The sequence below is a fragment of the Malaya genurostris genome, chromosome 2 (genome assembly GCF_030247185.1).
Source record: "Malaya genurostris strain Urasoe2022 chromosome 2, Malgen_1.1, whole genome shotgun sequence".
Lineage (NCBI taxonomy): Eukaryota > Metazoa > Arthropoda > Insecta > Diptera > Culicidae > Malaya > Malaya genurostris.
In genome coordinates, this window is record NC_080571.1 from 310,189,374 (window position 1) to 310,333,552 (window position 144,179).

At 36.7% G+C, this 144,179-nt stretch overlaps 2 protein-coding genes across 15 annotated transcripts; both read left to right on the top strand.

Moving 5' to 3' along the window:
• The first annotated feature begins 10,942 nt into the window (after positions 1–10,942).
• On the top strand, positions 10,943–12,439 carry LOC131427499 (ficolin-1-like). 2 transcript variants are annotated; one of them, XM_058590736.1, is made up of 4 exons: positions 10,943–11,110; positions 11,165–11,316; positions 11,369–11,601; positions 11,670–12,439. In XM_058590736.1, the coding sequence occupies exons 1-4, from the start codon at positions 10,965–10,967 to the stop codon at positions 12,063–12,065; spliced, it is 927 nt and encodes a 308-aa protein (XP_058446719.1). In that variant the 5' UTR covers positions 10,943–10,964; the 3' UTR covers positions 12,066–12,439. The 2 variants fall into 2 exon arrangements, with proteins under 2 accessions (XP_058446719.1, XP_058446720.1); XM_058590737.1 differs by having other exon boundaries at positions 11,180–11,316; positions 11,670–12,437.
• Positions 12,440–16,130: 3,691 nt separating this feature from the next.
• Positions 16,131–89,665, top strand: LOC131431091 (rho GTPase-activating protein gacI-like). 13 transcript variants are annotated; one of them, XM_058596583.1, is made up of 8 exons: positions 16,131–16,492; positions 20,035–20,219; positions 63,870–64,117; positions 64,190–64,365; positions 77,737–77,986; positions 78,046–78,192; positions 85,928–87,236; positions 87,636–89,665. In XM_058596583.1, exons 2-8 carry the CDS (start codon positions 20,155–20,157, stop codon positions 88,390–88,392), a joined length of 2,952 nt encoding a protein of 983 aa, XP_058452566.1. In that variant the 5' UTR covers positions 16,131–16,492; positions 20,035–20,154; the 3' UTR covers positions 88,393–89,665. The 13 variants fall into 13 exon arrangements, with proteins under 13 accessions (XP_058452566.1, XP_058452560.1, XP_058452559.1 ...); XM_058596577.1 differs by having other exon boundaries at positions 16,131–16,381; positions 19,756–20,219; XM_058596576.1 differs by having other exon boundaries at positions 16,131–16,381; positions 19,886–20,219.
• The last annotated feature ends 54,514 nt before the right edge of the window (positions 89,666–144,179 follow it).

Below are 144,179 nucleotides of genomic sequence, written 5' to 3' on the forward strand. Positions count from 1 at the left end.
CTGTCAAATACAATATAGGACTTACGAAACTGCCAACATTTCAGTTCAAATGTTTTGAGTTGTTGCCAGCAGTGCAGTAAAACTTCATTCAATTCAATTAAAACTGAATGTGGAACACATTGACGATCTCTCTAATACAGTAAACTTCACTCTCTGACACACACACAATGTTTGCTGACGGCCCGAACTCGTTTCTAGTGATGGGCGAGCGCTCACGAGCCGTTCATTTGAACCGACTCGTAGCAATGAGCGAACGAACCACGGCTCTTCAAAATTGAACCGCGGCTCTCAAGCAGAGTAGCCATTTTAAAATCTGCGTTTCAACTTGGAAAATCTGTGTGCCTGTGTACGCCCAAATTTGATTGCGTTGTTTTGGTTAAACGATGATGTTTCCTAATGAAGCTGTCAAAAATACATAGGAACATTTATTCTCTAGTCGTCGAATTCTGTCGTAATAGGAGAAGAAAAATAGATTTTTTTTCCAAATGGAATTTCAACTAATTCATTTCAATAACCCGCTTCCTCGCACACGGACACCTCTAGTTGTGAAACATAATTTTAGATCGCCCATACCACTCATGCATTTCCGTGGCTCTCACACTCGCTCTCTCGAACCGCTTCTCCACATTGACGTTTATTGAAAAAGAGCCAATGAGCCGTTCAATTGAACCGGCTCTTAAGAAAGAGCGTTCGGTTAAGAGCCGCTCATTGGAATGAGCCGTATTGCCCATCACTACTCGTTTCTCTTCAATCGAGGTTCAGTTTAACCACCGTCAGTTGATCTCTTGAAGTAACAAAAATCTTTAGTGTGAGAGTGGCCTTCAAATGCGGTTCATGTAAACATTCGATTTGGTTCAAGAAAATAGATGAAAGACAAACCTGATAGCTGAAATATCAATCACAGAATACACATAAATTAATTGTTTCCTTCTTCAGTTTTCATTTTTAATACTCTACTCCATTTATAATTCTATTCGTTCGAACTTGCTTACTACCAAGAACGAAGGCAATGAAGGAGCTACACTACTTGGCTCTCGAAACTGAACAAGCAAAACTTCAAATGACTAGGTACGATTATTCAACTGACGATGAATTCTGGGAGCTTCACTTGAAAATGGCAGCAAAAGTCAGATGAATTAGTAGGGATATGCTAACGGTCAGCTGCCATAAATTTCATTTTCATCTTATATTATTCGATTGAAAATGAAATTTTACCGCACTGGTTGCCAGCATTTTGGAAGAAATGTCTTCACTCTGTTTACAGATTTTTGAATCTACAAAAGTTAGAGAAATTGTTGTGACACACTCTAAACTAGAATCAACAATGCTGATGAAAAAGAGTTAAAGATACAAATCTATTTGACATTTCCGTTCGTTCTGTCGTGAACAACTTCTCGTTTACTGCTTGCAGTGTTCATACATTTTGAAAAAAAAAATTACAGTATAAATTTAAATACAATACATTTCAGAGGAAATAACCGTACACAGTATTTGGGTCGAAGATGGGGCTTGTCCCTCGAGGTTGTAGTTTAGGTAGATTGAATGCTCTGAAATCATGTAACATAAAAATTATTTTTTAGTAAACCGAACGGAATATTTCGCAAAAGGAAAGTCCTCGAATCTGAAAACTTGTTGTGCTGGGAAACTTTCAAGGGAAGTAATTACGAGTTGAAACGTTCCTGGATGATGAGACGAGCATGGAGTTATGTAAGTGTAGTGGAGTATCGAGACGACGTTAAAAATGATGTTTTGTTACGCAAGTCTGTCAACGAAAGGATTGTAAATGAGACCACGGAATAAATACTTGCAATCTATATCTATAGTTGCATATAGAATAGCAGTACAATGGTAATTGGTTTGAAATCATAAAATGTGTGTTGAAATGACAACTTCTATTTGAAAGCACTATGCACTTTCTCAAAATATTTTCAGCTAGTATCTTGACCTATAATATCCATTTGAATTAGTTGGTTAGGTGGACGATCTATTGGGAACATTATAAAGGGTGATTTTTTAAGAGCTTGAGAACTTTTTTAAACAATAAAACGCATAAAATTTGCAAAATCTCATCGGTTCTTTATTTTAAACGTTAGATTGGTACATGACATTTACTTTTTGAAGATAATTTCATTTAAATGTTGACCGCGGCTGCGTCTTAGGTGGTCCATTCGGAAAATCCGCTTTTTTATCGACAAATTTTGTTCAGCGATGAGGCTCATTTCTGGTTGAATGGCTACGTAAATAAGCAAAATTGCCGCATTTGGAGTGAAGAGCAACCAGAAGCCGTTCAAGAACTGCCCATGCATCCCGAAAAATGCACTGTTTGGTGTGGTTTGTACGCTGGTGGAATCATTGGACCGTATTTTTTCAAAGATGCTGTTGGACGCAACGTTACAGTGAATGGCGATCGCTATCGTTCGATGCTAACAAACTTTTTGTTGCCAAAAATGGAAGAACTGAACTTGGTTGACATGTGGTTTCAACAAGATGGCGCTACATGCCACACAGCTCGCGATTCTATGGCCATTTTGAGGGAAAACTTCGGAGAACAATTCATCTCAAGAAATGGACCGGTAAGTTGGCCACCAAGATCATGCGATTTGACGCCTTTAGACTATTTTTTGTGGGGCTACGTCAAGTCTAAAGTCTACAGAAATAAGCCAGTAACTATTCCAGCTTTGGAAGACAACATTTCCGAAGAAATTCGGGCTATTCCGGCCGAAATGCTCGAAAAAGTTGCCCAAAATTGGACTTTCCGAATGGACCACCTAAGACGCAGCCGCGGTCAACATTTAAATGAAATTATCTTCAAAAAGTAAATGTCATGTACCAATCTAACGTTTAAAATAAAGAACCGATGAGATTTTGCAAATTTTATGCGTTTTATTGTTTAAAAAAGTTCTCAAGCTCTTAAAAAATCACCCTTTACGTTCTAGATGTAGAATTTTGATGAAATTATGCTTGAATTATCTAATAATAATGTATGTAAGAAATCGAGTCTCGTTTTTCTAGGAAAAAATATTTATTCATTTCCATTTAATGAACGTAAATTCCATTACGACTCGTTCCGAACACGGACACTGCCCACGGTAGAGTTAATTGAAATTCAATGATTTTACCATATTTGGATGTTTAACGCGGGTGTCGAAACTAATGTTCAATTTTCAGCTTCGATTTGTCTTGTCCCGGAAAAAAAATTATGCTGACCCGGATTTGGCGGCTCAATACATAAGATGCTGGTCTCACAAGTCAGTTGTCGTATGTTCGAGCCCCGACCTGAAAGGATTCTTAGTGTCAATAGGATCGTAGTACTACTAGGCTTGCAATGATACTGTTGAAATAGAAAGGCCAAATTCCGTAGAAGGAATTTTTAATGCCAAGACTTTTTTTGATCCTGCTGATTACACCGTGATATAGTGGTTTTAAGAGTTTCGTGATGATCAAAACTCCACTACCACTGACATACATAAAATGGAGGTTAGAACCGGGGCAAAATAAACGAGAATTATAATAAAACATTGAATTTTAACTGAAAAGAGAGAGTGTGCGAACATGTCACAATTGAACAAGATTCTGCAGATAAGAAACATATTCGCCATTCTTATTTTGGACTAAAAAGAAATTTGAACACCTGTTTGGCTGGGTCCATTGGGTTGACAGAGAACAGAATGATTACCTGACTATATTTTGTAGTCAGAATGAGTGCTTCCAAGCGACACGAGTGCTTCAAAGGAAGCTCAATGGGTCGGAAATATCATGATCATGATCTCGGACCACCTCTCAAAAACTATTGCATCATCAGAAGTCTTGTGGATTGTTGTGCTTTATAAATGGAAAATAAGAAATGTATTACAATAACTTGATCTCGGGTACTGTCACCAATTTTATTTAAATACTCAGACACTTCCAGTTGAAAAAGTTCTGTCTGTTAAAAACGTGCGCATCATTCTCGATCGCTAGCTCTGCCTGTCTCTGCGCAAGTTTTAACGATGTTTGTTGTCTCAAGATTACATTACATTGAACTAGCACGCATTATTTTTCAATACGGATTTACAACTAGGGCTCTTTTTCAGATCGGCCTTGGATGAATTGTCTTCAAATGCCACGTTACGAGAATCGCTGTGACCTCGTCAACTTACCGACTCCGTAAAAAATATGAGTCCTTCTTCAACTCTAATAGAAGTCGATGAAAACGTGTATAACTGTTTGAAATTTTGAGCACTAAAGCCTCTGTATTTCTGGAACCAGTAGCCAGATTTGAGTTTTATCCTTTCTATCATTTGTGAAAATCGGTTAGGTAAATCTATGTGCATTCTATTTTAGAATTTTTGGCTACTACTTTCGGAGCCGAAACCCTGCGAAGCCGAGTAAAAGACCTTTTTAAATCCACCAAGTGGTGTAATGATGCCTTTCTCATATTACTTATATTTTTAAAAGTATCACTAGAAGATTCTGTGAAGAATTTTTTTTAATCTTTAATTTAAATAAGAAATTTTCTTTAGGTATAAACTAACATAACCTTTTTAATTTGTAAACAATTATGTCAAGTTAATAAGAATTTTTCTTAATTTTACATCGTCGCACTAAACGATTAAATACACTTTACCGTATAGTTCAGGAACCGGAAGTAGGATTCGGATGAAAGTAATCAGCAACCGATGAGACTATAGGAACCTTTATTTGAGCCTTATATGGAAGTCGATCAAATCATCTCTGAGAAAATTGAGTGAGTCTCGTTTTAAACTTTTTGACCACTTTTGATGTGGAACACATCTTTATTTTCTATATAGTGGTGCAAATCAGAAACTCAAGAAAAAATACACGTAGAAATGTGGTCAGGTTTTAACCACTTACAGCTCAGTCTATTTTGTATCAATTATTAATATTATTTCATCATTTGATAGGAAATATTTCTACGTTTCGATTTGAATGTATCAACCCACGTATTTTCATTTATATATGATTGAAATTTTGATTAGTAACGAGCAGTGTTCATTTTGTCTGCTAAAAATCTCCGGCATAGCGGATTTCCCTGTCATAGACGACGGTTTTGACGGAGTAAGCGATGAATCAAAGAGAGAGCATCGCTCTGATTGGTCAATCGATGCAAAAGCGAAGCTGTTGGAAGCACGCGAATCTATAAATAGAAGCGAAATTAAAGGTAGCGTTTCAGTCCTACTCGTAGCATGCTAGAGGTAGGTTGCTGCTAGAAAGCAAGACAAAAACGTGCCATAAAACGATTTGAAGGTTTAAGGGCTGAGGCCAGTAAAATCGTGTGGCTCGCTGTGCGTATTACATTTCTCTCCATGCTCTCTCCTAAATGTGTAAAAAGTTTTGATATTTTCGGTTACAACACGGAAAGACCGAAATTAGCATTTTGGCGAAAAAATTAGTTGATTTTCTGATTTTAGTTAGTTATTTTTTGAGACAACTAAAAAAATCTTACTTTTGCTAATTTAGATTTTTTAATTCTAATTCTCTTAATAATAATAAAATATTTGTTGAAATGGCTATTTTTTTTAGTTGAATTCACCAATTAAACGTGCTGTCATTTCTTAGCTAAGGCACGCTTTATATCCATTCAACTAATTTTTTAGTTGAATTAGAGAAATGAAACGTTGTTTTCAACCAACATAAATGGTTGAATTGGTTTCTGCAATTAGCAGCTATATGGCGCTCGTTAACACCGTAATGGCTACTAGCCACTAGATGGCACACTACTACCGAAAAAAAATTTCAGTCGCGGTTATCTTTTCTATATTTGCAGGTACAAATACGATGTTGTATTGGAGAAAAAGACATAAGCGAAACATAAACTTCTTTTTGAAAAATTTTACTTCTAAATCGCTGTTTTCTTCATTCGACTTCGCGAAATCGACTCTCTCACTGAAAACTTTGAGCACTCGGAAAACAAAAACCGAATACAAGTAGTACACCGGACGGCGTAGCCCGGAATGAGAAGATACAAAAAAACATCATTTGACGTGTACAATTAGAATGCAACATTCGAAACTCACTTCACTGTTTCGCGTAAAAACATTATTACCCACAATCGCTTCAACTGCGCACAAATTCTGAATAAATACACTTTCCACTAACAGTTTACGTCATTTTTACATATCGGTTTAGAAATTTATATAGGGATATATCGTAACACATGCGAAAAACATCTAAACAATTTGCGAGCAGTTTCAACAAGACTGTCCCTTTTAGCTTTTTAATGGATTGTTTTGCTTTGACACTGCTGTCCTTCAGTAATGACGGTGATAGATAAATAGAATCAAAGTTTCTGATTTTAATAACGAAATTAGTTGTCAATGAGAATTTCGTGTTGGATTGAAATGTTGCTGGTGTGTGTCCAGAATATTCGCCAACTAAACACATTGTCTAAAAATAAGAGTTTTTTTCAGCACAGTAAATTTTAAATTTTAACTAATTTTATAGTTATTTTGGAAATTTTGTTGTTAAAATCAACTAATTCAAAAACAGTAATACGAATTAGGCGCAGAGCTAATTTCGGTCGTTCCGTGAAGTTTGACTACATCACATAAAATCCAATAAAGCTACCGCTTGTTTGGCAGCTTTGCTGAGCCGATTTTATTTCTCTCTCATGTTTCGTAACGTTACCAGGATACAAGAGCAGAAAAAATGGTGCCGCCATAGAAATGGACATTACAAAAATAACATTCAGTTAATTTTTATCGCGACAACATATATGTTTTTATGCACTAATCGTATCTAAACTTAATTATCTAGACATTGTCAGAAAAGATTTTTGATCCAAGCTTTCAAAGGCGAGATATTCAATGAACAAGTTGAGAGTTGCCGTTTTCAGCTATGCAACTCTTCCTTCAGAAAAAAGACTTTCCCGACCGCTAAAGTCAAACAATCATTCTAAAATTTTCACAGAATAATCTAAACTAAATTTCTAAAAGATTGTCTGTTGGGTTTTTTGATATTCGTCACCGTTTCTGAGAAAATCAGATTTGAAGCGTGAAAATAGCCCTTTAAAACGCCCTAAAACACACTGGCCTCAGCCCTTAATTGGTACACGGAACGACCGAAATCAGCATTTTCGCGAAAAATTTAGTTGATTTGCTGATTTTAGTTAGTTATTTTTTGAGACAACTAAAAAAATCTTACTTTTGCTGATTTAGATTTTTTATTCTCATTCCCTTAATAATAATAAAATATTTGTTGAAATGACTATTTTTTTTAGTTGAATTCACAAATTAAACGTACTGTCATTTCTTAGCTAAGGCACACTTCATATCCAGTCAACTAATTTTTTAGTTGAATTAAAGAAATATAATGTTGTTTTCAACCAATATGAATGGTTGAATTGGCTTCTGCAATCTGCAGCTATATGGCGCCCTGTCACCGAAACGGTAACACCTTAATGACTACTAGCCAGCCAGATGGCACACTACTGCCGAAAAAAATTCAGACGCGGTTGTCTTTTCTATATTGGCAGGTCTAAATACGATGTTGTGTTGGAGAAAAAGACATAAACGAAACGTAAACATCTTTTTGAATTTTTTTTCTTCTAAATCACTGTTTTCTTCATTCTCACTGAAAACTTTGAGCACTCGGAAAACAAAAACCGAATACAAATAGTACACCGGACGGCGCAGCTCGGAAGGTTTGAAGATACAAAAAAACTTCATCACAATTAGAGTGAAACATTCGAAATTCACTTCACTGTTCCGCGTAAAAACATTATTACGCACAATCGCTTCAAGTGCGCACAAATTCTGAATAAATACGATTTCCACTAACAGTTTACGACATTTTTACATATCGGTTTAGAAATTTAAATAAAGATATATCGAACACATGCGAAAAACATCAAAACAATGTTCAAGCAGTTTCAATAAGACTGTCCTTTTTAGCTTTTTAATGGATTGTTTTGCTTTGACACATCTCATGAGTTTTTGGCTAATAAACTTGTTAATAATACCCATTTCAGTTTTGGTTTTTTTGTGCTGTCCTTCAGTAATGATGGTGATAGATAAATAGAAACAAATTTTCTGATTTTAATAACAAAATTAGTTGTCAATGAGAATTTCGTGTTGGATTGAAATATTGCTGGTTTATGTCCAGGATATTCGCCAACTAAACACATTCTCTAAAAATAAGAGTTTTTTCAGCAAAGTAAATTCTCAATTTTAACTAATTTTATAGTTATTTTGAAAATTTTGATGTTAAAATCAACTAATTCAAAAACAGTAATACGAATTAGGCGCAGAGCTAATTTCGGTCGTTCCGTGTATACTCTGATCTTGTGTCATGCAAGCTCGGAATTCCATGTTATATCGTTTCCCCATGAGAAATTGACAACTACCTCTGGATAAATTTTGAGTGATTAAGATTAATTTCTAATTTATATTAGATGAACTCGATTGATAATGAGAAATAGTTTATCGCTTCAACCGAAATCGCAGAATGGTAGAGAAACTTAACGCTAAAAAACTGCTTGCATAAAAAACTTCAACACAAGCTTGGCGAAGAGAAGCTTAATTATCGAAATCGCAAGTATGTACAAAGATATAATTGCCTACATTTGGGATAATGGTGCAATTTCGTCGGTTATAAAACAAATGCAAATCAAGACAAATCTCGATGAACATTAGAAAAGGCCCCAAGTGCAAGTGACAGTTTCTCTTGGTTTACTTTCTCTTTCAATTATTCCGGCAAATTCCAGTAATTTCCAACAAATTCTACAGTGCATATCGAAAGTTGATGGTTTTCGCTATAATCCTATGTGAAGTGTTAGATGGGAAGATTGCTGATTGGACCGTAATACTCAAAAGAGAAAGTAAACAAAGAAAAACTGTCATTTGCACTTAAAACCTTTTCTCGTGTTTGTCTTCAAATGATGTGTTGGTGTTGGTTCGGATTGATTGAACTTTTTTTATTGTAGATCATTAGAAATTTTGGTTGCCTTGTTCCACATCAATGGCTCGAACAACCCCATGCGGCTGATCCTTGTAGTTTTTTCGGTACCTCTGTTCTGGAACCGGTAACTTGGAACCAGTATAGCCGAAATCGGTTCGTTTAGTAAGCAAATAATATACCCTACAAATTGAATCAGTTTTTAACCAAATCTGAAAGAAAAAACCTGTTTTAATCCTCTTAGTGGTGTAATGATGCCTTTCTCATGTACATATAATATTGTGGTATTCTATTCAAAAATTTTCTCTTCGATTTTTGAAAGAAACCAAGAGATTGTTTGTGCATTAACTAGTATAACATACAGAATAAAACAGTGCTTTGATTGCGTAAGTCACCCTTAAGAAAACGAAATGGGTTCACTATTATATACACTTCCGGCACCGGAACCCGAGAACCGGTATAATCAAAGTCGGTTCGTACGGCCACCAACCAACGTAACACACAAACTCTTCTAGTACGTACTCTAAATAACGATTTAAATGTTTGTTGCATCCGAAAATATTTTAAGTGACGGTGTACAATATTGAACACACTTTACCCTATAATTCCGGAACCGGATGTCGGATCCGGATGAAATTCAGGAATTTTGTTTGGATCCAAGAGATCTTTGATTTGAATATAAGTTTGTCAAAATCGGTTCAGCCATCTCCGAGAAAACCTAGTGAGATTATTTGCCACACACACACACCCACACATACACACACACTAACTCACACACACACACTCACTCACACACATACACTCACACACACACACTCACTCACACACACACACTCTCACACACACGCACACACACAAACACACACACACATACACACATACACACACATACACACACACACACACACACACACACACACACACACACACACACACACACACACACACACACACACACACACACACACACACACACACACACACACACACACACACACACACACACACACACACACACACACACACACACAGACACAGACATCATGATTCGTGAAAATCAGCTTAACCGTTGCTGCGAAATCGAAGTGAGTTCCATTTTTGGAGATTTTCTTCACTATTATCGATGCTTCCGAAAGCGGAAACCGGGGGCAAATAGTCCCAAAGTAGTTTTATATATTCACTAACAAACAAGATCTACCAGCTAGGTGAATTTAGCAGTCGGATCTGGATCAACTTTTTTGGGACTTTTTAAAGAATTTCAAGACCTTTTATTTGAATTTAGGTTTAGGAAATTTCTGAAAAAATCGAGTGCGCATTTTTTAATAAGTTTGCACATATTTTCTTGTAACTCCGGAACCGAAAGTCGGATCCAAATGAAATTCAAGAAAATTGTATGAGGCTATAAGACCTTTCATTTGAATATAAGTTTGTGAAAATCGGTCACGCCATCTCTGAGAACATCGGTCACACCATCTCTGATGAAGCTTTGGTATATGATTTTTTAGTATTGGACTGTTATTAAAGTATATCATTTTAGTTATTTCTCTTAAGGTTAAATATTCTGCTCTCAGCTTGAGTGGTAGTTCTCCTGCTTTTTCACGAAATTGAATTTGCTATCCTGGCCTGCTGGATGTGAACATCGGTTCATTTTGACCTCCGTTGATCCGGACAAGCAAGATTGCTCTTGTCAGCACAATCAATACTATCATCGCTTTCGACGTTACCACGTTCCGTTGCGGATCCGTCCTTGGCAACTATCCCGTCGGGAAACCAAATAAATTATATTACCAAAATTCCTTAGCTGGGATTTGCAGGTGGAATTCCAACGCTGATTAAAACACTGTCTGCAACCGATTGCGAACCACTACCTATTATGTCCAAAGTAAAAATCCACTAGAACTAATTATCACAATTTAACTAGTAAACAGCATTTCCAACGTGCGTTAAAATTGAAATTTAGAGTCGGTCATTTACGGTACACACAACAAACTATAAAAGCATTCCATTGGTATTTGGGATTGGATTTCAGTACTGTTCCAGTGGTAGAAAAAGTGAAAGATCTACAAGAAATGACAAAGTGGTGCAAAGATCTTATTTTGTTGCTGGTGTCTTTCATATTTTTTCCAGATTTCAAGGTTTTCGCACAATCCTGTCAACACCCGGACAAAACAAATGCTAATAACAGTCAGAATGAGACCAGTTCGTTGGAGCAGGAGTAAGTTTAGAAAAAGTGTACGTTTCTGCTATGTTCATGACAAATTTTTATAAGCTGTTATCTTCGCAGTTGTGTCAATACAAGCTTGGTTGAACTTTTGGCGGAATGCTCCAAAAATACTAATATTGTTGAAATAAAGTTCTCAAATGGAAGCTCGGTAATTAGGGGATGCAACGGAACCATCGAACAAGAAAAACCTACGACAAGTACGATTTCCATTTGATTTTATTATTTTATTTTTATTAAATCCAACTGTAGATCGTGTCATAAAATCCTGTCGAGAAGCACAACTATCCGGAATTTACATTCTCGAATATAATGGCAAAAAAATTGACGTGTATTGTGATACTGACTATGAAGCTGGAGACTGGATAGTCATGCAGCGCAGAATGTTGGGAGTCGTAGATTTTTACCGTAATTGGACCGATTACAAAGAAGGCTTTGGCTATTTAGGTGGAGAATTTTGGCTAGGTAATGAGAAGATTTATCAGGTTAGTTGTCAGCCAGCAAATCAGCCATATAGAAATTATTATTCAAAATTCATGTTTTTCGATTTCAGTTAACCAAGGATCAACCTCGCGAAGTTCATTTTATTTTGACGGATTGGGATGATAGAACGGCCGTTGCGAAATATTCATCGTTTCAGATTGGGAGTGAGGAACAAAAATACGTAATGAGGAGTGTTGGGATTTATAGAGGTTCTGCTGGAGATTCGTTTTCGGAGAATTTGTATTCCAAGTTCTCTGCTATGGATCAAGACAACGACTCATCTAGCACTCGTCACTGTGCTATAGTCTATCATGGAGCATGGTGGTACAGAGAGTGTCATCATTCGAATCTGAACGGAAAATATGTCAAAGGAACCGTTAGTGAATATGCTACATCGATGTGCTGGCATACTTTTATGGGATACTACTATGGATTGAAAACATCGAAAATTTTAATTCGCTTCTAGAACTAGACTAGTATTACGCGAAATTTGAAAATAACAAATTCCAAAACAATAGAATTCAGGATTCAAGAAAATTTTCTACGTCTCAAATCGTCTAGAACCCGTCCTCTTGGTATGATCACACTCATTTATGATATGGCAACATAAAACTGGACAGTAGGAATCCGGTTTTTTTTTGGAAAAAAATTAAAATCAAACGTGCCTTTTCTGAAATTCTTGATTTACACGATTTACACATTGATTTATACACGATTTGTTTTTATTGTGATACGAACTAACAATTGACCATATATTATGACTTTGTGATTTATTAGTTATCATGTTATCTCGAAGTCAAAACAAAGATAATTGGAAGTATTTAGATACTGGATGTATTTTTTTTTTTTATTTTTCGAAACGACTCAATTTGTGAAACAGTGTACCTGTGTTATTAGTTGGAATTTGCCGATTTAGAGTGCAAAAACTATCAAACCTTAATAAAAAATAATTATTTTGAACGATGCAAAATACGTAAAAAAAATTTGAAACATATCAAATATATAGGTTTCTATTTTCTCATATTACCGGTAATGAGAAAGGTATCGTTATACAACTAAGTCAAGTTAAGCTGACCGATGGATTTTTTTTCTAGTAAATTTGCTTTATTTTTTCTATTGCACAAGCTTTAGAACATTTCTAACTTTGGAACGGAACAAAGAAAAGACGCGCGCTGAAAAACCCCGATTGTTTGAAACAAGAAACGATTCGTTGTCTATCAAACCTAAAATTTATATTTTTGTTCTCCTCCGGTAAAGCCTTTTGAAATTATATTCAATTTGATCAGTTTTTATTTTTAGAAGCAATTTAGTTGTTCAAAACAAAAGTAGCCAGAACGTGGCTATTACAAGCAAGAGTTTAGTTTTTTTGTGGAAAAAATGTTGGTTGTTCCAGAAAAAAGTGCAGATTACAGGAAAGGCGTCCATCCTACGTGTCATGATTTGTTTGTCCAGAAATGATACTGTTTGTGCAAAGCAGTCAAATTTGATAGTTTTAAAATGGAGCGGAGGATTTTTAATTGAACCCGATTAATAGGAATCACTTTGTCTCCGTCATGCTTTGTTTGATGTGAGCTAAGTTAAAATAAGTGCTAAATGAGCTAAAATAATTTAATTTAATTTATATGGTTTAATTATACCAGGCTTTAACCTAGTTGCGGTCGTCCACGGAGAGCTAAAGTAGTATAACACCGAAACGATAGCACAGAACTGAAATTTAGAATTAAATTACTAAATTTAGAAATTCGTATAACAATATTGATTAAGCATAAACAACAAAATAATTGAATAATGATTTTTTACATTTCTATACAATTTTAGTAGTAGCATACACACTAAGATTTAATTCCTTTGTTCGGTAATATTTTTGACGAGAAATTTTGGTAATCTATAGAAATGACCGATATTTCGGTACATGAGTTTTCTTTTACAATAATTATGCAAATTTTTACCGGACGATCAGTCTTATGTAAATTTTCATTACAGAATTTTGTAAATAGATATACAATTCATACGGTAAATCTGAATTGTTGCCGAGTACGGTAAAAACCATACTGTCCGTATGGTAAAATTATCTTCGAATAACCGAACTTCTGTGAAAACTGATTGTCATGAAACTAACTGTCAAACAGTTTTTAGTAAGTGTCTTTTTATTAACCAAACAAAACAATCTTGAAGAGTTCATCGAATGGATTGAGGTACAGGTGCGACAGTTTTTAAAACATTTGAACCACTAATAGCTTTTTGTTTACTTATAGGCAGAAAATAATTTTGTATCACTTGTCCACTTGCTGCCTACACAAATTCGAGGGTAATTTCTGGTGGAGTCGACGGATTATGCAGTGTTTTGAAATCCGAAAATCAAGAATTTTAACCAAAGGAAAACAAACGAATAATAAATTACCGAACAATCAGTTAGATCCAATTGGTTTACAGTAATCAATTTAATTACCGAACTGATTACCGAAGGTTCAGCTGTTGAAAATTCGGTAAAAAATTACCGAATTCTGCGAAATTTTGTAGGTGCGTAAGCAATAAGATTGGAGCAAGGGTATTAATAAATTATTATTATTTAGTTGTTTATTTAGCCAAAGTTTCAACGGCTGGGTCTTTTACCGAGGTAAATTTGTATTAATAAAGTTAAATCAATTTGACATTGAATTTATCCTCTTCTTTAAAAAATAGATGCGAACAAACAAATGTTTAACAATTCATGCAAATTATTGATCCGACATGCTTTACTGAGTGGTATATGCGCACTGAATCATTAATTTGATAAACATTTATAGTTGATTACAGAAAATGTGTAGGCACCTGCATTCGTTCGATTTAGAATTATCACAACACCCTAATAAGCAAAGACACCAACCAAAATTCAAAGAAATTTTACTTTGAATTTCCGGAGCAAGCAAACTGTTTCACACACTCCAGCTTCTTTTACTTACAAGCAGAGATGCCATTTATACAGATTTATCAGTATGATACAGATTTTTACATGCCTATACAGATTTTATACAGAATACAGATTTTGTACAGATTTCGTATTAAACATACGATTTGTACTGATTTCATAAAAAGTACGATTTTTTTCTTTACTTGGCCTAAGCCATAATTTAGGTTTTAGTACTAAAGATGAGATAAAAGTTTCGTAACCAAAGAACAAAGTTTGATTTAACTACTAAGTTTCGAAAATTGAATATGTCTTTTTCTACAAGAAAAAATCGAATTTTTCAAAAACGATGGCGAATTGTTTTCTATTTGAAGTATTAGCATTTTACCTGGAGCGGACGGTATTAATCGTTTCGCTAGGTTCAAAAAGTTCGTAATTCACTATCCACTTATCCATAATTTCCGCGTTTCGGATTCCCAAATATACTTATCTTTCGTCGACAGTCACAATGCAATGCAGTTTTCTTTAGAAGCGTGGAAGGAGCATTTCGCACTGGGTTTTTGCATGTTCATTCTGTTTGTGTGGAACCCATTTACAAATCATTTCAAATTTTTCCCCAGGCTCTTAAACTATCAGAAATAGCTTGAGAATGAAATTGAAATGCTAGGCCATAATTTCTTTTATTTTTGTATCATTTTAGTCCAATGATAATTGTAGTTCGTCATCTACATACATTTGTGGTCGATTTTAAAGTTTTTTTTCAATAACATAAAAATAACCTGTTTTGTAACGTTGAAACTAAAGCTCACAAGCTTTGACAGTTGCAACAAGATCCCCATAAATCTCAATAAGAACTCGGTACCTTTTTCACTTAATTGTACAATAAAATCATATCTTGTCACACAAATGCTTTTATTTGGCTCGAAATTCGACATGGTTAATACAAAATAAGAGCAAGTTTTTTCTCGAAACCACATAAACAAAAATATTCGCATTGAAGAGTGCGGTCCAAATATAAAAACAAAACGAATAGATTTTATCACTATATGTTGACAACAAAATTACTCTTACACATCTGGTATATGAAAATATGGAACTTAGATTTGAACTGCAAATCAATGTAATTATCAAACTGAGAAACTGAATTTACAGATTAGGCACTGAAATGCCATGTCGACTCAATAACTCAAAGAGCTTTGCGCATATTCTAAAAGTTTAGCAAAGCTCATTATACTGTTCAAAGACTTGGAGCTAGGGATTGCTGATAGTAAAAATTGAAGGAGAAAACATTCAGAAGGATTGCAGATATCTTCTAATATTCATCTGTAATCGTGAAATGGTGTTATTATTGCGAAAACTTCGTTTTAGTTGTGAATACAGATAAATACAGATTTTGAACATAAGGAAATACTGAATTTCTATGAAAATATCTGGCATCTCTGCGCACAACTCACACTAGAAACCGTTATTTGACAGTTCGTTACCGTTTCATTCTTCCGCGTACGCATGTGTGCGTTTGAATCGTTTACAGCTTAGAGCAGTTGCTATCTTTGCGGCAACAGATGTGCGATGGTATTTTGCGTCTCACTCCGTTGCATTGGCATTTCTGTTCCTTTGAAATCCTTACACACAGATCGCCAATCAGCCAGTTTTAGTTTCAGAACGACAGGCTTTGTGTGTGCGTCGCGTTGTGTTGTGTTCAGTCGAGGCTAATGGGACATTGTTCGGGCAGAGTATGTGCAAAAGCAACACCAAAAGAAGACCTGAAGAACAATCTGGGCTGTGAATCATCTGTGGGACATTCGCGTTTTTTTTATCTTGTGCGGAAAGTGATAAATAGTAGGCAACATGTTTTGACAGCTGGTTTCGTTTAGATTCTACAACAATGAACCAAAGTAATTGAATTACAGATTCGTGCGACTAAAATGCTTCACGGTTTTTGCCTTTTTTGTCTAGTATTGTCTTGTAGACCGAATCGCTGAAAAGTTCTGGCTGGCTATGAAATAGTGAATATCGTGATTATTTTTTAACTGATGTCGAACAGCGGATATACATTTTGTGCCTTATGGCAAATTTAATTGCACAGAATAAAAGCAATACCCGATTTGTGCAATTTTTCTTTTCCTTTCAGTTGTGTACGTGTAATACTTTCATTATTATGTGGAGATGTTCTGATAGTTCCTCATCTTGGTTTTCATTTCCGTGGCTGATGATCTCATTCATACGCAGATCGCCCCCGAATTCAAACAGTATAGAATGTAAACAGATTTGTGAGTGTTGGTGCTGTAAACACAGTGGGTCTACCTCCAGTGGTATCGTTAGAATTGTGAGAGATCAATATATTAGGTTTTTACAAGATGTCGCCACGGATAAAGTCCTGGTGAATGAAATAAATGTTTTTGATAGCTGACCAATATTTTCCCATATAATGAGTTACGATTAATCGGTGACTGCAAGATGATATGGTGACTGCAAGATGATATGGTTTGTTGTTGCAATATAGTATATGGTTAATGTTTGATGTGAGGCAGTAACCAAATGGCAGTTTATAGTGATAAAGAACCTCAGCTGAACCATCCGACAAGAATCTCCTGCGATTATTATTGCTTGTGTGTGGTTATTATGGTTTTGTGTGGCTTCATTTTTTTTATTGATCGAACCAGCTACTGTAATAACAAAGCAAATCCAAATATTTTATTTGCATAAGGCTAATTTATTTATTCTTATTAACATTTGTAGTGGATTTGGAACATGACTTTTTGCGCAATATAACAACCATTGTGAGCCAATATACGAATTTTTTTAACTATTTTAATTGCACTCGTTTTTCTCAGAGATCGCTTAGCTGATTTTCTTTAATTTAGTTTCAAATTAAATGTTTTATAATCTCGTAGTCTGCCATTAAATTTCATTTGGACCGCAAATTGAATTAAAAGTGTATTCGATTTTCTCTGAGACTGCTAATCCGATTTACATAAGAATAAGTCAAAATGAAAGGTCTTGCAATCTCATATAACTCTACCGAATTGCATACGGATACAACTTCTGGTTCCGGAATTAAAGGCTGATACATGTATACATGACATGGAAAAGTTAAATAGCCGAATAATTCTTCGTTAGACAGGTATGGTCAGTTGATTACCAAATACGTTGAATTGGGGTATACCGGATCATCGTTCCTGATTCCGGGAGTACCGAAAAAATGGTCGTGTGCTCCAAACCGGAAATAACGGTCAGACTGATCTTTACAATCTCAGATTTAAATGAAAAATTTTGTTTCCATAAGCTTATGTAGAATTTTATCCGGATCCGGCTCCTCCTTTCAGAAATATAGAGTAGTATGCATAAAATGTCAACCGGGAGTCGATTTTCAAAAACTAATACACTCATTGCTTCTAATACTTATTGAATTATTGAATAGTTCGAGCGAAAACAGTGTCTTGGCGTCGGGAAAAAGTCAAAGATTACCTGAAATGTTGATTTATCGTTTTATAAATAATAAGAGAAAATCGCATGGAACAATAATTTATCTTTAAAACACCATTTCTGTGGATGTACAGACTCCGATTTATTTAGAGTCAGCCCTACTTTCCATCATATATGAATACAACTGGTTAAAGCGAGTTTTGTTATTTATATTTAATGACTTACCTCGAAGGATTATGAAATTTTTCGCGTCGATATAACAGTTGTATCGTACATTTTTCAATAAAATTTCTGTGACATTGCTTCTTGAGACTAAAGCGAAGATATTAATAACGAAGTAGAGTTTAAAATCGATTCACCGATGGACGACCAAACCTAATGTAATTTTGTCTGAGTAGATTGTGGCATGAGTTTATTCGATATTGGAAACGCATAAATTGTTTGTTTAATACAACAACTTCATTTCCTATCTTGGGTTTCTGATCAAAGAGCCATAAGTGTAAGAGACCTTCCACTGTTCCAGCTATCTAAATTCATTGCGCTTCAAATTATAATCAACCATAATACTGCAATCTAAAAATCGATTAGTTCAACGGCGTAATTGATCGATTATCTATACAATGAGATTGCATTGCAATTAACGATTTTTTTAATATGAGGATTTTTTAGTTGTATTATGAGTTATTCGGTACTTACATGAGCCATACATCTTATTGTATTTATTTTATACAGTGATATTTAAAATAAATTTATCAAGAGAATTAAACACGTCCTACAACGTACCGCATCCTGTAGTAAAACACAACTGTAATGTTCATGAGATTTATAGCGATAATATGGATTCACTTTTTTCTGTCCGGTGTTAAAAAAAATTGAAATGTTTTACCATTGCGAAATCCCGGTTTTTTACCCGGTTATTGTATTTAAACATAGACCTGGAAGGATTCGCAGTGTCAGTAGAATCGTAGCACCAGCCATGCAATGGTTCTGTACACTCTGAATCGGCTGCGAAGTCTGCTGAAACAGAAGGTCAAATTTCACTATAGGAATGTAATATCAAGGCTTTGGTTTGCTTGTATTCAAAAATACATAAACGCATTCTTTTAAAAAAGATGTATATATCTTTTTTTTGCATTTCAGGTTCTAAATTGAACTGGTAACTGCTTAGCTTATCAATTTTCCTAAAAACAAGCAGAAAAGTGTTTTTCTAATTGAAGTGATTGACTTTGAACTAAGTGTAAATAATCGGAATTTTTTAAATTAAAATTTGAAAGTATTCTTAAGCTTTTCCTATAAGCATTCTGTGAAAGTTTTAGAGATAATTTCGTGCATTTTTCATTATAAAGACCATTAGTCACCTTTCAACATCCACTTTTCAAAGAAATTGAGTTATGAAAACTTGGGTATTGATTTTAACACTTACTGTCAGCAAGTACCGAGTCTTACGGAATTCTTCTTCAAGGTGAAAATTAATAAGTGGTTTATTGGCTGTTGTCACAAAAAACGCGAGATTTATACTGTTGAAAATTGAACCCACTGTGTATGCTGTGTTTTCATATTTTTTCTCATATAAACACCTACACCAGTAAAACGAACCTTGGATTGCGACCACACGTACACTTCTGAACAACGCTTGATTTTCAGCACAAAACGGTAGACTCACACATCGTCGTCGCCATCCGTCGATGGAATGACGTGCGAAAGAGTAGAAGTAGAAGTCGGTGAACCATCGAAGCAAAACGACTGCGCTTGTTTGTTGTGTCGCGGTATTTACTGTTCGGTATTTCAATGTGCCTTTTCTGACAGATGCCTATCGCATTTGGTTTTATTGATTTGTTATCAGTCTCAGGTGTGGTGTGCGATTTCTGTCAGATCCAGTACAGTACGGATTGGATGTGGCCAATTTGGGTTGGGTGTTGTTATCAAGTACTGGTGATATTTACTACCATTTTTCTTCGTTTTCCTCCCGAAAGTCGCGAGTGATATCGTTATCAGCACGGAGCTAGCCGGTGAATTCTACGGGAAGATCCGCAATCGAATGATTGCTGAAAATTAGTGTTTGCGAGCAGGAAAAATAAATGGTGGATAAAAAGATCTCGGTTTGATTTGTGTTTGTTCATAGATAGTGAAAATCTCGTTAAATACTGTGCAATAGTAAATTTCAACTAATATTAAAAGCAGTTGAATGAATCTAGTGATATCTAGTAGGCGGTTTAACGGCACCACATTTACTAGCGGATAAATGAGCAGAAACATGAAGCGTCAGCTGGAGAAGTTTAAGGAGGAGATCAAATCAAACCTGTCCAGGTAAGGAGCGTGAAGGGTGGGCGTACAATTTTATGAACCAAACATGATTTCTAAATATAGACATTTTATTAATCAGCACGAATTAACGGACAACATTGGGTTAGGTATTATTTATTCAACATGTGTCAAGAAAGGTGGAAACTAGTAATTTACTAAAACAAATATTTGCCATCGTAGGTCAACGAATGGAACAACTTCATTTGTCAAAATTCAACACAATGCTTGTTCTGTATGTGAACATCTTCGGTCAGTAGGATAACATGTTTTTATCATGATGATGTTTATTTACGACGACTCGTAGACGTAGAAGTGGAGCCTGCTTTGGCACTAATCGCCTCCAGTTGAAGCGTGTACTGAATGTGAACAAATATTCATTTCGCAATATTCACAACAAGTCAAAGCTTAGCTACGTCTGCGATCACGGTTTCAGAAATACTCCAAGCCCGAGCTGTTTCGCTTCATTTCGAAACCGCAACAATGCGGTTTGCATTCCACGAATATAAACATTTGCAATATGAACTTCATCGAACTGGTCAGATTTACGCGAATAGCTGTTTGAAAAACCGTCTTGATTGGTTGTTTATCGCCGATACGCTATCAATGTGTGATGAACGTCTGCCTTCAAGGTGAACTACTTGGGCATGGTGGAACGATTCTGTTTCAGATAACAAAAACCAACCGGTTTCGGATGACGAGATTCCATTGGTTGAATCTATTGTCAACGGTAAACTTTTAATTTCCGTTGCACGGTTCGGAAAGCCTTCAAGAGATAACGACTGCAAAATAGATTTCCCGATAAGATAATGTTCGCGTTGTTCTCGTTTCGGACGAGTGTAAGTTTCAAGGTTTTGCCATCCTTTCGGTTAACGATGGTGTTTTGACTTCCATGACCTTTCTATATGAGAAAGGCAACAAATCAGTTTGAACAGTAAAAAGGATTGGTTAGAACACGTTTTTTTTTTCTAAAATGTACCGATCTTGTACTGTATGAACGGGATCTAGGGATCATAATAATCTATCTTGGTATTTCATCTTCAATAAAACCGCTTCGACTTTTCAACTTAGGCAGCAATTTGAAGCCTATGAAGTTTTGAGTTGTTCAAAAGTGTTGATTTTGATGTTGAAGGCGAAGAGCACTTCAAAAGGCCCAATGTTTTGAAGACGAATGAGAATCTGTACGAATGTAAGAAAAGCTTGTTTCAACATTGGGAGCTATACAGAAAACCGCTTCCCTGCTTATACGTTCTTCCAAATGGTTGGAAATCGATGACGCTGCTCGAGTTGAATCCTAAATAATTCAAATGGCGATGCTGAATATCCGAAAAAATTTGCCAAGTTACCGAGCGTGCTAGAGGACCAACTGATTATTAAAATACAGGATTCATCAGAAAAATGAATATTTTTACATGCATCCATTAAAAAAAGGTGGGTGGGTAATGTCAGAGACATAATTGGATGACGTGAATACGAATAAAAAGGATCGTTCAGTTTTTTTGACCGTAAAGATTCTGAATTCTTTATCTAAAATTCAGGAAGCGGGTTTTTAGATCCGAATGCTAGAATTGAGTTCTAAAACTTAATTTCGATGCAAGATTCGGTAACTGAATTCTGCATAGTTGAACTCATCACTGAACCTGTGTTGTGGAACTGAATTCGAGACAAGGATTCTTTTTCGACTCTGAAATTTGAATCTGAATCCTAGCTCTGAACTCTGGACCTGGACTCTGATCCCGCAGCTGAATTTTAGTTGCAGAATTCCGGTACATGATTACGTTTTCAGAATTCAGAATTCAACTCAGAAGAACTAGAATTTAGTTCAAATATCTACCGAATCTAGTTCCTAATTTAGTTACACCTCTAGAATTGTCGGATCCTCAGATCCAGATCCAGAATTCGGTTCCAAAATCCCGGCTTAGAATTAAGTTCTGAAATTCGGTTTCAGTTTCAAAATTATGGTAGTTGATTCTGGCCTTGAATTCTGGGCGAGGAACCGAATCTGGCTTCTGGAAATAAAAAAAAATCTTGTTTCGAACTGAATTTCAGAACTAAACCCTAGAATTGTATTCTGATCTGAGCTGAACGAGTCAACTACGTAGGCAAGAGTGAATGAAGCATCAATTAGAAAGGCTGATTTTGTATAATCGCCATCAATTCCCCATCGTTTTTCACTTTTCGTTGCATCAAACTCAAATGCAAACGACCAGTAGCAGGATGACACAATCGCTCTTGTTTGAACCGAAACTGGCTCTGCGAATGTCCCGCAATTGATTCAATACTGAACTGAATTCTCGATACTAGAACTAGAGCTGAGCTCTATACCTGAACCAAATGGAATGATGCACTTGTTTCACTTCCTGTTGAGTCAACTACGCAGGCTATAATGATCGAAATATATCAAGTCTTAACCTTTTATACCTACCCATGTACGAGAAAGTCGTAATTTTTTCATAATTGTTGATACCAAACGTTTTAGAAAGCTTCAATATTGAATTATTTGTGATTATGTCATACAACTGAAAATGTTATCATAAATTGCTGACCGACCAGCCACTGCCGATGACTAGTTGGAGACTACATCTTTCAAATCAGATCACGAAATTGAAGAAATTACTCTAATTTTAAGTAGTAAAAAAAATGCCCTCGGCATCTTATAGCTTAACGCAGCGTGCCTTAATATATATTATTGAATAAAAAAAAATTGCTGATCATATTTCCGAAGACATGTAGCAAATATTATGTTGATACGAGATAGTCACGATCAAAAACTTATCACTCTTTCAGAGGGTAAATTTTGAATAGGCGGCCCATAGTAAAGTAAGTCGTATTCACGACAAAAACATAAGTGCGGCTTTAGAAAATAGCCGCTTAGTTATATGAATTTGAATAAATAAAGGACTTTCAGTTGCAAATTTTTTTATACGGATCCGAAAGGGCTGGAGCTCTCTCTGGACAGTACCAGCCTAGATCCCGTGTGGAATCCGGCGGAAAAAATGAACCAAGAATAGATCCACTGGGATGGATCCTGCATCCATGTCGTAAAAGGCGACAATTGCAGGAGTTCCTTTTTCCTTTCAGTTATTAGATAACACATGGATCAATAAGTCCCGAGACTAACAATGGAAACAACATTTTTTTGCAAAAATTTTTTTTATTCATCAACATAATCACCTTTTAGGGTGACACAATGCACAGTGAAAAAAAAAACGATTAAAAACGCGACTTTGCTCAATAATTTTATAAAAAAATTAGCAAATATGTTCAAAATTAGTATTTCTTATGCTAATTTTTCTGTAGAATCGATTTATGATAGTTAGAAGATCCGCAAAATTCACTATCATGCCCGTTTTTCTCCAATTCCTCTTTTTCTGACTTCACTTTGAAAACTAACTGTGAAACTCAGGAAAAAATTCAATTCCACCAATCGGAAGGTATTCCTGACATGCTCATAAGTTAGATAAATGGATTGTTTTTAATAAGATTGACCGCAAACAACTGTATTCTGTTTTACCCCCAGTCATCCTCTTCCGTGAATTTACAGAAAAAAAAGTTCTACTGATCGGTGTTTGGACCAATTTTGGTTAAACAAGACAGTTCTATGTTTCGCATATAACCTCAAATAATAATTTACAGATAGTGTTCATGATCACATGCTTCGTGCTACATCGTTTTACCCCAATTTTCCGACAAATATAATTTTATGTTGAATTCAGATTTACAATCCCGAGGCTGATCCAGTATGACCTACCAATATTGGTTCATATTACGTGCAAAACATCTGTGATCCAATTAAACACAATGGGAATGACAGTACTAGCCTGTTTTACCCGTTTTACCCCAATTTAATTCAAGTTTTATTTCTGGTTAAACTTTCTTTTACATACCGAAAGCAGGCTGATTGCGGTTGATGAAAATCGATTGATATTACGAAAAAAGACTGAAAATAGGATTACAAATGATTTCAATGACCGCACGAATCTTGTTATGCCGTTTTACCAAAATTTATTTCATAAGTCGTATTTCTGGTTAAACTTTCTTTCGCATACCGAAAGCAGGCTGATTGCGGTTGATGAAAATCGATTGATATTACGAAGAACAACGTGGAAATTGGATTACAAATGAATTCAATGTGGAGTAAAATCTGAAGACTCACTTAAAGGATAAATTGAGGTAAAACTGTATAACAAGATTCGTGCGGTCATTGAATTCATTTGTAATCCTATTTTCCGGTCTTTATTCGTAATATCAATCGATTTTCATCAACCGCAATCAGCCTGCTTTCGGTATGTAAAAGAAAGTTTAACCAGAAATAAAACTTATGAATTAAATTGGGGTAAAACGGGTCAAACAGGCTAGTACTGTCATTCCCATTGTGTTTAATTGGATCACAGATGTTTTGCACGTATTATGAACCAATATTGATAGATCACATTGGATCTGCTTTTGGATTGTAGATCATATTTCAATTGAATATCATAACTAGAAAATAAATGGGGTAAAACGGTGCAACGAGTTTGCTGCTGTCAATAAAACTATATGCAATCGATTTGTTAGACTTTTTTACATCGGAAACACTCTATTCGCTTTTCTGCAAGTTCTTCGGTTTCATGTTATACAGTTAAGCTTGAATACAATGCAGTATAAAAATTGAACTTGGGGTAAAATGAACATGATAGCGTTTCGTGCGGTCCTTCTAAATACATGGAATCGATTTTACTAACCATTTTACACCAAAAAAGTGCTTTGTGGTCAGCTGTATCATGCCTCCAAAAAAATCGTCGCGTTTTTGGTCCATTTTTCCCCACTGTGCAATAGTTCCAACGTTTTTCCAATTTTTCATAAAAAAAAATTATCTTTCGCTTCAAAATAAGCTTCAGTTTCAGCGATGACCTCCTCATTTGAGCCAAGTCTTTTTCCCTGGAACATTTTTTTAAGATCAGCAAAGAGCCAGTAGTCACTGGGGGCTAAATCTGGCGAGTATGGGGGGTGGAGAAGCAGACCAAAGCCTAATTCGTTCAATTTCGCCATTGTTTTCATCGACTTGTGGCAGGGTGCATAGTCTTGATGAAAAGGGATTTTTTTCTCTGCATGTGCGGTCGTTTTTTTTTGCGATGTCCTCTTTCAAACGCACCAGTAAGTCAATATAATAATCACTGTTGATCGATTTACCTTTTTCGAGGTAGTCAATGAAAATCACGCCATGCGTATTCCAAAAAACTGACGCCATGACTTTGCCAGCTGACTGCTGCGTTTTCGGACGGCTTTCGCCAGCTGTGCGCCACTCAGATGACTGCCGCTTCGACTCTGGAGTGTAGTGACGTATCCATGTTTCGTCCATGGTCACGTAACGACGCAAGAAATCTTTTTTGTTGCGAGTAAATAGCGATAAACTGCTTTCTGAATCATCGACTCGTTGCTGTTTTTGTTCCATCGAAAGCAATCGCGGCACCCACTTGGAAAAAAAACCTTTTTCATGAAGGGCAGTAAATACACTTCCATATGATATCTGTGTCATCTCAGCAATCTCACGGAGCTTCACTTTACGATCTTTTATTATAATTTTTGTCACTTCACTCACATTTTCCGGTGTAACGGCTTCCACAGGTCTACCCGAGCGTTCCGCGTCATTTGTGTCGGTACGACCACGTTTAAACTCGGCGAACCACCGACAAATCGTTGCTTTTGATGGATAAGAGTCCGGATAACATTTTTCAATCCATTGTTTCGCTTGCACGGTGTTTTTACCCATTAAAAAACATTGTTTTATCAAAACACGAAACTCGGTTTTTCCATTTTTTAAACAAACTACAAAAGAACTTTACTCCAACCTCGATAACTCAGCTGTTTCTGGTCGGATCGACTTAAAATTTTGACCAGTTTCAAGCAAAGGTTAGTACTCTAGAAAGACGTGGTTACTGGTTTACTACGAGCGCCATCTCTGCTTTAGTCTCGGGACTTATTGATCCACGTGTTATTTTCAACGTTTCGCGTCTGATTATTCTATTTTACTAAACTATCTCTTCATTCAACCTATTAATTTCTATATTATTGATTGTCTTTCAGGATTATAAATTGAATGATAAAAATCAACTATTGCGCAAATACGTTGATGTTACAAATTTAAAAACAGATATAACATTTATCGGTGTATTGAATTCATAGTAAAATACACTTGATATTACTATTTCAAACAATAAATTAATATTTTTCTCGGTAGCCGGCTGCCCAGATCAACCAATATAACCAATTAATAATTTTATTAAACAATTAAAATAATAAAGCGGAAATAATAAAGAATCAAAACGCGCGTGAAATCTGTTAACCTTTATTTGGTGATATAAAATAATTTCATAACAACTGTTTAGAATAAGTCAATGCAATGAACCAACTATTTTGTCTAAATCCTATTCACTCGTTTATTTTGTATCGCGTAATTTCATTTATAAAAAAATAGGTAAGTTTTTATTCTTTACGCGATAGTTTTGCAAATTTTTCTTCAGTCTCCTCGAATACGAGCTGTGAATAAAGACTTCCCGGGACTTCAATATAGGATATTGTTGAAACGTTCACTCGGGAAATTAGTGAGTTTAGTGGTGCATCCGATCATCTTTCAACCGGAACATACTGGATCGCGCGCGAATAATACCCATACTGAAATTTATACTAACAAATCGTTTTCCTAACAAATCCTTCTCCCGTGACACTTGTGGAGTGCGCAGTAGTAAATACGGCCTCTAGTAACAACAAGTATTGGACTAACATCCCTTCTCATTCTTTAGACGTTCTTCGTTCGGGTCTGGCCGGTGCCGGTACTGATCAATGAATTCTGGGATTACCAGAAGATGTACATTGAAGAATGATTTACCAGTCCCAGGTTAGATCATCTAGAAACTCCCTGTACAATTTCAGCTAATCCCGATCAGTAACGGAGTAGCAACCAGGGGTGGTCGCTCAAGCTCAAGCTCAAATTTTTTTATTCGGATCCGACTTCCGGTTCCGGAATTACAGGGGGTTATGCCCCAATAAAAGGAAAAAAAGTCACACAAGATTCTCAGAGATGGCTGAACCGATTCTCACAAACTTGATTCAAATGAAAGGCCTATTTCTATTGGATCCGACATCCGGTTCCGGGATTGCAGGGAAATATGTGCAAATTTATGAAAAAATGCCCACTCAATTTTCTAGGAAATTTCTGGATCGATTTTCACAAACTAAGAAGCAAATAAATGATCTTGGAATTATTTAAAAAGTCCCTGAAAAGTTAGTTCAGATCCGATTTCCGGTGCCGGTATTACAGTGCGATTAGTGAAAAATTTTAATTTCATGAGTATTTTTTTCACAAGCGATGGCGAAACGAGGTGCACCTTTTTATAAATCTTACTGCTAAATTCATCTAGTTGGCAGATCTTGTTAGTTAGTGAATACTATACTTTGGGACTACTAGTCTCCGGTTTTCGCTTCCGTAAGCACCGATAATAGTGAAGAAAATCTACAAAAACAGAATGTTAGGGCAGGATCGTAGTTTCCAACGGATTAATATTTGGATATCAAACACGGCAACGAACGAATAACACCGCCAAACGGAAATGGTAATTATAAATTGAAACTCGTCACTACTGAGCACAAAATTGCTATATTTCAAAACGATCTGGTTAACTAAACGGTTCGAGCAGAAAAGAGAAGCTTTATTTCTCAGCTAAGCCTATTTAAAACCTACGTTGTAAATTTGGAAAGCTTTTCTAAACTTAATTATAGCAAGTTGGGCTGACCACACTGTCTTACAGCTAAACTTTTCATATCCATAATATTGAGAACTGTCACAGAACTTACTCCGATTTCTCAGCAACTGTTAAAACGATTTTCACGAATCACGATTTAAATTGAAGCTTTCATTGTCTTAAAATATACTGTGTAATTTCATCCAGATCCGACTTCCGGTTCCGAAATTATTGGGCGATGAGTGTCAAAACATTCAAATCGTCATTCAATATAACAATGCCAAACTGGTACGCGTCGGTACGTGCGGTACGGAAGAAAATAACACGGCTTTGCTCGGTTTGCTATATTTTCAAGTGAAAAATATGTAATATTGTAAATCTTTTATTCATTTTAAGTGTACTTACAAGATCATGATAACGATGCTTTTCTATAAAAGTAAACTTATTACCTTTCTCATACAGAACTTGAAAAATTGACTAGTGAAAATTGACCAAGAGGGCTAAGTGTTTTATATCATTCGACACAGTTCGTCGAACTGAGCAATTTATGTGTCTGTGTGTATGTGTATGCGTATGTGTCAAATATTGTCACTCATAAAATAAAAAATCTCGTAGTCACGTAGTCGTCATTTAGAGTGACGATGCAAAAAATTGTAAAAATGTTCTAGATATTGCTTAAAACTGATTCAATTTGTAGACTGTATTAGTTACTTACTAAACGAACCGACTTCGGCTATACTGGTTCTAAGTTCCCGGTTCCAGAAGTACCGGAAATAGTGGTCAAAAACTCTAAAACGGGACTCACTCAATTTTCTCAGAGATGATTTGATCGATTTCCACATACAGGCTCAAATAAGAGTTCCTATAGCCTCATAAGTTGCTGTTTAATTTCATCCGAATCCAACTTCCGGTTCGAGAACTATACGGTAAAGTGTGTTTAATCATTTAGTGCGATGATGCAAAATAAAGAAAAAATTCTTATCAACTTGACATAACTGTTTTCAAATTGGAAAGGTTATGTTAGTTTATACCCAAAGAAAGTTTCTTATTTTATTCAAGATTGAAAAAAATTTCTTCACAGAATCTTCAAATGATATTTCAAAAAATATAAGTAATATGAGAAAGGCATTATTACACCACTAGGTGGATTAAAAAAGGTTTTTTTTAAGTGACAAAACTAACTATCTATTAACTATCTATTAACTATCCGAATGTTTCTTGATGACAACTTCGGGTTCAGTTTGAAAAGCGTCACTATTTCTTAATGCTGGTCTGCTTTCTCCATACTGTTTTAGGACTGTCAACCCACGCAAAAAAAAAATGATTGTAATGGATAACGCCATGACGTATGCAAACCTGCTATGATTCTGTGCACTGTTAACGCAATTCACTGAAATTTAGAAATTTGTTACTCTTAGAGGTAACTCTTTTTTTAGATTCAAAAATTAGTTGGTCTTGAAATTTACCCAATTAAGTTATTATGAACGCATTTTCTAGACCTGCTTGCTTGCTTCATGCCCAAAGTGCTTCATTTTAAGTTGCAGGTTGTTTTCGTCCAGCAGCAGGCGTTCGAAAGACGATTCGACCCGTTTCACCCGCAATGCTATTTTCCAATCCGAAATAGAACTGAGCAAATAGTAGAAAACACATCATTTCCTGTTTTGGAATCTACCCGTCCTGCGAAATTGCCGTTTGCTCAACATTCGAGCGTTGGTTGATCGCTGATTTGCGTACATGATTTGGAAAATTATGACTTCATTCGGCGTTCGTGCAAGGGATCAGTTCGGTTGGTGCTTCCCATCCGACACAGAAATTACCCACCAAAAGTATGATGCAAATAAGCACCCAAGTACTACTGTACAAAGAGATTTTGAAATAAATCACGCAACGAGCAGCAACATCATCATCATCGACGCCAAGTTGCACCCATTTTGCTAGCTTCATTCAACTTTACTTGATAGTCATGAATTCCAAGCCGCATTTGGAGGATTGTTTCCACTTCAGTCTGGTTGCAGTTCAACGAGGTACGAGGTGTTGTCTTGCTAATGAATCATCCTCGCGCACGAGCGTACGCTCGCTCACTCACTCACTCACTCATGCACTGTTGAAAGGGTTCCGACTGTTGACACTAATCTTTTTCGATCGGCTAAACTGGGCCTCGGAAACGCCTCCTGTTGAACGGCCTCGTTAGCCCTGAACACGTGGAAGAAAAGCTAGTGCAAATGCTTTCGTCGAACTTTGTCGAAAACTTCTAATGCCTCGAGGTTTATCATATCCGCAATGTTTAGAATAATAAAGTTTCCGGAACGTACGATGTAATAAAACGAAACATCAAAGGTTAACAATTTTCTGTTTTATATTTTTACAGCTGACATTAAATATCGCACAAAGCACAACCCCACCGAAATGGGAGACTACCCTAGCGCCGTTCAATTCAAAATCAGCTGGTTAAACTCATCTCGAGCGATGTACATACATAGACGTCGTGGAACGAGGAATGGGTAAATACCTGAGGCAACAGTAAAATACCTGCGTGCTTCGGAACATCGCTCGGATGCAACCCAACCATCTAGCGAGAAGATAATTGCTGTATAGTAATAGCGGATCCAGTCGAGCAGCGTTGGCTCGTTCCGCCATTATTGCACGAACCTGATGTCTGGCTAGAATCTTCGCTGCCACGGGGGCACCCGTTCATGGAAGCGCCCATGGAATAATCCATCGTGTTCCACTCACTCAAGCCTCTCAACACTTCACAACAAGAAGATTATGACAGCCGACCGAGCTGAGCATATGGATGGGGGTAAAAATAGCCCAGAAGACAAGACAATCGCCAGTCGTAAATAATACAACGTAAAATCGCGGATGTTGCGATTTTGCTCTGTGCCATTTGCCTCTATTTTGCTTTCGAAGAGTGGTGTGCTGTTCGGTGTCTTTGAGAGTGAATGCTAAGTTCACCTCCGTTGTTCGAAGTTCAAACGATCGAAACTGAAAACAAAGAAAAACATCGAAAAACAATTGTACCGAATCGAATTGAACCAGCGATTGTTTGCGAGCCACTTGAGGCCCTGACATTCGGATTCGGAATGCAATTCGAGTTCCAAGTGGCATGAGGTTATCTTGCAGTTGATGACCTCTGTCTGTGGCTAAGTACCGACCGAGGAAAGTGGAAGAACTAGAAGAACTGTTATTATCGAATTCTTAGCGCACAACCCAACAGTGGATAATGAAAGAATGAAAGCAATTCGACACGTTGTATGTTCTTTTGCCTAATTTACTTGTTTGAAACGTCAAGTGGAAAATCCTAGCTCACTAGCAACGTTCCACTTAATAACGTAAAATTTAAGACAATCCATTGGTTTGCTAATGCACCAACGTGTTCGGCATATGGTCTGACAAATTGTTGCACATTCGGTAAAGGGGAAGCACTACAGTCGAGTGGAGTGTAAAACCGAACTTCGCACGTCATTCATAATGAGGTTCTCGATAACGTACATAAACTAGATCTACAGGGCCCGGCACTCGAAGTGTAACCAATTAAAAAGGCCATAAATTCAGTTTGGAAGATTACTTTTACTTAATTCAAAGTACAAAATGTGTAAAAATAATACAAAATTCAGAATCAATTCAGTTTTGCTCGATATGACCACCTTTTGCCTTGACTTGATGACTTGAGAGAGCGAAGGAGTTGCTTCGTTTGGCCGAAAGCGGTCAATTTCCGAACATTGTATTTTCTGACGAGAAAATTTTTCCAATTGAGCAATTCGTAAACTCTCAAAACGATAGGGTTTACTTGACCGACCGTTCATACGAGAATTTGAGTCATCGATTGGCCACCAGGAGGCAGCACCCGCAACAGATAATGGTTTGGGCCGCTGTAACCGCAGATGGGCGCTCTCCAATCGTTTTCATCGAGCCTGGCGTCAAGGTAAATGCGACATATTATCGGGAAAGTATTCTGGAGGTTGCTTCGAAGCCGTGGGCAGACAAACATTTCGGTGGCAGACCATGGACGTTTCAGCAGGACTCGGCACCGTCTCACAAAGCTCGAGTGAACCAAGAATGGCTGAAAAACAACGTTCCGAACTTCATCACGTCCACACAATGGCTCTCGAATTCACCAGATGCGAATCCAATGGATTATTCTCTTTGGGCCATTTTGGAGAGCAAAGTCCGAACTAAAAGATACACCAGTCTCGAGGCGCTGAAAAAAGTTATTGTCCGCGAGTGGGCCAAAATACCTGTAAGTCACATTCGGAAAAACGAAGCAACTCCTTCGCTCTCTCAAGTCACCAAGTCAAGGCAAAAGGTGGTCATATCGAACAAAAGTGAATTGATTCTGAATTTTGTATTATTTTTACACATTTTGTACTTTGAATTAAGTAAAAGTAATATTCCAAACTGAATTTATGGCCTTTTTAATTGTTTACATTTCGAGTGCCGGACCCTGTATTCTGCCGTTCTCGGCGTAATCATTCCTGGTGTAGATGAAATCTCACAGAACGTGGAACAGTTATGCTTTGAAGATAAATATATTGTTCCTATATTTTTATAAATTGGAATTCGAATTTTGAACCTTAGTGGGAGTCAATTTACTCTTTCAGCAATATAAAGAAGTTAAGAACCCAATTAGACCGCAGTCAAAATGGTTTCGTTTGAGATTTTCTATGGTTTCTGATTGGATTTGATTTGGGCTCTGAAAAGTTTTCCTTTTTTTGTGTTTTTGACCACTATTTTCGACTCTTCCGCAAACCGCGAATTGACAGGGTGGCAAGTAACCGGGAAAATCGGGAAAAAGTCGGGAATTTTAGTGAAAAACCGGGAAAAATGTTACTAACTCAAATATGAGTAATAGTTGTTACCAACATGATTTTTTTCAACAAGTGAAAAGTAGGAGACAACACCCAGATTTGTGTTTGAGCGAGATGTTCAGTAAAAGTGTCGAAACAACTTATTGTCCCTTTTCATTCGTGTGAAGTCCAGACTCATGTCCAATCACTACACGTTAGATGCACATCTCCTTCGAATTGGACTTTTCGAAACTAATCATTGTGCTTGTGGCGAAGGTTATCGCGATATTGATCATATCGTTTGGACATGCGTGGAGTATCGTGATGTCAGTTCTCAACTAATAAATTCCTTGCGTACTCAAGGTCCAATGTCCCAGTTCGCGACATTCTTGCTTGTCGTGACCTTCCTTACATGAAACTTCTTTATGATTTCATTAAGTCCTTCGGAGTTCCGATTTAAATTTTATTTTATGTTAGACTCTTTTCTCTTCCATGAGTTCAACCAATAGCAAACTATATGATATTGAATAAAAGTGATGAACTGATACAAACTAACCTGAAATAGTTATAAGATCATGTACAAATGAATTTTATTTAATGTAATTTATACTAGCAACTCGCTTAATAAAACCAGTGTTATAATTAACTGATGAATACCACCATACTAATATGATATTCGAAACGTATTAGGTTTAAAGTAGTATGTATTGTGGATGCCACGGCGAAGAAAAACTTATGTATATTGCCTATGAAATAAACGTACTTATGAAAAAAAAAACTTATTGTCCCATACAGGTTCTATATTGAACATTCCATTGGAAATTGGACCAACACTCCATGTCTCGTCCAACGTTTTTTAAGGACTTGCAGGCAGTTTTGAATCAATCAGGAAGCATCAGTGTTTTTCTAGTTGTTATCAATAACAGCATAATGAAAGCTCATTTTGAAAAATAAGGATAATTTGGATGCTTATTAAACATTCTTAGGAGTCTTCTTTTTTTTAAATTTGCTAATGATTGCTCTTGTTTCATCATAATTTGTCTCAGTAATGTCAAAGTCAAAATTTTTTACAAGAGAATTTAAAATTGGTTGTCTAATAGGCATTGTTGATATTTGGTTTTATGGTTTCCATCACAATCAGATTATGACAATTCATCTGAGGGTATCGTTCATTGAACAGACGTGTTTGCAAGCGAATTACTACAATGTAAATAGCGTATGTCCATATGACAATTTGTTGTACCATGGCCGAAGCCCTGGCAATGACGATATTGTGTTAGGTTCACTGTGCCATCATCCCGTTCATAATTTTCCCACCGAACTGATAATTTTCCCACCGAACTGATAATTTTCCCACGGATCTGACTAAAAAGTAACATGTTTCATACAATTTTATGACCTCTCATTTGAATCATAGTTGATTCTTAGATTTCATTTAAATCTTATATCGGTTCAGCCATCTACGAGAAAAATGAATTGCATTATTTTAATTTCGTTTCACATGTCATCCTGTGGTTCCGCAACCAGAAGTCGGATCCAAACGTAATTCAGGAACCTTGTTTGGGAGTATACGAGTTTTCATATGAATCTGAGTTTGTAGAGTTTGTAGTTTAGTCATTCTCCGAGAAAATTGAGTGAAATTATTTGTCACACACGCATTTGCTGATCTCGACGAACTGATTCGAAAGGTATATGGGTGTTATGTTTTTCCAGCATTTATTGCTGTAATTAGTTTGAAACAATATAATTATGGAATTGCTTTCAAATCGAAAATTCTTCCGTCATCTGGTTTACATATTCGAGCACGAGCCGTGCTAAAATCGGTCCGAGGCAAATTGTCATGAAAAAGGATGATGTACACAGTCTTTTTGGTACTTAGAAACAATTGTATGTAACAGTATAAAAAATCGTGTTTCACGTTGCTCCCAAGCATTGCTTGGTCATACAGCGCTCAAAACTCCTACTGTTGGAATAGGGAGCAAAATCGCATATACAAAAATGTCGATATCTCCGTTAAAAATAAACGGATTTTAACAATCAATGGCTTGTTGGATAGCTATTATCATGTGGAATCGAAGTATAGAAATATATTCTGTTTTCAAGGTCAAATGTGACAGATACTGCCGAAAAACAACCAAAAAACAAAAATGAAAATTTTGACATAAAACTTCGTATAACTCAAAAAGTAAACATCCGATCTCAAAACAATTCAATAGCGTTCTGGTGACGGGGAGACCTTTCATTTGCGACTAGTTTGATCAAAATCGGTCCAGCCATCTCTGAGATCTCGACCTCTTAGTTGACAACACACATACGCACACGGACATTTGTTCAGTTCGTCGAGCTGAATCGTTTGGTATATTACATTCGGCCCTCCGACATCGTTTTGCTCGTGGCTTTGTGCCGCCGAGCCATCGTAGTTTCGCTTATGTTTCTGCGTCACATTTAATTATCCAGGAGACATAAAAACGAATATAAAATTTTGATAAATAACCAGAATTTGCAGTTTTATAGTTCATTTTGTGGAACGAAATAACTCTTTCGGCGAAATGACCTTTTCGGCGAAATAACCCTTCCGGGGAAATGACCCATTCGGCGAAATGACTCGACGAAATGGCATTCGGCGAAACGACTTTCGGCGAAATGACCCGCTCCCATTTATACATTGAGATGCAAGTACTTGAGAGAAAAGTACGTCGATCCTTATTAGTGAGCCTATTTTAATGTTCTTTTTTGGACATGGGATATGTTTTTAAAGCTTGATTCAAAGGAATATTAAAAAAAACTAAATAGAAACGATTTGAGCCTGTTCCAAAAACCGGGAAATCCAAATCGGCAATTCACTGCTTTCATCGAATAAATTTAGAAACTAAAAAATTCCTTCAATTTGACAGGTTGTGCAGTGCACGAGGTGCACATGAGGACGAGACACCACTGTAATGAACACATAATAGTAATAAGTTTGTTGCAATCGCTTCAGCCATCTTCGAGAAAATTGAGCGGTAAAAAAATAAACAACGCGTTTTGTCGGTAACGTCACTTATACCATTATATCTCCAGAAACAGAAGTGACAGCCATTTGCTCTTCGAACTTGATCAATGGCTTAAACGTAGCTTCAAAACGAAGTTTGTTAAATTCAGTTCAATAATCTCTGGGAAAATTGAGCGTTAAAAAACAATGCGTTTTTAGGTTACATCACTTATATCGGAACCAGAAGTCACAGCTATTTGATCATCGAATTTGATCAAAGCTTTAATAGTAGTGTCCCGGGTTGGCGGTTCAATGCATAGGACGCTGGTTTTACAAGCCAGCTGTAGTATGTTCGAGCCCCGACCTGGAAGGATTCTTAGTGTCAGTAGGATCCATAGTACTAGCCATGCAATGATTCTGTACACTAAGAATCGGCTGCGAAGTCTGTTGAAACAGAAAGGCCAAATTCCACTAAAGGAATGTAATGCCAAGACTTTGCTTTTTTTCAATAGTAGCTTTTAAACGAGCCTGAGCTTGATTAAATCGGTTCAACCATTTTCGAGAAAAATAAGTGGTAAAAAATCATTCACCCAGACATTTTCTGATCTCGTCGAGCTGAGACGAATGGTTTATAACACTATGTGTCTCCGAGCCTCCATTCGAAAGTCGGGTTTTCCAGCTATTCCTATTAACTTTCTGTCAAGAAAGGCAAAAACAGTTTGTATTTGAATTATCGCGCTAAATGACAGGTTCCGGAACCGTAAGCAGGATCCGGACAAAATTCAACACCAAATTATGGGAAGACAATATTTTTCATTTGAATAAAATTTTGAAATAATCGGTCAAGTTGTTTCGGAGAAATTGAAGTGATTTACGGTTTGGGGTACACGATCACTTTTCCGGTACTCTCGGAACCGTGAACCATGATCCGATATGCCCAAAATCAATGGAATTATTCATCAATTAGCCTGACTAGCCAAAGTATTACTAAAGATTAAATCCGAATAAAATTCGATAGGGTTCTATGAGATTATAAAACAATTCCGGATATGATTCAGCCATCTTTGCGAAAATTGAGTACAAATTTTTCAATTATTTGCGCATTTTACCCTACAACTCCTGAACCAGAATCCGAATTTGTATACAATTTCATAACAAGCTATGGTACCATAAGACCTTCTGTTTGAATCTAAGTTTATGAAATACGAGAAAAAATGAGTTTATTTTTCATACATCTTGTCTATTTTCTCTTGGAAGTCAGATAAGGATAAAACTAATAGAAGACTGTGGGACTATAAAACCTTTCATTTGAATTTAATACCATTTTCGTTTATTGATCAGAGCAGCCCGAGAGCTGACCCAGAGTCACCCAAACAACTTTTGAGATATGTGTTTTAGCAACCTGGGGTCGCTCTAGACTAGGACTTCAATCGCGTAGTTTCGCTCTGAAAATTTACTCGAGTTGCACCACGACATCCAAGCGAGTTTGTTTATTTTTTTTTTTTTTTTTATGAACTGTTGTTTAGGACGCGTACCCCGTGTTTGTTTTACTCGGAGTCAGAGTCGCCCGCGTGTAGGTTTAAAAACGAAAACGGTATAAGTTTGTGAAGAACGACTCAGCGCTTTCTGAGGAAATCAAATGTACTTTTGATTCCATTTTAACGCATTTTCCTCCCAAAAGGCGGATACGGGTGAAGTTGAATAGCAGACTTTGGGATTTTATGTACTTTTATTAGAAACTGAATTTATGGAAATTGGTGGTATAGTCGCTGAGAGTGAGAAAATTGAGTGCACTTCTTGCTACGCCATTTCATTTAAACCTATGCTTATGCAAATTTGTCCAGCGGTCTATGAGAAGTCTAAGTGTACTATTTTAATTGTTTCGAAGTAGGACTACGTTTTTGTTTTCAATACAGGGGAGCGAACTTAAATTACGCAAAAAGTGGTCAAGTTTTTAACATCTACAGCACAAACCCTTTTTCAACAGATTTTCGATTGCATTTCACCTGCCGCCATTCTTAAATTTTCTCTTCCGCGTTTGTGTTAGTATTTAAGAAAATCGCACGCAATCAGAATCAGAATCGAACCGTCTAGTATTCTGTTCAGTTCGATAATGCCGTAGAGAAGGTTGCTGTGCCCATCAGTAAGTGGATGTTCTGTGTGTTTGTTTCATGCGCCGTTCGTCTCGCACAAGGGATAATGATTCTCAAAGAATTTCAATGTGTGTGTTCGCGTTTCATTTAGGCCCTTTCCCAAAACAATAATTAGTAGCGAATTAATTTACAGTTTGTGCGGTTCATTAATATTGCGTTCAAGCTACCCAAGTAACAATTCGAATGCCTAATGGTTTCGATTGTAATTTATAGGAGTTTTGTAATTGATTTTTCAATCACTACCTGTTTTATGACGACTATAATAAATGTCTCTTTTAACAAGTAATATCATAGTTTTTAAAGCTTCTATAAAACTTTTCACCCAGACTAACAACTGGACTAAAAATAAAACAATGTGTACTAGAATAAAACCATGCAAACGCTCTTAATATTGCTTTCAAACATTTTCTTTAAAACATTATTGTCAGTAAAATTCTTTCATAAATCTAGTTTTGTGTGTGTGCGTGTTCATTGGATGACAGTTTCACTCAGAGCAAATTTGAGGGTTCTGAAGTACATTTATGACACATTTGTTGTGGGCTATTTGATTTATTGCTTCTTGGGTTAAGCGTAATTTGCATTAAAGAAAATTTCATGGCCGCCATTATAATGTTTTATACCGTAGCATTTATTGACGTCAAATAAACTTCGAAATACAAAAACGAATAAAAATGATAGGCTTTAATGATTCATTTTCAGAACGTATACACAAGTTTTTATGCCACGAAATAGTTTTATACAAAAATGACGAAGAATCACAAAAAATAATTTTCAAAAATCATGGAGATTTTCGCAAAAACTGCATTTATTTCAAGGCGATTAGTTATAATTCTTATTTTTATCCAAACATTCACGATAAAAATAAAAGCCCATGAAGTTTTTACGTTCGGAAAAAACCTCAAACTTGTAAATAAAATCTAATATATTCTTACTGGTTGCATTCAAAGCAGACATGACACACACATAGCCATGAAAAATATTATCAAAACGACAATTTATTCATAGCGGAATTCATTCCTTCCGAATAAATTAAATGTTGATCGTAAAGCTGGTTTCAAAATTTTCTTGAATTTGGAGTTTTAACGCAGGTTTATGCTAATTCTTCACTTTGCTTTATAAACCTTATGAAGAATGGTCCACTTGGCAGGAACATGCTCTTATAGAGGTTTTCAGTAGGCTTTCGTGGAGTTTAAAGTTTTAATGCAAGATTTATTATGTAGCATTGAAGACAGCTACAAGTATTCATTAATATTAAAATTGTTACTTGGGTAAGCTCATCAGTCACTAAACCGTATGTTAATTCGTTTTGTGTGACGTTCGCTTTGCACGAAACACGTTTTCATTGAAACTCCACTGTTTATTCGTATTCGAGAAAAAATGCAGGATGACCTTGATCATGGAGTGCAGGATGAACGTGATCAGCACCTTTCATCGTCAACATCAACAAACTAAACGGTACTTTTCTGGGCATCCAAAATTCTCAAAATAATTTTTTCGACTTTTTTTGCATAGACACAAATAAGTTTCTATGGAACATAATAATTATTATGGCCCAAACATTAAAAATAAATGTTTAGGACTGATTTTGACAATAGTTGTTCAGGCCTTCATCAATAGTTCGAAAAACCCCATAGGGCTGTACTTGTAGTTTTTCATAGTTTATCTCGTTACTCCGGAACTGAAAGTCGAATTCGGATATAATGTAATAGCAGGCTATGGCAATATTAGATCTGTCATTTGGTATAACAGCGTTTTCGTTTTCAACGGTAGCACTACACCGGTATAGGGTATAAAAGGATGCATTGAGTACACCGAAATCAGTGCTATACTCCACCGCATAAGCTAGTGAAAATTGGCAGCGGTCTCTGAAAAAAATCAAGTTGATTTTGTCTATACTTTTCGCACATATTTTCCCGTTCAGAATCGATGCAGTAGCTCCAGAGATATGCTACAATATATTTACTCTTTTTTAAATTTGGCTCTCATTAGTACAGAAATAATTTGTACTTACTTGATATGAAAGCATGCCTTAAATGGATTTTCCAACTACGTTGAATACAAATAAGAATTATATGAACTGTATATAAGTTCGTACCAATTCCGTAAACATCGATATTATTTCAGCTTAGCTATTTTCACCTCCTTCCGCTAATCCGCTTGAGCGGAGTAGAAGTAAGAAATGCAAAAAACCCCTCTCAATCCATCGCTAGTCGGCGGAATAAGCGGTGCATTGTACCAAGAAATGATTTTTCTTTCTTAATCGCGGAGTTGTGTCCGTCTACAGTTGGAAATCGATTCCTCGCCGATACCGGGTATAATTTGATTATCGCATAATCTGATGAGGAGCGGTACGGGTTTCTCTTTCGGCGAAGGTTACTCAATCAGTTCCATTATCAATTTTTTTAATTGCACTCACCGTAGATACCGGGATGTTGCGCAAATATGTAGGTGTAATTTGTGGCACTTACCGAGTACGGCGCCACTCGGTTAGTGAGATCAGTTGCGGTTTTTGTTTTCCGAATGTGGTCTAATTACAACTCTTTTTTATGTAGGACACAGTGATACGTACGATTAGTCGAGACATTGGTCGTTGTTTGACTGGAGCACAGAAAATACGCTCTGTGTGGGTGTTGAATATCACCTCACGTGAATTGAGGAACGGAAACTCTCTAACAAATTTGAAGATTTTGCATAACAATAATAATTAGAGAGAGCACCCTGATATTTGTGCTCAAACCTAAGCTCCAGCAGTTATGCAAAGGTATTTTGATCAATCATACGCTACATTTATGAAGTACAAAATATCGAACGTTGGATTGGTACTGGTCTTTTGAACAACCTGTATTGAGTGCTGCGAAGGTAGCTCTAGCGCCGGTAATCATTCAATTCGGGCAACGATTCGATTCAATAAAAAAAATCAAATCTCACTGAACATCTAGGGCAGATGATTTTGGGTGATTCGTCTGTTTCTAATGTATTACTTATGTGTAGGAAAATTGAGTACTTTGATGCACTTCTTCGGTAGTTTATAAATAGCAGCCAACTACTTAATATAGAAGTAAATAATTATGTGCTTTTCAATTACAGACGGTGTGGATCACTTGGATCCCAATAAAAAAAGTGTTTTCTCTAATCGCGTAAAGTGATAATGCCCAAAAGATTCAGTATCTAAAAAAAGTCTATGCAAAATTTGAGCTTAACTGAAAATTTTACATTTTATTAAATTACTGAGATGAGACTGAGATTTAAATTACTGTTTTTAATGAAATTACTGAATAGTTGTTTCTAATAGTTCCCACTTGGTATGTCATATTTTATTTCAAGCTTCAGTCTCATCTCAATTGAAAAATTATATCGAACACTTGATTTTTCTCAAAAAATGAATCTTCGAGATAACACCAGATCTTTACGTATCATGGATATCTAAAACATATGGGGCAGACTTTTTTTCAATTTCGGAAATTTCACACCAAAAATAGTCATCTCCAATTTTCGAAAACGATAGACCCCAAATGATATGCACCTGAAAAAAGTCCTTATGAAAAATTTAAGCAAAATCGGACAAATTTTCAAGATTGGCAATCCTCAAACTTTGACCGAAGGGCACCACTTACTTATGTTCAATTTAGCTAAAATTTTCAGGAGGACATGACACCTCCCTAAATATTAGGATAACGTGCCACTTGAGCCAATTTGTTCTGATTCCTGCTTAGAATTAAGCAGTCATTTTCAAGGCTACCTGAAGCACTGATTAAGAATCAACCCTATTAAAAAAAAGGCGGGTGAGTAATATCAGAGACACAACTGGATAACGTGAATACGAATAAAACTGACACACTTCCTTCACACTTTCAAATATCAGCTATTTAATCGGTTGTGTGAATTGTGCAAGCCTTTCCCTTCTTCACTACTAGAATTTGAAACGATGCACCTACACTAAAGACATACAATTAAATATTACAATATAATGTGTATACACGTAAAAACTTCCTTATTCAATAAGATACGAAAAATTTCCTCTAATTAAATGCAAATGTAATGAACAATAAAATATCTGATACCACTCGCACACTCTGAAGTCAACAAAACAAATTCAAACCAATACACACAAAATCCAATTAAGAAAAACATTTAAAAACTGAGAAAATGTTCTAATTAGAGTTAGTCAGACTGTAAACCTTCACTAAAATGTTTCTATTCACTTCTGATTTGCATATTTCGACAGATAAGAAATTCTAATAGTTCTTTAGATAACATTTGGATTCATTAGAAGGGCTGATTTTACCTAATGTTCCTCATCAGTGTCCACTTTTCGTTGAATTTTGTCGTGAATCCCTACTTACTTTACTATGGAGCGTCTTTTCCAAATTTACCCAGTACATAAATGGGCAGAACTTTATCGCGAATATATCTTGATGTACTTAATCCAACAACATAATTTTTTCTACAAGCTATCGGAAACATGATCAGGAATTTTTGATTAAATTTTCCACAGTGTGAGATGACCACAAATAACTGAAAAACGAAGTTTTCTAAAACTTTTAGAAATAGGAAAATTCATCACGCTTGCTTGCCTTTTTCGCACCCGGACGACGGTTTTGAGGTAGTCAAGCACATGTCCGTTTAGATTATCTACTCGACGAGTAAACGAGGTAAACTTTGGTTGAAAATCGTTCATTTCTTCTAGTGCTTCAGACGGAGCTGGATGTCGAGGTGAGGTTCTCTCACCAACATCAGTAAGAACAAAGCAAGTATAAAGCTTGAAACGCTCAGGTTGTGCTTTCATTTGGAGCAGACCTTTTGCGTAGTACAAAACCTCAAACGCACAGGTTGCAGAGCCAGTTTCCATTAAAGAAGATCGATTGCATCATCCTGCTGCTGGTCGTTTGCATTGGAGCAAAATACAACGAAAAATGGAAACGAACATGCAAAACCAGCCCTTCTAACAGTTCCAAATATTATCTTAAGAGCTATAAAGATTGCTTCTTTGCAAATCGGAAATTAAAACCATCAGTGCAGTACAAATCTAGGATAGTTTGATTAGCTTTGTGCAATTTCCTCAGTGCAAAATTCGCAACAGTGTATCGTTTATATCCAAACAGTGTTTAATATCTTGGAGAATTACATACTTTGGCCCTTCTGAATGCCAGAGTTTAATCCCATACAGCCTTTTGCTAATTTCTTTCACAGGTATATTCAAATCCAAAATGAAGTAATCGACATCAAAGTTCTGTTTTAGAAGCGTAATTGTATACCCAAAAAATTATGCGAAATTTTCCTTCACTATACTGTGAACGACCCATTTGTCAACCAGTTGTAGTTTGTAGTAGAACTTTCTGCATGATTTTCAATATAAAATGCATAGCACCGACTCAGAATAGATTCGAACTCAACTCGTCACTCTCGATCACGAACACCTTCATAAACGGTTCTTTTCTAAACCACAATTATTTTATCATAATAACCACAATAACACAATAACTAGTGTAATATTTAATTGTATGTCAGAATGTTTAATATAACTAATCTGTACTTTAGTTTAGGTAGTTCTAGTAGTGAAAAAGGGGAAAGCTTGCACAATTCACAAAATCGATCAACTAATTGATACTCAGAAGTATAAAGAAAGAGTGTCAGTTTTACTCGTATTCACGACATCCAGTTATGTCTCTGACATTACACACCCGTACTTTTTTCTCCAATGCTAACGGTCAGCAGCAGGATGACACAATTAATCTTCTTTGAAGAGAAATTGGCTCTGCGAACGTCCCACAGTTGATTCAATACTGAACAGAATTTTCGATACTGGAACTGAGCTCTGGACCTGAGCCAACCGGAATGAGGCATTTGCTTTACTTCCTGCTCAGTCAACTGTGCAGGCTATAATGAACGAAATACATCATAACATCATATATCAAATATATTTATACCTAACCAGTTACGAGAAAGGTGTTATGAGTTTCTTTCTTTGATGTTCGTGGAAACCAAACATTTTAGAACATTTTAATTTCGAATCATTTGTGATTATGTCACACAACTGAAAATATTATCATAAATTGATGATCATATTTCCGACGGCATGTAGCAAAAATTATGTGGATACGATTCATGATTTTTAGTTGGTTTGACGTAAAGTCGCCTTAACTAAGTTCAGTTTTTGCAATGACCGAGTGAAAAACATATATTGGAGAAGCTAAATGAATGAGAAACTCACAGAAAAGATGATTTTTTGGAAAAAAGATACGCTCAGAGACAGGAGTCGAACGTGCGTTCTTTTGCAATCCGTGCATACGCGTTACTATTTTACCACCTTGAAGCTGTGATAGACACGGCTCTACCACCGGACCGGATCTGGTAAAGCGTACATCGAACATGGTCTAAATCCTAGCCGCCTCACGGCCGGTATCATATATCCAAACATCGTATCGGTTCTTCTTTCGGTTTTCTGGTTCTTATAAGGTACCTATTTCTTCTAATGCGAACCAATGTCCGGTGCATCTACCACTTCACCTTCTAATGCAAATAACCAACCAGCAAATACTTCTGCGATATCATCTTCTAAACGAATGCTATTGTTTTGGGTAGTAAGAAAACTGAACTTGTTTTTATTCTTTATGGAGTCCTTCCTATAATTGATCTGGTCATAATGAATCAAAGTTACATTTGTTATGTATTGATTATTCTTACAGATTTTGACTCAGGTCATCTTTCAGTAATATTCTGAATTTCAAATAAAGTAATAGTTCATTGAAATAGTTCCATATTTAACTGTCATAGAGCTACTTGGTTAGAATACAGATAATGCAATATAATGTGGGTCATGAAACTGTTTTGGAAAATTCAGCCGATGTCGATACTGCTATAAATCATTTAAATCATTACATAATTTTAGCTATGAATCTATCAGCCTCAAAAGTTCAAACTAAATTGGATTCTCCTATTTTCGACGATAATCTTTAGCTGCTCATTCGTTCGACAATATCAACGTTCTTGTGATCCAGTTGTGAAATTATGAAATAAAATCAATCATTAGGGTATTTAAAACGTGATGGCTCCTGGCAATGATGGAATTTTAAAAATTCCTATCAAACATCTTCTCGATTTACCTCAAGACTTTTACTTAAAATTTTCAATTAGTGTTTTATATTACAAATGTAATGACACATGATAAAGCGCGATTTTTAGAATGTCACTCATATTTCTTTTAATAAAACGCACAAATATGTAAATTTTGACCCAAAATTTGATTTTATTCGAAAGGCCAATTCATGACAATTAGTTTTCGAATATGACGAGTTCCCGATTCTAGACGTTATGGTGTCTCGAGAATTTCGTGAGGATTGCTCTCATTCCAAAAATGCACCTCACCTAGAGAAAGCAATTTTGTGGTAAAAATGTGAATCTTCGGTCAACTTATCCAATGTCCACCGAGAAAATGTTCTACGCTTACCATGGCCAAGTGGCTTCATCTCCTGTATCTTGAATGGATGTAGACTAGAGGTGGATGGGTAAGCATTTTTTTTCAAACCCAAACCCGACCTGTACCCGATCAAAAATAAAAATTTTACCCGAACCCGAATCTACCCGACCCGAACCCGAAAAATGTTCCGAAACCCGACCAAATTTTTCAACCCGTACCCGTTGGAAAAATCACGTACCCGACCCGAACCCGACTACTGTACTCGAACCCGACAAATACCCGTCTGGTACGGGTTCGGGTCGGGTTTTGGGTACAAATACGGGCTGCAGTTTAATTGTGATTCGCGCTGGAAAATCAACAAGTTCGGGTCCTCCGAAACACTTTCATTATTAACAGCGATTGTGGTTTCATTACGCAAAAGATTAGCACGAGACGATGGTTTAAGGTCCAATAAAGTGTTATCCATGTGAAATTTATCCATTACTCGACTCATGGCCACCCCAAATTTCCTGTACGTTTCACGAATTGAACTATTGAACTAACTTCCATGCATCCTTCGCACTGCCGAATATTAATAATCGTTCGCATTAGTTCATTGCGTGTGTGAATTGTGAAACCTTCAATTCTTTGCTTCCAGAACTGTATCGATGCAACTATGCTAAAGTACGACTTATTTCCGTCGAACATTTTACAAGGTGTCTCACGAAAAATTTCGAATTTTAAAGTGCAATAATAAAAAACAGTTTGATCGATTTCAATGATTATACATTTATGTGAAAGGTTTATTCATGAAATTTTTTGATAAATAATTTCCGTTCTACCAAATTTTTGAGTACATTTTCAATTATTTTTGGCTTTATGCCATCAATAGCAACTTGATTTTCGTGCTTGAAACCTTCAATTGTTTCTAGATGGTTGGCGTAACATTTCTTTAACCACTCCCCAAAGAATATAATCCAGCGGCGTCAAATCCCAGCTTCTCGGGAGCCAATTCACATCACCATTTCGGCTGATTATTCGATTTTCAAAAAATGTTCGCAGAACCTGTGATGTCCGAGCTCAGCACACGAACTGCTCTATACCTATATACTCATGAGCGTGTGCTATTTATGTAGTCCACCTACTGACAAGAGATAATACAAGAGCGGACACTGTGTGCTTAAAAATTATATTATATTATTAAATAAAAAAACGGACACTCAAGTCAGCACATGAGCCAGCTCACGAGCCAGCTCCCCATTCCAGCTCATGAGTCAGCAGATGAGCCAGCACACCAGTTGAATCACGAGCTGGTTCTTCGAAGCATACGACTCTCGATCTAGTAGCAACACGGCACACGAGCGTGTGCTTCAGACTTCGCGTGCGTGTTTTTGAAAAGGCACATCACACGGACTGTATGAGAACTGGCTCGTGTGCTGGGCCATCACTGTACAGAACATCGATGGAACCGAACATTTTTCATAAATAAATTTCATGAATCAACCTTTAAAATAAATTATTTGAATCTATCAAACCGTTTTGTTATTATTGCATTTTTAAATTCGAAATTTTTCGTGGGACACCCTTTATACCCCACAATTAAATAAGGCTGGGTAAAAGAGAGTAAAAAATTGAATTATTGCTGGCTAACTAGATAAAAATCCTCTCTTGAATACTACGTCTCTACACATTTACAGTCAATGAGGCAGGGCTAACGGAACATGCAACAAATCTTGATCGCAGAATTACATACTCAGTTGAAATTTGATCGTTTATTTGCTTATATTTTATCCCGGTTTTAGTTTTTAAGGGGATAAGCCACTTTGCAAGCGTATGAGTAATGTCTAAAATGTGTGCGTAAAATAAATTCCTGATTTTATCAATAAATCTTCCATATGGTTGAAAACAAACAAATCAGTTCATTTAGCTTAGAATTGCAATTTACGAAAAGCAAAAATCTTAGTCTAAAACTCTTCTGTTTTCCTGAAAACTGCTCGACAAAAATTATTTCAGTTTCAGCTTACTTCTACTAACACATTTGATTAGCAACGCTCACATTCCTATATGGATTTTCTCTTGCAGAAATTATTACGAAATAAAGATTTACGTACCTTCTTTTAGCTATCCCGCAAAATAGGAACCGTTAATTTAACACGCAAAAGGCAATGGTTATAGAAGGTTTTCGTAAAACTATTTATTTTTCCGAAAAACTGCATTTAGTTTTGTTTATTTTGTGTAGCGCATTGAAGCAGAATTACTGACTTTTTGATTCGGGAATAAAAATTTTCATTCATTAAATTTAAACAGTTTTCCATCAAACGTTGGTGAATAATTGATCAAAACTGATATTTCATACAAAAACTTAACATTGATTTGAGAATAAATTATTGCTAAAAAAGATTGTTTGAAACTCAATCGTTCAAGCTACCTAGATAAACTGGTTGCAGTGCATAAAGACTGTCCCAGAAAGTATGGACGCAACCAAAAACCAAATTTTTATGGCTGCGTCCTGTTGTTTACACCCTTCTCTAACCACTTGTGCAGTTGTTTGTTCGTTTTCATTAGTTTGTTTCGAAATGCGTGGACTTTTAGCAGAACAACGTCGAAAATATGTGTACAAATGGTGCACAGAACACGGACTGTCACTGAGAAAGATAGCAAAAATGGAAGAAGTAAGTGAAAAAGCCGTGCGAAATGCAATCAGGAAGTTCGGTGAGAATGGGGACGGGTGTAGCGTGATGGGATAGTCTATGCCTTTCACGCAGCCCGTCTGGGTTCGATTCCCAACCCCGCACATAGGGTCAGAAAAATTTTCTGGTCCGAAGAGACAAATGACCTAAGATGTTAAAGCCTCTAATAAAAAAAAAATTCGGTGAGGATAACACCTTTGAATTTTGGGCATTAACGAAGGCACATTTTAGGAAACATGTCTCGGCAGCCGAAACCATTCAACAGCTCGGAAAAGACTGGAAAAAAGTGTCAAAACTTGTCGCCAAGAAGTCTGTACGGAATTTAACAAGGAACGTTCGCAAGAAGGTGCGCCAGCTACAATGGCTAAGTAGCAAATGTTGAGAATAATATTCTATTGTTGTAGTCTAATATTATCAGTATATCGAATAAAATTTGTATATCTAACACTTGTGAATTATTTACAGCGAAATCGAAGTGCGTCCATACTTTCTGGGACAGTCTTTATATGAATGCATAGATCTATGACGTATGTATCAAATAAAGTGTACGTAATGCACAAGTTACCAACATAAGTTAACTTGGTTTACTCTTGATCCTTAAAGCCATTTAGCGACGAACGAACTACACACAATGCAAATTTTATTAATACTATCACTAGTATTTCAATGGAAAAAATATCACACAGACCTTCGGGAATGATTTTGGATTTTCCTTCTTGTTTCTTGATTTCTAATTTCAAGTGCACGAAGATATGAGAAGAAAAAGGTTTTAAGTTATTTTTGGGGTTTTCTTATTCCCGAAAATTAAAACATAAATATCATATTTTCGATGGCATGGAGAATCAAAAATTTATCACTTATATTCGCGATCAAAACTGATCACTTTCATTTATGGTAAATTTTGAAAAGACGCCTTATATTAAAGTGAGACGTTTTCACACCAAAATTTACAGAAATTTATAGTCACTAAAGTGCCAGAACAGCTAACTTAAATCTTAACGATTTAAAATTAATTAATATTACAATAAATTTCTGCATTACTTCGATATGACTACCACAGGAATACTGAATAAATAAATCTTACACTACTTTATACTCATTTCATAACGACCATTAAATAGCTGCTCAATCGAGCCTGCAATAACTAGCAAACAATACACCAATGCAAATCCAAAAGTCGAAAAGACAGAGCTCTGGTTTCCTCGTAAATCAAAAACCACTCGAAAAGCCTAGATTTGCAGCTCATTTTCGTCTAATCTCAAGGCCGTGCAAGTCAACGGGGACCGACCACGTTAGCAGCAGCATTCAGTGACTCGGCTGGCCCAGTTTTTGCACCGGCGGCGGGCATAATCAACACTGCCAAAACAACACCTACTAATCGAGACGATCCATTGACGAACTAACACAACCACGGTGACGACCGGGCACGAAACAGCTGGATTCATGCCAACGAATCTAAGGCCGATAGAATGCCAAAATAATATGGAGAGCGATCGCATCGGTTGAATGTTTAATATCTGGTACGCAAATGGGTTATTTTTGGGGCCACCAGATGGAACGTGTTGGTGTCGATAGTTTGATCCAAATACGTGTCTTTGTTCAGTGCCACGTTTTAATAAAAAAATTTGATTCAGCGATGGATGTGAATTTCCAGATCTCGAACAAATGGCAAATTTCTCCAAGCCTTCTATAATTTGCATTAGATTGACATACATGACAAATTAACCCCCAGGTTTTGTACAGCATTGCAGCAAGCACTCCACGTGTCGCTTTTAGGGTGGCTACCTAATTGACCCGTTTTCCTCAGTTCTGTTATTGTTATCCATCCACTTCTTGGAGCAATCATGTATTTCTCATTGCATAAAAAAAATGAAAAAGAGCTCAGCGAAAAAAAAAGTTGCATTAATTTGTCTAAACAAATGAGAACAATTACATCCATTGAACTGCCTGCTGCTTGGTTGCTGCTATCTCGGTACTAGCAGCAATGCCTTGTGTGTTGAGTAAATGCCGGTACATTTCTTGGAACATTGAATCGCAGAGAGTTCACACGCCAGCCCACCAGTCGAATTTGGTACCAGTCAACCGCCAGTCAGTCAGTCAGTCTGTCAGTGTGCCAACAATTAAATAATGAAGAAATTGAAACTGGTCGAAATAATATTATGCGAGTAGTATGAATCGAACAGTTTTGTACCGCACATGGGCAAAGTAAGTAGAGACTCGCTGGGAAAACAAGCAAAGCAAAGAAAAGTGTGCGGAATGAAAACAAACAGCAGCACAGGAGCTCCATTCGAGTGAGATATATGTATGTATGTACAGTGCTAGCGAAAAAGAAAACATACCAATGATGCCGAATGATCGTCCAGACATAATGAACATTACGTCAGACGAGGGGCCCGTGGAACTTTCCGCGATAGTGAGTGACGATGTACAAATTGGTGGGTGCTGATTGTGCCGATAATAGAAATAATAATAATGGTGTGTGATAGCAATAAAGCGCCAGTGAGGAGTGAGGGGTGTGGTGCGGGTGGCACGGGTTGAGTTTTTTTTACTGGTGGGGCTGGTTTCCGACGGAGCTTTTTGCATCGAACCATGCTGTGTAGAATTAAAACAACCAGTTCGGGAATAAATTTGCAATAGGTCGTAATCATCAACCGATTGTTTCCCTTTGTTTTATTCCTTTTCGATTCTCACGGTAGCAGTGCTTAACCTTCCAATACCTAACGAAAGGTGATGGTTTTGGTCTGCATGCTAGAAATAATTCAGTTGGAAAACCAACCATGTTATTAACAGAATAGAATTTTTTTATTATTACTTACGTCACACTGTAATTTTATGTCCGGCGTTGGCAGAATGTTGCATTCTGGTTTCTAATGTTGAAAATGAACCATGCACTTGGCAATCTATTTGATTGATGCGAAACTTGAGTCTAGGCTTGGCATGGATTTTCCGATAACTCAATTTAATTACTGTAAACAAATTTTATAGGGTTATTGTACCAATGTTAGATTCACCACATTATTTTACAGATTACTCGACCTTCAATCAAATTCGGCTCTAAGAAACAATATCGCCGCAGGAAAAATAGTTCGACAAGTGTGCAATACTACTGTTAGTGACCTGGAAATTCATAGCAAACGCGGTCATTTTTATCTTACCCTTTGAGTTGATGCATCGAACGGAGATAGCAGATTTCGCTTTAATTCTAGTGATTTTACTATATGAGATGAACGGGGGTACCGTTACCCTAGGCATAATGTTGTCCAATACAGCCCTGTTAGCATCGTTTCTCCAGCAACATTTATCACTTTCAAGAGGATTAGTTTTTGCAATAGCCACATTCCAATATTCAGCTTGTCGATAGCGGTAAATCCAAACCTACACGTTCTGTGGATAATTCTCAGCGTACAAAAAATACATTATTCTGAAATTTTCACAATTTTCTAGTAAAATCAATTTGAAATGTTCCCATTTTGTTACAAAAAATTCAGAAATTTGTCACAATTTCTGTTATGACCCATACAGCAGAATGTGCCTACTATAGGGAAGAGTTGCAGCCTAGGATAATTTTTCATCTGACATTTCTGTATAAAAAGGTCAGATTTGTTTCAAATAAATAGTTAAACAGATTTAGTTTCAAATAAATAGTTTTTTTTCATTTTTACTCGCACGATATTTTACATAACAATTTACGATGATACTTCTACTAAAATTATGTATTTGTGACCAAATACCACCTTAATCCTATTTTATTATGAGGCAAAAAATAAAGTTCAATTTTTATTTTTAATAGAGCTGTGCGCCGATCAAAATTGTCAACATCGGCGGCTGAAACGTCTTTTTGACCAGCGGCGGCGGCGAATCGGCGTGACGCTATTTCCTGAAAACATCGGCGGCGGAGGCGGCGCGATTCGGCGTAATCAATTATAAACATATAAAAAAATTTTAATATTGATTCACACAGGACAATTTCTCTATCTTATCGTTTTGTCGACCTACAATCAACGATCCTAATGTTTATGTGATCCATTAAAGCCAACGTAGTGAATGGAGATGGTAAATGTTTTCGAATGCATCGAATTAGAGGAGAAATTGAAATGAATATAAGTGCGATATGCGGTTGACTATTGTTTAAATAAATATGTCATTCATATACAAAGGGTTTTTTTTATTATGAGCAAGAAATATGAAGTTTTATTCGGAACTATTTTTCAAATCGCTTTTTACATAGTTGATAATTATCATGTATAAAAATCGTTTTATCAACTCAAAAAATAAGTATATCTTTTTCGTACGTATGTAATTAACATAAAATCGATTTGGCGCTCAAATTCATTCAGATATAAAAAATAATACTTACTTCACATTTGTAACGATTTCTTATAAAAAAGGGTAAATTCATTTGAAATGTCATAGTAGAAGTAGAAGAAAATGTTTTTACTTTGAGTTGGTAACGTTGATCTTATTCTATTGTGCGAAAACTAACGTTTATTTAGAATGGATCATGAAATTTTGTTCAATACCATTTTTCAAATGCCCGGAAATAACAAATAAAGTATCCAAAATAAATGGTACTCGATCACTAAACATTCTAGTACCTGAGAAATCAACACTACACTGGTTTCTAAAAAAAAATGTTAATCGGAAAAAACCTAACATTATTTATTTTTTTCGGAAGAACCCTCCTTATCTTGGTTCCATTTTTTCATTTTCAGATGTCGCGACCGATAATGTGCCAATAGCTCAAAACCTTTTAAATAAAGACAGAAAATAGGCTTTGAATCAAATGACATTGGCTTCGGTTGACATCGGTAGTACTGATTTTCAGTATAAGTAGGAGGAAAGTAACTGTACTGTAATTTTCAATGAATTTTCATGAAAACTGTAAACAATTTTCCACATTGATAAAATCATTTTTTCAGCTGATGTAATTTTATCGGCGGCAGGATTAAAATGTGATAACCGGCGCGCTGATCATCTTTTTCTTAAATTGGCGGCGTGTCGAAATTATCGGCGGCGGCGGCGTGGCGCGGCGGCGCACAGCTCTAATTTTTAAATTATAAGAGAATCTGTTTACAAAAAAATTAACTATGAAAGTAGGAAGGTACATTACAATGCAAGAATTTTTTTTAATAGTTTTTATGTTCAGTTGTAATCAGAACTAATTGGCTCAAGTGGCACGTTCCCTTAGTCAGGCACAAATCTCCAAATAACTAGGGAAACGTACCATTTGAGCCAATCAGTTCTGATTTTAACTGAACATAAAAACTATTTAAAAATTTGCTGGCATTATAGTGTACCTTTTTACCCTCATTGTTTTTTTTTGTAAACAGATTTTCTTAAAACTTGAAAATAAAAATTGAACCTAATTTTTTGCCTTATAATAAAATAGGATTAAGGTGGTATTTGGTCACAAATACATAATTTTAGTAGAAGTATCATCGTAAATTGTTATGTAAAATATCGTGCGAGTAAAAATGAAAGAAAAACTATTCATTTGAAATAAAATCAGTTTATGCACTTGACAGAATACATTCATCTAGTCTTTTTGCCTTTCTCATATAGAAAGGTTATGCAATCACTGTGAACCCTATCATATACCATTCGACTCAGTTCGTCGAGTACATGTAAGTCTGTGTGTGTATGTGCGTATGTGTATGTAACGTTTTTTGCACTAACAAATTTTCGGAGATGGCTGAACCGATTTTCACAAACTCAGATTCAACTGAAAGGTCTAAAAGTCTCAAACAAAACTCCTGAATTTTGTTTGGATCCGACTTCCGATTTCATACATATTTTCATTTTGTTTTTCACATGTTACCCCATAATTCCTTTTCTCAGAGATGACGTGACTGATTTTTACAAATTTACGTTCAAATGAAAGGTCTTATGATCCTTTATAAAACTTCTGATTTTAATCTGAATCCGACCTCCGGTTCCGGAATTATAGGGTGATTGGTGTAGAAATTCCAATTTCAAAATACTTACTCGTTTTTCTCATAGATGGCGTGACTGAATGTTTCAAGCTTAGATTCAAATGAATGGAATTATGGTCCCATACAAAACTTGTAAATTTCATCCGACTTCCGGTTGTGGAATTATAAGGTAAAGTGTGTTGAAAAATTTATACCATCTCTTAAAGGGGCGAAACATAAAACGTGAAAAATTTTCTAAATTGGCCACAAAATTAATCTATTCGATAGTTATTCTCAGTAGACGGTCAATCAAACCTGTTCCGGCTATTCTGATTGCCGTTTTCCGATTCCGAATGCACCGGGCATAGTGGTCATATTTTCCCAAATAGATCTCACTCACTTTTCTTAGCGATGGTTTGACCGATTTTTACAAACTTCAAATGGTTGGTCCCATGCGGAACTCCTAACTTTCATCCGGATCCGTCTTCTGATTCCGGAATTATAGGGCAAAGTGTGTTAGCATACCGTACTTAAAAGAGCGATAACAAAAACGTGATAAATAGTCTAAACCGGTTTCAAAACTACTTCAATCGGAGATCATAATCAATAGATGGCAAAACAAACTGATTCGGGTTATTCTTTCAAGAATCGAAGAAAATTATTTAGAAGACTTCTATAGTATTATATATTATAGTATGATTGATACGAGAAAGGCATCATTACACCACTAGGGGGATTAAAATAAGTTTTTTACTGATTTTGGCATTCCAAAATCATTATTTACGAAACATTTTTTGCAACATTCGAATTGTAATGAAATCTTTAAATTATGCTCTGGACAATTTCTTTATTATGCTCTGAACATTTGAAGAAAAAACTTACATTTTGTCAATTTAATAATAAAAGTTATTGAAACCAAAAATTTATATTAAATGAAATCGATTGAACATTTAGAAAAAAAGTTGGGTCTTCATGACAGCGCAAACCGTATATCAAAAAGTCTAATCAGAATTACTACAGAAATTCTGAAAGAAAACTCAGTCAACCAGCTCCGGTTTCTCCTATTTAAATAGAAATACTTTTGCAAAAATTAAAACATTCAACCGAAAAATTATTGTTTTAAAAAACTCAATACTGGTATTTCTTCGATTTTATATAACCTGCTTTTAAAATCCACGCTTGACGTTAATGTGATAATTTGTTTTATTCAATGAAGAAGTTACAGGTTGACTCAATTGTATGCATAATTAAAATCCAGAGGCGTCAGATGAAAAATCCTTTAAACCTGTCAATTCGAGAAGTCGTTCAACAGTCCAGTGTGGTAGTCGAAAGAAGAAATTATCGAAATTTTGCCAAAAATTACTTTTTTTTTTTATTCAATGATATAATATAATATTAAGGCACACTGCTTAAGCTCTAAGATGCCAAGGGTATTTACTAATCTTAATTATCGTCTAACTTAAAACTAGAGTAGTATCATTATGTAATATAGTATCTGGCGATCGGTAGTGGCCGGTGAATTGAATTTAGGATGAGATGATTCCAGATGGCGATGGTAATTTTCTATGTTGGCCGCATTCTTCGGTCCGTGAGGGTCCGCGGGAAACACCCCCAGGCTACGAAGGCCCGGCGGGTGGCCCGCATGCTGGTCATTGACTGGAGCGGTCTTCCGGTGATGGTGATGTTACGGAAGAGAATGAAAAAAAGAAGTAAATATTGTGGGAAACGGGGTAAAAAAGGGGTGTGGGAACAAAATGTTTGAAAACGACAGAGATCTAATTAGTTGCCATCGAGATGGTGAAAAAACAGGGAAAGGGGAACGAAAAAGTTAGTGACAAAAAAAAAGATCTTGTTAATTCCAATGAAGATGGTGAACAGGGACGGGGATCGAGAGAATCGGGCGGATGTTAGTGTCGAACCTGTAGGTGGAGATTATATTTTCTGAGCGAGGAATAACACATTACACTTGTATATCAATGTGTTTGAGGTACTGGTATATGAGAAGCATATATGAACTATCCCGACTCGCCAACACATCCCGAACCGGCACCTCAGGCGGTCTACCTCGGGCCCTGAGGGATTCCAGTAGCTTCGACCTGGCGTCACGATACTCTACGCACGACCACACGACATGCTCGATGTCCTGATAACCGTCGCCACAGGTGCAGAGCCCGTTCTCCACGATCCCGATACGCCGGAGATGTGCGTTGAATGTACAAGGTGAGATGAAAAAACTGCAACAAAGTAAAACGCCATAATTTTTTCATTTTTTTTTTAAATTTTATTGAATGAAAGCAAAAAATGTCGGAAATAACATCAAATTTGAGAATCGGTTTAGATTTGTTCGAATTGGCCACCTTTGGCACGAACTATGGCCTTCAAACGGCCAATGAAACCATCACACGCTGCCCGAAAGTGGCTCTGCGGTATTTTGTCCCATTCTCGGCGAAGCGCTTGCTTGAGATGATCGACACTTTGGTATTTTTTAGTGCCAACCTTGCTTTCCAAAATACCCCAGGCACAATAGTCCAACGGATTGGCATCCGGAGATTTTGGTGGCCATTGTGCGGTGGAAATGAAGCGAGGAACCTCATTTCTTAACCATTCTTGGGTGGCGCGTGCTGAGTGCGATGGTGCTGAGTCCTGTTGGAATGTCCAAGGTCTGCGGCCGAAATGTTTGCGTGCCCAGGGCTTCAGAACTCCCTCCAAAATATTTTCGCGATAGATTTGCGCATTTATTTTGACCCCACGGTCGATGAATACGAGCGGCGAGCGACCATCGGCTGTTATGGCGGCCCACACCATCACCATGGCCGGCTTTTGAGTTCTGGTGGCCAACCGAAGTTGCAAATTTTCAGCTGACCTCTCTGGCAAGTAAACACGATCATTTTTTTTGTTTACAAACTGCTGGATAACGAATGGTTTCTCATCGGAGAAAACCAAATTCGGCAGTTCACCACTTTCGGCCAAGCGAAGCAACTCTTTAGCTTTTTCGAGTCTAACTTTTTTTTGCGCATCAGTAAGATCTTGCACTTTTTGGAACTTCAATTGCTTTAGTCCAAGCTCATTTTTCAATATTTGCCGAATGGCATATTGCGATATGTTCAGCTCACGAGCCATTTTTCGGCCACTGCGACGCGGATTTCGTTCAATTCGCTTCTTCACTTTTCGAACCATTTCTGCCGATGTTGCTGTTTTTTTTCGTCCACGTCCTTGACGTCGGGCTACGCTACCAGTATCACGGTAACGAGCGATGGTACGAGACACAAAAGATTTATTCACTTTTAAATGCTGGAGGGCTCTAACGATAGCCACTTGTGGTTTTCCAGCCAAATGCAAAGCAATCACACTATCACACTTGAATTCCATCACAAATAACTTTTTTTCTGAAAAATTCCCACCAAAATGCTTTTGTGCGCTTGTAAATAATATAATGAGCTGTCACTAGAATAAATCTGACAGCTGTGGGACGAGCGGTTTAGAAGTGACAGCAGTCTGAAGTTGGTTGCAGTTTTTTCATCTCACCTTGTATAGTGATTTGACATGAGCCGTGACATAACGCGAATGAAATCACGACTCATGTTCATCCCCTTGAACCAAGGTTTCGTCGATACCTTAGGGATAATGGAGTGTAGCCATCGTCCCAGTTCGTCATTCGTCCATGAAGTTTGCCAACTTTCGAGAGTTTTCTGACGAGAAATACTGAAAAATTCATTGAAGCAGATTGGTCTTTCATAAATATCACCTTCCAATGCGCCCACTTTAGCCAATAAGTCTGCCTTTTCATTGCCCGGAATGGAACAATGCGAAGGGACCCAGACTAACGATATTAAATAAGACCGTTCAGATAAAGTTCTCAAATGTTCCCGTATTTTCCCCAGGAAATATGGGGGATACTTTCCTGGCTTCATTGCCCGGAGAGCTTCTATTGAACTTAGACTGTCCGTGACAATGAAGTAATGGTCTTTGGGCATGGTTTCAATGATCTCGAGGGTGTACTGAATAGCAGCTAATTCTGCGACGTAAACTGAAGCCGGATCACTGAGTTTGTAAGAAGCGGTGATGTTTTGATTGAAGATGCCGAAGCCTGTGGACTCGTTGATGTTTGATCCGTCAGTGTAAAACACCTTTTCACAGTTGACTGTTCTAAATTTATTATAAAAAATATTTGGGGCCACTTGAGGGCGCACGTGATCCGGAATTCCACGAATTTCTTCTCTCATGGATGTGTCGAAAAACACAGTAGAATCAGAAGTATCCAAGAAATGAGCACGGTTGGAAACAAACGAAGAAGGATTAATATTCTGAGCCATGTAATCAAAATACAAGGACATAAAACGGGTTTGAGAGTTAAGCTCAACTAACCTTTCGAAGTTTTCAATCACCAGAGGATTCAAAATGTCGCATCGAATGAGCAAACGATATGAGAGATCCCAGAACCGGTTTTTCAGTGGAAGAACGCCTGCCAGCACTTCGAGGCTCATCGTATGAGTCGATTGCATGCAACCCAAGGCAATACGCAAACAACGATACTGAATTCTTTCCAGCTTGATGAAATGAGTGTTCGCCACTGATCGGAAGCAGAAGCATCCGTATTCCATCACGGACAATATCGTTGTTTGATACAACCTGATCAGGTCTCCTGGGTGGGCACCCCACCATGATCCGGTTATTGTACGAAGAAAGTTGATTCTCTGCTGGCATTTTTGTTTCAGATACCTAATGTGACATCCCCAGGTGCCTTTGGAGTCGAACCAGACCCCGAGATATTTAAATGTGAAGGCCTGAGCTATGGTTTCACCCCCTAGTTGAAGCTGTAATTGTGCTGGTTCTCGCTTCCTCGAAAATACAACCAGCTCAGTTTTCTCCGTAGAGAACTCGATACCCATTTGAAGAGCCCATGATGATAAGTTGTCGAGAGTATCTTGTAATGGTCCTTGGAGATCGGCAGCTTTGGGTCCTATAATAGACACAACGCTGTCGTCGGCAAGTTGTCTTAGCGTGCAAGATGTGTTGATACATTCATCGATATTACTTACGTAAAAATTGTATAAAAGGGGGCTTAAGCATGAGCCCTGAGGAAGACCCATGTAGCTGAATCGTATTGTCGACAAATCACCATGCGCAAAGTACATGTGTTTCTCAGACAATAGATTATGTAAAAAGTTGTTCAAAACTGGCGAAAGACCATGCTGATGCAACTTCTCAGATAGGATATTTATAGAAACTGAGTCAAAAGCCCCCTTAATGTCTAGGAAAACTGACGCCATTTGTTCTTTACGAGCAAATGCCATTTGAATTTCTGTTGAGAGCAACGCAAGACAATCGTTCGTTCCTTTGCCCCTGCGGAAACCAAATTGTGTATCTGAAAGTAAACCATTAGTTTCGACCCAATTGTCTAGACGAAACAGAATCATTTTTTCGAACAATTTCCGGATACAGGAAAGCATAGCAATCGGCCGATACGAATTGTGATCGGAGGCTGGTTTCCCTGGTTTTTGGATGGCGATAACTCTGACTTGTCTCCAGTCGTGTGGGACAATATAAAAATTACTTATTTGGCAGGAGATTTGTGAATGTTGTGAAACGAGTGCTTCCTTTATCACTTCTGAAATAATCAATTGAACAATAGATTCAAAAAGAAAAATAAACTGTTTAATCCACCTAATCTACTGGTGTAATGATGCCTTTCTCATATCAATCATACTATCATATTGAATACTGTGGTATTCTTCAAAATAATTCTTTTCGATTCTTGAAGGAATAACCGGAATTTGACTACCGATTGGAGTAGTTTTGATATGTTTCGGCTTTTAAGTGATAGTATAAAATTTTTAACACACTCTAGTCTATAATTCCGGAACTGGAAGTCGGATCCGGATGAAATTCAGGAACTCCGTATGGGACCACAGGGCCTTTCAGTTGAATCTAAGTTGGTGAAAATCGGTCAAACCATAGCTGGGAAAAGTGATTGTGATCCACTTGGGAAATAGATGGAATAGTTTTGAGGCCCATTTGAAAATTCTTTTACGTTTTTTGTTTCGCCCTCTTTAGTTAAGTGTAAGTGATGGTACAAAACTTTTAATACACGTTACCCTATAATTCCGGAATCAGACGTCGGATTCGAATGAAATTTAGAAATTTTGTATAGAACCATGAGACCATTCATTCAAATCTAAATTTGTAAGAATTGTTCACGCCATCTCTGAGAAAACTGAGTAAGTGATTTGAAATAGTAAATTTTGAATTAATCATTCTACAATTCCGGGATAAAGTGAAATTCAGAAGTTTTGTAATGTTGTTGTTTTAAATCATAGTTTGAAGAAATCGGTCACGCCATCTCATTTTTTGCATATTTCACCCTATAACTGGAACCGGAAGTCAGATCCAAACAAAATTCAGGAATTTAGTATGGGATTACAAGACCTTTCATTCGAATCTATGTTTGTGAATATCGGTTCAGTCATCTTCTTCTTCAAATTCCACAAAAGGAATGTAATGTCAAGACTTTGCCTTGCTTTGCTTAATTAGAACCAACGTATTATTATTTAGGGGTTATCCTATGTTTGTGCTTTGGGCACATAACCGTTTTTACTTTTCTTTACGTTTCATCTTAGATTCGTCAGTGACGAGTCTAAGACGAAACGTAAAGAAAAATAACTTATTATTATTGAACAACTCATTAAATAGTCATTTTTGCCTTTCTCATATAGCAAGGCTATGCAATCACTGTGAAAAGCGACTTTTTCACCGAGGCCCAGGAGGCCGAATGTCGCATACCATTCGACTCAGCTCGACGAACTGAGAAAATGTCTGTGTGTGTCCGTGTGTGTATGTATGTAACAAAAATATGCACTCACTTTTCTCGAAGATGGCTGAACCGATTTCCACAAAGCTTGCATTAACTTTTCTTTTAAACAACTCAACCGAACCTCAACCTATGATTTAAATGAAAGGTCTTATAGTTTCCTAAAAAATTCTAGAACATTTTATCCAGATCGACTTCCGGTTCCGGATATAAATAAGTGGTGGAAAATTACCAATTTCATTAGTATTTATTTCCAAACGATGGTCAAAAACAGGTACAAATCCCATAAAACTGTCTGATAAAATCTTCTAGTTTGCAGAGCTTGTTAGTTTGTGGGCATGAAAGCTCAATTCGGCACTACTGGTCCCCTCTTCCTGTTCCGGAAGCACAAAAAATGGTGAAGAAAAACTCCATAAATAGAATTCACTTCGATTTGTCTGCAATGCTTGAACCGATTTTCACATACCATGTACCACACCGAAAGAAGAAGAAAACACAAAACAAATGATGCGTGCTTTGTTCTATTTCGTACACGCTATGAAGAAATCGAAACGGTTACGGATGTTTGCTACTAGTGTGTAATATTGGTAAAAGACGGTGCTGCAGTTGATAAAAATTATAGCTATTTTATTATCAGTACGACCGAAAGGATAAACGAATATAAATGAATTAAAATTTATTTGAAAAAACATGAAATTTTCTCATCCAGTAATGCAGCAATACCGTGCCGGTGGTGTAATGATGACAATAATAAAAATTAATTCTACTACATGTTTAATGCTTTTGATTCATGCTGTTTAGCTTGACTTACATATGCAGAAGTAACATAAACGCAGGTTCACTTCGTTTGTTAGATTTCGTTTAATTGATTTAATCGAAATTGAGCAGGAGATAGTAAGTATAGGTTTAACTAGGTTCAAAACTGTTCGAATTTGTAGGTCATATTTGTTGCTGGCAAACGAACCAACTTCGGCTATTCCGGTCATCCGATTACTGTTTCGGAAGTATTGGAAAGAGTGATCAAAAACTGCAAAAAGGTATCTTACTCACTTTAAGATGGCCAAATCGATTTTCACAAACTTATTGTAGATTCAAAGGAAAAGTCTTACAGTTTGATACGGAATTCCTTAATTTGTTCGGTTCCGGAACTAGAGGGTAAACAGGATTTGTAGTGTTTGTCAGATCAATTCCGAACAAACTTTCCTATTTCTATTCAATCAACAGTTCTTTTTGCGAATTCCACAGTAATATTTTGGATGTTATGAGTAATATGAGAAAGGCATCATTACACCACTAGGTGGATTAAAACAGATTTTTTCTGGGTGATGTTTACGAACTCTTACCTCTAGTCGAGAGATAATTGAGCCATCATAAGTGTCATAGAACCTCAAAACTTTTGAGTTGTTTGGGAATCAACTGGATTTGAAGGAAGGGTAAATGAATCTGTCGAAATAATTCTAATTGTTAGAAATCTAATGAACAATATCGAGGAATATATACAGAAGAGTGGGACAAAATTTATATTTCAGTTCCACCAACCTTTTCGTATTTTTTTTTGGGTCTCATAAGAACTATGCTAGAACTTTTAGTTTGCTGAGTAGATGTCGAGAATACATAAAAAAACTGAAATTAATCGTTATAACCCAATAAGAGAAAGTCAAATCATATTATGATCACTAGCAGCAGTGATGCTAGATACATTAAGGAATGATCCATTGTTCGGATCTAAAGGCGGCTTTCTTTTAATAACTTTTTCTACGAATGTCGGATTGTTTTGCGGGCTCCGAAGGTTTTCTTTAGCGTTAAATTTCATACGAAGCTAACACATGCGCGATACTTTAGAGTCTGTAGAGTGATCTCCCAGATGACTTTTTTTTGTAAAAAGTCAGTTTCCCCATACTAAATCCCATACAAACTTTATACCTCGGGCACGAAAATATAGTTTTACCTATCGATCTTAAATTTAGCATAGTTTTTATGGGACCCAAAAGCAACATGGAAAGTTTAGTGGAGCGAGAAAATAAACCATTTCACGACCTTGTCCCACCCTAATGTACAGATATTTGAATATGCAGAAGATATACATTAAGTAATAATGTCGAAACATGATCACTGTATTCCTTAAAAGTTTAAAGAGGACCTGAATTAGTAGAATTTGTACAGTTTTCTTGGCCAGTTGAATCGATTTAAATACTGCATTTGACAATCAGTTCTATTGTCATCTTTTCATATTCTAGGTCATATCAAATCATAAGAAATCAATCGACGACTTCGAGCAGATCACTGATCGGTATTTTCAAAGTCATCCGATAGTCTACTGAATTAGCAATCACATGTTACTCTATCTGTCTGAAAGAATTAATTAGAAAATAGATTTAGTTTCGTGAACTTCAAAAGCTTGAATGTCTAGTGCTTTTTAACACAATTTCGTGAGAGCGCAAAATTTATTCGCCTTATAATGATTGTCAGATTCTGGCAATAATAACAATTCCTCGGTTATTGACCAGAGCAAACAAATACAACTCCACTACAGATTCTATCACTCTAATGATTTTCTTGTGGATGGAATAGATGAGTTCAGTGTGGCTTGGATATTACTCACCCCTTGGTCATAATAGCCCTTAAAGGTAATAACAAAAAAGAACTTGTTTATACCTTTGAATAATAACCTGTTTCATTCAAATTAATAGTATGCGTACCCTTTATTATATATCTTTTCCCCTCAAGTGTTAGCCAGTTTTGCTATATTAACTCAAGACAAGTTTCAAGGGCCCTCATTAAGATTACTTTTTCTTTCGCACCCTGCTTCGTTTGCACAAAATTGACTCATCCAGTCATGATGATGAAGTAAGCCGCATGCAAATTATGCCGCAGAACTCACCCATCTACAAACACGTGCCAATGTTTCAACTCGACGGAGCCAATCGGTTCCGAACGTCTGCGCTCTATTTACGTGGTTCAGGCAAAATCGCTCAACAACCCATCCACCTCCAGTTAGTCGGTTTTTATTGCGTCGGATTACTCATTGCACCTTGGCTTACCTCTGAATGTTTCGAATGTGTGACTATTTTTAACGGTAGACGTCTTCACTTTGTTAAATGTAAGCAAATGACCTCAGCTGCAAGTCAACTTTGCAACCGACCGCACACATTAATATATCCATTCTTAATCACAGCTTTTAACCATTACTATTTTCCACTCTCTTCACTATGCCGCAGGTCTAGCAAAGCGGAGAAAAATGCCGACGGTTTGCAGGAAGTCGAGCGGGAGGTCGATCGGTACAAAGACATTCTTCAGAACCTGAACAAGCGGATAGCGACTACCGTGTCCGCCGGGCAGCCGCAGGATGTGGCAGCGAAAGAAAAGCGGGTACGCAAAATAGCCGAGTTCCAACTCGGTCAGCTGATGGAAGATTCATTCAAGGATCTACCTGCCGGGCTGCTGCGGGACGTCTTGGATAGATGCGGTAGGAGGAATGCATTGAGTTTTGAGTTTTTTTTTCTATATTTTGCTAATGATATTTTGTGCTTCATTTTAGCTCGCCTTGAGAAAACAGTTGCATCGGAGATCGTGAACAACGAGATTAACGTCGAGAATTCGGTCAGTAAAAACCTAAACGACATCATCGAGCGACATCTGGCCACGATTCAGAAACAAAAACGCATCGTAAGCAAATGCCACCAGGAGTACGAAGCGACCAGGCAAAAGTATGATGTAAGTCTTACTCACTGCTGCTGAGCTCGCTCATACGATCGGTTTCCATCGACTGAGATATGACGAGTACAATCTGTACTGAATACCTTTAGCGATACGATGATGGAATAGAAGGTTTCGTGATTCATTGTTTGCTTCGGGGTCGGATGTGGTGATAGTTATTTATACTTTCGGTTACTTCAGAAGACTTCCAGTCACTTTTTTTCCGTTATATACTGATAGCAGACTGATAACGTGTTGCTGGCGGTTGGCGAAAAATTGTTATGTTTTAACGACAAATCTGTCCGATACGTACAACTTTTATTCGAAAGTGGTTTTCTACTGAGTTGTCAGTTTCATCAAATCAGTGATCAGTGAAATCAGTGATTAACGTAAATGCTGCTTCACTCATAATAAATCATTTTAACGTTGGGATACTATATTTCGTTAGAGTGAAGTTATAGTACTTGAACGAATGTTTTTTTTTGCCAAATTGTACTTTAGCAAATGTTCGTATTCACAAAGCATACGATCTCCGTCGTATGTTTTGTGCAGTATCCGAAATCATCTTTTCGGTTTATTCAGTTACCGTGCGCGATTTTTGCAATCCTTGGATTGATTTTATTTTAAAGAGTCCGATCTATCAGATTATCTAATTCATGAGCATTCGAAATTAGATACCTAGAATCTGTGAGCATAGTTTCACCAACGATAAATCGAAAAAAAACACCGTATCTTTATTCCTAAAATTTATAAACCTACTTACTTTTCGAGATTTACCATTTATGATATGCGACACATGATACGTTTTCGATCGCAAATATCTCGATATGTATTAAACGTATAAGTCTCATTTCTTTTCCATGCCAGCGAAAACATTTTCAACATGATTGAATTTTCAGCTGTAGGAGATAACCAAACATAATTTTGCTTACTCGTTTGATGTCGATTAGCATCACGGAGGAAAATTCATTACGCATGTGTGTCTTTCTCGCATTCGGTTTTGATGTAGTTAGCCACACATCAGTCTAACTGTTCAACTGGATGATTATAGATAAAGAAGCATGGTCGAAATTCGATCACCTCTTCTGTAGTGTTAAACGAAAAACGACTAGCAGTTTTACACAATTAGTTACTAGCAGTAGTTGTTATTTTTTTTTCATAAATACGTTTATTTCTTAAGGCAGTTTACATAAGTTTTTCTTCGCCGTAGCATCACTTTTACATAATATTCTTATCCTAATTTAATTCTAACATAGTCACAACGTTTTGCATTTATTAAAACATATTCTCTTATTACTTAAATATCATCTTAGGTAACTCGTCATTAATTATGAAATCTACTCGGAAATATTATTTGAACCAAACGATTAACTTCTATAAATTATAAAATAAGCTGTTATTTTCAGACATTTTGTTAATAATTTCATAAACTGTTTCGAGTTTGTTTGTATCATTACATTATTTTTATTCTAATTTAGCTATTGGTTGAACTCATGGACGCAGCTGGGATCAGAACTAAGTCTTGAAAGGGGCCTTTATTAAATTGAAACTCCAGTTTTCTTTATGAAATGATAAATAAGTTTCATGTATGAAAGGTCACGACAAGCAAGAATGTCTCGAACTGGGATATTGGATAGTCTACCTTGGGTACGCAAAGAATTTATTAGTTGAGATCTGACATCACGATACTCCACGCATGTCCAAACGACATGATCAATATCTCGATAACCTTCGCCACAAGCACAATGATTAGTCTCGGAGAGCCCAATTCGAAGGAGATGTGCATCTAACGTGTAGTGATTGGACATGAGTCTAGACATCACACGAATGAAATCTCTACTCACATCCAGTCCCCTGAACCATGCCTTTGTCGATATTTTCGGAATAATTGAGTGCATCCACCGACTCAGATCATCTTTATCCCAAGAAGCTTGCCAGCTGGCAAGTGTTCTTTGGCGAGACGAGCTATAGAATTCGTTGAAAGCAATTGGTCTCTCATAAATTTCACCCTCAATAGCACCACGTTTGGCTAAAATATCGGCTCTTTCATTGCCAGGAATGGAGCAATGAGCCGGGACCCAGACTATAGTGATTAGATAATTATTGTTCAATATGTCGTTCAGGCACTGTTTTATTTTGCCCAGGAAAAACGGTTCAGTCTTGCCAGTCATGTTTGAGCGAATGGCTTCAATTGCACTCAGACTATCTGTGAAGAGGAAATAATGGTTTGGAATTAATGTGACGATTACACTCAAACTATATTGAACTGCTGCTAGCTCTGCTATATAAACAGATGCAGGTTCTTGAAGCCTAAATGAGGCCGAAACATTATTGTTGAACATACCAAACCCTGTCGCTTCTTCAATTCGCGATCCGTCCGTGTAAAACATTTTCTCAGAGTCAATATGCCTGAACTTACTTGAAAATATTTTTGGGATTTCCGTCGAACGTAGATGATCCGGGATTCCACGCACTTCGCGCTGCATGGATGTATCGAAAAATAAAGTTGAGTCAGGGACATTTAGGAGGCTGACACGGATAGGAATATATCTTGAAGGGTTGATTTCCTGTGACATATGGTTAAAATATACTGTCATGAATTTTGTTTGAGATCGAAGCTCGACTAGTCGTTCGAAATTATTAATTACCATGGGATTCAGCACCTCACATCTTATTAGCAGGCGTGATGAAAGCTCCCAAAATCGATCTTTTAATGGAAGAACTCCCGCCAGAACTTCAAGACTCATTGTATGTGTCGAATGCATGCACCCTAAAGCAATTCGCAAACAACGATACTGAATTCGCTCCAGTTTGATAATATGAGAGTTTGCAGCGGAACGAAAGCAAACGCATCCATATTCCATCACTGAAAGTATCGTTGTCTGATACAATTTTATTAGATCTTCCGGATGAGCACCCCACCAAGATCCTGTTATTGTTCGAAGAAAATTTACTCTTTGTTGGCATTTTGTTATCAGAAACCTAATGTGTCCTCCCCACGTGCATTTGGAATCGAACCACACCCCGAGGTATTTAAAAGTTAAAACCTGTTGGATCATTCTTCCCATCATATGGAGCTGAAGCTGCGCGGGATCATGCTTTCTTGAAAAGACGACTAACTCTGTTTTCTCCGCAGAGAATTCGATACCAAGATGAACAGCCCAATCGGACAAGTTATCTAAGGTATCTTGCAATGGTTTATGCAGATCAATAGCTTTGGGTCCAGTAACTGGAACCACGCCATCATCTGCCAATTGTCTTAGTGTACATGGGGTTACTAGACAGCTGTCAACGTCATTTACGTAAAAATTATAGAGGAGCGGACTGAGGCATGAGCCTTGCGGGAGACCCATGTAACTATTTCTGAGTGTTGCCAAATCGCCATGTGAAAAATGCATGTGTTTCTCTGACAAAAGGTTGTGCAAATAATTATTTATAACCGCTGGGAGTCCATTTTGGTGAAGCTTGTCTGAAAGAACATCAATGGAAACTGAATCAAATGCTCCTTTAATGTCTAAAAATACAGATGCCATTTGTTGCTTTTGAGCGAAGGCAATTTGGATGTCAGACGAAAGTAATGCAAGGCAATCATTCGTCCCTTTATTTCTACGGAAGCCAAACTGAGTATCTGACAACAAACCGTTCGTCTCGACCCAAGTGTCGAGACGTCGTAGAATAATTTTTTCGAACAATTTTCTGATGCAGGACAACATCGCAATGGGTCTATATGAGTTGTGATTGGAAGCTGGTTTCCCCGGTTTTTGAATGGCGATAACTTTCACTTGTCTCCAGTCAGGTGGAACAATATTTTGCTCAAGAAACTTGTTGAACAATTCCAACAAACGTCTTTTTGCGAGGTTGGGCAGATTCTTCACCAAGTTGAATTTAATTCTGTCCAACCCTGGAGCGTTATTGTTACAAGACAAGAGTGCTATAGAAAATTCCATAATTGAAAATGGGTTATTAATAAAACCATTATTTGGAGGAGATTCCCGTATAATGCTCTGCGTAGGAACAGAATCTGGGCAAACTTTCCTAGCAAAGTCAAATATCCATCGGTTCGAGTATTCATCACTCTCATTGCCCACGGTACGATTCTTCATTCGTCTGGCCGTGTTCCAAAGAGTGCTCATTGAGGTATCTCTTGACAAACCTTCGACAAAATGTCTCCAATAGCTACATTTTTTGGCTCGAAGTATGCTCTTGTACTTGGTTTCTAAAACCATAAGTTTTTCAAAATTCTGAGGAGTTCCTCCTCCCCGTTTTAGAAACGTCTTGCAAGCATTTTGTTTTGCGAGTTTAGCCTCTGAGCACTCTTTGTCCCACCAGGGGTTGGGAGGCCTTCTGTTAGTCGTTGGCCCAGGAAAGCGTTTAGTTTGGGATTGTTCTGCTGCCTCCAGAATCGAACAAATGAGGAAGTCATATTCTTCAAGTGGAGGGAGCTCTTCCATTGAATTCAAAATACTAGAGATACTACTTTGGTATTTAATCCAGTCGATATTTTTTGTCAAATCATATGGAATACTAGCGGAAGTAGCAATGCAATTGCTACTGCTAATTGAGATGATGATTGGTAAATGATCGCTACCGTGTAAATCAGGCAGTATTTTCCAGGTGCAATCTAGTCGAATTGATGTTGAGCAAAGAGATAGATCTAATGCACTTGGGCGTGCCGGAGGTCTTGGGATCCGTGTCATGCTACCCATATTTAATACCGTCATGCTAAAATTGTCACAAATGTTTTGTATTAAAGATGATCTGCTATCATTGTAAACGGAACCCCACATAATACCGTGCGAATTTAAATCCCCCAGAATCAATCGTGGTGCAGGAAGGGCTTCAACCATTTCATTAAGCTGTTGCTGTCCAACTTGTGCTTTTGGAGGAATATAAACCGAAGCTATGCAAATATCTTTGCCTTTAATGTTTATTTGGCAAGCAACAACTTCTATACTAGAAGTTGAAGGGATGTTTAATCTATAAAAGGAATAGCATTTCTTAATTCCCAAAAGCACTCCACCATACGGAGAGTCTCTATCGAGACGTATAATGTTAAAATCATTAAAATTTAAAGCTATGTTTGAAGTAAGCCATGTTTCGCATAAAGCAAATACATCACATTTTTGACTATGCAATGATATTTTAAATGAATCAAGTTTTGGCATGATGCTTCGACAATTCCACTGCAGGACAGTGATTGTATCATTTGCGACGGGTGATAAATTATCCATCAAAAGATACAAAACCTGAGACAATTGGCCATTGAGCTGATAACTGCTTCAAAAAGGTTCTAGCTATTGGAAGGAATGCCATTATGAGGGTCTTTAAGGGTTCAGATATATTGAATGCTGAGAAAATCCATTCAACAATTTCCGAAAACTTCAGTAATCCTGTTGGTGGCTGTGAAATGGAGCCCACTGGATTATTGTCTTTTTCTGTACTAGATCCTGGATTGGTTTGTGAATTTGACAAACCAGGAGGCACAGTCTTTGGTTTTGACTTTTTTTGTTTAACACGGGGATCTTTTTTTGAAGATGAAATTTTAGGTGTCTTTTTTGGTAATTTGGAGGAAGACTTCTTTCTCTTAACTGACCCTTGGGTAGTGATAAACGAATTACCTTCACTATTTTCGTCAGAGTCAGAGTCCTCTGGTTCCTCTAGATTTGAAAACCCGTTTTCGGTTTCCAAAGGGGGGACATCAATGACCGTTTTAAGCATTTCTGCATATGTGCGCTTAGACCGTGCTTTTAAAGAAAGCTTAATTTTGTCTTTGTGCACTTTAAATGCAGTGCATACTGAAATATCATCATGAGGACTATTCCCACAATAAATACATTTTTCAATTTCCTTGTTGCAATCATTATCTTTACGAGGCCCTTCACACTTAATACATTTTGGTTTATTACTACAGTAAGTAGCTGTGTGGCCGAATTTTTTGCAGTTCGTACAATTCATTACATTTGGAACAAAAAGCCGAACAGGGAGGCGAATTTTATCGACATAGACATGGGACGGCAACGCAGACCCGGCAAATGTCACTCGAAACGAGTCTGATGGGCGATAAACTTTTTTTTCCTCTTCATGAACTACTGAGTACAGTTGTTTGCACTCCAGTATTTTCACACCCTCAAGCATAGAGTTCTTGAAACGACCAACACCATGCTTGAGTAAATCATCTACCGAAAGACTCGCTTCGGTAACAACACCGTCAATTTCGACATCTTTGGAGGGTATGTAAACTTTATACTCTTTATTGAAATGTTCCGAAGAGACAATATCATTCGCGTGTTTCAAATTATTTACCACAACACGAATTTTATCGTTATTTACTTTTATGATCTCTTTGATTGAAGAGTATCGTGATGTCAAACCTTTATTAATTTGAAAAATGTTTAATGGCTTTGATATACGTCTAAAAAAGACTATCCAAGGCCCAGAAGAGCTCTCCTGATATTTTTTCGTTCGTGGGGGTATCGGATTCATGCTAGGATTTACGTCCATGGATTCATCCATTACATTAAAATTTTTAACTAAACTTTAAAATAAAATTTGAAACCAACACTACACAGTACTCAATCAAAAGGAAAAGAAAAAACTTCTACCTTGAAATTGTTGTCTATCTCCGTTGCACTGCCGTGTAGATCCTCGTTGCTCTAGATGTTCTTGTTGGATGTATCTGGACGTTGATACAATGCTGAAGCTCACTGTAGCGATAGAATATGATGTGATGCTACTGCTACCTGACATCCAGCACCACTCGAATTCCGATTTGCTTTCGTCTTCGCCAGCTGTAACCAGCGCAGGTCACCGGTGTATACCTGCGTGTTGTATGGCAGTGGAAAGACCGAGTTGTCTTGTCTCCTTCTTCCTAGTGCTCCGCACCGAAGTGCCTTCGCACCGGTGTGCCTTTGCACTCTCCTGCTTCTATGTGCCTTTGCACTCTTCCTCTTCTATGTGCCTTTGCACTCTCCTGCTCAGCACTTGTGGCTGTATATTGCGGCCTGGGTAGAGTTTGGGAAACGCCCTTTGTTGTTTCCTTCACCAACTTGGCCCAGCACTAGGGCTCTCTTATGCAGCACGACTATACGTTTTAACGGCTGCTGCCAACAGGTTTCTACCTGTAGTTCAACCGTTGTCGTATTTAACGCGTGTAAACCAACCAGCGTTATTAAACTGTACGCTTCTATACACAACCTTCTCGGTTGAACGGCTATTACTGAATGCAGTAGTTGTTATGGCTTATATTGTCTCTATCGCCTTATTCAACTGGTTCTTCTCCTCAGAAGAAAACACGCTCGGACCTATTTGATAGCGATTGTGGCAGAAGATTCGAATTTGATTATCAGATAGCTTTCATATAATTCCTGTTAAGAATGCCAAAATGGGTTTTGATTACCCGGCGCCTTCCAGCAAGAACATCCGGCCATATAATAAAGAATTTCGCTGTACCAGCTTAAACCCGCCTGATGGTTTGTTTGTTAGAAGGGTGCGTCCTACTCGTTTCAGACCTTCAGGGAAAAACACAAAGCTTCCCCCACGTGACTCAGGTTGGCAATCCACTCCATCATCCAGTCACTTGTAAGATACCCTGTTGCACTTCCTGCTCCTCCCCGTTGTCGATATACTTGAGCATAATACAATATAATATAATATAATATAATATAATATAATATAATATAATATAATATAATATAATATAATATATAATAAAATATAATATAATATAACACAATATAACATAATATAATTCAATATAACATGGTATAATATAATATAACTACAGAGAACAGACATCCAAACTAGTACAAACTTTTTCAAAAAGCTGTGTAAAGTATACAAGTGAAAATCCATTAAAAATCACCGTTGCATACGACTTTGCACTTATGAATGTCTGTTGGATATCTGTTCTCTGTGATATAACATAATATAACACAGTATAATATAATATAATAAAATATAATATAATATAATACAATATAATATGATATAATGCAATGCAGTATAATACCATACAACATAATATAACATAACAGAAGATAATATATGAAATAATATGCTATGATACAATGTATAACAATTGATGTCGCAGTGTAAGTTATGCTCTTCTTTCGTCGCAGTACTGCAGGAAATATAATATTTCTTTTTTATAATAATAATAATAATAAAAATTATTATTATAATAATACTAATAATAATAACAATAACAACGATTATAATATGTAATACAATGTAATATAATTCAATTCAATATATAACAAATAATGCAACAAAACAACAGAACCAAATGTTTCAATATACTATGATAAATATTGTACTTTAGGACGGGCTTCAAACTACAAGCCATTTCGCACCCTCTCATTCTGCTAGTAACGCAGAAGGCGATAGCACCCATGTGCGGGGTTGGGGATCGAACCCAGGTGGACTGCGAGAAAAGCATCGACTATCCCATCACGCTATACCCTTCCCCAGATAGGAACTTGTGAGGACTTAGTTATCTCACCATTTGACGACCCACATATTTTAAGCAGGATATTGAACATAAAATAACTTCACAGTTCTTTCTTTTTCAATATGTTCTAGCAGCGATACTAAACGTTAAATCAAAAATACAGTTTTATTCGTTCCAATTGAGTTTTACTTTGATGATCGTTTTCAATCAAGTTATCGATTCAAGTTATGTCTATTTAATATTATTTCTGATTTACATGTCGTTATTTGTTCACATTTGGTCAGCTAACGTGGCGTTAATAATGAAAACTTTCAAAATTATTAGTATTCTAAGATATATGAACTTATCGGCATCAACACATCGATTTCTATCTCCGATTTAACACTGTTTTTGCTGCTTCGTTTTCGACCAGCTCTTAGTATTTTGTCTTTGTTGAGTTTATGGTCGATCCTATTTTTGCAGCTTACCTATCAAAAGACACAAAATCCTATTTCACAGCTCTGCGACAAACTCTAATATTAATAATGTCGTCCGCTAAACCAAGAAGCATGTGAGACTAATTAACGTATCCCGCTTTCGAATAAATGTGAGAACTGTTATTTAAAATAAGCGCAGGTTAGCAAGTGACCGGGAAAACCGGGAAAAAGTCGGGAATTTTAGTGAAAAACCGGGAAAAATATTACTAACTAAAATATGAGTAATAGTTTCTAGCAACATGATTTTTTTCCACAAGTGAAAAGTAGAAGACAACATCCAATTTTGCGTTTGAGCGAGATGTTCAGTAAAAGTGTTGAAACAACTTATTGTCCCATACAGGGTCTATGTTGAACATTCCATTGGAAATTGGACCAACACCCCATGTCTCGTCCAACGATTTTTAAGAGCCTGCAGGTAGTTTTAAATCAATCAGGAAGCATCAGAGTTTTTCTTGTTGTTATCAATAACAGCACAATGAAAGCTCATGTTGAAAAATAAGGATAATTTAGATGCTCCAGTTGGATTTTTATTAGGTTTGGGATAAGTATTCAAAGGTAACAGGGAAAATTTTTATTAAAATTATTAAACATTCTTAGGAGTCTTCATGTTTTTAAATTTGCTAATGATTGCCCTTGTTTCATCATAATTTGTTTCAGTAATGTCAGTCTTTAGACAATATTTGTGTTATGAGATGTCAATGTCAAAATTTTTGTACATAAGAATTTAAAATTTGTTGTCTAATAGAACATTGTTAATAATTGGTTTTATGGTTTCCATCACAATCAGAGCATGATAATTCATCTGAGGGTATCGTTCATTGAACAACCGTGTTTGCAAGCGAATTACTACAATTTAAATAGCAATTTGTTGTATCATAACCGAACCGATATTGTGTTATTATCGCTGTGCCATCATCCTGTTTATAATTTTCCCGCCGAACTGATATTTCTACTTTCAATTCCGGGAGGAACGAAGAAAACTATTCAAAATGCTTTGAAATTGCAGGAATAGATTGTTGATGGTTTTTCAGAGTTTCCATTTTAGGGATTGTGGTTCCTTATTTATTTATTTTCCATATTGATTTATTTTAAATTATATGTATACCAAAAAATAATGAATACGATCATGTGCGCTCGAAAGAAATAGGTTACGTGTATACAAAACCCCAAGATGACTAGGAAAAGGCTCTATGCTGTTTATACATCAAGATGCCCGATAAGTACTTCAATCCTCAATTAGTGAGCTTATTTTGATGTTCTTTTTTGGACATGGGATATCTGTTTGAAGCTTAAAGGAATATTAAAAAAAAACTAAATAGAGGCGATTTGAGTCAATTCCAAAAACCGGGAATTTTTATCTCGCAAACCGTAAGCGAGCTCATAAACTTAAAGCAGCCCACGATTTCATTCCTTCTAACTTCTAATAAGCATCTAATGTCACACCAAGTATCTGGACTCTTGATTTAAATTCATCGCTCGTCCTCGAATCAGTCTAATCTACTTTTTGCAACATCTGGTTCTATTTGTCACTGTTTCGTTGAATTGTATATTACTGCATGCTGTCCTCCCGAAATTGATCAAGGATTTGTCGCAGGATGAATACATATGATATGTTGTTAATCGTCGTTATTGATTTGTTATTCGACGATAAAGGATTTACCCAAACGAAGCAGTTTGCAGAAGAGCTCATCATTGATGGCATTATTGAGAATTGTTATGCATTGTTAGTTTTTTTTCAATCTGGCTTTTAGTCTAGTAAATAGGGCACTTGAAATCAAACACCCAGTCCGAAAGTATTTCTTCAATGAATCGACAGAAAATAATCTAATTGTTAGCAAATAATCCTTTGAATTGCGTTGTTATTTTTTTTTTTGTTCATAAAATTGTTTTTATTCCGGCTCATTCGCTTTTGGGCTTGATGTGGCCGTTTAACAAAAAAAAGAAATAATTTTTTTTATTTCTGGATCTTGTTGTCATTTTCTTTCTTGGCGGAGAGGCGTTTTCATGGCTATCCAACGAATGAAGGGGGACCAGTGGCTCGCTATTCACGCTCGCGTCCATTGGTTCGGTGTCACTGTTGTTGGCGTAATCGTCGTTATTGCTTACATTTGTCCAAGCGTTGGGTGCGTTGTTAGTTGTAGTTAGGGTACCTCGTCCTACATAGGGTACAACTGATTTCGTTGAGGAGCAAGCTTCATTGTTGTTGATGGCTGTCTCCGATGTGCTGGAGTTTTTTGAGGTTAGTGTGCCCTTTGGTGCAGATGTCTTCTTGTTCAGTTATTCACATGGCTTACCATAGTGAACGGCATTTTGGCAATATTGACATGTGGCCATCTGATTGTCATAGGTAACAAGTTATTTGCACGGAATTCTTGTATCTTGGCTGAAATTCACATAAGAAGGTATAGCCTTCTTTAAGCGCATGCGTAACAAACGTACGAATACCTGGGAAAAGTTCTTACACTTTTATTTGTCGATGGAAAGAATCTCTCCGTACTGGGAAATAGTTTTGCGAATATAAGGATCGATGACGCTTGAGGGAAGATCATGCACACGCTCTTCTATAGCACTATCTTCCATATACACTGGTATGTTGTACTTGATGTTTTCATGCTCCACATAGTGCGCATTGTTATTGTCTTTAGCGAATTGAATTGCATAGAACTCTTAATAAAACTGGATGTAAAAAACATTTTTTGTCTTGTTGCATTGAAGAAAATGCACACGTTTAATGTCAGCATGCATTTACTCTCTAAGAAAGCCTTTAAGTTCTCGTATCGAAGGTCGAATTTTGCACTGCCTGAAGTCAACAAGAATTGTATTCTTTCGTAGCATAGTTTACATAAATTAGATCAATTATTGGAGGTTGTTTGGACAAAGTCTGGTTACTTATGCTTTATGCCGTCCATAAGAGCTGGTACAGTCCTATCTGGAATCATTCTTAAAGCTTAAAGAAGATCTGACAATTTATGTTTTAAGGGCAAAATGACCCAATTAGTTTCATAGCATTCTTGCGCCCTGGTACACTTCAATTGGAACGTATTTATTTCTCATATACGATTTGAAATTTCTATTAGCCCTGCAATATAAGAAAAGTAAAAAAAAAGACGGGTGGGTAATGTCAGAGACATAACTGGATGTCGTGAATACGGAAACAACTGACATGTTCCTTAAAACTTTAGAATATCAATTAGTTGATCAATTGTATGAATTATGCAAGCATTCGTTTTTTCACATTTTTCGCAAAAACAAAGAAACTTGCACTAAACTGAGGATATTTACCTTCGATTTGCGAAGAAGAAATCCTAATAGTTCCTTAGAAGACTTTTAGAATCTATAAGAACGGCTGATTTTGTATGATGCTCTCCACCGTTGTCTTCTTTTCGTTGTTTTTTCGCCAATGCAAACAACTGGCAGCTGTGAAGTAATCGCTCTTGTCGGAAGCGAAACTAGCTTTGCAAACGACACACACAAACTGATCCAATTTTTGTTAAGAGGTTTCTTTTTACGTGACTTCGTTTTCACTATTGAGCGGTCCTAAAGGCCATAAAAATAGCAGCATATATAATTTTAATGTGGATTATTTCATTTTGTATATGCATTTCATTGAAAGAAACTATCAGGATGCTGTACGGGATTCATTCCTGCCTTTCAGAAGGACCAAATTGTGGAACTCACTACGATATTAAACACTGTTCGAGACATTTTTCTTGAACGATTTGTTGCACAGCAGCAGATATTTTGTTCTCTTCCTCAGAACGCGCTCTGATTGGCTGGTGTTGACATGGGTTAAATGAGACAGATTTTTCAATAGTTTACTATTGAAATACTTCAATACTGTTGCTTTACACGTTTAAGTTTAAAAATTTCGATTCTATTGGTAGTTAGATTATATAAATCCTTTCACAGATCACTGAGCTATGATCTTTAAAAATACGAAAAAGGCAAACGCGCCTTCGGATTTATCCTATTTGATACTCGTTTATACCAAACATTTCAGAAAAGTTCAATTTTGAATTATTTGAGATTATGTCACACAACTGAAAATTTTATCATAAAATTGTGATAATATTTCCGATGGCATGTAGTAAAATTATGTTGATTCGTTAGATACAAGAAATATTTACGATTAAAAACATATTACTCTCTCAGAGGGTAAACTTTGAAAAGGCGCCCCATAGTAAAGTAAGTCGTATTCACGACAAAAAATAATTTACTAATAAAAATTTGGCCCTTTTGAAGATTGACGATTGATTGATTGGACCGTTTTTTTGGCCACATGAGTTTCGAAAATTTTCAAAAAAATGTTTATATTATAATAGTTTCCGGAAATTCTAGATTTCATCGTAAATCGTAAATCAGTTCATTCATACTACTTGAATCTCATTTCCAGTCTTCTTATCCTTCCCGTGTTCTATGTGCTCTAGTCGGTTCTTACTAACTAACTCCTTTGTCATATTGCAGTCAGCGCAACGCAACAATGACCAGCTCGGCAATCAGGCTAAGCTAACCCAGCTCAAAGATGACCAGGAGGAATTACACAACAAGCTTGAAAAGGAGCGAGATTTGTACGAATCGTACATGTACGAACTGTTGGCCGAGGAGGAGAACATCGCTAACTATGTTAAGGAATACGTCAAACACCAGGAATTGTACTATACCTCGGCACTGCGGGAGATCCAGAGTACCATCAATAGCATGGATGGCTTGTTCCGTAAGTTGTTTGCTTTTTCAATTTACCAGCTTCCTTTGAATAATGTTTTCTCTTTTTAGGCCGAAATAATAAACAAATTTTCCACACGCCCCTGCGAGAGCATCTGAAAGCGACGAATCGTAAAATCGCTTACGTCATCGAGCTCTGTGTCTGCTGTTTGCTAGAGAAAGGCCTCTATGAGGAAGGACTGCTGAGAGTTGGCTGTGGTAAGTGTCTAATGCTGCAGTCATTATGGTTAGAAATCAATACATACTTACCGCCGTGGTAACGGTTTCATCGTACTCTCGATGCTAAAATTTGATTGATATTAGAACGTGTTTTACTCCCTTTATTACTTTAATCATCAATAGTGTGGCGTGAACAGTATTTATAGCGGATACTGATTATCGCCTTTCAGTCTGTATGGTTTGAAATTAATGAGAAACGGATCGATCGGATGGTAGAACACTGTTTTAATGCTGATGTCATGAAAATAGTAAATGTTTATCACTTTCTCGCTAACTTGCTATATTGGTGAAGCCACATGTTGGGTGGAAACAGTTTTCAAATTACAACCGTATGGCTGTACAATTATCTCTTAGCCAAGAACAACTACGAACGAATATTACACAGAAGTGATGCACATAACTATGAGTGTACGATTTTGAATTTAACATCTAACTTCAAGTTTGATTCAATTATTTGATGATATTTGAAATGGATTTAAATTTCCACCTTCTCAATTAGATTGCTTAATGTGTCCATTTAAAAATTTCATATCTTTAGCTTTTGTTATTCGATGTTTGCATAATATTTTCAACAGCCAGTTAAGCAAGAATCATAATTTATATCCATAAACATTTGAAAGTACAATTGTTTCGTAGCTCAATTTTCGTTATTATATTAAATTGAAGAAATGAGGTAACGGGAACTGAAATACTGAAGGAGTACGCTATGTCAGAAACATCTGCAAAGTTGGCGTATTCGTGTTATGTGTAAAGATTCAGGGCCTTCAGACTAAAAAAAAAAATTCTGTTGCTAATATTTTGAATTTTCAGGAACGAAAATTGCACTACTTTGGGATTAATATTTTCACATTTTCTCATTTCAATGGAAGGAAATATCACAAATTAGTTCTTCGTGATTGATTGGAACCGCTTAGTTGAATTTATTCGATATTGAACGATGTTGATGGTATTTTCTTCGAAAGCGAGAATCCTCAGAACACTTATGAAATAAATCGCGTAAGGTGAACAGCACACAAAGCAATTCCGCACATAGTCCACTCAATGGCTTGATTTGCTATTGCAAATCGATGTCCTATCCTATACTATCGTAGTTAGTTTTAGGATGGGTAAATAGGTTCTTGAAAGAATCGAATAATTAAACAACTTCTATGTTCATAAATACGTTTATTTCTTAAGGCAGTTTACATAAGTTTTTCTTCGCCGTAGCATCACTTTTACATAATATTCTTATCCTAATTTAATTCTAACATAGTCACAACGTTTTGCATTTATTAAAACATATTCTCTTATTACTTAAATATCATCTTAGGTAACTCGTTATTAATTATGAAATCTACTCGGAAATATTATTTGAACCAAACGATTAACTTCTATAAATTATAAAATAAGCTGTTATTTTCAGACATTTTGTTAATAATTTCATAAACTGTTTCGAGTTTGTTTGTATCATTACATTATTTTTATTCTAATTTAGCTATTGGTTGAACTCATGGACGCAGCTGGGATCAGAACTAAGTCTTGAAAGGGGCCTTTATTAAATTGAAACTCCAGTTTTCTTTATGAAATGATAAATAAGTTTCATGTATGGAAGGTCACGACAAGCAAGAATGTCTCGAACTGGGATATTGGATAGTCTACCTTGGGTACGCAAAGAATTTATTAGTTGAGATCTGACATCACGATACTCCACGCATGTCCAAACGACATGATCAATATCTCGATAACCTTCGCCACAAGCACAATGATTAGTCTCGGAGAGCCCAATTCGAAGGAGATGTGCATCTAACGTGTAGTGATTGGACATGAGTGTGGACATCACACGAATGAAATCTCTACTCACATCCAGTCCCCTGAACCATGCCTTTGTTGATATTTTCGGAATAATTGAGTGCATCCACCGACCCAGATCATCTTTATCCCAAGAAGCTTGCCAGCTGGCAAGTGTTCTTTGGCGAGACGAGCTATAGAATTCGTTGAAAGCAATTGGTCTCTCATAAATTTCACCCTCAATAGCACCACGTTTGGCTAAAATATCGGCTCTTTCATTGCCAGGAATGGAGCAATGAGCCGGAACTTCTATGTTTTACAATAATGATATATGGTATAGCGTAACGGGTAAGTCGATGGGTTTCACGCTGCCCACTTGGGCACGATTTCCAACCCTGCACATAGGGTCAGAAAGTTGTACTGGCTCGATGGCGAATGACCTTATGGTTGAAACCTCTATAATTAAAAAAGTATAATGGTGTTTTCCTTGAAGACAAAGGATCAACATGAAACAATTTTCTTCTCGTGCGGTGCAAACGGTTCTCGAAACGACACTCTTCGCAGTCTAACGTCGAATAATGCCAGCAAAAGTTCTAGAGGGTGAAATCATAGATTTGATTGTTTTTGAATTATGTGTTTAGAACTTTGTGAATATAAAATAACTAATGGCCTTAAGGTTCGAACCACTATAATCGAAACAAAAAAAGACACAAGCTCATGTTGAGCTGCAAGTAACCAGTTTGTACTAAGAGCACATGACTTTAAATTGTGTTACTATTTTTCACGTTTCGTCTTCGATTAATCAGTGCAGAGCAGTTCAGATTGAACTGCTTAAACAGTTAAACTTGAAACGTTAAGCAAACGTAAAGTTAACGCTATTTGCGAACAGTGTTGGTGATTGCCGAAAATTTGACAGAAGCTGCTCGATATTTATCAATATTGTATACAACATTTTCAATCCGATAGAAGATGCTACAAGAACTCAAGTCTCTCAATGCATGAACCGCGAGAGAATTTTTCTACATTTCTTCTACACTTCATACTCTGAGTATTTCACGGCCCCTAAAAAAATACAGTCTGATAAATGATTGGTGCTGTGTGGAATTTACCAAAAGAGAATCAAAATTGACAATTATCGCAGAAAATCGAATTGATGATTCTCATACTAGGTTGCAATGTTTCAAAACCCTTGTGTGGAGCATTCACATACATTTTCATAGACACAACTTATACAAAGGTTATATGCACATTGTTAGAATAAGCGGCAATAGTAAAATGATTCTATCGCAATTATCAACTGCCCGTATAGAATCGGATCGCGAAACGAGAATAAGCGACCGTTTGTTGCTTTAGAGAGAATCACAACAGCAGCGTGCTAACCTTTTATTCTCAGACAGGTCATCGAGAGAAATACGCTCTCGCACTGGTGTCTATTCTATGTTAAATGAATCATGCCGGTTTTTTGTTGCTGCGTTGATATCCGTCTCTGATGGCACTGATTGAATCGTGTGAAGAGTTGCTAGTGAGCGTTTTTTGATACGACTAAAGCCATCCTTGGTTGCTGAATTGCCCCCCTTAAGGGGGGTAGTCTTTTTTTTTTAAGCCCGACTTTAAATTTTTGAAATGTTTTTTTTTATCCAGTGTAGAACTTTTTCAATATTTTTTTTTTTGAAAAAATCTTCAGCAGGTTTGAAAAAAAATGTAAGGGAACTCTGGCCCTTTTCAAATGACAGTCTAGATTAGTTTTGGGAAAACAAAGTATGCAAAATGATTTTTTGGTGACAGAGTCACATTTCCAAAAAGTTTAAAAGGCGGGTAGGGTCTGACACTTTTGAAAAATCATTTATTGTTTTCTTATAGTTTTCTTATAGTAGTAGTAATAAATTTTCAAGCCTGTTGAAACGAAACTCTGGAAGTTATGGACTTTTATCTATGGCTATCTCATTCTACGAAGAAGCAAGAGCTTCAAATCTTGAAATTTTTCATGTGATGTGATGTGATGTGAAGTGAAGCCACCATCAGTTCAAGGACTTGCCAGTGGATGCGGGTAGACTTACAGTAGCCCCGATATGACTCATCCATTCACTTTCTTACTATAGCTGTTACCGAAAAGCGAACAAAAAGGGTTGGGCGGATATGTAAGTAGAGTTACTTACTCGTATTCCGCGGGAATAAAAGAAGCTCTTCCAACCATAATATCCAGTGCATGGATGAAGCATTTCGCTATACATGCTTGAACCCGCCTGATGGTTTGTTTGAGAAGGGCGCGTCAGACTCATTTCAAACCTTCAGAAGGAAACAAGTTTCCTTCAAGTGACTTGGGCTGGCTATCCACAATCCCTCGTCCAGTCGTCAATTCGTCCGATGCCCTGATGCTCCCTACCCTTTACGACCCCGTGCAAAATGTTTTATATTGAAAAATACAATGAAACATAGTGTAATGAAATTAATATAACATGAAAAGATATAATTGATTACAAAATAATACAATATAACATAATATAATATAATATATTTTAATTTAATATAATATAATACAATGTCATACAATATAATATAATATATCATAAAACAATATATAAAATAACATTTAGTGTAGAGTGTCAGTTATGCTCTTCTATCTTCGCAATACTGCAGGAAGTAGAATATTTCTCTTCTAATAACAATAATAATATCCACATCTATAAAAATAATATATGTTATTTTTATTGATGACAAATTAATAATAATAACAGTAAATATAATAATGAAAATAATAATAAAAAACGAATCTAATATAGTACAATGAATTATATAATAAATAATAGAATGAATAAAATGATATGTTGCGATATGCTATGATATTATATTACTTGAATTTATATGTCATTTCTCATGCTCTCATTCTGCCCTCAACGCATTCCATCGACCACCACATTGTCACCACAGACACACGTGTAGGCATGAAACAGGAACCAGTGAGGACCAAGCTCACCTTGTGACGACCTTGATAGTTAGTTAAAAGATTACTTTAATATAACTGATAATGATAATGATAATTTATAAGGAAAACAAATTTATATTTTGCGCAGAGGTACGTAGTACTACTCACAATAAACCCTATAATATAATATAATATAATATAATATAATATAATATAATACAACATAATACAATATAACATAATATAGTAGAATACAATATAATATAATATCATAAAATATAATATAATTATATAATATAATATGCTATGATGCAATGCAGTATAATACCATAATAACATAAAATAGTGTAAGACGATAATATATGAAACAATAGGCTATGATATAATATAACAGTTAATGTCGCAGTGTAAGTTACGCTCTTCTCATAATAAAAATAATACTAATAATACATGATGTAATAAACGACAGAATTATATGTTACAATATACTATGATAAACATTGCACTTTAGGATGGGCTTCAACCTACAAGCCATTTCGCACCCTCTCATTCTGCTACTAACGCAGAAGGCGATAGCACCCAGTCGACGCCGTTCTATTGACCAAATGTCATCATAGACGCTCGGGGAGGCATGAGATAGGGACTTGTGAGGACTTAGTTATCTCACCATTTGACGACCGCTTCAAATCTTGAAATTTTTCATTATGATAAATTATAAAAGAATAAATATGATTTTTTAAAAATGTTAGACCCTACGTGCTCCCTGGAGTAATTAATTGTTTCCATTGATTATTAGTTTGTTCCGAAATGCGTGGACTTTCAACAGAACAACGCCGAAAAATTGTGTACAAATGGTGCACAGAACGCGGGCTGTCACTGAGAAAGATAGCAAAAATGGAAGGAGTAAGTGAAAAAGCCGTGCGAAATGCAATCAGGAAGTTCGGTGAGAATAACACTTTTGAGGATAAACCGAAAACGGGTCGAAAAAAGGTCCTTCTAACCCTCAGTTGGATAAACGTATACTAAAGGCGTTCGAGCAAAAGAAGGAGGTTTCAGTTCGGGATGTGGCCAAAAAAGTGGGCACTTCGAAGTCAAGTGTTCTTCGTGCTAAAGAACGTTTGAATCTTCGAACCCATAAGAAGCAGAAACAACCAAAACGTAGTCCGAAACAAGAAGCATCGATCAGGCCGAGGGTTCGAAAGCTGTATAATACGATTCTTGCTGGAAATTTGAACTGCATAATCATGGACGACGAAACCTACGTGAAACTCGATTATAAATCCTTGCCGGGACCACAATATTATACGGAGCGAGAAGGGCAAGTGTTAAACCAGTCCGAGATATCGATTGAAGTCAAAAATTTGGTAAGAAAGCTATGGTTTGGCAAGCAATTTGTAGCTGCGGTAAGATTTCGAAACCCTTCATCACCACTACTTCAATGAACAGCGAAATATACATCAAGGAATGTTTACAAAAACGACTTCTACACATGATTCGAAGCCACAAGGATCCTGTTGTCTTCTGGCCAGATCTTGCTTCTTGCCACTACTCGAAATCAACGGTAGAATGGTATACTACCCAAAAATGTCACTTTCGTCCCAAAAGACATGAATCCACCAAATTACCTACAACTTCGACCAATTGAGGAATTTTGGGCATTAACGAACATGTCTCGGCAGCCGAAACCATTCAACAGTTCGAAAAAGATCGGAAAAAAGTGGCAAAACTTGTTGCCAAGAAATCTGTACGGAATTTAATAAGGAACGTTCGCAAGAAGGTGCGCCAGCTAGTCTACAATGGCTAAGTAGCTAATGTTGAGAATAATATTCTGTTGTTGTAGTCTAATATTATCAGTATATCGAATAAAATTTGAATATCTAACACTTATGAATTATTTACATCGAAATCAAAGTGCGTCCATACTTTCTGGAACAGTCTTTATGCTGCGTTCATTTGTTCACTTCTGATCAGTCTGCGCTGAGATACAGTGGACACCGAAAATCATGATTTTTAAGAAGCGTTCTCAAAAATACCTCTTCACCGACTTATTTCTCAATATTTTTCCACGAAAAAATTACAAAATGTTGTTCGAAGGAAAAATCATGCAAAACATTTGAATTTATTTTGTTGAACGATAATTCTGGAAAACATTCGTAAAAATGATGATTTTTTTCATCGTTTAGGCCCTAAGCAAGCCCCCCCCCCCTCATGGTTCGAGTTGGCGCGAAATGCATCTATTTGTTTCAAATATCTCCGAAGAATCTCCAACGAAATTTTGAAGTTATATAAATTGAATGAAATTCAGATAACATTATTCTCCATATTTTGAAGCATGCGTTTAGAGTAAGTTTGAGGACTGTAAAAGATTTCAAAGACAGCAGAAATTTATTATAAATTAGTGAACATCAATACATTCCGGAAAACTTTAAAATAACGATGGATAAAATAAATTTAAAAAATATGTAAAGGGCTAAATAATAATACTGAAGCTATCAAAGACATGATATCTTTTCAAATCTCCGTTTTGCAAATATCGTTATTCATCGCTCACTAGAATAATCATCGTTTCCAAACCCATATTTTCGAAAAACTTCTTTGGCTTAAGTTGTTTCGTGTGCTTTCTTATTTCCGGCGAATTTTAGATAATATTTGAAGAAAAACGTTAATTTTACAAAATTTTCCAGCCATCCAAAATTTTACAGCCAGAAATCGAATGTGAAAAAAGTTGTGAATAAATCAAATCTGGAGCAATTTCGTTGAAATTTCCAGCATAACATATAGTCCTACGTCAAACTATTTTTCAACGTTGGTGCTAAATAGCGGTCGATGCCGTCACTACAACAATGAAACCCTTGAGAGGGGTAGTCATTTAAATTCTACCTTAATAAATACTATAAATACAGCCCATTCTGTCCAGTCATGAACAGTTTCTCGAAAGATGGTAAAATACACTTAGACTAGCACCTCAGGCACCTTCGATGGTCGTCAAACTAAATCCCACATTATATTTTGTTTTTTTTTCAGCTTCTTCCAAACTACGACGAATGATCTCGGCTATCAACGCTAACTACGTGACACCTCCGCTGGCGGACAAATATGCCGATCCCCACGTGACGGCAGGAGTTCTGAAAAAGTATCTCCGCAGCCTGCCAGACCCGCTGCTAACGTTCGAGTTCTATCCGGACTTTGTGGCGGCCGCCCAGAAACAAAACGAAGCTCAACGGAAGGCGGCTATCCTGAACATCGTTAACCAACTACCGAAGGAAAACTACGACAATCTGCGATACCTCACCAAGTTCCTGTCTTATTTGTCGGAAAAGAATCAAGAGAACAAAATGTCACCGCAGAACATTGCGATTGTGATGTCACCAAATCTGCTGTGGTCACCGAATGAGAATGAAAATTATATCGATCAAGTTAACAGTACTGCGACGGTGAATACAATTGTGGAAGCATTAATAGCCGATTGGGGATTTTTCTTCGACGGAGAGGTAAATTTTTACACAAGCATGAGCCGAGATTCACTGTTCCCGGATAACGGTGGATTTCCAGTGGATAAAGACTTTCCGGTGAGAGCTGCACCCAATGACTACATGTCGAAATCAATGATCGTTACCATGATGGGTAGTCAGGATGAGATTCGGTATTACAACAGCGGCGGAGGAGGTAGTGGAGGCGGGGGTGGAGAAGGGGGGACATACAACAACAACAACTCCCAAAAACCGTCGACATCACATTCCCGCAGCAGCAGTCACGATACTAGTCTTATTCTAATCAACAGCAATGATCAGCTCATCAAACATCGCAGTCAGTCGAACAGTTCCCTATCGGATCATTCCAGTCCGCCTCATGACAGCAGCCCGAAACCAACGGTTCGAAGAAAACACAACAAACAGGCGGCGCCGACACCGCCGGACAGCCATCACAAGAATAGCACACCAACAGTGGCCAGTAGTAAGCAAAGTTCGCGTGACCAAAACACCAAGATCCAGTCAAACACGGCTGCCTATTTCAAGCAGTTGAACAATAATGGTATCGGTCGTGACCGGGACGACGATGGGTTCCAGTCGTTACAGCATCACGCCTACAAACAGGCCCAGCAAGAGTACGCCAGCGAACGGCAACCGATGATGCGAACCGAAAGCCACGATGACCTGTTGAAGATTAAGTCGGGTGTCGGAGCAGCGGGCGATAAGATGCCTCCTCCGCGACCCGCAGCAGTAAGCATCGGGGAGAGTCAAACGCTGAACCGAACCAAGGGGCAGCAAAATTTGTACCAACAAAATAACAAATTACCAAATGCTCCTAATTGTGATAGTACCAGCAGTTTAGGGTAAGTTGTTTTTATGATCAATTGTTTTATTTTTTGTTTTGAAAATATCATCATGCGTGCAGATGACAAGCATGTTCCGCAAAGTGCTGAGAAGGATGTTAATAATGTACGCATATTAAATTGCTCGTTTCAGGGGACGTTTTATTTTGGTAATCAATCGTAGATCATTTGCGATAGTATCACATTTTTCATAAATTCAATCCGCATTTTCTTATTCGAACTAGCCTGAAATGAGCATTGTTTTTAAGGTTCGTTCAATAAATGATATGTCATCAAATTAGTTCGATATTTTGATTGGCTATTGAACTTTGAAATACAAAATTTGTATGTTATTTTCGATGCTTTGAAATATCTTTGATACTCTAACTAAAATAGTATTTTCCAACTTTCTCATTTCAGTAGTAAGGAGAATAAGGAAAACCACAATCGGCCCTCGTGTCCACTTCCGGTCAAACCGGTGGCACTGCCGAGAACAACGCTAGTATCAGCCAAGACCCCGACTGGATCGGGTCCGAACGGAAACAGTACCGACGACGACAGTGGGTTTTCTTCGTCTACGACGATTCGCGAAAAACCCGTAATCCCAGAACGGCCCGCAATTCTACTGAGGCCACAAAGCTTTAAGGGTTCCGTTCCGGAAATATCCAAGGTTAGTGAGGGAATGAACACCTTCATCAGTACTACCAACTCACTGAAGAAAGCACAAAGTTTCCGGGGAGAAACTAGCAGCGGTGCTAACAAGGACATCGGTTCAACTGTGCTAGAAAGGGCACAGGTCTACAATATTGACAAGCAACAGGTTGCGATTATAGACGTAGCAGATAAACAGTCGGGTGAAGAGAAAGCTAAGAAAGACAAAGTGTGCTTGGCACCGATCACAACGGTACCGGAGGGTATTCCTCCCCTGGCGATGATGGAATCAACCGGCTCGCTTGGGAGTGATCTACAGTCACCTGAGAAACCAACGGCCGAACAAACGGCGGAGGAGGACACGACGTCGGCAGCAAGTGCAAGCAATGTCGCAATCACTACTAGTCTTCAGCAGGTGCCACAATCTCCGCGTGGATTTGACCAGGCCAAAATAAAGCGACCGCAGGTTCCGGCACCACCACCGCCAGTGGGGCGGCCAAAATCATCCGACTCGACGGATTTATAACAGTGTGAGCTACTGATATAATCAAGCAAAAAGGGTATTTATGTATAAAATAATAACATAAAAAGCGTGCGGTGCCAAACGAACCGAAGCGATAGGGACGAAAAGTGGCGATTTGTGGTATTTTGCTGGATGTGCTGGAGGCCAATAAAGACTAGAACTGAGTTTTCCTGCATTTATAATGCATTTGCTGTCTTTGTATTCAACCTTGAAGCATTTTCAAAACTCATTTTCTTGAAAAGAATTATTTTTCGTTGGATATATTCGGTCAGGTTGTTTCAAATTCAAACTAAGTTGGTTAAGATAATGTCAATAGCACTGCGCGACATAAAAGCAATTATTTTCAATGCACACGAGTGTTCTCACTCATTCATTTTTTTTGGATAGCAACAAATGGTCTTAAGAAAACCATCGTTATCTCCGAAGTAATTTTTTGTTAAATAATGATTGTTGTGTTTATTATAATTACTGTGATATATCAGATTCAATCACATGCGAGAAAAACTGGGACTCAGTCTTTCAACTCAAAACGAAAGTTTTTTTGTACGATTCGTGTTATTCAACCATTTCTGTTTTCCTAAGGCTTGAGCGCTTAAATCATTCAAAAAGCAAAGTAAAGTTAGGGTACTAAATTCCATGGCGGAACTTGACCTTCTACTTCTACTGACTCCCGAAAACCAACTTGTGAGTGTACATGACTATTACATGACCAGTGCAATGATCCTACGGCCACTAATAAATCCTTATACTCCGAACCGCCGACCCGGAAGCTTGAAACATTTATTGAAGCCAAATATGGATCAGAAAGTTTTTTTTTTTGTGAAAGCTCATGAATATAATCAGAAATCCCAGTTGGTAGCATGCATTTGTTGTCACTCTTCAGTTCCATTTTTATAAAATTCTCTACAAACAGATCTTAGATAAGTCAAGTTGTCAATGTAACATTAAATCCTTCACCAATCGATTGTTTTTTTTTTAAGAATTTTTTTAATAAATGTCGAACTCCATGGCATTTGGATCAAGAAACTCTAACAAATAATTATTTAACACAAAGTGAACTCAGCAGAACAAATTTAATACCCGGGTGTTAAAACTTGCAGAAGTTTACCGTACACTTTCTGTACAGATTGCGCCAATCATTACAGGGACAGAAATTCAGCAAACCACAGATTGCCTTTTTTCTCGTTCTTTTCCACGACAGCCCGTTCGCCGGTTCGCATCGCTTCTATAAAAAAAACACAAGTCAGTTAGGTTTAATAAAATTTTATTATTTTAACGATTCTTTTATTTTCGCCTCAGTACTTCCACTTTTTGGTTGGGCCAACGAAAATACTGAATTGGGAGTCAGAACAGAGAAGCCGGTGCAAATCTAGTGCCTAAAAAATGCATTCTAATTGAATTGAGTTTGGACGCAATGTTAGCAAAATTGTTTTTGTTTGTAAACTGTGTCCACGATGTAACTATCACAGGAAAATGGTAGACGGCATTCACTGCCTGTGAGGGTTGTTGGCGAGCTTGATGTCAACCGAAACAGTGTGACTGTTAGAACTAATGTTCTAATAAAAAAAAAGAATTATAGATGCTCAATTCAGTTCTACTGGTAATCAGTTTATTCTACATGTCTATCGCAGTTTAGTAGAAAAATCCTGTTGTATATTTTAAGGAACACACACACAATAATACATTAACAGATGCTTCTAATCAAAGGTGAAAGCGAGTTTTCCATATATGATGCTTGAAAACAGTAAAAAAACTGTCCTAACATTATTCAGCGTGTGTCGAAAAAAAAAATTATCTAACAGCTTAGAAAATCTGAATAATGTAAATTGGACAGATTGTTTTTTTTGTTTGTGCTTTTTAATTTTCCTAAACTATGCTGCTTGATTACTGCAAAAACCAATAATTATAAGAAACACATAGTGTTTAGTAGTTGAAGAATATATTTGGGCTGGGAAAGCGCTTGAATCTTATAATTCACATTTTATATGTGATATTTTCTAATTATATGGAACTATTTTTCGAATTTGTTAGAGAACCTTTTATATGTTAGGAAAGTGTGAAGTGAAATTGACCCTTTGTTGCTCACGAACAGAAGGAGACTGCGACTGCTGGTTATATGAAAAAGTTGTCGCAATTTCCGCTGTTTTTTACATTGGAACATGAACGTGGTTTAGAGCGGCGAATTTGATAGGCGAAACAATTTTGTTATTCTCTATCACTATTGAACTCTATTTGCTGAGCATTTTTTTGTAAATTGTAACGGTTTTACTAAGCCGCTCGGTTTCCTGTTCGTATAAATTCTATAGTATCACGGAATTCTGATCAATGCATAATTTCTAGGATAGATCAATCTGACACTCGGGATTTTCTGTACATTTCTTAAAAATGCAAGATTGGTAAGATCAAAATCGCTGACATGACAAATCAATGCGCTGACAATATCAGGTTTCATATCATATTCATAGCTATGCCTACCTAACAGATCAACGTAACCGTGGGTGTGATTCCTTGTTGTTCTTGTCCAGATATTTAACGTATACTTGAATTAAATGGGTCAATTTTCCATCTAATAATCTGACTTTCGTTTTTATGCTTAGGTATTCGTACCACATAAAAGACCTAATAGTAAATTTGAAAATCGTTTTAAATTTTTAGCATTGGTTCAGGTATCTCCGAGAAAAATTAGTCTGTTGAGAAAAAAGAACTCCCCGGGTGCAACATTTTTTTGAAGGCGGCAAATCAATATTGGACCTTTTTTTTGTAGTTGAGGAAACTTATGACGTTTTCGTTTTTAATTTGCACTACACCGGTGCAGTGCTACACTGAGGCATCAATAAACGAACAAAAATGACGAAAACATAAACAGTAACCATTGACTACAATAAACGATTCCATTGCACAGAGTTACACCAAACTTTTGATGAGTACTACACCAGTGGTATCGGTGCAGAATAAGTGTAGCACTGGTGTAGTGCAATTGGTAAAAACGAACGGTTTCAGTGCAGCTTTCGCTACACCAGTGTATTGCAATTTAAAAATGAAAACGACATTATTTTTTTGCTCACTAAACCAACGATGGGGGCGGCAAATCAAGTTTTGTCTTGGGCGCAAATTTTCCTAGCCATCTAAGTACCCAGGTAAACAGTAAGCAATAATAATGACATTAGAATAGCCTTTTATGAGCACCAAAAATGCTTATAGCTCGATATCTGCAATCTGAAAGCTCATCTGTTGTAAATCAATCAGAATTCAGCTTTCGGAATGCACACCAGTCATAAATAAGCATTATCTATGAATATATTTTGCCAAAGTCGGCCTTAATTCTGTTTCAAGTGCGATTGAAATGCCAATTAGCGATTATTAGCTGTCATATGGCGGGATAAGTATGTGCTTTTTTATTACCAGGGTAATTACTTTTTTCTCTGATGCGACTTGATATTCACCGTGAAGTGATACCCATAACAAGGGTCACAATTATTTCACTTGGTTTTCACCATGTAGTGATACCGGTAATAATAACCATAGTGTTTTCCAAATGAACCTAGGCTTGATATTGAAATCGGTTAAGTAATCTCCGAAAATTTGAGCGAAGAGGAAAAGGATTTGATACCAACGTATAACATTTTATTTGAAAACAATTTTGGTAAAACCGGTGTAGCAACTCCATTTTACGGTTCCGAAAATGAAAGATGATATGAACAAAAAAATGGAAAAAAATTGAGCTCACACACTTAGGAAATTTCGCAGAGTTCGGTAATTTTTACCGAATTTTCAATAGCTGAACGTTCGGTAATCAGTTCGGTAATTGAATTGACTACCGATCGTTCGGTTATTGCTGAATTGTCAAGCAACTACCGCAAGCTGTAAACCAAATGGACCTAATGAATGGATCGGTATTTTTTTTGTTTACTTTTGGTTAAACTTCTGAATTTGAATGGATTTTCGGATTTCATAAAACAACACACATTTTAAACTTACGATCAGGTTTTTCGGATTTGGATATTTTTCATAGCAACGAGTGAAGAAAACTCGAACCAGTCGTGACTACGGTGCACTATATATCCACGAAAAAATATAAAAATTGTCCAGCAAAAATATAACTTCATTTCCCGGTTGACTGGAATTATGAGCGCCTTTCCGAACATTGCACAGCCCGCCAAGTCCACCAAGAATTACTCTCGAACGAAATGTATTGGCAGCAAGTGGACATGGTGATATGAAATTATCTTCTGTCTATAAGTAAACAAAAAGCTTTGAGTAGTTCTAATGTTTTAAAAACTTGTGCTCCTGTACCTCATTCCGTTCAAGATTTTTTTTCGTTTGGTTAAAAAAAAGACACTTACTGACAATTTTAACAACTGTTTGACAGTTTGTTTTTACGACAATAAGTTTTCACAGAAATTCGGTTATTGGAAGATAATTTTACCATGCGGACGGTATGGTTTTTACCATAGTCACCGACTTCGGCTGAATCGATTTTGACAAACTTAGATTTAAATGAAAGGTATTACAGTCCTATAGTCTGCTATTGAATTCCATCTGGATCCGACTTCCGGTTCCGGAGTTTCAGGGTAATATGTGCAAATTAATGAAAAATATGCACTCAATTTTATCAGAGATTTCGTAACCGATGAAGGGTCTCAAAATTCTTTAACAACACCTTAAATTTTATTCGAATCCGACTTCCGATTCCGGAGTTAAGTGCGATAAGCGAAAATTTTTAAATTTCATGGGTATAATTTCATAAGTGAAGGCGAAAGGATGTACAAATTCCATAAAACTGACTGGTAAATGCTTCCAGTTTGCAGATATAGTTGGTTTTGTGGATACATATATAAACTTATTTCGGTACTATTATGTCCCGGTTTCCGATCCGGAAGTACAGAAAGTTCTGAAGATAAATTCCCAACATTAAATTCACTTGCTTTTCTCTGCGATGGTTGAATCAATTGGTTGAATCGATGGTTGAAACAAACTTAGATTCGTATGAAGAGTGCTCCAACTTTTTACTTAGTATTAAAAAAATATCACTTGGACTACAATGTGTCTGTTGATTTTACATAAATAAACTTACAATAATAAACTTTCAGTACTATAAACATGGTCTAAATTTTATCCCGTTCTGACTTCCAGTTACGGAATGACCGAATGGTAAGTGTCAAAAATTTCTAATCGTCATATTGGCCCTTATTACCGTTCTCACTTGCACTTTCACATTCACTTCACTTACATGTCACTTCACTTGATTTGACCTATTACCAGTGTTGCGATCACTGTAGTAAAAAAAGTGAATTTTTCAACAAAATGTTGGTCACGTGATGTTCATAATAACGTTAAGCTGATCCAAGTAATTACTTTTTCTCAGAAGCGACTTCCGTAATAAGGACCCACAATCACTTCACTTTGTTTTCACCGTGAAGTGATATCGGTAATAAGGGCCTGCAAAATAGGTACGCACCGGTGCGTACATGTGCTGGTACGAAAGAAGAAAACACAAAATCGCACTTACGAACAATGTTACACAAGTAACAAAGAAAATCGAAGCTTGCTTTTATTAACATAACCGAGTCCACAAGAGCACGTGTACAGGAGTACAACATTTCGCTTTCGTTTAATTAATTCAATCGAAATGGTGCAAGTGACTGTAATGAACTAGCCTGAAAATAAAACAAAATCTTTGTCTCTATAATCACTACTCAAATGGATTTTTTTACTGAAGTCATTAAATATGTCGGTACGGAAAATAGAATAAATTAAGCCTAGTCAGTAACTTCAAGCATGTAAATGTAATTTATGAACAAGTAATATCGTTCTGACTTTCCGGATCCGACTATTCAAAGTACAGGGTCTTGAAAGTTGAAAATGTATAATCGTCGCATAATTGACAACACACAAAAGTCGAAATTTTCAAAACAAATTTTGACAGTCTTCGAGCTTCGGTTCGGGAAACATGTTTTTTAAAAACAACTATATTAGGCTTACGTCGATTTCTCTTAAAATGTTAATGAGAAAGGCATCATCACACCACTAGGTGAATTAAACAGTTTTTTTCCTTTTACATCGTTGCTCTAAACGAAGGTTTGAAACTTTTGACATTTTTCCGGCTTCAGTTCCGGCCACGGAAGTTGGATTCGAACAAAATTCAGGAATTCCGCATGAGACCATTAGATCTTGGATTTGAGTCTGTGATCGTGAAAATGTGTCCTGCCATTTCCGAGCAAAATAAGTGTGTTTCAAGTTACTGACCACTATTTCCGGAACCGGAATACGGGAGCCTCTGTAATCGAAGTCGATTCATTTGGTTATCAAATAATATGACCTAAAAATTTGAACAGTTTTGAGCCTTTTGTATTTGTATTTTGTATATTACTTTAATAACTATTTAACCTGCGGTCGCTCTAGCTCGGACTCCAATCACGTAGTTTCGCTCTGGAAACCACGTGTTCGTTTTACTCGGAGTCAGAATCGTCCGTGTGTAGCTTCAAAAACGAAAACGGTATGAGTTTATGAAAATCCATTGGGACATATCTGAAAATAAAATTGACTACTATTTCTTGAACTTAATAGTCCTATCATCTTCTTTTGTAAATGCAAAATTTCAAATTTACAATGCTTTCCACTCATCACTCTGTAATTCTGAAACCTGAAATGAGATCTAGACGAAATAAATCTTTCTATGCGACGGTAAATCCATAAAATTTAAATCTAAGCTTATGAAAATCGGTCCGGCCCTCTCCAAAAGAAATAACTGGTGGTGTAATGATGCCTTTCTCATATTATTTATATTTCAAAAAACATCACTAGAAGATTCTGTCAAGTATAAACTACCATCACCTTTCATTTTATAAACTGTTATGTTAAGTTGATATAGATTTAAATGTGGCAACCCTGCACGCTATACGAAATTGAACAAAGCACGCTGTGCGCTAGGCTGGTGCGTTTTCTTCTTCCGTATCAGTACGTACCGATGCGTACCGATTTTGCATCATTTTGTATGACAGTTTGAAAGGTTTGATATTCATTGCCCTATAATTTCGGAACCAGAAGTCGGATCTGGATGAAATTGCACCGCATCTTTTAAAACAACAAGAGCTTTAATTTGGATTATGATTTGTGAAAATCGGTTTAACCGTTGCTGAGAAATCGAAGTGAGTTCCGTTGTTGGATCTTTTCTTCATAATACCTGGTGCGTTCGGAAGCGGAAATCGGGCACTAGTAGTCCCAAAGTAGATTTATATATCCATCAACTAATAAGATCTGCCAACTAGATGAATTTACCAGTGAGTTTTATAAAAATGTGCACCTCGTTTCGCCATCGTTTGTGAACAAATACTCATGACATCGAAAATTTGTACTAAACCCACTGTAATTCCGAAACCGGAAGTCGGATTTGGATCAACTTTTTTAGGACTTTTTGAACATTGCTAAGACCTTCCATTTGCATCTTAGTTTGTAAAAATCGGTTGAGAAATTTCCAAGAATCTTGAATGCGCATTTTCTCATAGATTTGCATATATTGCCTTGTAATTTCGGAATCGGAAGTCGACTAAAAATAAAATTCAATAGCGATCTATGGGACCATAAGACCTTTCGTATGAATCTAAGAGTGTAAAGGCGGATGGGTAATGTCAGAGACATAACTGGATGTCGTGAATACAAAAAGAACTGACATGTTCCTTAACACTTCCGAATATCAATTAGTTGACCAATTGTATGATTTATGCAAGTATTTCCCTTTTTCACATTTTTCGCAAAAAAGAAGGCTTCACTTGATCTCGATTACTGTGAATTTCACACAGCGAAAAGTGCACAAATCTAACCAAACTGTTCTTGATTTGCACTAAACTGAGGATAATTACCTTCGATTTGCGAACAACAAATCCTAATAGTTCTTTAGAAAACTTTTAGATCCATTAGAACGGCTGATTTTGTGTAATGCTCTCCACCGTTGTTTTTTCACCAATGCTATTGACTGGCAGCTGTGCCGTAATCGTTCTTGTCGAAAGCGAAACTATTGGGCAGACGACACAAAACACATCTGCTCGCAGTGGCGATAGAATCCATATTTTTTTTTCTGCATAAATATCTGTTTATTAATCTTATTTTTGTGTATTACATCAACATTTTACAGTACAAGTGTTTTGACCCTTTGGCCTTTCATCTTTGTTGTTCATACGATTCGTTATTAATATTAGGTGTTTTAGTTACTCTTGTTTTACATACTAATGTTTAATCATAATATTTATTTTAATTATTTATAAAATGTCTACCTACTTATAACTATCCCTAACCTAATACGTACAAATTTTGAATTATTTGTATTTCAGAGATGGAGCACCTCTCTTAAAATTTCGTGCAGTATTGTTCGAATTTTTGTTCTAGTATATCCAGTGAGGCAATCTCATGTACTTCACTAGTCCTTGTCCAAGGGGGTAGATTTAGAATCATCTTTAAGATCTTACTTTGAATGCGTTGAAGCCTAAGTTTGTGTGTTCGTGCACAACCCCGCCAAACAGGGACTGCGTATTCAATTGCGGGGTAGATGATTTGTTTATAGACAGCCATCTGATTCTTCAGGCATAGTTTAGATGTTCTACAAATCAGCGGATACAGAGACCTAATGAGTATGCTGCATTTTTGAACGATTTTGTCAACATGTGACCTGAATATCAGATGTCTGTCAAAGGTGAGTCCTAGATAGATAACTTCATCGGACCATTGAATGACCTCATCACCGAACCGTATTATGCATTCGTCTGATGGAACAAGTTTTGGAGATCTTGAATGTGAAAACAAGATGACCTGAGTTTTTGCTGCATTGATCACAATTTTCCAGCTTGTAAAATATTCCGTTAAAGCGTCCAGACCTGTCTGTAGTTTATTTTTCAGAGCATTAATGACACGACCTTTGTAAAGAATGGCAGTATCATCAGCAAATTGTGACAGAACACCACCACCTGGAAGAGGTGGGATGTCTGATGTGAAAATGTTGTATAGAATGGGACCTAGGATACTTCCCTGGGGTACACCAGCAGGAATAGTAAATCTTTCTGAAAGTGCATTATTCAGAGAAACCTGGAATGCTCTATCTGCAAGATAATTTTTGATAATTTTAATAAGATACATGGGAAAATTATACCGATGCAGTTTGAACACCAGTCCATCGTGCCACACATTATCGAATGCCTTTTCAATATCCAATATTGCCATGGCAGTCGTTTTGGACACTGATTTGTTTTGCTGGATGACGTTGTTAACCCTTGTGAGCTGGTGGATGGTGGATCTTCCTTTCCGGAACCCAAACTGTTCTTCCAGAAATATATCCTGTTCATCTGCAAAAGCAAGAATTCGCCTTTGTATTGACTTTTCAAACAGCTTGGATAGGGCAGAGAGTAAGCTGATGGGCCGATAGCTCTTGGAAAGGGAAGGATCTTTCCCCGGTTTCAAAACTGGGATAACTTTAGCTAACTTCCACATTGAAGGGAAGTAACCAAGCTCCCAGCACCTGTTAAAAAGTTTAGCTAAGAAGACAAATGAGCGAATACTCAAATGTTTCAGCTCAATGTTGAATGTGTTGTCGAAACCGGGGGCCTTCATATTTTTGGATTTTTTCACAATAGCCATCAGCTCATTCGCAGTGACTCTACTTTCCTCAGGAACCAAGCTGTCTGATTGGTCAACCTCGGCTACGCTATCAGCAACGGCTCTTTCATATGGACTAACAATGTTGAGTCCTAAATTGTGAGAACACACAAACTGCTGGCCTAGTGCATTTGCCTTCTCTACTGGTGTGATTAAAGGTATTCCTTCAGCTGCGTCCTGGGGTGACATCAGAGGAGGAATAGGCTTCGGTTTTTTCTTAAGCACCTTCGTTAAGGACCAGAAGGGCTTTGAATGTGGGAGAATTTTTCGAAGCTTTTGCTGGAAGTTCCTGTTGCGAAGCTCAGATATCCTTTCCTGGATTATCCTAGTTAAGTTGTTATAAGTAGTCTTCCTATCTAGGATGCCAGTTCGTTGATACTGCCTCCGGTAGATATTCCGAAGTCGGATGAGTTTCTTGGTGACACTGTCGATTTGAAGAGAGGAACTCGGCATATGTTGTACTGGAACCGTCCTATCACGAGCGACTGTGATTGAATGCTGGAAGGAAGATAGGGCCGCATCGATTTCCATCGGGGAATCTAGTGGAACATTGATATTAATAAGTTGGTCGGCGATTTGTTGAAATTGGACCCAATCGGTGCGATAATAGTTCCTCCGTGGTTGAATAGGCACTGTTTCTGGTGAAGATCCCAACGTCAATATTACTGGAAAGTGGTCAGAAGAGAGCTCGTAGAAGACAACCGGAGAGCTGTCTATGGCGATGTTGCTGATGAATATATCCAAAATGGAATGAACTCCTGATCTGGAAAGTCGCGTTGGTTGATCCGGAGCGAAGATGTTGTATTGTCCAGCTTCGTAATCTTCGGCAAGTACGAATCCGTTTCGATTCTGTCTTCTGTTTCCCCACAGTTCATGCCGTGCGTTCAGGTCCCCAGCAATGATGAATTTGTTCTGTCGTCGAGTGATCATAGCCAGATCTCGCTTCAATGATGCACACGTACCATCTCGAAGATTGGTTTGTTTGGGGCAGTACGCTGCAATGATGATGATGGGTCCCATCGTCGTTGTAATCTCAATTCCGATGGCTTCTATGAGTTGCAATTTAAAGGCTGACAGAAGCCTGTGCTGAATGGATCGTTTAATGGCAATGGCAACTCCCCCTCCTCTGGTAGTTGCCCTGTCGAGCCTGTGAATCCTGTAATTGGAAATAAAAATAGAAATTTCAGGTTTAAGATGAGTTTCAGTTAAAATAGCAATATCGGCATTCTTCTCTTGAAGAAAGTCGGACAATTCAGCAGTTTTGCTCCTGAGTGAACAAGCATTCCAATTTACTATAACCAACTCATTATATTGCATATTCGATGATGAATTTGCCTAAGGCGTTGATTTGCTCTAACCGCGTTCTGCAGTTTCGTAGTTTTGTTGTCATTGTTTCAAAAATGACGATCAGTTGTTCAGCAGAAAATAAATCACCAGAGTCATCCTTTGCTTGTGGTTGATTATTGCCCCATCCAGGAGGGATTTTTGAGGAAGATTCTTTTTGTGATCCAGCGGCTGAATCTTTTGGATTGCTGCGAGGAAGTGGCGGCAAATTCGGAATATCCCTCTTCGGTGGGAGCCGTGGGAAATTAACTTCATCCTTCTGTGGAACATTCTTGCGCGTTGATTGTTTACGGGACGCCTGTTGTCGAATTTTTGTGAACTCAGCACGTTTGGGACACGATTTGCTAGTAGATGGATGGTCGCCATCACAGTTCACACATTTTACAGCGATGTCATCTAGTAGGCAATCGTTGGTATTGTGTGGTTCGGCACATTTCCCGCACCGACTTTTCATGTGGCAATTCCTCGCTCCATGGCCGTAGTTCAAACAGTTCGTGCACTGTGTGACATCCCGATGTACCGGTTTATACTTTTGCCATTCGATGATTATGTGAAATAACGATTTAATCGTTTTCAGTTGACTCATGGTGATGGAGCCCTTCTCCAGATGAATCAGGTACAGTTGATCTCTAAACTTTTTGTCCGTATTATGTCGCTTCATTTTGAATACCATCAAAGGCTTTAGTCCAGCCTCCGACAGTGCCTGCTTTAGTTCGGCTTCCATCATGTCGGGTAGTCCTCGAAGTACAACCTTCATAGGTTTGTTGGCGGCAATATCGTGTGTGAAGTATTCCGCTTTTGTCTGCTTCAGATAGCATTCCACTCCTTTGTAGTGGTTCAAAGCCGGAACAGTTATTTTGTAGCCTTCAGTACATAAACGGATTGTTGCCTGTAGTCCTTTGCTGATCAGTGTGTTGAAATCCGAGCGTAGAGTTGGTGGGAAGCCCTTCAGGTAGAAAGGCGGCATTTTTTCCTTCTTTTGCAGTTCCTCTTCGACATCTACTGGCAGATCAGCATATTGGTTTTTACTCAGCAAACGGTCGTTTACCTGTACATCACTTGGCTTCAGACGCTTAGCATCCTTTGGATCCTTCTCGGATCTATGGCGGTTTTTACCCATAGCTTGGGTAGGTAGACAACTGCGAATAAAAAATAAAACAAAATCGAAATTAGTCGTAGTAGGTTATTCGTCTATCCACATCGAGTGTTAGATGACGAATTGGCGATAGAATCCAAACTGATTCAATTTTTGTTGAGAGGCTTGTTTTTACCTGATTTCGTTTGTAGCTTTTTCACTAATGGGCGGTCCTAACAGCTATAAAAATAACCGCATACAGAATTTTAATATCGATTATTTCATTTCGGATTTGCATAATTTATTGAAAGAATTTAGCATTTAGAAGGACCAAATTGAGGAACTCACTACGATATTCACCACTTTTCGGAACATTTTTCTCGAACGATTTATTGTACAGCAGCAGATATTTTGTTCTCTTCCTCAGAACGCGTTCTGATTGGCTGGCGTTGACAAGGGTCAAATAAGACAGGGTTTTCAATAGTGTACTATTGAAATACTTCAATGCTTTTGCTATACACGTTTAAGTTGAAAATTTTCGATTCTATTGGTAGTTAGATTATATAAATCCCTTCACAGGTCACTGAGCTATGAGCTTTAAAAATACGAGAGAGGCAAACGCGCCTTATGAATTATCCTCTTTGATACTCGTTTATACCAAACATTTCAGAAAAGTTTTATTTTGAATTATTTGAGATTATGTCACACAACTGAAAATTTTATCATAAAATTGTGATCATATTCCCGATGGCATGTAGCAAAAATTATTTTGATTCGTTAGATACAACAAGAGATATTCACGATCAAAATCTTATCACTCTCTCAGAGGGTATATTTTGAAAAGGCACCCCATACTAAAGTAAGTCGTATTCACGACAAAAAATCGGTCACGCCATCTCTGAGAAAAGTAAGTGACAATTTTTTTTTCATTTTTTGTGTGCATATATTTTTATGGGACTATCAGACCTGTTAATTTTAGTTTGATTTTAATAAAATCCGATATGAGTTTATTTGGCCTAATTCGCTACTCATCACATTGTAACTTATGATAAAAAATTGCTATTGGAATTTACGTTTTTACACTAAGCACCCTATCTCCGGAACCGGAAGTTGGAAATTGGAATATTCTTATGATATCTGAAGACCTCTCAGGAGAATTTAAGATGTGGAAATCGGTTTAGCCATCTCCGAGAAAAGTGATTGACAATATTTTCACCTTTTTGGTGCATATCACCCTGTAATTCCGGGACCGGAAGTCGAATACAAATTAAATTCAGGAACTTTATATGGGACCATAAGACTTTTCATTTGAATCTAAGTTTGTGGAAATCGGTTTAGCTATCTCTGAGAAAAATTAGGTGACAATATTTGTCACTACAGACATTTGCACAGTTCGTCGAGTGGCATCGAATTGCATAGGCTTTCTATATGAGAATGACGAAAATTCAAAATCGCCTTAGAAAACTTATGCATCAAGAATCCGCCTAAAGGAATTCGTATACAAAAGACTTCAGTGTAGAGTTGCGCTTATGGTGGTAACCCTCTGTCGAATCTGTTTGTTTTTCAATTCATCAACTGATGTGTGTTTGTACAGAAAGAGCAAAGAAATGTTAAATATTGATTATTGAAAATATTGCAGTTGTCAAACAGCTCAGCACCATAACCATTTATGAACAACCCGATCGCATTTATTACTAACAAAGCAAGTAACACAGAATGAGTACATATGTAATTACATCATAATCAATCTTCCTTTCATACCCATATCCCAAAGTAGATAACCTAAATGTTAATCAGAGAACCAATGAGCCTTTGGTATTCGGCCGTTTTCCTATCTGAAATAAACTATCAAATATTAGTACCGAATTGTATAAAGTTAGACTAATTAAACAAACCCAAATTCCGATCTCATATCAAACATACAATCATTACAATATTACAAACGCATCATATTTGATTCTACCTTCTAGAACAATCAGATTGTACATTCATTAAAGTTTATCATACATTTTAATCGCTATCGGACAGGAAAATTAGCACATTTCGCTAAAAGCTTTCACTTCGCGAATCAGCTCAGTAGCGGCTTAGCTTACACGCGGTGTGTGCACGTTATTGTCAGGTCGTTACGGTGATGCATGTTGACGTGGTATGTGGACTGCTACTGGTCCCCAGCCCCCATTGCATCCCGTCGGGGGAGAATTTTAATAGCAACCGAAACAACATTACGTCAGTATAATTAGATTACCGCGGATGACTCTGTCGGTACATCTCGATTGGGATGCACGTTAGTTATTCGGTAGTTCAGGTAGTAGTCCCCCGAAAACCACGGAAACGTTTTCGCTTCCTCGCCGACAGCTTCGCTTTGAGCATACTAATTACTGCATCGTGATTATTTAGAACAGACCGACGACGGTGCATCTTGTGCAATATTTTACAATTGTAATGATCCGTCAGTACGGGGCCAGTCGCGCAAACGAGGGCATTACACATGGTTGCTAGGATTTGATTATTACAATGTAAATGAATAATTGCCGGAGACGTGTTCTGAAAATGTGCAGAAAACCGAATAAAAATTGAAATCGATTTTCCAGCCTAAGTACGCACAAGTGGATGAGATTGTGTTCGATTAATAAAAACAAATATCGGAACTGTTCACGTACGCTTGAAAACTCACCAGAATAAGTTCACGCATTAGTGTCGACAAATTTAATTCAATTCTGCCTTCAGCAAGCAATGCGTTCAGGAAGTAAACAACCAATAATGATGACAACAGTTATTATAATTATGATTGTAATCAAATTATATGTCTAGGTAATTTCGATTAAATGTGCATAAATGAAACCCAGGTATAGCAAATGCTAGGAACAAAGCTACAGGCAGTGATGCGAGACAGACAGGCAGTATGTAACAAATTATAATTATGGTAATTAAACATGTTGATTTTTATTATGATTCAATAATAATCAAAACCTCAAATAATCCGTTGAGCTATTTCGTTTATCTTACGTGTAACTGTGTGTTTGTGTGCCGAAACTCCAGCAAAACTCGCGTTAATTATAGGTATTTAAATTTCGAACTTCCGGTCTGCTTCGAAAGGATGTCCTACCCGGGGCCGCCAACCGCCGGGGCTGGTCCATTGATATTGGAGCAAACCCGCTATAAAGCACACAACTTGTGCGTTAAATTTCGCAACAACCCATTTGGAAACCCAAATTACTCAGTTCCCCCGCAATTATTATGCTGCAAAGCTGCTGCAGGGCACAGGAAAAGTGCCAACTGCAGCATTCCGTTCGCGTTTCACAATCGCTTGGGCTCGTGCTCCTTTGCTGGATCCACGTCTGCGTGCAGGTGAAATGGGGATAAATAAATATTTCTAATGATAAAAATAACGGAAAGGGGATGAGCAAACAGTTTTGTAGTTATTTTATTTACCAAAGCTAAATCAGTAAAAATCAAATTCATTATGCTTGCTCAAGAAGCTAATTGTACTGCCAAAAAATCCTCAATGAAATCCTTCTAATTGAAAAGTGCGCTTTGCGCCATTTTTCTCGTCTCCTCATCGCAGAAGAAAACTCCTTCTGGCCATCACCAATAACCTCAGTAGCAATAAATATCGAATTAACGATCTTGGAAAAGTTTTCCTTGTCTTCTGTAAGAGACTTCCACGAATCGAGTATCTGCTGCTGCCGCTTCTGCTGTATATTTATTTTATAAAATGTGCATGGTTTCGGCTGGTTGGACTGTAGTTTCGGAGTGGTACTTTCGGTGAGAAATATGATGAGAATCTTGGCGAATTCGAGTGCGGGCACTAAATCAGTTATTTTCGCACCCATTTTTCAGCCCACTTCTGCCAGCTTCGAAGTGGCAAATGGCTAGGCTGTACTTGAACTTGGAAACGGATAGCTCGCTACCCGCAACGTTGGGTGCGTTGGGTCTGACTCGGGAGCTGCTAATGATGGAAAATGCTTTCTTAGAAATTCCAGAAACAGTGTTCCGGCTATGGCATGCAACGAAATTGGCATCTGTTGGTTGTAATAATTTCGGATTCCTGAATAGATGCTAGCTTTTCGTTCCTTCTGACTACGATGGTAGTGAATTCCGATGAGTTATCAGGTAAGTTGAAGATATTATTTAGTTATCAATGAGTGAACATATTTTCATGCAACAGAGCATCGGTGGAAACGATTTACAATTTTCGCTGTTACTAAATAGAAATTGAGTTTTGAGGTACTTAACGGTTGAAAAATTGCCATTGCCAGAATCATCTTGTAGAGAGGTAGAATATGCTTCTGCTGAAAATAATGTTTTTACGCGACTCCGGATGGGTTACCCGCTCTTGTTTTCTATCGTTGCAACGCTGCTTTAGCAGAACCTCTAGAGTACTATTTTGCAACGGGGTTACTCTATGAAAACCCGATCTATTATTTATTGCTTCAATCAATAAATCTATCGTCTGTGAACATAACAGGAAAGTTTCAAAGACGGAATTTGGAATATTTTCGGAGATATAGTTCTTGGGATTTATGTGTGTCATGTACTTCTTTGAACCTGTACAGATATTATATTTTTGATAAAAACAAGAAAATAATTCTGATTTTCTTGTTTATATTTTTGCACGTCTATACGACGCTAAATATTCATCATTCTTATAGTATCTGAGCTTCACTCACTTGAGACAAGACATAGTCTTAGTCTTCTGATTAATTTATTGTATCACTTGGATGTATGAAAGTTAGAGATGGGCAATTCGCCCTTGAGCTGTTCCAGTGAATCGAATCGCAAAGGTGAGCTGACAGCTCACAGCTCTTTTTGAAAGAACCGCAGCTCACCAGCTCACTCATTTGCTACCCAGTTCGCGGCATTTTGAAGAGGGGAATAAGCTACGAGCTGTACGGAACGTTCGTATCGGATTATTTCGATCGAATGCGAAATTTTGCATTCTGTATCTCGATCGAGTTCGAGTTTTCCATACAAAAGCATCACTCGATTGAATTACAGAATGCAAATTTTCACATTCGATCGAAGTAATCCGATTCGATTGAAATACAGAATAGGGATGATTATCAGTAAGGAATCTTACCTCTCACGGCGCAAGAAAAACGGGTCACAAAGTTAACCATTAGTACAATCTAAATGAGCTGATACATCGGATCGATTCATTTTGGTGAGCTGAGCGGAGCTGCTCACCAATACCCACATTATCAGATTCGAATGGATTCCGAATCGGCGAGAAATTTTCATTCGGAATTCCATGTGGAAATCATGTGGAATTCCGAATCAATTCCAACTCCAGTGCAATAACCGATTCCGAATGAATTTCGCCTACAACCGGTTGCTTCGGAAATCATTCGGAATTGAGTGAGAAGATGCGGACTGAATTGTCATTTCGTCTTCTTATTCTTCTTTTCCGATTTTGCACGTTTCCGTGTTGATTTTCAGTTTATTTTTAAACGAAAACATTATATAACGGAATATACAAATTAAAATCTTCATGTTTTCGAATATACAGAACTAATAAATAACCAGTTCTTCTTAGAATCCCAACATGAACTGTTGAAATTCGCTGGAAATTTACAAAACGGCCTACCTTAGTCAGCATCATCCATTCCTCTAGCTGGAGTGTGGTGAAATGGCTTAAATTCTAAATTTTACACTAACACATTCATAAAATGAGCGAATATTCAATGACATTTATACTGTCAATCAGGTTGATCGAGCAGCCAACTCAGGCGAAAATTCTAGCACTGAACCGATCGAGCACTAAAAAGTCATGCAGTCGAGTAAGAATTCATTGCTCATTGCGTCATTTCGATCATGTGGGTATGAGCTCTTTCGCCTTGCACTGATAAAAATCGACATGGTAGACTGAAGTGTTTTACACACTTAAAACCGATTCTCGAGCACGGCATAATGAAATGTCGAGTTAGATCGGCAACACGAAATTTAACTGATTGTTCAGTAATTCACATGCTCATTGCCGAAATTCGTTATTTTAAAGTTCTGATATCTCGGTAAAGCGCAATTTGCCGTAAACAAGAAATATACCGAAATCAGCAAATCCGTTTGCCGAGATTTCGAACAGTTTGATAGCTTTCACTAAAATTCGGCGCGAAACTTGTCATCTAATGTCACCTATCGATTTTGTACAGCATCGGACGTCGCCATTTCTCATGGAGCTGAAAAATATTTTCAAATTTGGCGAATGAAAGAGATTTCAGTATTACGTGAAAAGCTAATTGAAATCAAAATGTTCTTTTGATATATTCTTTTAAATATTTGTTTGTTTCCAGGAAGGGCGAGCACCAGAAGCAAATGTTTTTATCTGTGATATTTATTTTCGGGATTTGAATTTTTTAAATTAAAGTGAGCATTAATAAAATACACTCATTCCCCAAACTTGGCTTTCGTGCAATAATAATGCAAAATCATTTCTACACTCTGTTAAATATGCTTTGCTAAATGTTAAATCGACGGCACGACATGCCACTCGCCTATTGAAACTGTATCGCAAATCTAACTACCCCTCAGTAACTCAAAATGTCAAAATGAGTTTTCTGTGCATGATTTTTCTATGAATCTGGTAACACAGTTAAAAAAACTGTTGATTTTGAATAACATAACCATGGTAATACTAGTTATTGAAGATAAGGTATGTGAACAAATCTAATTCTAAATCGTTTACAAACTGTGTTTTTGTATTGCGGAAGTTAAAACAAAAAGATATCTGTCATCGGTTCTGGTTCGAATTGACTTGTGTCAAGCGCAAATATAGTAACATGTTTATTCCTGATTCCACGAAATTTTTCTCCATTAAACTTTACTACTAAATTTATGTCACTTTGAAGAAAAAAGGCGTCCTATGAATGAAAATTCTTGCACCGGTGACGGACTATAGGATTCGTTTAAAGAACTTTATAAATTACGCGTAAATAGATTGTCATGCCTAGCATGCATTTTAACCGAGGACTATTGGTCCTATATTTTAGAAGTTTAATTTATTATTACAATTGCGCTACACAATCAAACGTAGTGCTTTTGTTAATAAAATACTTTCATCTACTCTTATAATTGTAATTATTTCATGTCCATCGCAGCAAAACATGTAGAATAAACTAAAATGGAAGGAATCTTTTGTTCCAATGTTGATGTTGGTTGGTTCTACCGAGGCTAATAAACGTGATCAGTTTTCCTGTATCTGTCTTTGAAAATAAACCCTCCTGGCGTTTATTCAATCATTCCTAAAATTACAAAACTTGGGTTCGGAATACAAGCTAAAAATGAATTTATTAAGGTAATTTTTTGCAATTTTTTCTGTTTAAATGTAAAGTGTGTTATTGATGACATAAAAGAAGAAAATATATATTGTATATATATTGACACTATAAACTTTGTGATACAATTTTTCTGCGCTATATTATTCTTTCAAGAACTTCCATATTCTTTAGGATTTTGAAAGATTTCCGGTTTTTGTTATAGGTATCGATAAGTGCAACTAAACAGAGATCCTTTTGTATCACGGATTATGATACTGATTGGTGGTGTCTTCTTGGAAAACTACAAGAAATAGAAGCTGTGAATATCTTAATATCCACCGAAAAGGAATCCCCAAGAGATATGCCGAAACATCACTCGTTAGTCTGGTTTATGAAATACGCTAATTGCCTAAAAATGCAGATTGATTTTGGGTTGGTTTCTACCCAAAATTAAGTAGCGGCTAGTAAGTGTGTATTTCTCACTCAAATATGTCTCAGACCTATTTGGCGAATGTCATACTTATAGAACTTGGCAGCGATGTCAGATCTACGAAAATATCCGTGTATTTGAATTTGGAGATTTTCAACGAATTTTCGGAACCGTGAAGAATATCTACGGAAATTTGAGTTCACAGAATTTTGAATTTTTGATCAGAAAACTACGGAATCTTGTCTAGTGACTAAAGACAAATGGCTTTATCTTGCTCATTTCGTGCTAAAGTTTCCGGGATAAATGTCACTTTGTGGAAATGACACTACAATTATCTGGCATCGCTTTTAGCTTGGTCTCTGCAATGTTTTGGAAAATTGGAAAAACAACGGTGCTAAGTTAAACAAAATTTCAATACTTATAAAGGGAAACTGGATATTAGCAGGTAACTACTGGTTTTGTAGAAGGTATTATCTCATAATTATGCTATTCAGTTTCAGAAATCGGATTGTAAAATTGTTACTCTAAATTTAAAATTTTTTAACGTGGACTCTTCTAGAAACTATATTATGGAAACAAGACTAGATCTCTATAGAAGAATTAGACATTTTAAAGAAATTAAATATATATACTTTGGTAAGTAGTAAATTCGATACATTAATGGTTGACCTATTTAACTATAGATTTCGTAACATACATGATGTTTTATACACACGTTACTAAGAGATGTTGCTATCTCAGAGTTTTTAATGTAACGATTCCATTCCTCCCACATTCGGTTTGCGGGGATTCCGCTCGGGAACGGCTTAATATGATCCCAACGAATACTGGAGGATGCACTGGCAAAATTGGCTGGGGACGAACTTATATCGTTCGATAGGTTCCAACTGCTATCGGTACAGTCATTTGAAATTGGTTTAGGTTGAAGACGTCTCAAGACTTCGTTAAAGCCCGCGATCATTTTTCCCATACGCTCAATTCTTTCGGTATTACTAATATTTTCTGGTGTTTCATGATTGCGATGCGGAATCACTTCTTATATTTTCGTGTTTATTTTATGACTCATTGTTCACATCGTTGACGATATTGGTTACACAATTGGAAGTCGAAGTCGATGACGTGCTAGAAGTGCATGACGAACTTGAAGGGCACGACGTTACATAATGCGACAGCTCCTTGTCGACCTGGTTAATTGATTCGTCCGATACGGATTCATCATCTGAACTGCCTGAGCTGCCGGTCAATCGGACATATTTCCCGTTATTCGCCATATTATTGCTTTAAATTACGTACTTTGTTGTTATAAACACAAATATGTGCATCAGGAATAATGCGAGCTACTATAGCAATATCGAATATTGAAATCAGTTACGTTTCTCGTGCGCGATGTTTCTGGTCGGCTAATTTTAGTTTAATGCGCGACCATTTTCGTCCGCGTTTTTTTATTATTATTTGCGCGACCTTTCTGGTCCGCGTGTAATGCGCGACCTTGCTGGTCCGCTTAGAATGCGCAACCATCCTGGTCCGCTCAGAATGCGCGACCTTCCTGGTCCGCTTATAATGCGCGATCACAGTGATCCGCTTTTCCAATTCATTTTAAATGTTACGTAATTTAGGCGACCATTTTATTTATTTGAAAAATGAAATAAAACGCGGCGCCTAATTACTGCAACGTTTGCTACACACTTTTTTTTTCTGGGATTCCTTTTCCGGTGGAAATTACAATTACAATATACTTGCTAAGCTAAGGGTTCTGAACATTGTTGCAACGAAATTGCAACACCTGGCAAAGGATCGCCATTGTGAATATCTTAATATCCACCGAAAAGGAATCCCCAAGAGATATGCCGAAACACTTCTTACCTGTGTTAACGTCCGTATCGAAATGGTGGTAGCAGTTGAGTGCTTGGAATAATCAAGCGCAGCTGTACCCACCGTAGTAGTCATGGCTTGCTATGCATCGATTATTATAAAATTGTTTATACCCACACAGAAGCCCGTATTAGCTTAATGAAAATATATACAAGAAGGAAACCGTTAATTTCTTATTCATAAAATACCGTAAAAGCAAACTCCAAAATTTGAGTACTCTCATGTTCTTTTGCTAGCACTAATGATGACAGTGATGTTTGCTTCTGTCGTTCATAGCAAATAGTTTCTCCTCCTCACAGAATTTACATAAGGTCATAAATTAAAATTTTAATTGAATTTTCGCAGCTTTCTCCAACTGCTTATTTTGTTTACGTTAGGGCTCCTTGGCAACTAGTTCATAACACAAGAAGCAGTGTTGTTCGAGAATATTTTTTTTTAATAACTATTTATTGGAATATGAGTTAAAATTAAATTATTATGATTTAAATTGGGTGTTCAGCCACAAGTGGTGACTTTTCAGCCCTATTATATATATATATATATATATATATATATATATATATATATATATATATATATATATATATATATATATATATATATATATATATATATATATATATATATATATATATATATATATATATATATATATATATATATATATATATATATATATATATATATATATATATATATATATATATATATATATATATATATGATTTGGTTATTACCATGAGGACATTATTTGCTTCCGCAATTCTGAGATTTTTGTGTAGGGAAAATTCTAAACCTACTTGTATTGTGTAATGGGGAAAAGGAACTTATATACTAACTTACTAACTAATACAGAGAGCGAATCGATTCAATTGAAGATTGCATCGATTTTTGTCGGAATTTGCTTATAATATTATGTGACATTACATCTAATGGTTCTATATTTGTGAGTCTGTGTAACTCATTTGTACTAAACCAGGGAGGACGCTTCAAAATCATTTTCAGAATTTTATTCTGAATCCTTTGAAGCGTTTTCTTCCTGGTGGAACAACAACTTGACCAAATTGGTACTGCATAAAGCATGGCTGGTCTGAAAATTTGTTTATAAATTAACAATTTGTTTTTTAGACAAAGCTTAGAATTTCTGTTTATAAGAGGATATAAACATTTAATATATTTATTACACTTTGCCTGGATTCCTTTAATGTGATCCTCGTCATACGTTAAACCTAAGTATTTAGCTTGATCAGACCATGTCAATTCCAAGCCATTCAATTTGAGAATGTGATTATTGTTTGGTTTAAGAAAAGAAGCTCTTGGCTTATGAGGAAAAATAATTAATTGCGTTTTTGCTGCATTTGGTTTAATTTTCCATTTTGACAGATAATCACTGAAAATATTTAAACTTCTTTGTAGGCGACTGCAGATCACGCTTAGATTTCTATCTGTGGCTAACAGACTTGTGTCGTCACAGAATAGCGATTTCTGACAACCAACGGGTAGATTTGGAAGATCAGAAGTGAAAATATTATACAAGATTGGAGCTACGCTCGAACCCTGCGGAACACCGGCTTGTACGGGTAGCAATTCAGATTTACAATTCTGATAGCTAACCTGAAGAGTACGATCAGTTAAATAATTTTGAATCATTTTGATCAAATAAATAGGAAACTGGAAATCAAACATTTTTGCTATTAAACCTTTGTGCCAAACACTGTCGAATGCTTTTTCTATGTCTAGAAGTGAAACTCCAATGGATAACCCAGAAGATTTATTTGATTTTATCATGTTCGTTACTCTGACAAGTTGATGAGTAGTTGAATGTTCATGACGAAATCCAAACTGCTCTGGTAAAAAAATTGAATTCTCATTTATATGAGACATCATTCTCAACAAGATAATTTTTTGAAAAAGTTTACTGATAGAAGAAAGTAAGCTAACTGGTCGATAACTTGATGTTTCTGCTGGATTTTTATCAGGTTTCAGGATAGGAATTACTTTAGCGTTTTTCCATCTTTTTGGGAAGTAAGCTAATGAAAAACACTTGTTGAAAATTTTAACAAGGAGTCTCAAGGCAACATCGGGAAGATTTTTAATGAGAATATTAAAAATTCCATCATTACCAGGAGCCTTCATGTTTTTGAGTTTCCTAATAATTGATTTAATTTCATCAAAATTCGTCTCAATAATGTCATCGTGTGATAACACTTGGGTTGAAATATGCTCATATTTCAGTGAGACTTCATTTTCAATAGGACTCACAACGTTCAAATTAAAATTGTGTACACTCTCGAACTGCTGAGCAAGTTCTTGAGCTTTTTCGCCATTTGTAAGAGGTATTTGATTTCCTTCCTTGAGAGCAGGAATTGGTTTCTGAGGTTTCTTAAGAACCTTAGAAAGTTTCCAGAAAGGTTTAGAATATGGTTTAATTTGTTCAACTTCATTAGCGAAATTTTCATTTCGCAAAAGAGTAAATCTATGTTTAATTTCTTTTTGTAAATCCTTAACTTTGTTTTTCATAGCAGGATCACGAGAACGTTGATATTGTCGTCGACGAACATTCTTCAACCGAATGAGCAGTTTAAGATTGTCATCGACGATAGGAGAATTTAATTTAGTTTGAGCTTTGGGAACTGAAAGGTTTCTAGCTTCAATAATATAATGATTCAAATTATCAATTGCTGTGTCGATGTCCGCAGAATTTTCTAAAATAGTTTCATGATCCACATGATTTTCAATGTGAGATCTGTAATCCAACCAAAAAGATAGTTAAATATAGAGCTAATTGGATTAATTATAGCTTCGTTGGAAAGTCTGAATGTTACAGGAAGATGATCTGAGTCAAAGTCAGCATGTGTAATCGGTTCACTACAAATGTGACTTTGATCTGTTAGAACCAGATCAATTGTAGACGGGTTTTTCACGGAAAAGAAACAAGTCGGATTACTGGGATGAAGAACTGTTATTTTGCCTACAATTCGTCTGGACATGCTTAGCATTCAACTCCCCTATTACGAAAAATTTCGATCGATATCTTGTAAGTTTTTGCAAATCGCCTTTAAAGAAATTTAATTGTTCGCCGGTGCATTGGAATGGCAAATGTGCTCCAGCGATGAAATAAATTCCATGAATGGTTTCAACTTCGCTTTCAATAACTTTAGTATTGAAAGAAGGTAAAATTCGATGTTTAATTTGCCGTTGGACAAAAATGGCAACTCCACCACCCATTCCAGTAAACCTGTCAAATCGATGAACCACATAATGTGGATTACTTTTCAATATGACATTTGGTTTAAGAAAAGTTTCTGTCACAATGGCAATATGGATTTTGTGAACTTTGAGACAATTATAAAATTCATCTTCACTAGATTTCAAAGATCGAGCATTCCAATTTAAAATATTCAAATAATTATTTAACATCACTGTTAAATTTTGAATTCATTATAATATTATTTGCAAATTGCCATCCGATTTGAAATGCTTCAAAAAGTGATGAAGTCAAATTCATTTGGATGATCATTTGAAAAAGTTGATCTTGTAGGTAGATCATTTTATTTTTAGTTATATCGCCTAAATCGACTTCATTTAAAGAAGCGAATGGCTTTGAAGGAATATTTGTAGGTAGACTGCCATTAGAAGAAGATGATTTGGCCGGTCTACCTATTAATAAATTGTTTTCGTTAGAGTTATTTACATTAGAAGAAATATGTGGTAGATTTCTACCTAAAATACCAGCATAACTGACATTAGAAGAAGATGATGACGAGGTCGATCTACCTGTCAATAAATTGTTTTCGTTAGGAGACGAATTGGCAGGCGTGCCTGTTTTTTGTTTTAAATTCGAAGAAATCAGTGCCTTAGAAGAACTAGGCGTGGCATTTGTAACGGTTTTTTGATTTTCAGGTATGTTCTGTAAATTTAAGGTCGTTGATTTGACTTGTTGTCTAAGCGAACGAGCGTTTAAAATTTTTTCCCTGACAGGACATTTCAAAGAATTGGATTTATGATTTCCATCGCAATTTGAACATGAAAATTTATCAGTGGTTTCATTCATTGGACAAACGTCTTTCGAATGCGATTTACCACAATTCAAACACCGTATATCCATATGACAATTTTTGGTTCCATGGCCGAAGCCTTGGCAACGACGACATTGCGTTAAGTTTGCAATACGATTATGCCGTTTATAATGTTCCCAATGAATTTTAATGTGGGAAATGAAACGTACTTTTTCTAAAGTTTTCAAATTGTTTACATCACTTCGATTGAAGTGTATTAAGTAAAGTTCATGGGAAATTCCAGAGCGTGGTTTAGAAGTATCATTCGCTCTTTTTTTTCATAAGTATTACTTGGGAAGGGGCAAAACCAAACAATTCTTTTAGTTCATTTTTAATTTCATCAATACTTTGATCATTTGATAAACCTTTCAAGACAGCCTTGAAGGGTCTGTCTGATTTTATATCATATGAATAAAATTTATGAAGTTTCTCAGACAAATATCGAATAAGTCGTTCGTAATCTTCCAATCCATCAACCAAGACTCGACATTCTCCTCTTCGTCCGATTTGAAATGAGACTTTTACTTCCGGGAGAAAAGTAGAAAGCTTTGAAGTCGGAGATCATCACCGTCACTGGTGGCATAGATGGATGCTTCTTCCCAGAACGACAAGCTACAATCGGATTCAGGAAGAATCTCGTAAATATTGTTAGACGGCATAGGATCAACGGAAAGGAAATCCGTCCGTTGTCTTTTATTTTTACATTCAGATTCTATAAGATTGTGAATGTTATTAGAAAAATGTTGAATAACGGATTGTGATTTATTTTTAGCCTTAGGCTTGTTGCCTTTCCGGTTGGACGCAGGCATTTTTGAAATGAATGAAATTTTAAATTAAATTAACTAGGCTAAATTAGTCTTCGATAAGACTCCTAGATAGCCTTAAAAAAGGCTGATTAATTTCTTAGTCACTCTAATATCACTCTTTGTATAGCCTTGAGAAAGGCTGACTAATTGTTAGTCTTTAAAAAGACTGTTAATGATTCAGGTAGCCTTGAAAAAGACTGAAGCTTTGAATCAATGAAACTCTAGGTAGCCAGAAAAAATTTCCGGGAGCCAAGAGCTATGTGCGTGCGGTGCGAACGACTGTTCAACACCGACTGTGCTCGAGAATATTAATTTTTTCATTAGCAAGGGGTTACTCAATTTGTGGTAACTGATGGTAAATCGTTCAAGAACACTTTTCATACAGATTTTTCTTCGGAGTGGCTGGTCGTGTCGTCGGTTAAATTTTGTTGGAAATATTATTTGAATTACAATTATTTAAATTACCCTAAAACTATATTGTTAAAATTTAATACTTACATTACTAAACAACCACCCTACACTATACGTAACAATAGGTAACAAAACTGAGTTGAACAATAGGCCGTAGGAATAAAATATAGTAAAGTCTGTTGTTTGTAGTATCTTCTCAAAAACAAAGTTCACAGAGTATAACGCGGTTTGGTATGAATAAAAACAAGTTCGAACATGTAGTTAATGCTACTTCCGAATTTAAGCATTTATTGTATACCGTGTCGACACAGAGCCGGTAAAGCTGGCATAAGCATGCATAAAGCAAGAAACGTACTTACATCTGTAAAAATGCCACTTTTTTAATTTCTGTACTTCACTTTATCTGCAAACACACGAGTAGCAACCTCTAGAGCTACCTACCGAAAACTTGTAGTAAATACTACAGTTTGTAGCATGTTTTGACAGGAACGTAATCCACACGTAGCATTTACTACCGAAATTCAAGCATGCTACGTTTTACTCATACGGCCCATTATTGTCTCCAATTGTTAGGATCCTTTAGGACATATTCAGGAGTGTTCTAGTTTTAGATGCATAATTTATGTCAGTTTTAAAATTTAAATCTAGAAATTATAACAAAATAAACTGGCAGCCCCAGCAGCGTTTTATCAGTTTTTCAAATATAGAAAAAATAGAACGGCAATGTATACCAGTTTTAAATTTGACAGTAGAACTGGTCGAATAAATAAAACTAAAACGGATTGCTGGGGATACGTTTCAGTTTCATTTACATTATAGACCACCCATATGAATCTTGCAGCTGCTGAATTTGCTCTTACAGTCGGCCACGGGTTGTCTATTATGAACAATCAGTTGAATTAAATAGCTTGGATCGGACATAACGTTGTCGTCATTAGTCCGAAAACCTAATCCGCCTACAGTCAAAGGACTCAAAAAACTCCTTTCCACCCGCGAACCTTGTCGTCGAAAATTTCTTAGTGTCGTCTCGAACACACTCGATTACTGATGACTCGGTAATCCATGATTCGATCCTGATTGCTTTTATCGCACTAACAGCAAAATTGCTGCTGACAAGCTCGGCAATAATTGACAGGTTAGGATTGCCGAAATTCTCAGTAATTATACATTTTGCCGAAACGGTTACCGAACCCTCGACTGTGCAAATCTCGGTAATTATTTCGCCGAGATTTAGCAATAAAATTTAAGTGTGTGCACTTAGTTAGACCCATCTATCATGTAGAATAGATTTTCATATTAAATGCAAAAACCAGGAAAAAGTCGGGAATTTTAGTAGGAGACAATACAACACACCTGCACAATTTATGGCAAAATCTCAAGGTAACATAGGTAAAATTTTTGATAAAATTTTTGAAAATTATTATTATTCTGAGGACCAGTATAGAATCTTAGAAAGATTTAGAAAATGGATTTATTTGTTCAGTTCAACTATTGCATAGTAGGATCACAAGAACGTTGATATTGATGTAGATAAAGGTGAATTGAATTTAGTTTGAGCTTTAGGAACTTCAATAAAATAATGATTTCAATTATATACCTTATGATCAAAAAATAACCGGAATTTTCATTTTAAAATTCCCGCGCTTGTCCAATCGGTAAACTTTTATTCTCTCAACGTTGGCAACACTTTAATACACATTCTGTCAAATTTTGACGCATATCGTACGATTAGTTTTTGTTTGGCGTCTATAAAAAGAAGTTGAAAAATTTTCGTGTGGCGATTTTTATAATGGATGAAAATTTAGAACAACGTGCGTGCATCAAATTTTGTGTTGCAAATGGAATTAAGTGTTCCGAAACGTTGAAAATGTTAGAAAAGGTGAATCGTGTCTAGGAAAAACACAGGCATACGAGTGGTATAAACGCTTCAAAGGTGGTCGTACAAGCTTGGATCATGATGAGATCCCTGGCCGCCCAACAACATCTGTTACTGAAGAAAACATTGAATCGGCGAAGCAAATCGTGTTGCAAAATCGTTCTGTACCGATTAGTGAGATTGCTGTGTTCTTGGGCATCTCTTATGGATCAGCCGAACACATTTTAACTGATGTTTTGGGTTTGAAACGCGTCGCTTCTCGGCTGGTGCCAAAAAAGCTTAATTTCATTCAAAAACAGCGTCGTGTTGATGTGGTCAAAAGCGGCCCTTACACGAGTCATTAAAAATGTCATTAATAAAAAATAATATCATTTTAATGAACGTGTAATGGTGCACTAATGACGAAATTTCAAACAAATTTGAATTACATCATTAGTTAGTCATCATTTAAAATGACATTTTTAATGCTCGTGTAAGGGCCGCTAAAGAGATGATTTCCAACGCAGATAGTGACCCCACATTCATCGAATGCATCATAACTGGTGATGAGGTGTGGATCTATGAATATGACGTCGAAACCGCACAACAATCGACCGAATGGCGCTTCTAAGGCGAGCCGTTGTTCGTGTTTTCGCCACACGAAAATTTTTCAACTTCTTGTATAGACGCCAAACAAAAACTAATCGTACGATATGCGTCAAAATTTAACAGAATGTGTATAAAAGTGTTGCCAACATTGAGAGAATGAAAGTTTACCGATTGGACAAGTGCAGGAATTTTAAAATGAAAATTCCGGTTCTTTTTTTATCATAAGGTACGGCTATATCTATATTTCCAAAACAATTTCAGGGTTTACATTCGATAGTATTATAGTCGATTAGTTCTAAGCTGGTAGATGATATAACTAATTGCACTAATCATTGCTTAATTTGAAACCCTGAATGTTATTGATTAATCTGCTAGAATCAGATCAATAGTAAAAAGATTTCTCATAGGAGATAAATTAGTTGAGCTATAGGAAATAAAACTGGCTTAAAACCAGTGGAGAGTTCATCATGAAGAACTCGTACTTTCTGATTATTTTTCTGATTACTCTACGAGCATTTAGAATCCTACTATCAAAACACAGATCGATATATTGCGCATTTGAACAGCTATCATTTGATTTATTTGCCCAGCAACGCATTGAAATCGTAAACATTGTTTATTGTTTGGTGTTTGGTGTTTAAAAAGAGCAAGTTGTGGCAGCCGAACGGTTTTTCCGTAATTTTAGGTATAAGTACATCTAATGATATTAAATTTAATTCTATTACATGAAAATTTCAAATTTTTGGTCTGACAGGACTTTGTTAATAAATGGTTTTATGGTTTTCATCACAATCACAGCATCATAATTCATCTGAGGGTATCGTTCATTGAACAGATGTGCTTGCAAGCGACATAATTTTAACAGTATATGTCCATATAACAATTTATTGTACCATGGCCGAAGCCCTGGCAATGACGATATTATGTTAGATTTGCTGTGCCGTCATCAGTGTTGGTGATTGCCGATAATTTGGCAGAAAGCGGCTCGATATTTCTCTACATTGTATACATTTTCAATCTGGTAGATGATGCTACAAGAACTCGCTGTCTCTCAATGCATGAAGCGTGAGAGAATTTTTCTCCATTTCTTCGCTCCACTTCATACTCTGAGTATTTCACAGCCCTTAACAAAATATATACAGTCCGACAATGATTGGCGCTGTGAGGAATTTACCAAGAGAGAAACGCAAGTTGATAATTATCGCAGATAGTTCGACTTAATGATTCTAATCCTAGGTTACAATATACAATTTTTCAAAACCCTGGTCTGGAGCATTCACAGCTATTTTAATAGATACAACTTATACTAAGGTTATATGCATATAGTTAGAATAAGCGGCAATAGTGAAATGATTCTATCGCTATTATCCACTGCCCGTATAGTATCGGATTACAAAACGAGAATAAGCGACAATTTGTTGCTTCAGAGAGAGTCCCTAACAGCAGCGTCTTAACCAGTGATGCTCAGACAGGTCATCGAGAGAAATTCGCTTTCGCACTGGTTTCCATTCTATGTTATATGAACCATGACGGTGTTTTGTCGCTGAGATGATATCCGTCTCTCTTTGATGGCACTGATTGAATCGTGTGAAGAGTTGGTAGAGAGCGTTTTTTGATACTATAAAAGCCATCCTTGGCCATCATGCCGTTTATAATTTTCCCGCCGAACTGAGATTTCCACTTTCACTTCCGGAAGGAACGAAGAAAGCTCTGTGCAAAAAGATTTGAAGTTGCAAGCATAAATTGTTGTTGTCGTTTTCCGAGTGGCAAACGTCAATTTTTCAGATTGTTGTTCCTTATTGATTTATTTTCAATCATATGTATACCAAAAACATAATAAAAACAGTCATGTGCACTCGGAAAAAATCGGTTACGTGTAACCAAAACCCCTGAATGACTTAAAAAAGGTTTTATGCTATAATCAATATTTTTTATTTATACATCAAAATGCCTGCAAAGTATTTGAATCCTCAATAAGCGAGCCTATTACAATGATCCTTTTTGGATATGGAATATCTGTTTAAAGTTTGAATTAAAAAATGTTTAAAAAACACTAAACAGGGGCGATTTCAGCCTATTCCAAGAACCGGGTATTTTTATCTAAAAAAACGGGAAATTGAAATCGGCAATTCACTTGCCACCCTGCTATTGTTAACAATCTCTAAAATTTCTATTTTCAATTGCAGATTAATAAATTGCACGAGGATTGTTGCAGCCATTTTTTCGAAAGTTTTATTCGTATGTTTGATACCTAATAATGTCGCAATTGATGATATTGATCTATTTCATAAAGTTACACACTTAAGTCTTGTGTTCAAAGCATTCGATATCAATTTAATTAATCGATATCAATTTAATTAACAATTAACAAATGTGTAAGACCACCTCTTAGTAAACGAAGTGGGTTTTCACTATTGTAGGTACTTCCGAAACCGGAATCCGGGAACCGGTATAATCGTAGTCGGTTCGAGCAAAATGACTGGGATCCATTTTGAGTCTATAATCACAATCGTCGGTCGTTAATCGAAAACCGGGAACCAAGAAAGCCGAAATTAATTTGTTTGGTCGTCTACTGCTATAAACTATCGATTGGAATAATTTTGAGTCAAGCTTCGAAATTATTTTACAATTTTTGCTCACCGCTTTTAGTGACGGTATAAATATTTTAACAATCTTCACCTTGTAATTCCTCAACTAGATGTCGGATCCGAATGAAATTCAGGAATTCAATATGAGACCACAAGAGTTTGTGAAAATAGGTGCTTCCGGAATCGGAAACCAAGAACCAGGATAGCAGGAATCGGTTTGTTTTTTGTATCACCGCTTTAAGTGACAGTATAAAAATTTTAACACACTTTTTTCTATAAATCCGGAACCGGAAGTCGGAATTTAGAAGTTTTGCATGAGACCATTCTGAGAAAATTGCGGCAGTAATTTGAAAAACGAATTTTTACACTAATCACCCTGTAATTCTGGAACCGCAAGTAGTATCGAAATTAAAGTCAGGAACTTTGTATGGGATAATTATACCTTTCATTTGAATCTAAGTTCTTACGGTTCAGTCGTCTCTGAGAAAAGTAAGTGCACTTCTTTTCATTATTTTGCACATATCAACCTGTAATTCCGGAACCGAAATGGGACTACGAGACCTTTCATTTGAATCTTAGTTCATGAGAATCGGCTCAGCTTTCTCCGATAAAGTGAGTGCAATGAACTGTTGACATATTGCGTACTCGACGAACTGAGTCGAATGGTATATGGCACTCGGGCCTCCGGGTCTCGGTCCAAAAGTCGGTTTTCACAGTGTTTGCATAATCTTTCTATATGAGAAAGGTAAAAAATGTTGATTTTTAGCAGTGTCGTTATTTTGAATTTTTAGATTAAAAAGAAGTGAAATAAGTAGCTGTAACTTCTTCATTTTGCAATTTACACTAATCAAATTAACATTGAATGTGGGCCTTACGTTAAGTTTTAATATACAATTTTTCTAACAAACATTAAATACATCTTTTTATATTTTAGTTTTTCCTGTGTTTTTCAAATTCTTGAGAAAGTATTTTGCTCAGTGTATAATTTTTAGAATGCCTAATTGTTCTCCTACAACTTCTGCTTGGACAAAATTTTTGTACAATTTCAAGTGTTCAAAATTCTGAGATGTTCCCCTCTGATGTGTTTAGAAACCCTTTACAAGCATTTTATTCCGCCTGTTCAGTACTCTTTATACCAGAGATGCTAGGTCTGCAAAACTGCAGATTTCTTATAAAGTGCTGCATACATTTTTTTGCAGACATTTTAAAATCGAGTTTTTCGTAGACCTTTGTCAACATTTAGACTTTTGAATCGGCCGCGCTGTTTTTTTTTGGTCGGGAAACAATTTTGTATGCCATACTTTATAGGGATTCATAGACTTATGCAACCCTGTCTGGAGATATTTGAAATTTTTACCTGGCATCTCTGCTTTATACTACCAAGGATTAAGATATCTTGATTTCTCGTACCCGAGAATCGTTCGACTTGGGTTGGTCTCAGGAATCGAACAAACCAGGCATTCATACTCTTCAAGCTTCGGTGACTTCAATCAAAATATTAGATAAACTCTATGACGAATGGCTTCGAGAAATCGGGTCATCTGAAAATACATCGAAATCAGGTAAAATGAAATATTTGTCTCTTACGGACCTGCCTCTTATCATTTGAACGGGCATTCAGTAGCACATCACAAAAAAAAGTTTTATTCGATCCGTTCAAAGCAAAGACTGACAAGAACCTAACCGTTCTTAATGTACATTTTCACGTAATCATCTTCCTCGGAACAAAGCCTAGTCGTTGCTCGTGTCCTAGAAGAATTATTTTGAGCGGAACTTTTTGCCGTTTCGCTTTGATTCCCGGTGTACCGGACAATTGAAAGGATCCTGCATCCTACCGTTTTACCTATTGAATGCTATTCAAATGTAAATGAAAACTCCTCGATGAAAGACCGCAGCACAACGGAGAGCAACAAAAAAGATAGTATTATTTGTGTTGAGATTGTATTATTTATGTTGAGAATACCATTGAGCACGCTTTGCCCAGCATCAGCATATTGAAAAGTTGCTGGTCGGGCGAATGTTTCTCCCCGGGTCACTTAATTAACTTTTGGCTGCCAGGAAGAAACCGTTCCGCCAGGAAATTAGCTCTCGCAGTCAACAGCAAAAAGGCACAAAAGATCACCAAACATCCCTTACAGGACACTTTAGTACAGAATAACGGCACACGATTGCCAAAAAAGTTCGAACAAAGCCGACGAAAATGATTCTAATCAGTGTAATGTATTCGCAAGCAACCGATTTCTTCTTCGGAAGTTTATTTACATTTAGATCAGAGCACTTATTCGGGGACAAAGTTTGATGATAGTAAAAGCGAGCAGAATTTTCATTGTAGAACAAAGTGGAGATAGCCAATAAACTAACTAGTGTAAGTATATGCACTCAACAGATAACGCTATATCATTTAATAAAAACAAAAACTAAGGATATAATTCGACAGTCCCACGACAAAAGGGCCTAACTTCTAATGGCAGTTTCTTTTTGTTTACTTTTTCTTTCGCAAATTACCGGGTGATTTGCTACTCGACGCCGTACTCAAGTTAAAACTACAAACTTTCGATTTATATTGTTTCGAACTTTCAAGAAGTTGCAGTAATGACTCCGTAATAATTAAAAGAGAAAGCAAACAATGAGAGGTTCTCATTCGCAGTTAGGTCTCTTTGTCGTGGGTCTGTCGAATTAAACTATCAAGTATAAATGTTATCATGATTGTAAATAGAGTGTCGTTAAACTCACAGTGTAACGACAGCTGTTCGTTTGTACTGACAGATTTGTTCTACTAAACGAGCAAACGACCTGTCAACATGTTGGATTAAATGTTTTGAATTGTTGCAAATGCTACGGAAGAGATGTCGTGACGTTTTATTCTTACAGGAGATGCGAGTGACCAATATACGAATATAATATATTAACAGCACTGAAGAGTCTAAGACGAAACGTAAATATAAAAAAAATCAAGTCGCCTTTTCTAAACGGACACCTAGGAGAATGTTCACCGCAAGTCTCTGGTAAAAAAACTCATTTTGGGGGAAGGGTCATAACTCTATCAATATACATTTTTCTTATAATGCAACTCGCTTTTGCTTCTTCGATTGCACTACCAAGAAATTGTTTTTCGATTGTTCAATTTAAATATACTTATGAAAATCAACAAACTTACCAAGTTTACTGTGTATATCACCCCTTAACACATTATAGCCCGGGTATTCTACTGGCCTTTTTTCAAATGATGTAATATTGTAATATATACTAAATGTAATAACATAGAATGTCAAAATTTGATAGCTGTGTTGACAAACAAAGGAGTCGGATATCCACAAAGCCACCTGGAGATCACCTGATCAACATACGGCAAATCAAATCGACCACGTTCTCATCGACGAGCGATTCTTCTCCGACGTCATCAATGTCCGCACTTACCGCAGTGCCAACATTGATTCTGACCACTACCTTGTCGCGGTTTGTAGACGCTCAAAACTATCGACGGTGCATAATACTCGTCGCACAGGAACGCCGGGACTCAATCTCGAGCAGCTACGTAGCGTTCGTACTGCAGAGGAATACGCGCAACAACTGGAGCTAGTGCTACCAACGGAATAGCAGCTTGGCGCGGCGACTCTTGAAGACGGCTGAACGAACATAAGGTCCGCCGTGAGTAGCACTGCTGCAACCGTACAAGGTACGAGGTTATCGAATCGAGGAAATGACTGGTTTGATGGCGAATGTCAGCAGTTGGTCGAAGAGAAGAATGCAGAAAGGGCGAGAATGCTGCAACACCGCACTAGAGCGAACGAGGAACGATACAGACAGGCGCGGAACAGACAGAACACGATTTTCCGGAGGAAAAAGCGCCACCAGGAAGACCAAAATCGCGAAGCGATGGAACTACTGTACTGCGCAAATGACACACGGAAGCTCTATGAGAAGGTGAACCGCTCACGTAGAGGCTACACACCACAGGCCGAAATGTGCAGAGATACCAGTGGTAACCTTCTCACGAACGAACGTGAGGTGATCGACAGGTGGAAGCAGTACTATGACGAGCATCTGAATGGCGAATCACAGGATACAGAGAACGACACAGGAATCAATCTGGGTGCACGCTCAGCCGACGACAGATTCCCAGCCCCTGATCTGTCGGAGATAGATGAGGAGATCGGCAAGCTGAGGAACAACAAAGCCGTGGGCAATGACCAGTTGCCAGGCGAGCTGCTCAAACATGGAGGAGAGGCACTGGCTAGAGCGCTGCACTGGATGATTTCTAGGATTTAGGAGGAGGAGATTCTACCGCAGGAATGTATGGATGGAGTTGTATGTCCCGTCTACAAAAAGGGCGATAAGCTAGATTGTTGCAATTACCGCGCAATCACATTGCTGAACGCCGCCTACAAGGTACTCTCCCAAATCATTTGCCGTCGTCTATCACCAATAGCTAAGGAATTCGTAGGGCCGTGCCAAGCAGGATTTACTGGAGCCCGCACCACTACGGATCACATATTCGCGATAAGACAAGTACTTCAGAAGTGTCGTGAATACAACGTACCCACGCATCACCTATTCATTGACTTCAAAGCGGCATACGACACAATCGATCGAGAATAGCTATGACAGAAAATGCACGAATACGGTTTCCCGGATAAACTGACGCGATTGGTCAAAGCAACGATGGATAGAGTGATGTGCTACGTCCGAGTATCTGGGACGCTCTCGAGCCCTTCGAATCTCGGAGAGGGCTACGGCAAGGTGATGTACTCTCTTGTATCTTGCTCAATATTGCCTTGGAAGGTGTGATTCGAAGAGCGAGGATCGACACGAATAGCACGATCTTTCGAAAGTCCGTACAACTTTTTGGCTTCGCTGACGATATTGATATTGTGACACGCAACCATGAGAAGATGGCGGAAACCTACATCGGACTGAAATTTGAAGCTGGCGTATCGGACTGCCCATAAATGCGTCAAAAACAAAATACATGAGAGGAAGAGGCTCTAGAGAAGAAACACTACGCCTCCCACCACGAATATTGATAGACGGTGACGATATCGAGGTGGTTGACGAGTTCGTGTATTTGGGCTCACTGGTGACCGCCGATAATGACACCAGCAGAGAAATTCAGAGACGTATTTCGGCAGGGAATCGTGCGTACTTTGGACTCTGAAAAACCCTTCGATCGAGAAAAGTGCGCCACCGCACGAAATTGACCATCTACAAAACGCTCATTAGACCGGTTGTTCTCTATGGCCACGAGACCTGGACTATGCTGGCAGAGGACCAACGCGCCCTTAGTGTTTTCGAAAGAAAGGTACTGAGGACCATCTATGGCGGAGTGCAGGTGGAAGACGGAACGTGGAGACGGCGTATGAATCACGAATTGCAACAGCTGCTAGGAGAACCACCCATCGTACGGACAGTTAAAATCGGACGTCTACGATGGGCTGGGCATGTCATAAGGATGTCGGATGACAGCCCAGTGAAAATGGTTCTTGAATCTAATCCGACTGGTACAAGAAGCAGAGGAGTGCAGCGAGCAAGGTGGACGGATCAAGTGGAGGGTGATTTCAGAAGCATCCGTGCCCTGAGTGGCTGGCGACGAGCAGCCATGGACCGAGTTATGTGGAGACGTGGATATTGATACAGCAAAGGACACCCCAGGACTGTAGCTGTTAGGTAAGGTAAGTAAGAGGTACTAAACCTCCAAATGACTATCATTTCTTATTTAGCAGTTACAACGAGAGAATAATTGCGAAAAGATTTATGAACCAAATTTGAAACCTGCTTCAAAATTTATTGCGTGTATTGTCAACAAAAGTTACTATTTTAGAAAAATAAAAAATAAGTATTACAAGCAGTTTTACTAAAATATAATGTTTTTAACCAATGAAACAGGAAATGACATCAATGTTTTCTCCGTAAAACATTGTAGAGGGGGTACAATAAATTGTGCATTATATGCAAGAAACGACCGAAATTAGCTCTGCGCCTAATTCGTATTACTGTTTTTGAATTAGTTGATTTTAACAACAAAATTTCCAAAATAACTATAAAATTAGTTAAAATTAAGAATTTACTTTCCTGAAAAAAACTCTTATTTTTAGAGAATGAGTTTGGTTGGCGAATATCCTGGACACAAACCAGCAATATTTCAATATTTGTAGAAACTGCTTGGAAATTGTTTTGATGTTTTTCGCATGTGTTACGATATATCCATATATAAATTTCTAAACCGATATGTAAAAATGACGTAAACTCTTAGTGGAAAGTGGATTTATTTAGAATTTGTGCGCATTTGAAGCGATTGTGCGTAATAATGTTTTTACGCGGAACAGTGAAGTGAGTTTCAAATGTTGCGCTCTAATCGTATGTGTCAAATGATGTTTTTTGTATCTTCCAACCTACGCGGTGTATTACTTGTATTCGATGTTTGTTTTCCGAGTGATCAAAGTTTTCAGTGAGAGAGTCGATTTCCCGAAGTCGAATGAAGAAAACAGCGATTTAGAAGAAAAATGTTCAAAAAGAGGTTTATGTTTCGTTTATGTCTTTTTCTCCAATACAACATTATACCTGCCAATATAGAAAAGACAACCGCGACTGAAATTATTTTCGGTAGTTGTGTGCCATCTAGTGGCTAGTAGTCATTACAGTTTCAACGGTTTTTCCGTGACAGTGCGCCATATAGCTGCAAATTGCAGAAGCCAATTCAACCATTTATGTTGTTTGAAAACAACGTTTTATTTCTCTAATTCAACTAAAAAATTAGTTGAATGGAAATGAAGTGTGCCTTAGCTAAGAAATGACAGCACGTTTAATTGAACTAAAAAATAGCCGTTTTAACAAATATTTTATTATTATTAAGGGAATGACAATTAAAAAATCTAAATTAGAAAAAGTAAAATTTTTTTAGTTGTCTCAAAAAATAATTAACTAAAATCAGAAAATCAACTAATTTTTTTCGCTAAAATGCTGATTTCGATCTTTCCGTGTGCGGTTGGAAATCCTAATTATTCTGTTTAGCTATTGTCAGGGCCGGTGAAAGAAGTGGGTTCGGTGGGTAGTACTACCCACCCAAAAATTCTAAAGGTGGGTAATTACCCACCTGAAATTTTGATCGATAAACAATGTTAATATTAGTATTATTCATAATTAGAATATTTGTAACTCAGAATAATAAAGGAAGGATGTGAATATATACAACAGAGAGGTGAGACGTGACAAGGGTGACTTCAGCCAGCAGAAATCTTTTAGTAACTTAACTTTTACCTTCTACCATAGGAGTCGATCTTAAACAAATCATCAATGCAAAACAATCGAGTCTCAGGTATGCCGGAAAGTACTTATATTATTCTACAGGTTAAAGGCAATAAATTTATTCATAATATCCTTTCTTCTAAAAGTAGCTGTTCTTGAGATACTTGGATGTTTAATTATAACACCATTTTTTATATTTCCATAAATTGTTTATTTGCTTGCTATATCTACAATTATTACATTACGATAGTATGACTTTTTCAAAAAGCACGGATGGGCCAGGCCAGAAATAGGAAAAACTAGTGACTTGGTGACTTAAGGTGAAATGTAGCGTCATAAAATGCGCGCAAAATTTTATCCGCTTCAGTTGAACGAACCGTCGCACAAAGCATACCAAAAACGGACACATAGGCTTACCTCTCGTTATATTGGCTTGTAAAAAAGACTGGACGTAATGGATTTTTGAATCCTTCACACTTTGAATATATGCTAATTCAATCGTTATTGTTAGTGATTACTCTTACACTAGAGCTATAAATCATGGGTAATTATGAATGACTAACATGAGGTTATATGTATATGTATTGACCAACTTGCTAACCATGTATATGCCTGTTGTTTTTCAATGTTTATCACATTGTTTGTATCACGATAATACTTGGCTTGTATTTCATTCAGTAGCTTGTTAATGATGAAGTTATAGTTTTGCTATAAAAATTGCTACAATATAAAATAATACCTGTTATACGATATCACACAGCCAGACTTTATTACTTCAGCAACATCAATGCATTGAACTCAACAGAATTGGACATTATTAGCATTATAAATTACTTATAAAATAAACAATTTCTTACAATACCCATTGTATTGTATTCAACTCGTTTTTATTTCAACACAAAACCCAATGCTGCATAAATTCGCGTCATAATTTTATATGTAATTTTTGCTCACGATATAATGCCACCGTGCCCACCGTGCATTTCTCACACCACCTCAATACGAGACAGCAGCGCGCAAGCAACAAAAAAAACGCAAATAAACTTTTTCAAATTTCGGTTGTTTTACCTAAAATTTTATAATTTTGAGTTGCATTTTCAGTTTCTTTGTGAAATTCTTCTACAAACACTACTTTTCAGTTCTAAAATCATCCCCTTGGAACGAAACAGTTACCGTTTATACATTTCAAAAACCAAAGCAAAATTTCAAAATTCTAAGAATACTTAGTTATGATAAATTTGATTTCGAAAGTGTTTTTGGTTTTTCGAAAATCGGTCTAGTTTTTGAATAATTGATCAAAAACGCGATTTTCGCATTCCGCTACATTTCACCTTAATGCGCATTTTAGGAGCTATCGAATGCCGAAATCGTTACGAAGCGGTCACATATAAAGCCATATAATTGCATTGTTATTACACAATTTGCCGACCCACAAGAGCATCGTAGCCATGGCCAAAATCAACGAGGGCCCCTTTTTTTTATTCGTCCAATTCAGCTTTCTCGAACTTTTATCTGTTCTCAAAGCTCAAAAGACGGTTCAGCAGTTTATGCCGAATCTAAGAAATGGACGGATGAACATGGATAATTGATGATCGAATCGTCAATTAGTAACGTTTCTCAAACCATTGTCATGATTTCCTCCAACAGATACGACAGTTTCGTATACATAAATTCACTATTTCTATAAAATTTTAGCTCTTGAATGAGTGCATTCGCATTTAAGAAAATCGCTCATACAAAACAAGAATCGATACTGCCGTAGAGAAGATTGCTAACACATCGTTCAAAAAGTCCAGGAATTATCATTCCTTGTGTAAGATTTTTTTCATTCCTCAGCATACACACCTTCAAATGCAATACAATCGGTCTAGAACTTTTATAACTTTTCGATACCATGCTTATACAAAGATTTGTCCATGGCCTCAAAATGGGCTTCATTTGCGGCGATGACTCTCTCATTCGAGCCAGATATTTTCCCCTGGAGTATCTTTTTGACATCAGCATAGGCGCGGGGGGCTAGGTTCTTGAGAATATGGTGGGTGAAGAAGCATATCGGAGCCCAGTTCGGTAAATTTGGCAATTGTTTTAATTCATTTTCACTCGGCCATTTTTCGATTCCGCACTTCAAATGCATCAATAATTCAATGTAATAATCACTTTTGATGGTACTTTCCTTTTCAAAATAGTCGATGTTAAATGTACCTCAAGCATCTAAACACTGACGCCATGATTGTTTCAGCTACCAGTTTCGTTTTTGCACGGTTTTTTTTCGTGAATACGACTTACTTTACTATGGGGTGCCTTTTCAAAATTAGCCATATGGAAGAATGGGCAGAACTTAGTCGTAAATATCTCGACTTGTATTAAAGGCAGCAACATAATTCTTTCACCATTTCATCAAAAATATGATCAGGAATTTAGGATAATATTTTGAACAGTGTGAGATAACCACAAACATCTCAAATATGAAGTTATCTCAAACTTTGAAAACAACGCGGAAAACTCTTTACTTTTGCTTGGCTTTTTCGCGCAAGGACGACGATTTTGAGGTAGTCAGGCACATATCTTCAACTGACTGCGTATAAAAGGGGAACCGTGGTCGAAATTCGATCATTTCTTTCTGTGCTTTGGATGCAAGCAGACGTCGTGGGACCAGCAGCTTCGGAGAGTGCACCTTCTGCGTGGTTAAAAACCTCAAACGCTCAGGTCGTGCTCTCATTTGGACTTCAATCGTCAGGTGGAGCAGTTGTCAATGAAAGCAGACCTTTTGCGTGGTATAAAGCCTCAAACGCTTAGGTCGTGCTTTCATTTAGACTTCAATCGTCGGGAGCGCAGCGGTCGTCAATAATGAGAGCAGTTCTCACTTGCTTTTCGGTAGTCGTAACGAAAAGTCGTCTTCAAGTTTTAGATTTTAGTTCTGGAATATAGATTTAGAATTCAGAGTCTGCGTGCTGAAACTGGATTCTGGAACTATATTCCGGAACTGATTTCAGTTTCGTAATTATAGTTTTAGAATTCCAACTGATCTCTGAGTCTGTTCTTGAACTCAGGTCCAGTTCCTTATTCTAGAATTCTTCTATTCGGTTCTTTTCAGAACCATAATAATACTCTCAAAGAATTATGCGACATTTTGCTTTACTGTACTCTATACAACCCATTTTGATAGTCGTAGCGAAAAATTTTCTCCAAGTTTCAGAGCTTAGTTCCGGAATATGGGTTTAGAATTCAGAGTCTGTGTGCCGAACTGGATTCTGGAAAAAGATTCCGGAACTGATTTCAGTTTCGAAATTGTAGTTCTAGAACTAAAATCCAACTGAATTCTGAGTCTATTCTAAGTTCTGAATTTAGTTCTTGAACTCAGGTCCAGTTCCTAATTCCAGAATTCTTCAAATAGGCTCTTTTTAGAACCATATTAATACTCCCAAAGAATTATGCGAAATTTTACGTTACTGTGCTCTATGCGGCCCATTTTTCAACCTTTTGTAGTTTGTAGTAGAACTTTCTGCTGATTTGCTATATAAAATGCATAGCACCGACTTAATGAAAGGTTCCTTTCAGAACCACCATTATTTAATCATGAAGAACTATACTGGTTATTTCGTAATATTTAAATGTGTGCCAGAATGTTTAATGTAACTAATCTGTACTTTAGTTTAGAAGTATCGTTTCAAATTCTAGTAGTGAAAAAGAGGAAAGCTTGCACAACTCACTCAATCGATCAACTAATTGATATTCGAAAGTATAAAGTAAGAGTGTCAGTTTTATTCGTATTCACGACATCCAGTTATGTCTCTGACATAACACACCCGTACTTTTTTTCGTTTAAATGTTAATATGACCCTAAAGAAAAAAATAGATCCATGTTTCGTCCACTGTTGTATACCAACGCAAGGAATCCTTTTTATTGCGACCAAACAGTGCCGCACTTTGGATCGTTGATGCGTTGTTGCTTTTGTTCGATTGTGAGGGAAATTTGGATCCCATTTGGGAAAGACCTTTTCATGTTCAGATTTTTGAGGTTACTTTGACATTTCAAACGTCATCTTTGTATCAGTTCCGGGACCTTTAGACTAAAGTGGTATGCACATCAGCAGCTGGACCGTTTGTGAATTTATTTTGTGCACCGTTTGATTCGCACGAGACACATTTTGACCGAAATTCGGCCGTTTCCTCATATTCGAGGATATTGCAGGACGACTACTGGATGAACGAGTTCAGCACCTTCCATCATCAACCCCAACAAACTAAACAGTCAGGGTAACCAAAATTCTCAAAAAGCTAAAAGGGAAAATTCACAGACATAAATTAGTTTATACCGAAAAATACAAAAGACTGCTGCCACAATATTCAAAACAAATGTTAGCAGTAATTTTAACACTAGTGAACAATTCGAACAACCCCGTACTAGTTTTATGTCGTATTTAACGCTTAAATGCGCATTTTTGTTTTGAAACAAAAAATCAAAAACGTTTCAAACTTCGAATTTACGCATTTCATGCAGTTATATCGAAACGAAATATTAAAAAGAATCGATCTTACTTTTTCATGAGATAAAAAACATTTCCATTAGAATTAAGGTATACTTGAAAATAGTGGGTCGTTCCTCCCGGTACGAAAAATTACCCACCTGGGCTTAACATGTTCCACCGGCCCTGGCTATTGTAGCTTATAATTCAACCTCTCGAGCATCACTTTAAACTCTTAAACCTTTCTCTTTTCTGATCAAATTGAACTGTTAAATTTTGCACCAAGCCCTTCAATTTGAACTGTTCTGCACTGATAAGTCAAAGACGAATCGTGAAGAATAGTAATCGCTATGAGTTCATATCTTATTATTTATTTCAGCTAAAAAGCCTATAAAGCACCACAAATATGACATTTATCTTAAGGTAGGTCATTTTAAATTGATTGAAGTTAAATCTACTATGAAATTGTCTGTCTAGAATTTGACAGGAACGCTCAAGTTATTTATTTATTATTTTTAATAAAATATTTATTAGCATTAGCATTAGCATTAGAGACCGCCCGTGTGTTGCTACTATGTTATTGATCTGGACCAATTGAGATTGCAAAATGATTTTTTGAAGTAACATGTTTGGGAATAACACATTGTTTCACACTGTGCAAACTGTATTGAACCATGCATGCTGATCAATACCGACGCCGGCCACGTCCGAATGCAGATCTACTTGGGAGGGAAAGGATTGTTAGTTCGATGCATGTTGCTACTAAGAACCGAGGAATCCTCTGCATTCCCACATGCATCACAGGAAAGGATACTTTGTTAGTAAATGTTTTAATAATGTTATCATGTGTTTATTGCTCTGGGTAGCCGGCTACCAAGAATGTTTTTAAGTATTATCGTTTTATGTGTTACTTTGTGCTGGCAATATAATGCACGAAACAGTCAATCTCCGAAATTGACAAAACTCCGGACAGCCGGCTGTCCGTCACTCGTTTATGCATCTACCTTTCTCTCGTCCGTCACTCGTTTATGCATCTACCTTTCGCGTTTTTTTTAGTCATGCAAAAAAACACATGCGGATTGATAAAAAAAGGTATCATCTCACTGCTAGGTGGATTAAGCACGTTTTTATAAATGAAACTACGTGATACAAAATAAACGAGCGAATAGGATTTAGACAAAAAAGTTGATTCATTGCATTGAAATATTCTAAACAGTTATTATAAAATCATTATAATTAATCACCAAACAAAGGTCAACAGTTTTCACGCGCGTCTTGATTCTTTATTATTTCCGCTTTATTATTTTAATTATTTATTGAAATTATTAATTGGTTATATTAGTTGATCTGGGCAGCCGGCTACCGAGAAAAATATTAATTTACTGTTTGAAATATTAATATCAAGTGTTTTTTACTATGTATTCAATATACCGATATATGTTATCTCTGTTATTAACTTTGTAATATAAACGGATTTGCGCAATGGTTTATTTTTATCATTCATTTTATAATCCTGAAAGACAATCAATAACATGGAAGAAGAAATCATTCCTAATGAAACTTTTCTCCGAAGCTAGACGGAAATTGATAGATTGAATAAAGAGATGATTTAGTAAAATAGAGTAATCAGAAGTAAAACATTGAAAATATCTGATAACTGAAAGGAAAAAAAAACTCCTTGTCGCCTTTTACGACATGGAAGCAGGAACCCAGTGGATCTATTCTTGGTTCGTTTTTTTCCGCCGGATTCCACACGGCATCTAGGCTGGTACAGTCCGGAGAGAGCTAATAGGTACTATCAATCTCCTAGTGGACCCCAGCCCCTATTATTTTTAATAAAATATTTATTATAACAAACTAATCTTTTGAGAAAAATCAAATATCTTGTTTTGTAATTTTTAAGCAACAATATTTGCAAAATGAAGTCAGGTTTTCTGTCACGATTTCAATAAATTTAATCATTTTTTGAAACCCAAATTCATTTATTTTCTTCGCGTGTACAACTCTGCAAATAACATACATCACAAGTAAAATTTAAAACTTTTTATTCTGTGGCTTTTGTTAGAAAGTAAGTTTTTAGGGTGATTGCACTACTTTACCTTTTTTTTCGAATTTCCTGTTTATATCGAGAATGTTTCTCTCTGGATTCAACAAATAATCCTGCTTTAAAACATAAAACGTAACCTAGTTCCAGGAAGCTGATTTATTACACTTCAAGTAAGGTATGTTCACCGGTGAAGAAAATGAATCGGCAAAACATACAGCATGTAGGGCAGATTTACCTATATTCACCGCATTTTTCAAGACATCACGCTACTCTATTGATTAATTTAGGTTCAGAACTTGAAATGAATGGTTGGCCAATTTTTTTTCTCTGCTTCGGCAATAGGATATCAAACCGTTGTGGATATTGTGTAATATCTCACTCCAACTGATAGCCTAAATAGAAAAGCTAAGATGAATGAATAGGCGCCGATACCCTAGTATCTGCCGGTATTGCTTTGATTAGTGTCCTTCGAATCCGATCCGGATCGACAAGCACAACCAGCAAGAAATGTGTCCATAAATAAATAAATAAAGATTCGATCCGACATTCACAAGTGGACAGGTGCCGCAGGGAAGCAATTTGTACGGATGTCAACAACAGCAGGTGAATGTAGGATACAAGTTCAGCATTCCAGTGCTACACTATTAGCAGAAGTTGTTCATTTGCTCCCGCAGTGGGATGATTTATTATAAGAATGGACAGTTCTTCGGGGACACGAGCAAAGAGTGAAACGATATCGATGCCAGCAAGACTTATCTGAGGTTGATTTATTTGATGTGGGTCGGTACTGTATGTGTCTCAAAAAAAAGTTGATTGCCTGTGAACGATTATTTCTATCCCTTATAACTGGAATAAGTTATGGGTTCCAGGTGCCGAAAATCAAGCGCCTGCATTATAGATAAGCCGGTGGAGACGCACCGTATGTTTCATTTTTTTGTTAACCGGATCGGTTGAATGAAGTAGGAATGAAAGTTCAGAAGTACATACTAAACTTTCGTCGTAAGCATATTTTATGAATTTCAAGTATTAAGCTGCTTGTGTTCTTTTTCTTTGTTGGTAAATGTTGGCGGTAATGAAACTGTCTAAATTACGTGCACAAGAGATGCTGAGATGAAAACACGTTACAAATTTTGAATCTATCACACAAGTGGATCAAGCTTCAACGGAAATAGAGTCACATTCACCACTCATAGGTATACGTATTATGTTTTAATTTGTTGTGTGTGCTATCATCAATCCACATCCTTTGGTTTCAATGAAACAATCGACACCAAAACAAATCGATCGTCAATAAATAACATCTTCACAGGGGAAGAAAAAACCTCTTCCAGTATGTTTCACGAGCGAGCCACGGGGAAAGGGGTGGTTGCGACCATTACTGAAAATCAACCATCACTGATTTCCGCAAATGTTACTCTCGGTATCGCTGGTTGGTTGTCGGTGGCGGTTTCATTTATGTTATGTTATGTTACGATACTGACCGTCACCGCCCACGATATACACTCACAAATTATGAAAGTGAACGAGCGATTCGTACTGGTTTCGGTTCGTATCGAATGAACCAGCACCCGGGCTGGCCCAATCTGAGAAAATGTATTAAAGGATACAGTGCATTCAAAAAATAACACCCTATTTTTCATCGACAGGACGTAATTTATGGGATATTTATCCGGGTGTTTCGTTAAATTCCTTTTTTTTTTTGGTCGACCAGAACGACTGCCTCCAGCACTGTTGCATGCACCCGTTAGTTCGCTGAGTTGGTCGCAATCTGAGCAAAGACTTACGAAAGGCATGGCGAATGGTAATTTTTGACTAATGTGCCACGGATCGTTTTGACGATTATTTTTTTTCCTTCGGGTTTCCACATTACGCCGAAAGTCATAAATCATATATTCGTAATCAGTGAAAGTTTACATGAATAATGGATTGATGAAATGTGTGTATTGAGCCTGATTTGGCGAAAAAATATCTTGCTTCGATTTTTATAGAATCCTTCGTCTGTTACTCACAATTATTTCTGCTTTTTTGTGACCTCCTGGCATTTCTTTTTACATAGTGTGTCATACTGAGAGATGATTTATTCCAGGCTTTCTTTGGCTGCACACTACGAAAAGTTTATGCAAATTCAAGGCTCGATTTGTCGATATTAAATGAACGTTTACCGTTAACTTAAATTTTTGAGCCTAAGCGCTGTGCCAGTAATTTTATTGCTAATTTAGCCAAATTTGAAATCGAAACAAGCACAATCTCCAATGTCAAACGTTCTTAGATGGTATATCATATTATCACACTACTTGCTTGAATTTACGCAAATCCACACTTCGAAGACGAAACGTAAAAATAAGAAAATAATTATGCAAACTTAGCATAATGTGGTTAAAAATTCATTACCGGTACCACACACTTCGAACAAACCCTGCGATTTTACATCTTACTAGATGCACATAAATGGAGCGTTGCATTTCACTCAAATTCAAAGTGGAAGAACATTCAATATTGTGTCTTAAATTCCATGACATGAAATTCATTCAAATAAAAAAGAAGAAAAGACCACCCGCGACTTGAACCGAGAATCATTGGATCACAAAGGACGCCTGTTAATCGATTGAGCCATAGAAGCACACATCTGCTTGGCTGATAAAATGGGCATTTAAATGAATACAGTCAAGTTACAGTCGAAACCATGCTAATCTAACATTAAGTCATTACAAATGAATTTTTCCGTTATTTGACATACTAGGTCTTTATGAATTACATCGTTTGGAAGATCAAGTCACCCGTAAAATTCCTTTTATTTTGGTGTGCATGATTAAGAAATTATGAAAATCCTAAAACGTGTCTTCTCATGAGATCATACCTATTATCAATGATATCATGAAAATTTTTATGAGATTTGCTCACAAAATCATCAGTCATAGGCATGACCTCATGAGAAGTAATGTTTCATGATTTTCATGATTTGTTAATCATGCTACCGGCAATGGATTTGTATCGGTGTGAAAGTATGTCAGATAACATTCAATATGTGTTAGGTCAATTATAAAAATAATCCATTTTTGACGTTCGAATATGTCGGTCTTTGACGATGTAAATTCACTTAATTTTGTCTAAGTGTGTACAAAGAGTTATCGCAATAGCTTTTCTATAGTTATCATGACAGTTAACAAAGATTAATTTGAAAACAAAAATGTGAAAAAAATGTTGGCGATCTATTTCAATAACGATTTATAGGGCTTTCCAGTTAGTTGATTTCTGGCGCTCTTAGAGTAGCCATTTTCCTACGCCCTTTTTTCGAGTCCATTTTTCTATGTTAGCATGTAGTTGAACCCAAACTAACGTATGAAGTTAATACGAAATATAAAGGGAAGTCGCAGCAGTTTGTATGTTTGTGGATGAATCGCTTGAGAAACTTCGATAATGTCGATGATTTTCCTGATCTCAGAAAGAGAGTATTGAAAACCTGTTTAAATGAACCAAGTTAATCGTAGTATTTTTATTTTCATTAATATTACTAAGGGATTCATCAAAAAAAAACTTTTTATTTTCAATTTGAAAATAGTGTTGAGCCAAATTTAGAAGATTTTTTCGTTTTTCGCAAAGTGGTGTGAAAATCCGTTCAGCCTTCACTGAGAAAAGTTAGTGCACAAATTTTCATTTTTTGGCCCGCAATTGCGGAACCGGAAGTCGGATTTGAATAAAATTCAGCAATTTTGTACGGGACCACAAGACCTTACATTTGAATATTAGTTTCTGAAAATCGGTTTGGATATCATTGAAAAAATGCACATATTTTCATTGTTTTTGCACATATCACCCTGTAATTCCGGAATTAAGTTTAGGAAGGATTTGGCTCAACGTGAAGGTGTTGAAAATTCAAAGTAGTATATGTCATGATATGGTTATGTATATGGTTATGAGACATAACCGGATCGACTTGCATACGAATTACATTGGCTCGCACGATGTCAACTCTGGTAAACGATAAATACAGCTTAACGTTGGGCTGATCAAAAGATAATGATAATAATAAGTCCAATATTCAATATGATAATACACATCAAGAGTATTGGAATTAATAGAAATAATTTTTTATAATAATGGAAGATGTTTTTTTTTGTTTAGGCTGAAGTTGTTTTACAAATCAGTGGAAATATTCTATGAAAAATATTTTTCCTTGTATCTAGAAACTACCATAATTATAATTTCGTTAATGTTTGAATTACTGCATTTTTAATGTCATGTGCACAACCCTGTATTTTTTCAATAGTGTTAGCATCCATCAGCACCTAATAAATTAAAATTCGAAGAACGCAGTTTAGTTTCCAGATTTCGTCTAATACGTTAATGAAGATACTGGGTCAGAGTACAATTAGAGTGTTGCTGAATTGAAAATTAATTTCACCTCTGTATAGAGCATCAGGATTCATCAGTCTTAACTTTCGAAATATACTGATTTTTATTTTTAATACTTGACATCAACCATATAAACTCATTTTTAAAGATTTTACCGACAGAACCATAAGCTATGCTTGGGTAACTGGTCTCAGAGAAATTTATACGTCATTCTTGTGTTTTTTTGGCCTCTACTTCCGGTACTTTCGGAACCGAAAACTGAGGACCAGTATAACAGAAGAGAGCTTGTTTGGCCATCTAAAGACTGTCCCAGAAAGTATGGACGCAACCAAAAACCGCTGCCATTTCGCAATGGTTCAGAATCTGTCAATTTTTATGGCTGCGTCCCGTTGTTTACACTCTTCTCTTACCACTTGTGCAGTTGTTTATTCGTTTTCATAAGTTTGTTTCGAAATGAGTGGACTTTCAGCAGAACAACGTCGAAAAATTGTGTAGAAATGGTGCACAGAACGCGGACTGACACTGAGAAAGATAGCAAAAAATGGAAGGAGCAAGTGAAAAAGCCGTGCGAAATGCAATCAGGAAGTTCGATGAGGATAACACCTTTGAGGATAAACCGAAAACGGGTCGAAAAAAGGTCCTGCTAACCCTCAGTTGGATAAACGTATACTGAAGGCGTTCGAGCAAAAGAAGGAGGTTTCAGTTCGGGATGTGGCCAAAAAAGTGGGCAATTCGAAGTCAAATGTTCTTCGTGCTAAAGAACGTTTGAATCTTCGAACCTATAAGAAGCAGAAACAACCAAATCGTAGTCCGAAACAAGAAGCATCGATCAGGTCAAGGGGTCGAAAGCTGTACAATACGATTCTTGCTGGAAATTTGAACTGCATAATCATGGACGACGAAACCTACGTAAAACTCGATTACAAATCCTTACCGGGACCACAATATTATACGGTGCGAGAAGGTCAAGTGTAAAACCAGTCCGAGACATCGATTGAAGTCGAAAAATTTGGTAAGAAAGCTGCGGTCTGGCAAGCAATTTGTAACTACGGTAAGATTTCGAAACCCTTTATCACCACTGCTTCAATGAACAGCGAACTATACATCAAAGAATGTTTACAAAAACGACTTCTACCCATGATTTGAAGCCACAAGGATCCTGATCTTGCTTCTTGCCACTACTCGAAATCAACGGTAGGATGGTATACTACCAAAAATGTCACTTTCGTCCCAAAAGACATGAATCCACCAAATTGCCCACAACTTCAACATGTCTAGGCAGCCGAAACCATTCAACAGTTCGAAAAAGATTGGAAAAAAGTGTCAAAACTAGTCGCCAAGAAGTCTGTACGGAATTTAATGAGGAACGTTCGCAAGAAGGTGCGCCAGCTAGTCTGCAATGGCTAAGTAGCAAATGTTGAGAATAATATTCTGCTGTTGTAGTCTAATATTATCAGTATATCGAATAAAATTTGAATATCTAACACTTGTGAATTATTTACAGCGAAATCAAAGTGCGTCCATACTTTCTGGGACAGCCTTTACTAACAGGTTCTAGGTATTTGAAAAGTTCTTAAGTCAGTTATGAAGATATTATTCCTCTTTTGCATCGGCTTTTACATATATACATAAGCACATTCACTTCACCAATTTTTTGCCTTTCTCATATAGAAAGGTTATGCAATCATTGTGAAAACCGACTTTTGAACCGAGGCCCGGAGGGCCGAGTGTCATATACAATTCGACTCAGTTCGTCGAGTACGCAAAATGTCTGTGTGTGTATGTGTGTGTATGTAACGTTTTTTTGCACTAACTTTTCTCGGAAATGGCTGAACCGATTTTCACAAACTTTTCTCGGAGATGGCTGAACCGATTGAAAGGTCTCGTGGTCCCATACAAAATTCCTGAATATTATTTGGATCCGACTTCCAGTTCCGGAATTATGGGGTAAAATGTGCAAAAAATTGTGAAAATAACTGTAACTTTTCTCGGGGATGGCTGAACCGATTTTCACAAACTTAGATTCAAATGAAAGGTCTTGTGATCCCATACAAAATTCCTGCATATTATTCGGAACCGACTTCCGGTTCCGCAGTTATGGGGTAAAATGTGCAAATAAATGAAAATATGTGTTCTAACGTTTCTCATAGATGGCGCGACCAATTTTCACAAACTTAGGTTCAAATAAATTCCTGAATTTCATCAGGATCCGACTTCCGGATCCGGAAATATAGGGTAATGTGTGTTAAAAATTTTATACCATCACTGAAAAGAGCGAAAAACCGTAAAAAGTTTTCTAGATCGACCTCAAATCTTCTCCAATTGATAGTTTTTATCAGTAGACGGTCAAACAAATCTATTTCTGTTATTCTTTTAAGAATCGAAGAAAAATAATTTTGAAGAATACCACAGTATTATATATGATAGTTTGATTGATATGAGAAAGGCATCATTACACCACTAGGTTGATTAAAATAGGTTTCTATATGTATAATGATATACTTATGTATGTACATATACGTGCCTATTTTAATACATATATAACTATATCGGGCACGAAAATTGAGGTTTTGGTGTACAACATTTAATTTGAAGCATGGAACTATAGATATATTGTATTATTTTATCTGACATTATTGATCACATACATGCTCAGTGTTAAGTTAAGTTAGTTAAGTTAATCATGATAACAAAAAGTACACTTAATAATCACTCGTGGAAAAATTAGTTCAAGGGATTTTCTAAAATTCTCAGTGATTAAAAACATTACTTCCGAAATCTTAATTCATGAAACAAGCTTCCACAAAACTCTGAACCTCGAAGTTCACAAGTGATTATTTGTGTCAGCGAAACTTGATGACGAATTACCACCCGCTGAAATATCGCTAAAGAGATAATCGAAAGCGAGAAGTCTCCGATGATATTTCGATGCTGAATTTTCACTCCTCGGACAGAAGTGATTGGCAAACCAATAGCAAATTTCATTATTAAAATCAAACATCTCGATGGTCGAAATTAACATTATTTAGTTTGAAATAAGAGTTAAAATATAAAAAATCATAACAAAACCTGTATGAGAAAATAGCAACGAAATATAAAGTTCTGCCATTGTAATATCAAGCCAAGAACAAAATATTTATAGAAGACAAATTTTTCCTTTATTTTATATTCTAGCATTCAGAAGAGAGTAATATCAAAAGTATTTCTCTTATCTCATTCTGATGCAGTTTATTCAATAGTACCGAATCAATTTACTTAATGAAATTGGAATAACTCATCAATAACAAGATGAGTTATAATAACTAATTTAAACAGATATTGTACAATTTCTTGATTCCGTGGATGAAATATCGACAAAATATTAAGTATCGCTATGGCAGCACAGAAACATCAAGCCAAGATATGATGGTAAAATTTGCTATTATTTTGATCTTTGTTTGCTATTTACACCTACCCGGGATACGCTTCGGTTCGACACCGGAGTGATTCGTTCATGATTTAGTTATTATATTTTCATCAATTAAATTTGCAACTGAAACACAACGGAGAAGTAATGACTACGGTATTTTCGTTGCACGTAAGGTGGTCAATATGAACAACAATATTTTTATTCACATTCCATACAGTGATTATAGCGATGAAAGGTTGTTTCAGTCCCAGCTGGTTCATTACACTGCATTGTTTAGATTGAACCCAATAACGCTATTAGCATGACTTTTATTTATAGAAGAAACAGGAGCGCAGCATCGTCATCATGTCTCGAACACACAGCAGGCGCAGCGTTTGAATTGGCGTTGCGATAGAGGAGCGGTTCATTTCGCCGAATGCCATTTAGCCGAAAGTCATTTCACTGAATGGGTCGGCGACCCACCATAAGATGCGGCGGTCTGTAGCATACAAACCTGTAACCGCCTCGTTTGTCCTGGTCTATTCAAAGCTAGGCTTCTTAACTTTAGTTAGATCTGAACGAGAGGTAGTGAGGTCGGATAGCACTTGAGGAAAATTATGTGGTGAAGCGGTATTTGTTATTTTTTCATATGCACTCAGTTATCGAGAAATACCACAAACAATTGCCTGGTAGATACTCTAATAAAGTCGACGAGTTTTCTTGAGAACTCCGTTTTGAAGATTAAGAAAAAAAAAAATAAAAAAGAAAATGAAAAAATCATTCAAGTCTTTCTGGATTATTTGGAGTTCAACAAAGCGGGAGTAAATATAATAATTTTTCCATTTGTCTTTGTTTCAAATCGATTTCAATTGAAGACTGTTGAAGAATTCAGCGAAATGACTCGTTCGAGAAATGGCGACCCTTTCGGCAAAATGACATTCGGCGAAATAACCTTGATCCAGCGATAGCCAGCGCTCCTGTTACTTCTGCGTATAATATTAAAGCTAAATAGGGTAATATTTTCGAATCATCTCCATCTTATGCTTTGTGATTGGTTTTTCATTTATGTTTTATTATCATTATAACTATTATTTTTCACAGCACTTGCTGTGTCTATTGAAGATATTACTCCACCACCACGGTATTGTAGAATAAATATCGAATACATGACCATTGATTCACTTATTAACCACCTTACGTAAGCTGAACATTTTCAGAAAGGTACAGTTTTTGTTCATCGGTGAGTTTATTCATCATTTACTCCTGGGGTGGGATATAACGGCTATGAAAATTCATTTCTCAAATATCTTTTGTTCGAGAATCATATTAGATATATTTAATGTGCGAGCTTTTTTCTTTCGAGGAGAATGTTCGCTAGTGAACTTTTTACAAATGATTTTTTGCCATGCGAAATCAGTTTCAGTGAGAATCGCGTTTCCAAAAAGCAGTACCGAACTTTTCTGCAGTGAGTTTTCCGATCGATGATTTGAGAAAAATTTCAGTCGCGATTTTCGAAATTATGATTTTTCCCCAACACTCATGCTCACAAACATATTCACTCCGCCTGCAATAAGGCGATTTCGGTGAACTAATTCGAATAGCATGTAACACTAGGAGACTGCGTGGCTCCGATCAAAAATATGTTTTGTTTCTGCAATTATATAACCTTTTGATTAAGGAACACAAAATAAAAGTGTTTCATTTTATTTCGGAAATATAGAGAAGCGACGAAAAGTCAGAAACTTATTGGAAGAAAAGATTACATGTTTTCTGGGTACGATATCAAATCTCTACAGTACGGTACCCAATGATTCGCTAAAAACTTCCATTGAAACCATGACACGGAGCTGCTGATTAGTGCTGTGTTAGTTTGGTCATGCGGGGTATTACCGCAGCAATTTATAAGGCAAGTATGCACCACCAAACTTAAGAAACTGTCTCACCGCCATTGCGACTCCCTGGATGGTGCTTCTTTTGTGGAAAAGTACGCAGAGTGCTGCGGGGAATTTCTAACTTCGGCTTTATTTTGACTCAACTATAACGGGATAAGGAATTCCACTTTCAATTCGTTGTTTAGAGGAATAAGTTGTTGACCACAAACAATTACTCAACGTTGAACAGCAAACATGTGCAGGATTCAACATGAGAAGATAACGGGAAAAATATGATCAATTTTTGGAAAGACCAAGACAGTAGTGATCCTCGAATAAAAAAATTATGAGATCGGAAAATGTGTGTGTGTTCAAGTGTGTTTTTGTGAGGGCACCTTTAAAAGATTTTTCTCTACGCACAATTTTTTCGAAGATCGCTGAACCGATTTTCACAAACTCAGGCTCATTTGAAAGATACTA

What these genes read in the sequence shown, in the direction of transcription:
- LOC131427499 (XM_058590736.1), top strand. Translation starts at nt 10,965, where the DNA reads ATGACAAAGTGGTGCAAAGATCTTATTTTGTTGCTGGTGTCTTTCATA. An exon ending in ACCAGTTCGTTGGAGCAGGA is followed by an intron (nt 11,111 to 11,164) that starts GTAAGTTTAGAA and finishes AATTTTTATAAG; the next exon opens with CTGTTATCTTCGCAGTTGTG. An exon ending in GTAATGAGAAGATTTATCAG is followed by an intron (nt 11,602 to 11,669) that starts GTTAGTTGTCAG and finishes TTTCGATTTCAG; the next exon opens with TTAACCAAGGATCAACCTCG.
- LOC131431091 (XM_058596583.1), top strand. Translation starts at nt 20,155, where the DNA reads ATGAGCAGAAACATGAAGCGTCAGCTGGAGAAGTTTAAGGAGGAGATC. An exon ending in ATCAAATCAAACCTGTCCAG is followed by an intron (nt 20,220 to 63,869) that starts GTAAGGAGCGTG and finishes ACTATGCCGCAG; the next exon opens with GTCTAGCAAAGCGGAGAAAA. An exon ending in GGACGTCTTGGATAGATGCG is followed by an intron (nt 64,118 to 64,189) that starts GTAGGAGGAATG and finishes GCTTCATTTTAG; the next exon opens with CTCGCCTTGAGAAAACAGTT.